Source organism: Cavia porcellus, unplaced genomic scaffold (assembly GCF_034190915.1).
Source record: "Cavia porcellus strain 051 isolate PalLab524CR breed Dunkin Hartley unplaced genomic scaffold, mCavPor4.1 scaffold_28, whole genome shotgun sequence".
Taxonomy (NCBI): domain Eukaryota; kingdom Metazoa; phylum Chordata; class Mammalia; order Rodentia; family Caviidae; genus Cavia; species Cavia porcellus.
In genome coordinates this window covers 50369309-50513487 of record NW_026947511.1, presented here as the reverse complement: position 1 = coordinate 50513487, position 144179 = coordinate 50369309, and the positions used below count along the sequence as shown (strand labels likewise).

Here is a 144179-nt window from a genome sequence, read left to right as displayed (position 1 = left end):
ATCACCCATAAGGTCACTTAGACCAACCCTTGCCAATCTGTAGGTATGAGCCAGCCATCAGCCAGAGAATTTAAAACAGCAAGAGTGAAAGCAGCTGTAGGGCCATATTGGGCGACTGCTGTTTTTAGCTCCTTTAGGACAGCCACCGTAAACGGTGTGTGTGTTCTAACCGCCTGTGGTTTGGCGCCATCTTGGGCTGGCACATTTGTCTCCATCACCGGAAATGCCATTTTGGGGAGGGGCCCGCCCTGATGTGGCGGAAGTGAGGCAAGCACCATTTTAGAAGCTGGCGCCATCTTAGGGGTGGCATCCAGTTGGGAGTGGTGGCAAGCCACCATCTTGGAGCCTTTTTAATATATCATTTGCCTCCTCGTCAGAGGGGCAAGAAGGTTTAGATTTGTCTCCTGAAGGGAGCGATGTTGGTAAAGCGGAAGTGCGTAAGGTGGCTTCACCTTGGGTGATTGTTTTATCAATTTGAGGGTCTTGGGAGTGCTATGTAAGTAGCTCCGAGATTAGGTTCTAGTAGGCAAAAGCCGTAACCGGAACCTTTTCAGGGCCAAAGACCTGATAGTAATCCTTTAATGCATCTCCTACTATTTCCCATCTTTTTGAATCAATAGAGCCCTCTAAAGGGAACCAAGGGCAAACCTTATAAATAAATTGAAAGTGCTTTAATAAATCTTTTTCTTTAGCCTTGATCACTCTAGTCTTTAAAACTTTACTTAATGCTTGACCCATGTCGGAAAAAAAGGGAAAGGATTGCCGTCCACTTACCGTGACTCGAGCGGTGTGGCAGGCTCCTGCGTAGCATTGGTCACAAAACTCTTTAGTTCCCTTCTTACGGGCACATCTCAGGACGGCTCCCTCATTGAGCCCTTCGTACCAGGAGCCCCACGAGGGGCGCCACTTGACCCGGCCCGCAGGTCAATCTGCAGAGCAGTTTCCTGGGGAAGGAACGGGGATTAACATAGACAGGGCTGGAGACAGAGAGATGGAAGCAAGTCAAGAGAATCTGATCAAGCTTCCGTTTATTGAGAAAATGGTTGTGGCTTTTATAGGGCAGGGGGCGGGCTGGTGGGACAGGAAGAGCCTATGGAGTGATCTCTGATGGGTCATCATCACGTCTGTGTACATGACGTGAGCAGGAGAGGATTATGGTTAATGTAGGCGCACTATGTGCCCATATAAGGGAGAGGTGGGGAGACAGCAGTGGGGAGGTCTCACGGCTCCCTACAGTACTCCTACCATTTCTTACACTAGGGAGACTATATAGTATTTATACACCTTACTTTGATTTATTTTGCTTATGAGTATGTTCTCAAGTTGTGTCCATTTATTTATAAATATCTCAATGTGATCGTTCTTTATAGCTGAGTAGTACTCCATTGCATAAAAATATCACAACTTTTATTTATCCATGCCTCAGTTGATGGACACTGAGGTTGTTTCCAAGATCTGCCTATTACAAATTGTGCTGCTATAAACATGGGTATACATATATCACTGTGGTATAATGTTTTCACTTCTTCTGGAATATGCCTAGAAGTGGAATAGGTGGGTCAAATGGGATTTCCAATCCCAGCTTTTTGAAAAATCTCCAGACTGACCTCTGCAGTGGTTGCACCAGTCTACACTCCCACCAACAGTGCAGGAGAGTTCCTTTTCCCCCATAGCCTCTCCCGCATTTATTGTTGGTTTTCTTGATTCTGCCCATTCTTTCTGGAGTGAGATGGAATCTCAGTGTGGTTTTAATTTGCATTTCTCTAATGACTAATGATGATGAACATTTTTTCATGTATTTATTTGCCATTTGTGTTTCTTCATCTGAGAACTGTGTATTCATCTCAGATGCCCATTTTTGGATTGGATCTTTGAATTTTCGGGGTCTGATTTTTTAAAATTCTTTATATGTTTGAGACAGAAGTCCCTTGTCTGAGGGACAGTTCACTAAGATTTTTTTCCCAGTTTGTGGGTTTTATTTTCACTATGCTGGAGATTTCTTTTGACATACAGAAACTTTTTAATGAGAGGTGATCCCAGTTATTGGTTCTGGGAAGTATTTCTGTGCAGTTTGATTCCTGTTTATGAATTCTCCACCTACCCCCATGTCTCCAAGATTTTTACCTACCTTGTCTTCCAACAGATTTAGTGTTTCTGTTTTAATATTCAGATCTTTGATCCATTTAGATTTTAGTTTAGTAACTGGTGATAAGCATGGGTCTAGTTTTAGTTTTTGGCATATGGAGAGCCAGTTTTTCCAGCACCATTTATTAAAGAGAGTGTCCTTATTGCAGTGAACCTGTTTGGCCCCTTTATGAAGGATAAGGTGGTTATACTCAAATATTTCAAGGAAGGAGACACTATTGTAGCTACTGTTATGTTGGGTTGTCTTGTGGTGAAACACTATGTTGCTTAAATTGTTCTGTTCTGACCTGTGTTGTTATGTCCTCTTTTATCTTAATCTTTTTTAAAAATAAAATTTAAAAAACTCCAACAAAACAAAGATAAGGTGGTTGAGTGTGTTTGTAGCTGTGGTTGTATCTTCTAATCTATTCTATTGATCTTCAGATCTGTTTTGATTCCAGTACCATGTTGATTTTATTACAGTAGCTTTGTAGTATAACTTCAACTGAGGGATTGTGATGCCTCCTGCCTTGCCTTTGCTGCTTAGAATTGCCTTTGCTATTCTAGGTTTCTTCTGGTTCCAGATGAATTTTAGGAGTGATTTCTCTAGTTCAATGAGATATGTTGATGGTATTTTCATTGGGATTGCATTGAATCTGTGTAACAGTTTTGGGAGAACGGCCATTTTCACAATATTTATTCTTCCTATCTGTGAACAAGGGATGTCTTTCTATTTTCTGAGATCCTCTTCAATTTATTTTTTCAGGGTATTATAATTTTCCCTGTGTAGATCTTTTACTTCTTTCGTGAGATTAATTCCTAAGTATTTCATTTTTTTGGATGCTAGTGTGAAGGGTGTGGCTTCTCTTATTTTTCTCTCAGTGATTTGCTTGTTAGTATATAGGAATACTATTGATTTTTGAGTATTGATTTTGTATCCAGCCACCTTGCTGAATATATTTATTATATGTAGGAGTCTTTCAATGGTGTTTTGGGGGTCCTCTATGTGGAGTGTCATGTCATATGCAAATAGTGATAATTTAACTTCCCCTTTTCCTATCTTTACCCCTTTTATTTCTTTCTCTTGTCTATTGCTTTGGCTAGTATTTGCAGCACTATGTTAAATAGGAGTGGGGATAAGGGGTATCATTGTCTTGTGCCTGATTTTAAGGTAAAGGCCTTCAGTTTTTGGCCATTGAATATAATGCTGGCTGTTGGTTTGTCATAAATGTCCTTCATCATATTGAGGTAAAGACCATCTATTCCAATTTTCTGTAAGGTTCTTACCATGCATGAGTGTTGGACCTTATCAAAAGCTTTTTCTGCATCTATAGAAATGATCATGTGATTCTTACTTTTGGCTTTATTGATATGGTGGATTACATTTATTGATTTACGTATGTTGAACCATCCTTGCATGCCTGGGATCAGTCACACTTGGTTGTGGTGTATAATCTTCTTGATGATTTGCTGCATCCTGTTTGCCAATATTTTATTGAGGATTTTTGCATCTGTGTTCATTAGGGAGATTGGCCTGTAGTTCTCTTTTGAATTGGGTCTTTCTCAGGTTTTGGTACAAGAGTAATATTTGCTTCCAGAAATGACTTAGGAAGAATTGTTTCCCTTTCAATTTCATTGAATAGTTTGAGGAGTGTCAGCATTAAGTCTTCTTTGTCTTTCTTGTAGAATTCCGCAGTAAATCCATCTGGGCCTGGCTGTTCTTTGTAGGTAAGGACTTAATTATATTTTCAATTTCCTTAATAGAAATTGGGTTATTCAGCAATTTTACCTCTTCTTGACCCAGCTTTGGTACTTGATATGTTTCTAGGAATCTGTCTATTTCTTCTGTGTTATCTATCTATGAGAGTAGAGGTTTTTGAAATAGGTGTTGATGATCTTCTGTATTTCCACACAATCTGTAGTGATTTCACTTTTTTCATTCCTTATTGCATGAATTTAAGCTTTATCTCCCCTTTTTAAAGTAAGATTGGCTAGGGGCTTATCAATTTTATTTATTCTTTCAAAGAACCAACTCTTTGATGCATTGATTCTTTGAATTGTTTTCTTAGTCTCTATTCCATTATTTTCTGCTCTGATTTTTATAATTTCCTCCCTTCTTTTGGCTTTGGGCTTGACTTACTCTTCTTTTTCCTAGATGTTTGAGGTGTACCATCAGGTTGTTTACTTGCATTTGTTCTGTTTTCCTGATGTGGGAACTCATTGTTCTAAATTTTCCTGAGGATGATTTCATTGCATTTATCAGATTCCATTAAGTTGTATTTGTATTTTTGTTTGCTTGTAGGTATTGTTTAATTTCTTCTGTAATTTCCCTTATGATCCACTGATTGCTCAAGAATCTATTATTTAATTTCCATGTGTTTGTGGGGTTTTTACAGTTTCTTTTATCATTAATTTCTAGTTTCATGGCGCTATGAACTGATAACATGCATGGGAGAATTTCAACTCGTTTGCATTTACTTAAATATGTTCTGTGGGCTAGAATATGGTCTATTTTAGAGACTGTCCCATGTACTGCTCAGAAGAATGTATGTTCAGATGTTGTTGGACAGAACACTCTGTATATGTCCATTTGTTCACAGGTGTGATTCAGTTCTATTATTTCTTTGCTGATTTTCTGTCTGGGAGATCCTCCCTTAGTTTCAGTGGTGTGTTAACTTCTACTGTTATAATTGTCTTAGTGCTTATTTGATATTTCATTTCTGTTAATACTTGCTTTGTGTAGCTGGGTGCTCTGGAATTTGGTGCATATATATTTAAGATTGTTATCTCTTCTTCTTGAAATTTTCCTCTAACTAGTAGGTAGTGACCTTCTTTATCTCTTAGGATCATTCTTGGTTTGAAGTTCACATTTTCTGTGAACAGAATTGCTACCCCCACTTTTTTGGGGGGGGTTCATGTTGCATGAAGTATTGTTTTCCATCCCTGAATTTCAGTCTGTGTGTTTATTTTTGGGTTAAATGGGTTTCTTGTAGACAGCATAGGGTTGGATGTTGTTTCTTGATCCATTCTGCCAGTCTGTTTTGTTTAATTGGTGAACTGAGGCCATTTATATTAATGGTTATAACTGTTACATGTTGGTTTATTGTTGACATATTATCTTTCTGCTGTTGCATCTTTATCTTTCCATTCTTTTTAATTGTCTGCCTTGCTTAGTGACTTTTTCCTATGCGTATCTAGACTGTCTTTCATTATTCTTTGCAGGGTTGGTTTGGTGATCATGAAGTTCTTCAACTGTTCTTTGTCATGGAAGTATCTTATTTCTCCATCCATTTTGAAGGACAGTTTTTCAGGGTACATCAGTCTAGTTTGGAAATAATTTTCCTTTAGGATCTGAAATACTTGAGTCTGTGCTCTTCTTGACTTTATTGTTTGTGTTGAGAAGTCTCCTGTGATTCTGATCAGTTTTTCTTTGTAGGTGATCTCTCTTTTGTCTCTAACAGATTTAATATTCTATTCTTAAGTTGGGTTTCTTGGATGGTGATTATTATATGTCTGGGTGTAGTTTTATTTTGGTTATGGCTATTTGAAGTTCTGTATGCTTCACTAATCCTAATGTCAGTTTCCATTCTCATGTTTGGGAACTTTTCAGCTATTACTTCTGTAAATAGCCTCTTGATATCATTTGTGTTGTTCCCTTCTTTTGCATTTATCCCTGTCAATCTTATGTTGTTTTCCTTTGCATCATCTTGCAGCTGTTTCCTGGTTCCTTGTTATTTTTAAAAGATCTTTCCTTTCCTGTTGCCTAGCTGCAATCTTGTCTTCGCGGTTTGAAATTCTATCTTCACTTTCGTTTAGGGGATTTTGACAACTTTCAATAGAATTTTTGATTTCCTGTATATCTCTTTGACTCCACTTCATGTATTCTGTTTGTTATATTGTTTGTCCAGGGATTCTTTTTGTTTTGTTCCTTTAATTTTTTAATGTGTCTTCTTTAAATGTGTTCAGCATCTCTTTCATTACTTTTATCATTTCTTCTTTACCAGGAAGATTATTTCAAATTTGAATTCCTTTAAAGCTTCCCAGAGTTGCTTCTTTATTGCAGGTGTTTCAGGTGTATGGCATATATTTTCTTCTACGTACATGGCTCCTAGGCTTTCTTGGGATGGTCTGGAGGTTTGAGATTGCCATTTGATGTTTTGTTTTGTCATTTTCCTATATTTCCTTGTTTCAGGTGATGTTCCATAGCTTCCCCTGGGCATGTTGGAAATTGTCTCCTATGCTCTCGGCTCCTGGGTCTGAATGGAGGTTGCTGAGCATGGTTCAGTCAGGTCCCATGCCACGTCCAGTGTTCCAGGATTCTGGGCGGCACCTAATTATTGTGGAGGATGGTCCAAAGCTCTTCTTGGGCAAGCACTAATGCATTGGAACTCACAGCAACTCACAGGAGAACCCACAATGCCTCCTTAAGACCTCAATCCCTCTCAACACCTTCACTCTTCTCCACCTATTTATCCTGGCAACCCTCCTCAGGTGGAGCATCTTCTCTCAATGCATGCTGATGTAATCCAGCTGGCATTAAGTTGACCATCAGTTCTCAAACCATATCAATAGTGCTTGGGTCTACCGAATGCTTTTCCACATTGTTTACACACCTATAGTTTCTCCCCAGGGTGTGATCTTCTATGTGTAGACCATGTGAACTCATCAGCAAATCCTTTTCCACATTTCTCACATACAATTTCCCTGCATTGTAAATTCTTTCATTACTTTGACAGTTACTGCCCTGAATGTTTTCCCACATTGCTTACATACATATGGTTTTTCCCCATTGTGAGTTCTTTTATGTCTTTGACAGCTATGCTTTTCCACATTGCTTACATACACACGGTTGCTTTCCAGTGAAGTGTTTTATATTTTTTTAATGGCATTACTAAGTGCTAATGCTTTTATAAATTTCTCAGTTACATAGTGTTTCTCTTCAGCATATTTTCTATCATGTTTATCTATATGGTATAAAAAATGGAACTAGTCTCATAGTGTTTGTGTACTTTTGAACTTCCCAAACTCTGATTTCTCTTATGGATTTCAACAGTGTCAGGTGTTGTGCAGTCTTTCATGCATTTCTTATCTACAGAGGTTTTCTTCCCAGGGTGAGTCTGTTCTCTAAGATCAGCATTGTACTCTCCACATTGCCTGTATAGATAGGGTCTCTCTTCAGTCTTCCTCACTTCATGCTTCTGAAAGGACTGGAAATCACTGCAGATCTCTACTTCTTCATTACATTTACATTGCTACTCTTCAATTCTCAAACTATTGTCTTAGATTTCTTGAGCAATTTTTGTCCTCTTCTTTGCTGGTTACACCATAGTCTTCATATAGCATTAAGATTCATATAAGTTTCCCACATCACACCTCTGTAGAGCTGCTTTTGTGATGGATTCAGCAAATCCCATTCTGCTGTGGTGAAATTCACAGCTACATCCTCAAAAGTCATTGTCTGTCTGATGACCACTTCCTCTTCTTTCTATAACTGTTATAGCCTATAGTGGCAATTTTATTTTTTAGCTATTAAAATTTCCATTGACTTTTCCATTGTATTATGTATTTCTTTTCTGTTATGTTCTGATTTTAAAAGTATACTTCAGTGGTGCTAGTTATTCATTTTTGCATAGCTGCTACAAAATCCTTATGAGATAATTTCAATATCTTTGTCACCTAGTTGTTGATACTGCTTGATTTTTATTACTTTGTTTTAAAATTTTATTTAAAGAAAGACTAAATAAAACAGAAAATGGGTAGAAATAATACATACTTTCAGAACAAAAATAAACAGTAAGAAATCACTAGTTAATATTTACATACTGTCCTTTTACAAATAGTTGTTCAAGATACAAAAGTGGAACATATAAAGTGGGAATTCAGACAGTGAGACTGCAAACAGTTCTGTTCAACTATCCAACAAAAACTTAGTAATATGGTTGTCAGTCCTATTCACTTAAACATACATGCAATTATCCATATCTTCCTTTATGTTAGGATTAAACAAACTAAAGCAGGCTAAAGTCATTCTGAAAAAAGAATAATAGTACTGCTGGATTTCATATCATGACACTCTGGGTTCAGCACTGAGTACTGTAGTGTCTTTTTAAAAAATTTTTATTTAAAAGAAAGATTAAACAAAACAGGTAGAAATAATGCATACTTTGAAAGAAAAAATAAACAGTAAGAAATCACTAGTTGATGTTTGTCCTCTTACAAATAGTTATTCAAGATAATAAAGTGGAGCATATAAAGTGGGAATTCAAAGAGTTAGGCTGCAACCAGTTCTGTTCAGCTATCCAACAAAAACTTAGAAATATGGTTATCCTATACACTTAAATATACATGCAGTTATCCGTATCTTCAATTATGTTGAGACTGAACAAACCAAAGCAGTCTAATATCACTCTAGTACTCTAGAATACTACTATTGCTAGGTTTCACATTATGACCCTCAAGGATCATTACTGGGTACTTTAGTGTCTCTTTTTCTTCAAAATATCTGTTCATTTCATCCTGTGTCATAAGATCAGTTCTCATAAACTGTTTATAGATTCTACACATGCATGAGTCTTAACATATATTTTTGTTCTTTCTATATTAGAGGGAGAAACAAAACAAAGCAAGGCAAAACAAAACATTCCTATAAACACATGTAACAAAAAAGACATATAAGGAGTTGTACAAGGAGTTCTGCCATAGTTCCTGTGTTGTCTCTTGTTATCTTCAATAGAATTGGCTATATCATCAGACATAACATAGTATAATTGAATATATCAATACATAAGAGTATTAATAAAAACAGAACTTTGTATATAGTATAAAACTTCAAAATCAGGCAGTTATCAAATCAGAATGTGTATTGTAGTCTTGTCATCTTCAGTGTAGTTGCCAGTACTCTCAAACTTGATACTATCCACCATATCAGTTTTGAATAAAATCTCTTGATACCAAACAGCAATCAAACCAGATTTAACTAAGGTCAGTCATGATAAAACAGTATAAGTCATACAGGGCTCTATATTAAGATAATAGGAAATTAAAGATCACTGTGCTATATCCTGATGTTTTTGGGATAGCTCTCTGTGCCCTCAAATCTAATGCAAGTAGACAACTGGGACAGAATAAAATATATCAAAAAAAACCCAATAAAATCTATCTAAGTAGAGTGGTGTGAGTAATGTGGGTTTTAAATCCTGATATACTATTAATATCTTCTGCCACCGTTATTAAGTCTCCCTCCCCTTTCACTTCCTGAGGGTACACTGTACATTTTTTGGTCTCATGAAGATCCTTGGTTTTAACTTAGGAGGGGAAACCTGCTATTTACGTAAGTGGTTCCAAACCTTTTCTCTCCTGGACTTGATCTGTAATTGTATTCCTTTACTTATTAAAGCCTGTCTTTCTAACCTATCCACAAATACTGGTCTAGTTGCCCCTATTACTCTCTGGTTCTCTGTCACATAGAGCATTGTCTTCTCATATTTGATTGTAGTCCATGTACTCTTTTTCATGTTAATTATATTTCCTATAAATAGCATCTTGGTGGACCCTGCCTCCTGATCTACTTCACGTGTGGTTCTTTTTTTTTAATTTAGTGTATCAAGGCCATCTCTATTAGAGATTATAACCAACCTTCTCTGCCTCATTTGTGTTATGCTCTTTTTTTGCCATCAGTTGTCTGCTTATCTTCTTCATTCTGTTTTCTGCACCATTCATTGAGGCTTCTCTGCCACTGTTCCTGGAATCCTAGTACTTTTCTTTCTCTCTGGTATGCCCTGCATTATTCTCTATAGAGTTGGATTGGTGGTTGCAAATTTCCCAAGTTCCTTTTTGTCTTGAAAGTATCTTGTTTCTCCATTAATTTCTAGAGACAATTTATCAGGGTATATCAATCTGGGTTGGAGATTACTTTCTTTCAGGGCTTGGAATATCTTGTTTTAGGCTCTTCTTGACTTGATGGTTTGTGTCAAGAAGTCTGCTGTTATTCTGATGGGCTTTCCTTTATAGGTTATCTGTTTCTTGTCTCTAACAGCTTTTAATATTCTGTTCTTATATTGAATTTCTGGGATCTTGCTTATTATATGCCTGGTTGTAGCTCTGTTTTTGTTGTAGGTGGCTGGAGTTCCGTATGCCTCATGCATCAGAATATCATTTCCTTTTCCTATGTTTGGGAAGTTTTCCTTAATTATTTCTGTGAATAGCCTTTGTAGTTCTTTTGTTTGTACCCCTGTTTCTTCAGTCACATTTATTATTCTCAAGTTGTAGATCCTCTTTTCATCTTCTTGACTTTTTATTGTTACTGCTTATTTCCTTGTTATTTAAAAATTTTTTCCTTTCATAATCCCACATTGCAAAACTGTCCTCCAGTTTGGATAATCTATCCTTAGTTTCTTTCAAGATTTGCCATCTTTCCATAGTTTTTCATTTCCTGATAATCTCTTTGAATCTGCTTCATGTATTCTATATTTTGTTTATATTCTTCATCAAATGGTTCTGTCCTTTGTTTGAGTTCCTCTCTTCTGTCTGTGTCTGCTTGAAGGGTGCTTAGCATCTCTTATTAATCTTCTTATATCTTGCTTTACTTGGCTAAATATTTCACTTTTGAACTTGTCTATAAGGTCCCGAAGATATCTCTTTATGTGCACTGGTGCAAGCTAGCTAGGTGATGCTTCCGACGGCAGTGTGCTAGTGAGTTGAAGACAGTGGCCGTGTACGGTGGCCTCTGCCTTCTGATCAGTCAAGCTGCTGAGGCCTGCACTGGATTACTATGCGGTGCCTCCCGTCTGGGTCAGTCTGACTTCTGAGGCTTCACTGCATTAGTGTGGTTAGTGTATGTGCCGACACCAAAGGGATTTGATTTTTTTTATTTAAGGAGAAAAAGGAAAAAAAAAAAAACAGAAAAAGGGTACAAGTTGGGGCTGAGGATTTAGCTCAGGGGCATAAGCGCCTGCCTTGCAAGCTGGCAGTCATGAGTTCGATCCCTGGTACCGGTAAAAACGAAAAAAGAAAAAAAAAAAAGGGTACAAGTAATATAAAATTTAAAAAATAAACAGTAAGAAATCACTAGTTAATAGATTACATATTCTCATCTTAGAAATAGTTGTGCAAGTTACAAAATTGAAGCACATAAAGTGCACTTTCAAACAGTGAGAGTACAAACAGTTTTGTTCAGTGATCCAAAAAACACTCAGTAATGTGGTTATCTATCTTATACACTTAAACATATATGCAGTTATAACCTTTAGAGCATTTTCTTTTCTTTTTAGAATGACAATTACACATTTTGGGTTTTATTACTCCCACAGTTCTTATTATTTTTTTTGAAGAGAGTAAAACCAAATGTGACATATCAGAACAGAGTCAGTCAAATCAAAAGGATGGACATAATAGATAATGTAAAAACAAAATATAAGGTGATCAACAACCCTCTTGCTATTTTAAGAAGAATTGGCAGTTATAATAAAATTGAACTAAACAGTAAAGAATAAAACCAAAGCATTGGAGACATTATAGGATTTTAAAAGAAAATAATAGTCAATCGGAATGGGCGTCATAATGATTCTTATTGTCTTCACAGTTATGCCTATACTTTCGATCTTAGTACTATCAAGCAAAGCAGAATAGAGGAAAATCAGTCAAAACAAGACGGTGATGGCAAAACAGGATTTCAAATCAAGTTGGTGAGGGCAATACAGGATTTCAAATCAAGTTAATAGGAAATCAAAGTAGGTTACTATAATGTATCCTGCTATTTTTTATTTTTCCCTTAATTAAAAAAATAAAAAGAAAAAAGTAAATAATTAAAAAAAGGATTGAGATAAAAGAGGGCATAACAACAGAACAGCGCAGGTCAAATCATAACCATTTAAGCAAACCAGTGTTTCACCACAAGATATCCTGACATAAAAATAGTTACCATAGTGTCTCTTTCCTTGAAATCTTTGAGTATAACTTCTTATACTGTAGCACCAAACATATCACGACACTATAAAACCATTCAAGAGAATGACATTATTACAGGGTATTTAAAACCAGCTAACAGAAAATGAACAATGGTTTCTATATAAACTCCTTGTCTATAAAAGTTTTTGCTTATATTATCATATATAATAAAATCCAATAAGATGCAACCTTTTAAGACCAATGGAGACTGAAGAATACACGTTTGATGGGACTTCAAAACAAGATGATACTAAATCAGCACTAGCTATTATGATGTCTTGTTTTCTCCAAAATTGCTATTCCTAACTTCCAATCTTCTCTGCCTCCTTTCTGTAGAGCTCTTTTTCTGTCGTTTGTTGTCAGTTTGTCACTCCTCATTTCGTTTTCTGCTCCATTAATTGTGGCCTCTCTGCCACTCTTTCTGGAATCTTGGTATTTTCTTTTTTTAGACTATCCTGCAGTATTCTCTGTAGAGTTGAATTAGTGGTTGCAAATTCCCCTAGTTCGTCTTTATCCTGGAAGCACCTTGTTTTTCCATCAATTTCTAGGGACAGTTGTGCAGGATATATCAATCTTGGCCGGAGGTTATTATCTTTCTTTTCTTTTCTTTTTTTTTTTTATTTTTATTTAAGAGGAAAAAGAGAAAAACACAAAACAAACCAAAGCGGCGTAAGGGTACACACAATACAGAACTACAAAAAAAAAAAAAAAAAAAAAAAAACAACATAACAGTAAGAAATCACCTGCTAGTAGATTACACACTATCATCTTGAAAATAGTTCCTCAAATCACAGTATCAAAGAACACAAGGTGGACATTCAAACAGGGAGACTGCAAACAGCTGTGTTCAGTGATCCAAAAACATTGATATAGTCAGCTATTTAACACCCCCAAACACACTTGCTGTTATATCCGTTAGAGCTCTTTTTCTTTTTTTTTTCCCCTCTCTTTTTTACAACAAAATTTACACATCTTGGATTTTATTACTCCTTAGTGCTTATTACTTTCTTTGGGGGGGGGGGGAAGAATACAGTCAAATATGGCAAGACAAAGCTGTCAGTCAATACCAAGGATAGACATAGCACATGGTGTAGAACAGAGTACAAGTTTATCAACAATGGTTATCAACGTTGTCCCTTGTTTCCTTAAAAAGAATTGTCTATCTCATTAGATATTATAAAGTTGGACAAAACAGTAGAGAACAAGACCAATAAAACTTAGGCATTGTAAACATTACAGGACTTCCAAAGAAGACAATAGTCAAACCAGAATGGGTATCTTAGTGAATCTTATTGTCTTCAAAGTAGTTGCCTATGTCTTCAAACTTGATACTATCATATAGAATGGAACAGAGTCTAATCAGTCAAAACAAGATCGTGGGAGTACTACAGGACTTCAAAACAAGTTAATAGGAAATCAAAAAGAGTTACTATTTATATATCCTAATTTTTTGAATTTTTTCTTTAATTAAGACAAACATAAGAAATGACTAAATAATTTTTTTTAAAACAATAAGGGGAAGATTGAGATAAAACAGGACATAACAATATAACAATAGAGGTCAAAGCATGACTGTTTCAACAACCTAGTACTTCACCACCTTATAACCTGACTTAATAGTAGTTACCATAGTGTCTTTTTCCTTGAACTATTTGGATAAAACTTCATATAATCTAGCTTCAAATATTTTCATATCAAGAAGCCCAGAATAAAGCCTTTCTAATTAATATGTGAAAACTTCATAAGGCTTCAATGCCACCTAATGGGGAATCATGATTACCACATATTTTTATATATTTGAATCATTATTTACATTAGGGAAACTATTCGGTATTCACACATGCGAGATTGATTTATTTCTCTTATGAGTATGGTCTCAAGCTGCGCCCATTTATTGATAAATATCTCAATGTGATCCTTCTTTATAGCTGAATAATACTCCATTGTATAGAAATACCACAACTTTTTTATCCATTCCTCAGTTGATGGACACTTGGGTTGTTTCCAAGATCTGGCGATTACAAATTGTGCTGCTATAAACATAGGTGCACATATATCACTGTGGTATGATGCTTTCAGTTCTTCTGGGAATATGCCTAGAAGTGGAATAGCTGGAATAAATGGGATTTCTAGTCCCAACTTTTTGAGAAATCTCCAGACAGATCTCCACAAAGGCTGTACCAGTCTACACTCCCACCAGCAGTGCAGGAGAGTTCCTTTTTCCCCACAGCCTCTCCAGCATTTGTTGTCGGTTTTCTTGATCCTGGCCATTCTTTCAGGAGTGAGATGGTATCTCAGTGTGGTTTTAATTTGCATTTCTCTAATGACCAATGATGATGAGCAGTTTTTCATGTATTTATTTGCCATTTGCATTTCTTCATCTGAGAATTGCGTATTCATCTCAGATGCCCATTTTTGGATTGGATCTTTGAATTTTGGAGGTCTGAGTTTCTTTAATTCTTTATATGTTTTAGACAAGAGGCCCTTGTCTGAGAGAGAGTTCACTAAAATCTTTTCCCAGTTTGTGGGTTTTCTTTTCACTATGCTGGAGATTTCTTTTGACATGCAGAAACTTTTTAATAAGAAGTGGTCCCAGTTATTGATTCTGGGAAGTATTTCCCGTGCGGTTTGAGTCCTGTTCATGAATTCTTTACCTACTCCTATGTCTCCAAGTTTTCTACCTAATTTGTCTTCCAATAGATTTAGTGTTTCTGTTTTAATATTCAGATCTTTGACCCATTTAGATTTTAATTTAGTACATGGTGATAGACATGGGTCTAGCAAATGGAGAGCCAGTTTTTCCAGCACCATTTATTAAAGAGACTGTTGTTCTTCCAGTGAACCTGCTTGGCTCCTTTATCAAAAATAAGGTGGTTTAGAGGCTGGGGATTTAGCTTAGTGGCATAAGCGCCTGCCTTGCAAGCAGGCAGTCGTGAGTTCGATCCCTGGTACCAGTAAAAACGAAAAAGACAAAAAAAAAATAAGGTGGTTGAGTGTGTTCGTAGTTGTGGTTGTATCTTCTAATCTATTCCACTGATCTTCGGCTCTGTTTTGATTCCAATACCATGTTGATTTTACTACTGTTGCTTTGTAGTATAACTTCAAGTCAGGGATTGTGATGCCTCCTGCTTTGTCTTTGCTGCTTAGAATTGCCTTTGTGATTCTAGGTCTCTTCTGGTTCCAGATGAAATTTAGGAGTGATTTCTCTAGATCTATAAGGTATGTTGATGGTATTTCTATTGGGATTGCATTGAATCTGTATAACAGTTTTGGGAGAATGGCCATATTCACAATGTTTGTTCTTCCTATCCATGAGCAAGGGATGTCTTTCCATTTTCTGAGATCATCTTCAATTTCCTTTTTCAGTGTATTATAATTTTCACTGTATAAGTCTTTCACTTCTTTCGTAAGAGTAATTCCTAAATATTTCATTTTTTTGCTTGCTAATGTGAATAGTCCAGTTTCTCTTATTTCCCTCTCTGTAATTTTGTTGTTCGTGTATAGGAATGCTATTGATTTCTGAGTATTGATTTTGTATCCAGCCACATTACTGAATTTATTTATTGTATCTAAGAGTATTTCAATGGAGTTTAGGGGGTCTTCTATGTAGAGTATCATGTCATCTGCAAACAATGATAATTTAACTTCTTCTTTTCCTATCTTTACCCCTTTTATTTCTCTTTCTTGCCTAATTGCTCTGGCTAGTACTTCCAGTACTATATTAAATAGGAGTGGTGATAAAGGACATCCTTGTCTTGTGCCCGATTCTAAAGTAAAGGCTTTCAATTTTTGGCCATTTAGTATGATGCTGGCTGTTGGTTTGTCATAAATGGCCTTTATTATATTGAGGTAAAGACCATTTATTCCAATTTTCTGTAAAGTTCTTATCATGAATAAGTGTTGGACCTTATCGAAGGCTTTTTCTGCATCTATAGAAATGATCATGTGATTCTTATTTTTGGCTTTATTGATATGGTGGATTACATTTATTGATTTGCGTATGTTGAACCATCCTTGCATTCCTGGGATGAATCCCACTTGGTCGTGGTGTATAATCTTTTTGATGATTTGCTGGATCCTATTTGCCAATATTTTATTGAGGATTTTTGCATCTGTGTTCATTAGGGAGATCGGTCTATAGTTCTCTTTTATAGTTGGGTCTTTCTCAGATTTTGGTACTAGAGTAATATTTGCTTCCAGGAATGACTTAGGAAGGATTACTTCCCTTTCAATTTCATTGAATAGTTTGAGGAGTGTCGGCATTAGGTCTTCTTTATATTTCTTGTAGAATTCTGCAGGGAATCCATCTGGGCCTGGGCTCTTCTTGGTGGGCAAGGACACAATTACATTTTCAATTTCATTAGCAGGGATTGGGTTATTCAACAGTTTTATATCCTCTTGATCTAGCTTTGGTACTTCATATGCTTCTAAGAATCTGTCTATTTCTTCTGTGTTATCAAACTTTTGAGAGTAGAGGTTTTAGAAATAGGTGTTGATGATCCTCTGTATTTCTATTGGGTCTGTAGTGATTTCTCCTTTTTCATTTCTTATTGCATGAATTTGAGCTTTTTCTTTCCTTTTTTTAATAAGGTTGGCTAGGGGCTTATCGATTTTATTTATTCTTTCAAAGAACCAACTCTTTGATTCGTTGATTCTTTGGATTGTTTTCTTAGTCTCTATTGCATTGATTTCTGCTCTGATTTTTGTAATTTCCTCTCTTCTTTTGGCTTTGGGCTTGACTTGCTCGTCTTTTTCTAGCTGTTTGAGGTGTAGCATCAAGTTATTTATTTGTATTCGTTCTGTTTTCCTGATGTGGGAACTCAGTGCAATAAATTTTCCTCTCAGAACGGCTTTCATTGCATCCCACAGATTCCGGTAAGTTGTATCTGCATTTTCATTTTCTTTTAGGTATTGTTTAATTTCTTCTTTAATTTTTTCTGTGACCCACTGATTACTCCAGAGTGTGTTATTTAGTTTCCATGTGTTTGTGGAATTTTTGCAGTATCCTTTGTCATTAATTTCTAATTTCAGAGCGCTATGATCCGATAATATGCAAGGGATGATTTCAACTCTTTTGCATTTGCTTAAATATGTTCTGTGAGCTAATATATGGTCTATTTTAGAAAATGATCCATGTACTGCTGAGAAGAATGTGTATTCTGCTGTTGTTGGGTGGAACATTCTGTATATGTCTATCAAACCCATTTGTTCACAGGTGTGATTCAGTTCTGTTATTTCTTTGCTCATTTTCTGTCTGGTTGATCTGTCCCTTGGTGTCAGTGGTGTATTAAGGTCTCCTGTTACAATTGTGTTACTGATAATTTGAGTTTTCATTTCTGTTAATAATTGTTTTATATAACTGGGTGCTCTGGAGTTGGTGCGTATATATTTAAGATAGTTATCTCTTCCTCTTGGAGTTTTCCCCTTACGAGTATGTAGTGACCTTCTTTGTCCTTTATGGTCATTGTTGGTTTAAAGTTCACGTTGTCTGCAAACAGAATGGCTACTCCTGCCTTTTTTTGGATTCCTGCTGCATGAAGAATTGTTCTCCATCCTTTGACTTTCAGTCTGTGAGTATCTTTCTGGGTTAGATGGGTTTCCTGTAAACAGCATATGGTTGGATTTTGTTTCTTGATCCATTCTGCTAGTCTGTTTCTTTTGATTGGTGCATTGAGACCAGTTACATTAATGGTTATTACTGTTAAATGCTGATTAATTGTAGGAATGTTATCTCTCTGCTGTTGCATCTTTATCTTTCTGTTCTGTTTAATTATTTGCTTTGCTTAGTGGTTTTTTCCTTTGTGTATCTAAACTGTCTTTCAATATTTTTTGCAGGGTTGGCTTGGTGTTCATGAAGTTCTTCAGCTGTTCTTTGTCATGGAAATATCGTATTGCACCATCTATTTTGAATGATAGTTTTGCAGGATATATCAGTCTTGGTTGGAAATCATTTTGCTTTAGGATCTGGAATACTTCACTCCATGCTCTTCTTGACTTTATTGTTTGTGCTGAGAAGTCTGCTGTGATTCTGATAGGTTTTCCTTTATAAGTGTTCTGTCTTTTCTCTCTGACAGCTTTTAATAATCTATTCTTGTGTTGGATTTCTGGGATGGTGATTATTATATGTCTGGGTGTAGTTTTATTTTGGTTATGACTGTTTGGAGTTCTATATGCTTCACTGATCCTGATGTCAGTTTCTGATCTCATGCTTGGGAAATTTTCAGCTATTACTTCTCTAAATATCCTCCTGACATCCTTCATGTTGTCTCCCTCTCTTTCATTAATCCCTATCATTCTTATGTTATTCTTCTTTGCATCGTCTTGCAGTTGTTGAATTGTTGTTTCCTGATTCCTTGTTATTTTTAAAAGATCTTTCCTTTCCTGTTCACTAGCTGCAATCCTGTCTTCAAGGTCTGAAATTCTATCTTTACTTTCATTAAGTCGGTTTTTACAACTTTCAGTGGAGTTTTTTATTTCCTGTATATCTCTGTGCATCTGCATTATGTATTCTGTTTGTTTCTTATATTGCTCGTCTAGGGATTCTATCTTTTTGTTTAGTTCCTCCAATTTTTTATCTGTGTTTTCTTTAGATATATTTAGGATCTCTTTCATTTCTTTTATCATTTCTTCTTTTATCTGGGACATTATTTTGAGTTTGAATTTCTTTAAAGCTTCCTGGAGTTGCTTGTCAATTTCAGTGGCTATTGTGTCCGATATATGAGGTGGATGGGATATATTTTCTTCTATATACATTGCTCCTAGGGTTTCTTGAGATGGGCTGGAGGTTTGAGGTTGTGATTTGGTCTTTCGTTTTGTCATTTTCCTATATTTTTGTGTTTCAAGTGTTATTTGAAAGCTTCCTCAGGATCTGTTGAAAATCCCCTTCCATGTTTGGAGCTACTGAGACTCTGGCGCCGCGCTACTCCAAGCCATTGGGCCTACAGAACCACTGGCCCTCCTCTGCCTGCTCAGAACTCCGCAGTTCCAGACAAGCTGGGCCTCAGGGACACTGTGTGCCCACCTGCCCCTTGGAAGCTCCACAGTTCTTCAATCGCAGCCGGGTTAGGGTACTCACCACAGGTCGCAGTGCTTCAGGAACCTGTGGACCCTCCCTGGTTGCAGAGATATCCACAGTCCTCCAGACACATGGAGAGGCCGATGCAGGCACCCCAAATATGCCCAGCTCCTCCTCTGCAGACCAATGGCCAGGCGCGGCAGCTAAACAGGCTGGGCTAGGCTGATAGTGTGGGCCCACCCACCCGTCGGTAGCTCAGCAATTCTCCAAGTGTAACCGGAATGGGGAGGCTGATGTGGAAGCCTCAAACCCACCTCTCCCCTTCACTGCACCTGGAAGCCTGGGGGAACTCTAGCAGTCTGGGCGCAGATATCCAGAGTCCTCCAGACCCGCAGAGAGGCCGGTGAGGGCACCCCAGATCTGCCCAGGTCCTCCTCTGCAGACCTATGGCCAGGCACGGCAGCTAAACAGGCTGGGCTAGGCTGGTAGTGTGGGCCAGCCCACGTATCAGGAGCTCAGCAGGTCTCCAAGTGAAGCCGGAATGGGGAGGCTGATGTGGAAGCCTCAAACCCACCTCTCCCCTTCACTGCACCTGGAAGCCTGGGGGAACTCCAGCAGTCTGGGCGCAGATATCCAGAGTTCTCCAGACACGCAGAGCGGTTATTATCTTTCAAAGCTTGAATTATTTCACCCCACGCTCTTCGTGATTTGATGGTTTGTGCCGAGAAGTCTGCTGTAATTCTGATGGGTATTCCCTTGTAAGTGATCTGTTTCTTGTCTCTGATGGCTTTTGATATTCTGTTCTTATATTGGATTTCTGGAATTTTGATTATTATATGCCTGGGTGTAGCTCTGTTTGGGTTGTAGGTGGCTGGGGTTCTGTATGCGTCATACATCTGAGTATCTTTATCTTTTGCTAAATTAGGGAAATTCTCTTGGATTATTTCTGTGAATAGCTTTTGTAGTCCATTTGCTTGTGTCCCTACTTCTTCTTTTATGTTGTTAATTCTTAAATTATAGATCCTCTTATCATCTTCTAGTTTTTGTATTGTTGCTGTTTGGTTTTTTTTGTTATTTTTAAGAAGTTTTTCATTTCATGCTCCCATATTACAAATCTGCCCTCCAGTTCAGATAATGTGTCCTTAGTTTTTTTCAAGCTGTTATGCCAGTTTTTGATAGAGTTTTTAGTTTCCTGGTAATTTCTTTGAACCTGCTTCATGTATTCAATGTTTTCTCTATTTTCTCCATCAAACAATTCTCCCCTTTTTTTCTGTTCTTCCATTCCACCATCTGTTTTTTCTTTGGTGGTGTTTAGCATTTCTCTAACTATTCTGCTTATGTCTTGCTTCAGGTCATTAATAACTTCATTCCTAAACTCGTCTATGAGCCTCTGGAGATAGTGCTTTATATCTATTGGTGCTGTGTCTACTATTGCGTGTTTCTCAGGATTGGGGGCCAAGGACCCTTTCTTGTTGCTCCCTCTTCCCATATTCTTTGTTCCTTATATTTAAGCATGTATAGGAGGCCCAGCTTCCTTCCCTGTCGGCCACAGTCTGTTTGAATTGTGCTGGCTAGGTGTTCCCACCCACTGCAGTGTACTAGGGAGACACAGACCTGGGCGCCCCTCCAGGTCAACCTACCCCAAGGCTTCACCTCTAGGGTGCACCTTCAGGCGCTGGGACCTGAGTTGGGCTAGCCTATTGGGTCTCAGCCAGCAGCATCTCACAGGCCAGGCACTCCCCACCAATCCCGCTTGAGAGGGGGATATGTGACTGAAGTCACTGCAGCTTCTCTTTCCGGGAAGTCTACCCGGTCTGAGTATGTCCTCTGCTGAAGCCTCTTTCTCTGTGTAAGGGTCCGATTTGCTCGCTCGCTCACTCACCACAGGTCGATGCAGGACACCTGGCCAGTCCTGCTCCCAACTTCTTTCAATGCTTCCCACTCTCTGAGCTTTCGTGCCTCTCTCCGTGCTGTGCCGAGCGGGATGCAACAGTGGCTGCAGGCAATTCAAATTGCAGTTTCCAGTGGTGCGGGTCCAGCTTCCCTGCTGATACCTTATCTGTGCCTGCTGTCTCACCAGGATTGCATTTCCAGATGGTTTCTCTTAATTTAGTTCATTCCTGGGTCAGCAAAGAATATCCCCCCTTGCCTGGAACTTCCTGTCCGGTACCATTCCTAGATTTCAAGTGCGGTTTCTCCAAGAGCATCTGAGGCTGCTGCTATCTATCCACCATGTTCTTCCGGAAATCCAGGGATTTGATTTTGGATAACCTATTGGGTGTCATCCAGTTCACACGACCCAGGCCGAGCTCACCCCACCAATCCCGTTTGGGAAGAGAACAACTGACTGAAGTAACTGCTGCCCCTTGTACTTGCCAGTCCTGTTTGGTCCCAGAATGTCGTCTGCCGGAGGTCCCCTTTCTGTGCAATGGCTCCACTCCCGTCACTCACCACAGGTTGATATAGACTCCCTGCCAGCTCAGCTTTCTGTCCACTGTGTGACTGCACTTCCCATGAGTTGAAGCGGTGAGACCTCAGATGGCTTGGCAAGTCGCTCACTGCTGTGGGAGCACTGAACTTTTGGCTGTTCCAATAATAGCACTGGGACTGTATGTTGATTAATTTTTCTCATCTTAGTTTCTTCTTGGGATGAGAGAATTCATCTCCCTCTGTTTGGGGCTCCCCACCGTGTATTATGTTGCATTCTAAGTTGACTATCTCAGGGAGTATCTGTAGCCAAATGTTACCAATCTGCCATCTTTGCTCCACCCCTGATTTTTATTAGTTAAGTGAGACTTTTGTGGTTCTTGACAATTACAAGTGATTTTTTGATTACATCAAAGATTACATAAGAGAAAAAGTGCTATATTTCCACATATGTGTGTGATTTACTTTATTTAAGAGCATGGTCTCAAGATGTATCCATTTACTTAGGCATTTCTCAGGCTTATTCTTCCTTGTGGCAGAGGCAGAGTAGTACTCCATTGTATAATGAAACCACATCTTTTTATCCATTGCAATTGGTGGGCATTTTGGCTGTTTCCAAGATTTGGCTGTTGTAAATGCTGCTGCTATAAACGTGGGTTTGCATATATCACTGTGGTATGATACTTTCAATATTTTGGGAAGATACCCAGAAGAGGAATAGCTGGGTCAAATGGGACCTCCAATTGTAGTTCTTTGAGGAATTTCTACACTAATTTCCACAGTGGTTTCACCAGTCCACACTCAACGAACACTGGAGAAGTGGTTTTTTCCTGATTTGTTACTGGTTGATTTCTTGATAATAGTCATTCTTTCTGAGGTGAGGTGGAATCTTAGTGTTGTATTAATTTGCATCTCTTGAATGACCAATGATGTTGAACATTTTTTCATATATTTCTTTGCCATGTGTAGTTCTTCATCTGAGAAGTGTGTATTCATTCAAGATGCTCATTTTTTGATTGTCTGTAAATTTGAGAGGTCTGATTTTTTTGAGTTATTTCTATGTTCTGGATCATAATCTTTTGAGGCACAGCTGGCAAGCATTTTTTCCCACATTGTGTGTGGTCACTTACCTTGGTTGGTGTGGTTTGCTGTGCAAAAGCTTTTTTTGTTTTTTGGTACCAGGGGTTGGACTCATGACCTTGCACTTGCTAGGAAGGCATTTAGGCCACTGAGCTAAGTCCCTGGTGCAAGAGCTTTTTAACAAGATGAGATCTCTGTTGTTTATTCTTTGTGCTAGTGTCTGTGGGATTGGGATTTTGTTCAAGAAGTCTTTGTGTATACCAATGTCTTTATGAGTTTTATCTATTCTGTCTTCCAGCAGATTTAATTTTTCCATTTTATTTTATGTTATTTTTTTTTGTACTGGGGATGGAATTCAAGAGCTCACATTTATTAGGCCTGTGCTTGAGCTGCTGAGCTAAATCCCTGGCCTGTATGTTTCTGTTTTAATATTTATGTCTTTGATGCATTTTGAGTTTAGTTTAGTACATGTATCCTTTAGAGCTCTTTTTTTCCCTCTCTTTTTTACAACAAAATTTACACATTTTGGGTTTTATTACTCCTTAGTTCTTATTACTTTTTTTTGGGGGGGAGAGAATAAAAAATATGGCAAAACAAAGCTGTCAGTCAAAACCAAGAATAGACATAGCACATGATGTAAAACAGAGTACAAGGTTATCAACAATGGTTATCAACGATGTCTCTTGTTTTCTTAAAAAGAATTGTCTATCTCATTAGATATTATAAAGTTGAACAAAACAGTAGAGAACAAGACCAATAAAACTTAGGCATTGTAAACATTACAGGACTTCCAAAGGAGACAATAGTCAAACCAGAATGGGCATTTTAGTGAATCTTACTGCCTTCAAAGTAGTTGCCTATGTCTTCAAACTTGATACTATCATATAGAATGGAACAGAGTCTAATAAGTCAAAACAAGATCGTGGGAGTACTACAGGACTTCAAAACAAGTTAATAGGAAATCAAAAAGAGTTACTATTTATATATCCTGCTAATTTTTTAAATTTTTCCCCTTAATTAAAACAAACATAAGAAATAACTAAATAATTTTTTTAAAGAATAAGGGAGAAATTGAGATAAAACAGGACATAACAATATAACAATACAGGTCAAAGCATGACTGTTTCAGCAACCTAGTGCTTCACCACCAAATAACCTGACTTAATAGTAGTTACCATAGTGTCTGTCTTTTTCCTTGAAATATTTGAATAAAATTTCATATACTATAGCTTCAAATATTTCCATATCAAGAAGCCCAGAATAAAGCCTTTCCAATTAATAAGTGAAAACTTTATAAGGCTTCAAGGCCACCTAATGGGGAATCATGATTACCACATATTTTTATATATTTGAATCATTACTTACATTAGGCAAACTATTCGGTATTCACACATGCGAGATTGATTTATTTCACTTATGAGTATGTTCTTAAGCTGCGCCCATTTATTGATAAATGTATCAATGTGATCCTTCTTTATAGCTGAATAATACTCCATTGTATAGAAATACCACAACTTTTTTTATCCATTCCTCAGTTGATGGACACTTGGGTTGTTTCCAAGATCTGGTGATTACAAATTGTGCTGCTATAAACATAGGTGCACATATATCACTGTGGTATGATGCTTTCATTTCTTCTGGGAATATGCCTAGAAGTGGAATAGCTGGAATAAATGGGATTTCCAATCCCAACTTTTTGAGAAATCTCCAGACACACCTCCACAAAGGCTGTACCAGTCTACACTCCCACCAACAGTGCAGGAGAGTTCCTTTTTCCCCACAGCCTCTCCAGCATTTGTTGTTGTTGGTTTTCTTGATCCTGGCCATTCTTTCAGGAGTGAGATGGTATCTCCGTGTGGTTTTAATTTGCATTTCTCTAATGACCAATGATGATGAGCATTTTTTCATGTATTTATTTGCCATTTGCATTTCTTCATCTGAGAATTGCGTATTCATCTCAGATGCCCATTTTTGGATTGGATCTTTGAATTTTGGAGGTCTGAGTTTCTTTAATTCTTTATATGTTTTAGACAAGAGGCCCTTGTCTGAGAGAGAGTTCACTAAAATCTTTTCCCAGTTTGTGGGTTTTCTTTTCACTATGCTGGAGATTTCTTTTGACATGCAGAAACTTTTTAATAAGAAGTGGTCCCAGTTATTGATTCTGGGAAGTATTTCCCGTGCGGTTTGAGTCCTGTTCATGAATTCTTTACCTACTCCTATGTCTCCAAGTTTTCTACCTAATTTGTCTTCCAATAGATTTAGTGTTTCTGTTTTAATATTCAGATCTTTGACCCATTTAGATTTTAATTTAGTACATGGTGATAGACATGGGTCTAGCTTTAGTTTTCGGCAAATGGAGAGCCAGTTTTTCCAGCACCATTTATTAAAGAGACTGTTGTTCTTCCAGTGAACCTGCTTGGCTCCTTTATCAAAAATAAGGTGGTTTAGAGGCTGGGGATTTAGCTCAGTGGCATAAGCGCCTGCCTTGCAAGCAGGCAGTCGTGAGTTCGATCCCTGGTACCAGTAAAAACGAAAAAGGCAAAAAAAAAAAAAAATAAGGTGGTTGAGTGTGTTCGTAGTTGTGGTTGTATCTTCTAATCTATTCCACTGATCTTCGGCTCTGTTTTGATTCCAATACCATGTTGATTTTACTACTGTTGCTTTGTAGTATAACTTCAAGTCAGGGATTGTGATGCCTCCTGCTTTGTCTTTGCTGCTTAGAATTGCCTTTGTGATTCTAGGTCTCTTCTGGTTCCAGATGAAATTTAGGAGTGATTTCTCTAGATCTATAAGGTATGTTGATGGTATTTCTATTGGGATTGCATTGAATCTGTACAACAGTTTTGGGAGAATGGCCATCTTCACAATGTTTGTTCTTCCTATCCATGAGCAAGGGATGTCTTTCCATTTTCTGAGATCATCTTCAATTTCCTTTTTCAGTGTATTATAATTTTTACTGTATAAGTCTTTCTTTCGTAAGAGTAATTCCTAAATATTTCATTTTTTTGCTTGCTAATGTGAATAGTCCAGTTTCTCTTATTTCCCTCTCTGTGATTTTGTTGTTTGTGTATAGGAATGCTATTGATTTCTGAGTATTGATTTTGTATCCAGCCACATTACTGAATTTATTTATTGTATCTAAGAGTCTTTCAATGGAGTTTAGGGGGTCTTCTATGTAGAGTATCGTGTCATCTGCAAACAATGGTAATTTAACTTCTTCTTTTCCTATCTTTACCCCTTTTATTTCTCTCTCCTGCCTAATTGCTCTGGCTAGTACTTCCAGTACTATATTAAATAGGAGTGGTGATAAAGGACATCCTTGTCTTGTGCCTGATTCTAAAGTAAAGGCTTTCAATTTTTGGCCATTTAGTATGATGCTGGCTATTGGTTTGTCATAAATGGCCTTTATCATATTGAGGTAAAAACGATCAATTCCAATTTTCTGTGATATTCTTAGCATGAATGAGTGTTGGACCTTATCAAAAGCTTTTTCTGCATCTATAGAAATGATCACGTGATTCTTACTTTTGGCTTTATTGATATGGTGGATTACATTTATTGATTTGCGTATGTTGAACCATCCTTGCATTCCTGGGATGAATCCCACTTGGTCATGGTGTATAATCTTCTTAATGATTAACTGCATCCTGCTTGCCAATATTTTATTGAGGATTTTTGCATCTGTGTTCATTAGGGAGATCGGTCTATAGTTCTCTTTTTTAGTTGGGTCTTTCTCAGGTTTTGGTACTAGAGTAATATTTGCTTCCAGGAATGACTTAAGAAGGATTGCTTCCCTTTCAATTTCATTGAATAGTTTGAGGAGTGTCGGCATTAGGTCTTCTTTGTATTTCTTGTAGAATTCTGCAGTGAATCCATCTGGGCCTGGGCTCTTCTTGGTGGGTAAGGACTTAATTACATTAATAGAGATTGGGTTATTCAACAGTTTTACATCCTCTTGATCTAGCTTTGGTACTTCATATGTTTCTAAGAATCTGTCTATTTCTTCTGTGTTATCAAACTTTTGAGAGTAGAGGTTTTCGAAATAGGTGATGATCTTCTGTATTTCTATCTGTAGTGATTTCACCTTTTTCATTTCTTATTGCATGAATTTGAGCTTTTTCTTTCCTTTTTTAAATAAGGTTGGCTATGGGCTTATTGATTTTATTTATTCTTTTAAAGAACCAACTCTTTGATTCATTATTTCTTTGGATTGTCTTCTTAGTCTCTATTGCATTGATTTCTGCTCTGATTTTTATAATTTCCTCCCTTCTTCTGGCTTTGGGCTTGACTTGCTCTTCTTTTTCTAGCTGTTTGAGTTATAGCATCCAGTTAATTATTTGTATTCATTCTGTTTTCCTGATGTGGGAACTCAGTGCAATAAATTTTCCTGCGAGGATTGCTTTCATTGCATCCCACAAATTCCGGTAAGTTGTATCTGCATTTTCATTTTCTTTTAGGTATTGTTTAATTTCTTCTGTGACCCACTGATTACTCAAGAGTGTGTTATTCAGTTTCCGTGTGTTTGTGGGATTTTTGCAGTATCTTTTATCATTAATTTCTAATTTCAGAGCGCTATGATCCGATAACATGCAAGTGATGATTTCAACACTTTTGCATTTGTTTAAATATGTTCTGTGAGCTAATATATGGTCTATTTTAGAGAATGATCCATGTACTGCTGAGAAGAATGTGTATTCTGCTGTTGTTGGGTGGAACATTCTGTATATGTCTATCAAACCCATTTGTTCACAGGTGTGATTCAGTTCTGTTATTTCTTTGCTCATTTTCTGTCTGTTTGATCTGTCTCTTGGTGTCAATGGTGTATTAAGGTCTCCTGTTACAATTGTGTTACTGATAATTTGAGTTTTCATTTCTGTTAATAATTGTTTTATATAACTGGGTGCTCTGGAGTTTGGTGCGTATATATTTAAGATAGTTATCTCTTCCTCTTGGAGTTTTCCCCTTATGAGTATGTAGTGACCTTCTTTGTCCTTTATGGTCATTGTTGGTTTAAAGTTCACGTTGTCTGCAAACAGAATGGCTACTCCTGCCTTTTTTTGGATTCCTGCTGCATGAAGTATTGTTTTCCATCCTTTGACTTTCAGTCTGTGAGTATCCTTCTGGGTTAGATGGGTTTCCTGTAAACAGCATATGGTTGGATTTTGTTTCTTGATCCATTCTGCTAGTCTGTTTCTTTTGATTGGTGCATTGAGACCAGTTACATTAATGGTTATTACTGTTAAATGCTGGTTTATTGTTGGAATGTTATCTCTCTGCTGTTGCATCTTTATCTTTCTGTTCTGTTTAATTATTTGCTTTGCTTAGTGGTTTTTTCCTTTGTGTATCTAAACTGTCTTTCAATATTTTTTGCAGGGTTGGTTTGGTGTTCATGAAGTTCTTCAGCTGTTCTTTGGCATGGAAATATCGTATTTCACCATCAATTTTGAATGATAGTTTTGCAGGATATATCAGTCTAGGTTGGAAATCATTTTGCTTTAGGATCTGGAATGCTTCACTCCATGCTCTTCTTGACTTTATTGTTTGTGCTGAGAAGTCTGCTGTGATTCTGATACGTTTTCCTTTATAAGTGATCTGTCTTTTCTCTCTGACAGCTTTTAATAATCTATTCTTGTGTTGGGTTTCTGAGATGGTGATTATTATATGTCTGGGTGTAGTTTTATTTTGGTTATGACTATTTGGAGTTCTGTATGTTTCACTGATCCTGATGTCGGTTTCTGATCTCATGCTTGGGAAATTTTCAGCTATTACTTCTCTAAATATCCTCTTGACATCCTTTATGTTGTCTCCTTCTTTTTCATTAATCCCTATCATTCTTATGTTATTCTTCTTTGCATCGTTTTGCAGTTGTTGAATTGTTGTTTCCTGATTCCTTGTTATTTTTAAAAGATCTTTCCTTTCCTGTTCACTAGCTGCAATCCTGTCTTCAAGGTCTGAGATTCTATCTTCACTTTCATTGAGGCGGTTTTTACAACTTTTAGTGGAGTTTTTTCTTTCCTGTGTATCTCTGTGCATCTGCGTCATGTATTCTCTTTGTTTCTTATATTGCTTGTCTAGGAATTCTATCTTTTTGTTTAGTTCCTCCAATTTTTTATCTGTGTTTTCTTTAGATATATTCAGAATCTCTTTCATTTCTTTTATCATTTCTTCTTTTACCTGGGAGATTATTTTGAGTTTGAATTTCTTTAAAGCTTCCTGGAGTTGCTTGTTAATTTCAGTAGCTATTGTGTCCGATATTTGAGGTGAATGGCATATATTTTCTTCTATATACATTGCTGCTAGGGTTTCTTGAGATGGGCCGGAGGTTTGAGGTTGTAATTTGGTCTTTCGTTTTGTCATTTTCCTATATTTCTGTGTTTCAAGTGTTACTTGAAAGCTTCCTCAGGATCTGTTGGAAATCCCCTTCTATGTTTGCAGCTACTGAGACTCTGGCACCACGCTACCCCAAGCCACTGGGCCTGCAGAGCCAATGGCCCTCCTCTGCCTGCTCAGAACTCCGCAGTTCCAGACAAGCTGGGCCTCAGGGACACTGTGTGCCCACCTGCCCCTTGGAAGCTCCACAGCTCTCCAATCGCAGCCGGGATGTGGAGGCAGATGTAGACGCCTGAAGCCCCCCTCTCCTCTTCACTGCACCTGGAAGCTTGGAGGGACCCAAACAGTCTGGGCTCTGGGCAGAGTGTGCTGAGCACTCATCACAGGCTGTAGGGCCTAGGGAACCCGCGATGCTCCACTGCCCACTGAGACATCCACAGTCCTCCAGATACACAGGGAGGCCAATGCAGATGCCCCAGATCCGCCCAGCCCCTCCTCTGCACACCGATGGGTAGGTGCGGGAGGCCCAAACAGGCTGGGCTCTGGGGATAGTGTGGGCCTGCCCACCCGTTGAAAGCTCAGCAGTTCTCCAAGTGCAGCCGGGATGGGGAGGCAGATGTAGAGGCCTCAAACCCACTTCTCCACTTCACTGCACCCGGAAGCCTGTAGGGTCCGAAACAGTCTGAGATTTGGGCAGAGTGTGCTGAGCACTCACCACAGGCGGCGGTTCCTCAGGAACCTGCGATCCCTCCCTGCTTGCTGAGATATCCACAGTCCTCCAGACACACGGGGAGGCCGATGCAGGTGCCCCAGATCTGCCTAGCCCCGCCTCTCTTATCATGCTGTTTTTATCACTGTACCTTTGTAGCATAATTTCAAGACAGGTAATGTGATATCCTTACCTTGTCTTTGTTGTCTCGAAATGTCTTTGCTATTCTAGGTGTCTTCCAATTCCAAATGAATTTTATCATTGTTTTCTCTAATTCTGTGAGATATAGTCTCAGAATTTTGAGCAAAATTCCATTAAATCTGCACTACATTTTCACTATATTGATTCTTCCTACCCAAGAGCTAGAGATGTCTTTCCATTTTCTGATGCCCTACTCTCTTCAATGTCCTCTGATAACCTTCCTTTTTCAGAGTACTAGAGTTTTCCATATAGAGGTCTTTTACTTCTTTCATTAAATTGTTTCGAAGGTATTTTATTATTTTGGATGGTGTTGTGAAAGGTGTTTTCCCTAGTTTCATTTTCAGTGAATTTGTTATTCATGTACATGAAGACTATTGATATTTGAGTGTCTGTTTTATATGCAGATATACTGCTGAATTTGTTTATTAAATCTGACAGCTTTTTAGTGGAGTTTTTGGAGTTTTCTATGTAGAGTATCATGACATCTGTAGGTAATGGTAATTTTTCTTGCTTTCCTATCCTTATTTCTTTTATTTCTTTCTCTTGTGAAATTTTTCTGGCTAAATTTCCAGGACTATGCCAAATAAGAGGACTGTGGATATCCTTGTTTTGTTCTGATTTTAAAGTGAAAGCTTTCAGTTTTTGTCCTTTTGTGTGATTTTGGCTGTTGGCTTGTGATAGATGACTTTTACCAGATTGACATAAAGACTGTCTAGTTTGCTGTAGGTTTTTTTTTTTATCATGAATGAATGCCGGAATTTATTAAAAGCTTCTTGAGATTCTATTGAGATGATCATATGATTTTTGTATGCTTTTTCTTTGACTAATCAAACTTATGTTATTCTTTTTATCGGATAGTAGCTGGTTTGTTGATTTATCATGATCCCTTGTATTTTAAAGAAATCTTTCTTTTCATGATTGCTGAATATTGTAAGCTCAAAAAAAAAGGCAAATGAAGTGTTATGCTTATTACTTACTGTGCCTTTATACCTTGTGCTTTTCTAGTAAAACTTACCTAATGGCTAGTTAGGTTGCAATTTTGTGGTATACCCCCTATGTAACCCACCTCCCCGCTTCCCTATTTCTTGTAGTTGCTTGTTCTGCCTCCTTGACTTCTGTAAACCTAAACCTAATTACCTTTTACGATGACAAATTGATCCTAAAACCCTACCCCCTCCCCTTGCAGTTTATTGCTTTATAAACCCTGCAGCCCCTGGCTGCGTGCACACTTCCCTGGCTGGCTTTTGGGACTGTGTGGCTGCTGAGCTCAGCTAATAAAAGTGCTTCTTTTTAAATTTTTGGAGTCTGTCATTTTTCTGATTACTACACTAAAGACAAGCCTTTCTTATGTATCTGAGATTCTGTCTTCACATTAGTTCATTGTGCTGAAGATACTTTCAGTGGAATTTTTAATCCTCTGGATATCTGTTTGAATCTATTTCAGGGTGCCATTTGTTTCCTATTTTGGCCATTCACAAGTTTTGTCATTTTCCTAAACTCTATTTTTAAAAATCCACATCTGCTCTAGTGTCACTAAGCATGTTTTTCATTGTGGTCATCATCTTGTAGTTATCTGAGAAATTATTTCTGATTTTATTTTATTGTTTTAGAGTTTTATTCATTTGGTTAGTGTTACCTCTTCAGAAAGACCAGGTGGGTGGCTTCTGGATATTCCCTCCTTAATGGGCCCTGGTTTGCCTTTGTTAAACTGGATCTTTGGGGTTTCCTCTTGTTTAATTCTTCTCATTTTCCATTTTTTAAAATTTAATTTCTGAATTGGTGCTTAGACATTGATTATGATGAGTAGCTTTATTGCTATTATTTAGAACCCTTAGGAAATAACTACTTCTTGATAAACCCCCCCCCCCAGAGAAATCACACAGTCATCATGGTGAGGGTTCAATGCTGAATCATAATGGCACATAGCTCCTCTGTCTCAGAGACACTTGTGGTTTTTTTCCCGGCTATCTTTGCCAAAATCCACACTCATGAAAGCTTACCCAATCACCTTTTGTTGGGCTGCCCACGTCAGCACATACACCCTTCCCCAACTAGAAATCCATATAAGCTTCAGCCACTCTCTTTGTCGTCAGAGAGTTGACACATCTGGTGGTGACTCTCCATGCCTGCATTAAACTTTGTATCTTGCTATCTTTATTCTCTTGATGTCTTGGGTCATTTAGGTTGAGTGTTTAATCTATGACTTGATCACTTTCAGAGGTGCCTTTCAAGTGTAGCTAGTTGTGTTTTGGGTCTGTTGCCAGATTCTACCTCTTTAATTCGTTGAGAATGAGAAACTGCTGCCTTTTTTGCTCAGACCCTGGTACTTTGCCACTGGGCCACACTAATTTTTATGATCTTAAGGCAGGCTCAGTTTTGGTAGACCTATAGCTAGTTAGAACCACAATATCACTTTGCATAAAGTGATACAATAAGCAATAAAAATAGCATCAAACACACACTATAAAATGACAAATTGAGGTGACAATAGATTGCCAGCTGTAACCATATGAACTAGACTTGTAGTTATAAAACAAAATATAAAACATCCCAGAAAATTGTATACAGTAAGTATACCCTCAGTATGATAATTTTATCCCCTGGGGAAAAATTTAAAAGGAGTTAGGTTAAAATTAGAATGTTAGAAATAAAATTAGTATGTTAAAAATAGAAGGGAGAGTTTAGAAGCAAGGGTGGAGGACAAAGGAACATTATGCAAACTTTGGGAAACTGACGAAAATGATACGGGGCGAAAAGAGAATGAAGAAATAAATGGTAGAACAGAACAGCAACAACTACCCAAACTATAAACCATGTTCACACTCAGAAAAACAAGATCAAACAGTGGGGAGAGAGAGAGAGAAGCATAGACACAGAGAGACAGACAGACAGATGGGGGCATTTCAAGGTTTGCCTCTACTTTCACTGGTAGATAAATGTGTGGAAAGAGTCCAGATCCAGGTTGAGTTAAGCTAGAAGGCCAGATGTGGATTTCTGGTCAGGTTTCAGCTTCAGTGATCGTGCGCCTTTCTTCTAAAGTTCAGACTTGTTTCTGGGCATGAGGCTGGGACTAGGGCCTTTCAGCCTGCAGCTGTGAGCTCACCTGTGGGGCTGAATTCAGCTGGGAGCTGCTAGACTGATTGAGCGGTTGTTCTGACTTCTGAGTTCAGTTGGTTTCTGTTGATTCCCAATCACCATTCCCAATCAGCTATAGGTCTATCCCTCGGTACTCACCACCAACTAGTGCAGTCCTCCACATTTACAGCTCCTTTCCACTGTTGCATCTGTTTGTGGGAGCCTCTGGTATTGCCAGCAGGTACTGTGTGTCCACAGGCTTGACCCGCTCCTCCCATACAGTGAGTCCCAACTTAGGTGCCACCTGCTGCCTCCTTCTACACTCTCCCCAGGGGTCTCTCTTTTTTTGTTTTGGTTGGCATTTTGAGACAGGGTCTCACTATGCAGTTCAGGCTGGCCTTGGGCTCACTTTGTAGCCCAGGCTGGCCTCAAACTCGAAATGATTCTCTCGTGTCAGTGTCTCAAATGCTGGGATTACAGGAGTGTGCCACCACACCCAGCTCTGGGTTTCAGTTTACTTTACATCCTTTCTGAGTGCAGAGGATCCACTTTCCTCTTTCTTCTCTTTCTTGCCTTGCTGTATTTTAGTGTCTGAATGGCACCTCTCAGTGAGGCTCTTCCTCTGTGCTTGCCATCCTGCCCTGTTCCCAGAAGTCAGCATTCTAGTTTGGTAAATTGTGTTTATAAATTTTGGTGCTATTTTTTTCCAGTATGACCTGTTACTTGCTCATTGTCTTTCCAGTGTTTTTCTGGTCTGTACCTTTCATCTTCACTCACGACTGCATCTGTTTTATTCAAACAGTGCCTTCAGCCTTTACTTGCCTTGTCCTTATCTCCATTTTAAAATGTCCTTATTTGCACACTTACCCTTTTCTCCTCTTCCTTCTTGTCTTTATCTCCTGTCTTGTTTTGTCCTTGTCTTCATTCTTGCCCTTGTCCCCCTGTCCATACCTTTTTTCTTCTCCTTGTCTCATGTCTTACTTTTGTGCCCACTTCTTCTTGTCATCCTTTTGCTGTTTATCTTCTCTTTTTATCCTTCATCTTGGTCTTTCCCTGAAGTTTTCTGCCTTCTTGTGTTTGCCCTCATTCTTTTTTCTCATGTCTTTTATTATCCATGTCCTCATCCTTTCTTGTCTTCCCTTTCATTTATAATGTTGTCTTCCTTCTGGTCTTCATCTCCCTTCTTGTCAGTGTCCACCTTTTTTTCCTTTTTTTGCCTTTATTTTTCCATTATCTCCTGTCTTTATTTTACACTCATCCACTTCCTTTTCCTTATTCATGTCCTCAGTATTGTTTCATTTAAACAAATAATAAGAGTCAGGGTTCTCTGTCTCTGAGTTGGGAATTGATCAGAAGTGTACTGAGATCTCATGTTGCATCATCACGGCATGTTCCCTTACCTGTATCCTAGATAACCATCACTGTAGATTTATTCAGTTGGTTCTGCCCCTTGTGAATGTTGTAATTTGATTTTTTTTCTTTCTTTTGCCTGAAGTCCAGATAGGCTTTCTGTGTTTGGGTGCTATATTATTTGTACTGGGCACCCCATCCTCATATCTCCCTCTTGTGTATTTTATTAATGAAGTAACAGAGTTAATATTTGGAGAGCTGGAGCACACAGCAAATTGTAGGAATAAATATTAAGAAACTCATCAAGTAATTTGTGAAACTAGACAGGTCATGTTGAGAGTGGAAAGAGATGGAGTCAGTTTGCTCTGATGCACACCTCAGCAGTGTTTCTAGCCTGAAACATGGGCCTTGTAGAACAGGGTTGATTTTTGTTTTGAGAAGGTTTGTAAGACTGAATTCAGTCTAGAGCAGAGACCCTTAATCTATTTCAGTTTTAACTTTTTCATATATGCTATGATATTGACTGTTTCATTAACTCAGGTTTTTATCCAGACATCAGTTAAGGTACATCAGTTTGTTTTCCAAATTGCTCAAATAATGTATGACACATACATTTGGGGTTCACAATTTGTAGCAGAAAGGCAAATTTACTTTAAAATGTAATTAGTACAGCAGTCTTAAATTAAAAAATGTTTCATGGTTAAAGGATGTGACATTAATAAAAAGTTAAAAATACAAATGTTCAAGGAAAAATTATCTTCAGTACCATTTCCCCAAAACTGTATTTTCATTTTTAAAGTTAAAAAGTTTAATCAATTAATATTTATATGTGTCCAGGTGATAGTGATGTTTTGATGTATGTATATATCGTGGAATTATTAAATCATGCTAATTAATATCACTGCATATTTTCATTGTTTTTTGTGTTGAAAAAATTTGAAATTTACTCTCAATAATTCTGAAATATACATTATTGTTGACTATATTTACCATGCTGTGTAATAGAGCTAAAAATTTATTCCTTTACATTTAGCTACCAAATTCTGTAGATGAATCCATGGGTGAGATAGCATACCCATGATTAAAACATTTCACCCATGAGAATTTTAGGGGACATTCTAGTCCTAAGGCATAAACTTCCATTTCTGGTCCTCAAAAATTCATGTCATTTCATTATGCAAAATGCATTTAGTTCATCTTTAAGTCATTACCAATGTCTTAACAGAATTAGCGTTGCTGAAAAGTCCAAGTTTAACATCTCTAAAACTCAGTGCAGAACTCACTGTGAGCCCTGTAAAAATTAAAGTTAACATCTGTAACATACAGTGGCATAGAATAAACATTCCTATCCCAAAAGGGAGACAAAGAACAATAAAAAGGAACTGGACTAAAGGAAGACTGAAATTAAAAGGACAAATATTGCATCCTGTAACCTTTTCTAGTACCTAGGGTAAGTTGTGGTGGGATAAGAGCACTGGAGAGCTTAGATGGCACTTTCATTATAGCCCTGCTGCTCGTATCCTTTCTCTTAGTATTTTTTTTTATTTAAAGAAACAAATAGAAAAAAAGAGTAGAAGCAATACCGAATTTTAGAAAAATAAACAGTAAGAAATCACCAGTTGATAAGTTACATACTATCGTCTTAGAAATATTTGAGTTACAAAATTAAAGCATACAAAGTGATATTCAAATAATGACACTGCAAACAGTTCTGCTCAGTGATCCAACAAGAACTTAGTAAGATGGTTATCAGACCTCCACACTTGTTTTTTATCTTAAAGAGGGTAAGATTAAATGTAACAATACAGAACAAAACAGTTTATAAGGAAACAGTTTTAAATAAATATAGATTTCAAAGCAACTCCACTGGAGATCTTCACTGTCTATCTTATTTTCTCTAGTTTTCTTCCATATAGTTGTCCATATCTTCACACACCTTGAATATATACTGAATATTATAGAACTAATCAGATCTTTACAGGATGATGAAGGCTTTTTAGGTCTTCAAGACCTGATTATGGGGAAGTCAATAATGTCTACCATAATGTTTCTCAGTCTCTTCACAGTATCTGTCTTTATCTTTACGTATGCTGAAATTGAACATGAGACTAGACTAATACCATTCTGAACAGTGAATTATAGTATTGCTCAATTTTATATCATAATGCTACAGAATTAGCATTGGGTTTCTTAGTGTCTCTTCTTCAGAGTATCTGTTCTTTACATCATGTATTATGTAATCTGTTCCCGTAAATAGTTTAGAAATTATTCCTGTGTGTGAATCTCTACATGTGTATCTATTCTTTCTGTATTATAGGGAAAAACAGATCAAAAGAAGACAAGAAAATTATTTCCTAGAAAAACATGAAATTAAAAAGACATATAGGGCCACAATATTAGGTGATCTACAGTAGTTACTATGCTTTCTCTTATTTTCAATAAAATTGTCCATATCATCAGGCATAATATAATTGAACGTAACATTACATAGCTATTTTAATAAAAACACAACTTTGAAGACATTGTAGGACTTGAAAGCTGTTAATAATCAAAATCAGAATGGATATCTTTTACATCTTGTCATATTCAGAGTAGTTGTCTCTATCCTTAGACTTGATACTATGAAGCATACCAAATTTGAATGAAATCAGACGAGGCTAAACAGTGGTCTAACAAAGCAGCTTCAAATAAGATCAGTCATAGTAAGATGATATAAGTAATACAGGGTTTCAGTGTAAGTTACTAGGAAATAAAGGATAGTTACTATGGTATAACCTGCTATTTTTGGGTTAGCTGTCTGTGCCCTCAAATCTAATATTAGTAGACAGACTGGAACAAAATATAATCAAACTAAACAGATAAGACTACTGTGGCTTTTAAATCTTGATACTTTATTAACAATGTCCTCTGCCTTCCTTTTTTAGACAATTCTCCCCTTTTCCCTTTCTCAGGTTGCTTTGTATATTTTGGGTCCTACTAGCTCTTTTAGTTTTTCGATTAGGGGGCCAACCTGTTATCTATCTGAGTGTTGCTAAACCTTTTTACCCCTGAGCTTGATCTTGAGCTGTACTTCTTTACTTACTAAAGTCACAAGGTTTTCCTTCCTTCAACCTGTCTAGTTCTACACTGCCCAGAAGTGTCATAGGTTTCCAATATATCTGTGGCTGCTGGACGAGTTGTCCCTATTTCTCAGTGCTGTTTTCTCATCTTTGACTCTTAGTTTATTGTCCCTCTTTCAGGTTGAGTGTATCTCCTATTCAGAGCATCTCGATGGATCCTGCCTCCTAATCTACTCTGCCTGTGTTTCTTTTTTGTTAGTGTATCAGGGCTATCTATATTAAGAGATTATTACCATCTCTGCCTCATTTCTGCTAATTATTCTCTGCTATTATTTGTCCACTTTACTCCTTCATTCCACTGTCTTCCCTGTTCACTGAGGCCTCTCTGTCACTGTTGCTGGAATCTTGGTATTTTTTCCTTTCTGTCCTTCAGTATTTTTTGTAGGGTTGGGTTGGTGGCCGTGAACTCCCACAGTTCCTCCTTGTCTTGAAAATATCTTGTTTTTCCATTAGTTTTGAGAGTGTTTTTCTGGATATATCAGTCTTGGTTGGAGGTTATTTTCTTTCAGTGCTTAGACTCTTTCTCCCCAGGCTCTTCTCGATTTGAGATTTTGTGTTAATAAGTCTGTCATTATTTTGATAATTTTTCCATTGTAGGTAATCTGCTTCTTTTCTCTGGCTGCTTTTAATACTCTGTTCTTGTGGTGGATTTCTGGAATCTTGATTATTATATGTCTGGGTGTAGATCTGTTTTGTTTGTAGATGACTGGAGTTCTGTGTGCCTCTTTTATTTGGATATCATTTCTTTTTCCTATCCTTGGGAAGTTTTCCTTAACTATATCTGTGAATAGTCTTTCTAGTTCATTTGTAGTTACTCCTGCTTCTTTGCTCGCATTTTTTATTCGTAAGTTATAAATCCTCTTGTTGTCTTCTAGCCTTTGAATTGTTTCTTCCTGATTCCTTATTTTTAAGAGATCTTTTCTTTCATGATCACACACCATAAATCTCTCTTCAAGTTTCAAAACACTAACTTTAGTTTCTGTCGAGGCATTTTGCCAGCTTTCAATGGAGTTTTTAGTTTCCTGGTAATCTCTTTGGATCTGTTTCATGTATTCTAGATTTTGTTTGTATTCTTCATGAAAGGCTTCTTTTCCTTTTGTGAGTTCCTCCGTTCTCCCATCTGTGTTCTCTTGGGAGGGGATTATCATTTCTTTAATTAATCATTTTATATCTTGCCTCACTTGGATCAGAAGTACAGTTTTAAATTCGTCTTTGAGGTCACAAAGGTATTTCTTTATGTCTGTTGATGCTGTATCTAATATTGCATGATTACTGCACTGGTTCTCTTCTGTATTTATCTCTCCTGGGCTTATTTTTCCAGGGTCAGCAGCTGGAAGGTTTTTTTTTTTTTTTCCATTTCTGTCTCTTGTCATGTTTCTGGTTTCTTTCAGACAGGTGTGTCTGGGGTTCTCTGACCCTTCCCATATTGCTTAGGGTCTTTCTGAAGCATGCTGACTGGGGTTTTGCTGCCCTCCCCAATTTGCTGTTATCTGAGGTATCTTAAACTCCCTCCTATGGGCTTGGGATAATGCGAGGACACTCATCCCAGACCACCCAGTCCAGAGTTCAAGGTGCAGGCAGCCAGACCCAATTCCCTGAAACTGGTCAGTAACAGCAGGAAACCGGAAAGTTCTGGTTCCGTATTTTTGATTATTGTCTGAAGAGGTGTTTTCAGAAGCAGATTGTCTGGGTTCTGGCCACGAGGGCCTGGTGGAGACAAAGACATACTCACTCACCTGGGGACCTTGAGAGTGCCCTGGTGGCAGGGGCATGCTCAGCACCGGTGCCATGGACTCTGGTCCTTCTGCGAGTGGCAAGTGCTAAGGCGGTGATGCGCCCAGCAGGTCTGGTCCCACTCTGGCGATGCCACAACAAATCCTCCTCCTTGTGCCCTCTGGGATGTGGCCTGGATCCAGGGAGGTGGCGGAGGCGGCGCCAGCAGGGGCAGCAACAGTGGGGGCAGGGGCAGCTGGTGGGTGCTGAGTCACCCCACTCCCCCAGCTTTTGGTGGGCCTTTGGTGACAGAGTCAGAGGTGGGGGCTGGAGCGCAGTGGTATGGGGATGGCTAGTCTTGTTGGCAGCCTGGAGGTGGTCAGGGCTGCACAGTGGTGCTGCTGGCCGGGAGTGTATGTTTGATTGGCTTTTCTCATCTTAGTTTCTTCTTGGGATGAGAGAATTCCTCTCTGTCTGTTTAGGGCTCCCCATGCTGTATTATGTTGAATTCTAAGTTGACTATCTCAGGGAGCCTCTGTAGCCGGATGTTATCTATCCGCCATCTTTGCTCTGCCCTCCTTCTCTTAGTATTTCTTAGGCATTCTACAGTCCTGGCACCTCCATCTCTTGGGGTCTGTACTGCACTTTTAGCTTTGCTTTCACAACTTCATCTCCTACCCTCTCAGGTAAAGAATACCTGGCCTCCTAAGATTTCTTCTGAAAGTTAAGTGGAAGCTTCCCTGACCCCACAACTTGAACTCTGCCTGCCTGTTAAAATCAGCACCCCTCAGGTGGCCAAGGCCTTCAATGGCTTTGGCAGTGGCCAGGCCCCCTTGGACCGTATCTACAGAAGTGCCTGTTTGGTTGAACACTGTAAAACTCTGCTTGAGTGCAGGGCCCAAGGGCTATCTTCTCAAAGTAAAGCTCTATAGTTTTGCACTCTAGAATCTGAAAAGGATGGGGTCTTGTCAATTCCTGAGATGTCCTTAAGCCAGCTTTTTTATAGTCCTGATGCACAATAGTTGGCTTTTTAAAAGACTGATCATTCAGCTGCAGTGCACTTTATGGGCTTCAACTTTGCAGGCCTTTCTTTCTGATGAAACTGCAGTTTTTACATTGAGTTTTTGCTCATTTTCACTGCAGACCAGGCTAAAAGTAGTCAGCACGTGGGGCCACTTTGAAATTTATTAAATGAGATTACTTAGCCCAATGCTCTTAATCTTTCATTCTTTGTGAATCTGAGGACATGGGCAAATGAAGGTAAATTTTCTGCCAGAGCATAATACACATGGTTTTTAGCCCAGCTGTCATGAAGAGCTGTTTTGAACCAAAAGTTTCCTGAGGCTGGCTTCTATTGTTTGCATGTTAGCATTTTGGTCTTCTGCATGCTGATAAGAATTACCTGTCAAACTCAGCATTCCAGGACTTCTTCACCATATTTTTCCAAATTCCTTTCACAAATTACTTCCAAAGGCTTCTAGTTCTGTGAGTGTAAGGTTAGATTATTTGAGATCTTAATTTTTGATAGAAGCATTTACTGCTATAAAATTGTTTTAGAACTGTTACATTTCATAGATTTTAGTATGTTTTCTATTTTTGTTTATCTTGAATTTAAATTCTTTTAGCTTTTCATTGACCTGTTCATTAAGTGGCAATTTCCTTGTATTTGTGACTTTGCCAAGATTAATTTCCTTGTGTTTGTGACTTTGCCAAGATTCCTCGTGTTATTGATTTCTAGTTTCATAGTACTGTAGGAAAAGACACTTGATGTAATCTAATCTCAAATAGGATTCATTACTACAGCAAAAAGAGCTCATTGCCACAGACTGGAGACCATGCAGAATGGCTCAAGTGGCTCTGTAGCCAACATGGCAAGTAGGGAGACAGCAAAAGCAACCTTGCTCCTCACTGGGAGTGTGAGTGCTGGCCTGGACCGGAAAGTCTTGTGCAGAGGCAGCAGTGAGGAGTCCCTGTTTCTGAAGTGGCACTCACAGAGTCAGTGGTGGTGAGTGAACTAGCATGCTGCCTGGTGCTCCACTGTATGGCAGAGCAGCAGCAGGTGGATGGGATCACTTTATTATAAAGGGTTCAGGGCTCAGACTTCAGCAGCAGAACAGCCCCATGGTCACTTCATTGCCACTGTCCCAGAGTGGGATCAGGAAAGTGCCATCCTGTGCCGTTAGATGGTTGGCAGTTAGATAGGAGACTGGGGGAAACCTGCTGAGAAGTAGGGACATTCCAACAGCTTCCAAAAGCCAGTCTTAGTCTTAGCTACAGAGGACTGGAAGCAGCTGCCCACTAACTCCTTCTGGTTCTTATTCTAGGGAGATAACATAGTCTGAATCATTTCTCATATGAGCATGATCACAAGTTACATCCATTCACCTACAGAGCCTGGACATTATCCTTCATAGCCCAGTAGCTTTCCATTGTATAAAATGCTGTATCTTACCTATTTTATGGTGAGTGGGCAAATTACCCTGTTTTTTTTTTTTTTTGTTTTTGGTGTCCTGTCACATGGAACGTTGTTTTCTCCCCTTTGATTTTCAGTCTGTGAATTTCCTTTTGAGTTAAAGGTGTTTCTTATGTACAGTATAGTGATGGATCTTGTTTCTTCATGCACTCTCCCGTGTGTATCTTTTTATTAGTGAATTGAGGCCATCTACATTAATAGTTACAACCAGCATGCACTGGTTTATCTGTGCCATGCTGTCTTCCTGCTGTTGGCCTTCCACTTTTGCCCTTCATTCAGTCACCTGTTTTGCTTGGTGATACTCCTCTGCTGCTGTTCCTGGAAACATGATCATTTTTATTTCTCTAAAATATTCAGTACTCTTTGTAGGGCTGGTTTGGTGGTCATGAATTCTATCAGTTGTCCTTTATCAGGGAGGTATCTTATTTTTCTGTCAATTTTGAAACATAGCTTTTCAGGGTACATCAATCTGGGTTGGAAGTTGTTTTCTTTCAGGATTTGAAACACTTCACTCCACATTCTTCTTGACTTGATGGTTTGTGTCAAGAAGTCTGTCATGATTCTGATGGGTTTTCCTTTATATATGACCTGAATTTGTTCTCTAACAGCCTTTAATATTCTGTCCTTGTGCTGAATTTCTGGGATCTTAATTATTACATGTCTGGGTTTAGATTTATTTTGGTTGTGGCTACTTGAAAATCTGTATGCCTCATTACCTGTATGCCAGATCCTTTCCCCATGTTTGGGAAGTTTTCTGGTAGTCTATAAATAGTCTTTTAATGTTATTTGTGTTGACTCCTGCTTTTTCACTGACACCTATCATTCTGAAATTATTTTTCTTTGTGCTGTCTTACAGCTGTTGAATTTCTATTTCCTGGTTCCTTGTTATTTTTAAGAGATCTTTGCTTTTGTGATCACTGGTTGCAATACTGTCTTTAAGGTCTGAGAGTCTGTCTTCAGTATCTTTCAATGAAATTTTTAATTTCCTGAATATCTCTTTGAATCTGTTTCATTGTAATTCCTTTGTGTATCATTCAATGTCCAATCATTTTCCTGTGTTCCTCTTTTTATCTATGTCTTCTTTAAATTCTTTCATTGTTTGTCATCTCTTTTATCTGAGATGTTATTTCTGATCTGATTACTTTTATAGTCTCATAAAGTTGTTTCTTTACTTCAGTTGCTACCCTCTCAGATATTTCAGGAGTGTGACTTCTGTTTTCTCCCACAACTATCTCCCAGACTTGTTCTGTGTGGGCTGGAGGTCTGAGATTGCCTTTTGCTCTTCCACCTTGACATTCTCCTTGTTTCCTCCTGCCAAGCCAGTTGTGGGGTCCCAGGCACTTTCCATGTTGACTGCCCCTTTGTGGTGTAGGGGAATGGGCCCAGTTCCTGGGCTTTTACCTACCCAGGTTCCCGGGGAAGTGGTGGGACATGGGGCAGGCTTCTCCAGACCTGTGTGGCCACATTGAGGCTTTCCTGATGGTCATGGGTGTGCAGTGGTGGGGCTGCTGCTTCTCCTGACCTGCATGGCTACACTAGAATTCTCCTGATGATGGCAGGTGCACAGGGAATACTGAACACTTTTTAAACTGGCTTATTTTTCAGTTTCCTCTCAAAATTTTTGGTTAGAGCTTACTGCTTTTAATTTGCTTGAGTGGGAGTGAAATTTTACCTCAGGTTGAAAGGTATAGAGAAGATACAAAATTTTTATGGACCCATCTTTTGTAAATCCTTCTGTCAGTTGGACACACAATTTTAGGATCAGTGGAGCCGGTTTGCTGAAGTCTGTACACTGATTTTTAATAGTTGTTTCATAGGGTCTCTGTGACGGGTTTTCCCATGGCACTGGTCCAAAATGGCGAAAGAGCCAACAACAGTGCCTCCTCCTCCTCCTCCTCCCTCCCCCTCCCCCTCCCCCTGCTCCTTCCTTCTATTCCTCCTCCTTCCCCCTTCCCTTCCCCTCCCCCTCCTCCTCCTCCTCTTCCCTTCTTATTCCTGTTCCTCTTCCTCAGCTTCTTTTCCTTATCCTCTTTATTCTCCCTCCTCTCTATGAGGTGGAGGGAATGAAGAGCTGTGTGGGTATGTGTCCCTTTTTCCACTCCAGATCTCTCTCATATCTCCTCCTGTGTAGGGTCCTTTGATGCTGACCCTTTTATCTTTACCAAACAGCTGAAATTTGTCTTTTAATCCTATAGTTTGATCTATAAAATTGTCCATGATATTTTAACATTCAATATCTTTCTGGCACAAAAGGCAAAACATTGTCAGGCTGCACAGGCAGCACCTGATGAAAAGCACGAATTAGACCGTGATCATACTATTGGAGTAACTGTTGTTCCCAATGGGGATCTCCAGTGGGATTATCAACATAATGCAGAAGGTCCTAAACATATAGCTTGAATGTTGATATTTATCTTTATAGGCCTCCACAAAATTTCCTGAACTCAGCTTAATTACTGTAAGATTCATGAATTAACTCAAAGACAGAGTGAAAATCCTACAGCATTTATGTGTTGTCCAACAGAGACCTTTATTAAATTTAAAAATTTCAAAGCTGACTTGCCTGAGGGAATCATTTTCTTAATTAGTACTTTATCTCTCAGGCAACCCCAGATATTCAGACAAAATTCCAATGATCTTCTGTTGGCCCTCAAACCCCCTATATTGAACTGTTAGATGTGGTGTTCCATATCTTTAACAACAGAAAGACACAACAAAAACAGGAGGACCTTACAAAAGCTAAACTCCAAGCTAAGCTCCAGGTCCAGTATTTGGCTGTGGCACTTAGGGCTCAGTGAAAGTCACAAGCCAACAACAAGCCCAGGACCTGAGACCCCTGGGACCATGTTTCAAGTGCAACAAGAAGGACATTGGGCATGAGGATGCCCAGATCTGAGGCCACCACTGGAGCCCTGCCCCATCTGCAAGCTGGAAGATCACTGGAAGATTGACTGTCTTTTCTGACAGACAGTAGGTAAATCATCAACTTCCCAGCCTTTACAGGATTCTGAGCCATTGTTGCTTCTGGTTTCATTGCTAACTTGCTTGGTTTGCTGCCGCTGATTGACAGGGCTTGGAGCCTGTAATCCCCCCCCCCCCCCCCCCGCACCCACAACATGACTGTCTCAGAGCTTGGAGTCTCACTGGATATTTCAGATAAAACCCTTTCTTTCCTTACCGACACTGGGGCTACGTGTTTACTTGAATATTTGGGCTGATTGTCTGTGGTCCACAGTTGCCATAGTGGGAGTTGATAGTCAGCCATTGTAACCTCTTTAGATGGAATCTGTTCATTGCAGGTTTCAGACTCTCTTTTCCCACATAACTTTCTTGTTATCCCAACGTGCCCCCCTCCTCTGCTACGTAGGGCTCTTCTCCTAAAACTCAATTTTTCTTACACCTTCTCCCCATCTATAGCCCTCATTCTCCAAACTCAATCTTCACACACCAATGCTCCAAAACCCCTCTTCCTCTTTCCCTTGTTGATGCCACTGTTTGGGACACTTCCAGTCCCACACATGCAATTTACGTCTCACTGATACTTATTTGCCTAAGGATCCCTCTAGTTTTATGTGTGTTCTCCAATGCTTTGTTGCTCCCAAACACCAGCAGGGTCTTAAGCCCATAATTTGCCACTTATTAATGAAAAAATTTCTCAAGATCATATACTGTCCTTACGATACTCCAGTTCTTCCTGTTGTTAAACCCAGTGGGACCTACTGTTTAATTCAAGGCCTCAGAGCTGTAAATCATGGTGTCATGCTTACACCCAGTAGTCCCAATTCCTACATTATACTCTCCCACATTTCCCCTTCTATTACTCATTTTACTGTCTTGGACCTCAAAGATGCCTTCTTCACTATTCTGTTACATTCAGATTGTCAAGACCTTTTTGCATTTATATGGCTAGACACAGACATCCTCTGATCTCAGCAGCTCACCTGGACAGTGCTACTTCAGGGGTCTACAGACAGTCTTTATTTCTTTTGCCAGGCATGAGCTACTGACTTCACAGTTATTAACCTCAAACCCAGTACTGTCCTTCAGTATGTGGATGACCTCCTCTTATGTTCTCCTCATACTATGGCTATATGATATACAGTTGTTCTCAACTTTTCTCTCTGGCGGTAGATACTGAGTTTCTGCCACTAAAGCCCAAATAGCCTTTCCAATGGTCAAGTGTCTGGGTCTCACTCTTACACTTACCAGTCACTTGATAACCACTGATGATAAGATGATCCTAGGTTTTATCCTTTCTGGGTCTAGCTAATTTCTTCCATCTCTGGATCTATAACATCACCACTCCAGCTCAGCCTTTATACCTAGCCTCTAAGGATTTGTCAGCAGAGCCCCTAGATCAACAATGCCTGTACCTGCTCCTTTTCATAGATTAAAGGAGGCCCTCTTAAGAGCCACAGCTCTCACTTTCCTAAACCCAACCTTACCTTTCATTCTGTACATACCTCCCAAGACCATAGTACTGTGGGGGTTCTAGGACACCAAAAAGAACCCTCTTTTTAGGCATAGGCATACCCTCAGAACAGTTTGATAACACTGCACTGGCCCTTGCCTCTAAGTGCTTGCTTCGGTGGGGATTCTGACACAAGAGGCAAAAAGTTCACATTGGATCAGACCATTATGGTTTTCTGACCACATTGATTGACAGACTTAATGTCACATAAAACTCCCTGCCTTGCTGTCCCCCCATCTATGGCAGGTCCATTTAACCTTCATAAAGATCCTGACATTATCATTTCCACTAGTAATTCCCTTACCAGCCACTCTCTTTCCTGCCTCAGAGGGTGCCCCAGTCCATGACTCTGTTGATGTTTTACAGATGACTCCTACCCCTTTCCCTCATGTTCATAGTGATGCCATTTCCATGGCTGATGGCACCTGGTTCATAGATGGGAGTTCTACAAATACAGGAAATCAAAAGATGGCAGGGTATGCTCACAAACCATAGAGGCTAACTCATTACTGCCTGGACCTCATCACAAAAGGCAGATCTCATAGCACTCATGTGGGCCCTTAAACTGGCAAAACAAAAATATAAACATACACCCTGATTCAAAGTATGCGCTCAGTATCTTACACTCTCATGCTGCAATCTGGTGGGAGAGGAGGCCTCATTAGTGTGCAGGGCACTGTCATTAATGGGCCTCTAATCCTTGAGCTCTTAGAGACAGCACAGCTCCCCACACAGATAGCAGTCATTCATTGCAAAGGTCCACTGATCCTGTGGCTCAAGCTAGTGCTTTTATAAACACACAGGCCAGACTGGCCACACAGTGACTCTATCCTGCCCACCTGCTCCCATTAGTCCTAGATACCTTGCCACTACCACAATATTCTTCCTGCACAGTCAAATTATACACAAAATTCTCAGGGGTAGGTTTTCCAAGGATCTAAACTGGTGTTACCACATCAGCAAGCTTCTCACATTGTGAGCTTACGTAACTTGCCAAGTAGGATCAAAGGTCTGATACACTCTGTTGGTTTCAGTGGTCACACATCCCTCTTTAGAAAACACTATTTAGCAAGTCACACACGACTGTTAGCTGTATGCTAAGACTTCTCCTCAAGGGCGTCTTGTGCCCCTCTCCTTTTCTACTCATCAGTTTCAGGGACACACTCCAGGTCAGGAATGGCAAATAGACTTTACCCACATGCCTTGTGACAAAACCTATCTTTTTACTTTTGTCTATACCTTTTCAGGGTGGATAGAAGCCTTTCCTATGGCCAGGGAGATAGCTGAGATAGTTGCAAGGGCCGTATTACAGGACATCATACCCAAATTTGGGCTGCCACAGAGCAGTCTGACAATAGCCTGGCCTGCATCTTTCAGATCACCCAGCAGGTGTCCACAAGTCTACACCTCTCGTGGCATTTACACATCCATGTCATCCATGGTTTTTAAGAAAGGTAGAAAAAGAAAATGGGGTCGTTAAATGCAACTCACAAAACTTATTCTAGAACTACACCAACCTTGGCCTCAGCTTCTTCCTTTGGTGCTAACAAGCTCAGGGACCTTCCCTACCCCTACCTATCTGAGCCCCTTTGAGTTCTTGTATAGTGGACGATTCTTCATAATTTACCTGCCTCCCAAGAACTTCCCCCTTTGGCAGATTATATCCAGTCATTACTTTCCTTTGACATCTGCTGTACCAACATGCAGATCATTGTCTCCTACAATCCTCTGAAGGAGCCAAACCAGAACTGCCAGTATCTCCAGGAGACTTAATTTACCTGAGATCTTCTAATTCCACAGGGTTACAATCTAAGTGGTGTGGACCTTACCTGCTATATCTTGCAACTCCGACTGGCCAAGGTTACTGGATTGCCATCTTGGTTCCATGTCTCCCAGACTAGGTGGTGTCCACCTGTTTTGGACTCCTCTGGTCACACCTCTCCTGAGTGGTCTTCTCAGTTCTGACTCCTATTCATCTTCACCTAACCAAGGATTCATGATTGTCACTCTCTGGTTAATCTATAGTTTGTTACCCTGTCTGATTCCTTGTCCCTTGTATTCTATTAGTTCATCTTTTTGTAGTAGGATTCTGGGTGGTCTTTCCGGGTGATTTTTACATCATACACAAGATCTTCATAATCCTCTACCTAATAGTTATTTGGGCTTAACTGTTCTTAACTGCTATGGATGTGCATGCCTTTCTGGCCTTGATCTTCATTCTCCTAACACTGACACAATCACAACCACTCCTATCTTAAATCTATAACTTCTACCTAACAAAACATGGAGGAGCAGCGGGCTACACCCACACCATCATAGCTCAGGCCAACTGGACCTCAGGTAATCTCATATTCCACATTCTTTGGTGGTCATTAGCCTGTGTTAAAGATCTACACAGCAATGCTGTACTTGCAACCAGTAATCCTAGATTTTATCTCTGTCCAGAAAACTGACATGAGTCATCCTATTACGATGCCAGTTACTACCACTGCCCTTACTGGGGATGTGAATCCATAGGCTCAACTGAACATGGATCCTGGACTAATGATAAACATATATTTATTAACATCACCTGGACAGACAAGTATACCTGGACTCAGATGTTGTCACCATCAGGACCCGCAAACCTCCCCAGTAGTACAAGAAAACCAAACATGGGGATTTAAACTACACCAAGTATCTACCTCTTACGAAAACTACATGTTCTTAACTGTGCACAAAAAAATTGCTTCCTGGCATGCAGTCTATACCACTAAAGCTGTTTCCTTTTTCCTTATCCTCTTACCATGCTCCAGTTCCCCTACCCATACAACAACTCCTCAGCAGCACATATAGATTCTTTTTTTTTTTTTTTTTTTTTGGTACTGGGGATCGAACTCATGACCTCATGTTTGCCTTGCAGGCACTTAAGCCACTGAGCTAAACTCCCGGCCAACACATACAGATTCTTACAGTCCGTTCTTTAGGGGTCTAACATGGCTGACCTTTCTGACTGCTGGCTTTGCATGCCCCTACAACACGATTCATATATGGCATATCCACCTGGGAGATACCAGTCCTTCAAATATATGCACAAGCACAAATTGTTGGGCCTCTAACTTTAGCACCAGGACAATTATGGCCAGGAAATCTCTCCTGTATCCTTTACTCAGGCCAAACTGGTACACTACCTATGGTGGAGTTTCTTGAACCATGCAGCCATGTACAAGAGATAACAGACATCACTGGCCCTCTGTGCCCTCCTTTTGGACACTGCTTTGTGGGTTTGGAGTGTTTGCCTGTCTCCCTTCCACATAGCAGGGATCCTGCACATTAGCAATGCTGGCCCCACAAGTGACACCAAACAAAATCTGAAGTCATGCAAAGATTACAGATTAACTCTCACACGCTGTTTCATAGGTCATCCAGGGCTGTAGCTCCAGTCCTCACAAGGACTGGTATCTTCTCAGCTATCAGTGCAGGAGCTGGAGGAATTGGAATGTGTGCTTACTTCTATATTCAGTTGTCTTATGATTTAAAAACCTCTATTTATGAAGTAGTAAAAACTCTGAACTCACTTCAAGATCAGGTTATCTGTCTAACAGCAGTTGTCCTCCAGAACTGTTGAGCTATCTATGCACTAACTGCTGAGAAAAGTGGTACCTGTGCTGTGTTGGGGGAAGAATGTTGTTTCTTTGTAAACCAGGCAGGTATAGTCAAGGGCCAGATTCATAAGCTCCAAGAGTTGGCTGCAAACCTAGAAAAAAGACTTACGGGGTATAATACAACCCCATGGTCCTCCTGGTGGCCCTCCCTAGATTCATGGGCACCTATTGTGGTACCTATGATAGGTCCACTAGTCACAATTGTTTTTTTCCTGCTTGTAGCACCTGTGTCTTTAAACTCCTCTCCAGGTTCGGTTTATCTATTCCAGGATACAAGCTTTCACTGCTAAAGGACTTCTAGTCATGACAGAACCCCCCCATCAGCCTCTACATGGGAGCTACTAATCATTTAGCATCAAATCATACCCGCTATCATGATACCTCCGTTCAGCAGGAAGTAGCAAGAGAGATATATGTCATCCCCTAACCACCAAAAGATAGGAATGATGGGTTTGTCCCATGGTTTTGGTCTAAAACAGTGAAGGAGCTGACGACAGTGCCTTGACTGACCTCCTCCTTCTCTCCCCTCATCCCAAGATAAACTTCCTGGCTCTGGTGCCATGTGTGCCAAAATCATGCCAAATCCGATGTTAATATGACTTCCTCATTAGACGACAGACTCCTCCCCTAACCAGACCTAATAAAAATTTGCACGCTCCTTAGTTGTGGCAGAGTGTGTTTGCGTCTCTTTGGCCGCCCTCCTTGCCCACAAAAATGCCTCTTTTTTCCTTTCTTTGTCTCTTCCTCTGTCTCTTACACCAAACCACCAAATCACTCTGCTTCTTAGAAGAAATTGGAACTTACATTTCATAGCTTTCCAAAGCCTACTGGTTAACTGTCAGAAGAAACAAAGGAATTTACAGAAAAAATGCCATGAGGATCATGAAAATCTAGCACTTATAACTGATTTTCTATGACAGTGTACTGTGTCCAAGAGATAAGTCAACCAAAGCTGGTAAAAATTTAAGTGCATATGTTCCAGAAACATAAAACTAATCTATAATATAAAAATATCCATGTTCAGTATCTATATTTTCTCTCTTTTCTGGTTTTGACAGTTGAATTTTCTTAAACATGTGAAGCTCATTGAAGACCTGAGGATTGAAAGACTTCTAAAATTAACATAAGCTTCTGTGTCTGTGGAACGTCAGTGAGCCTGTAGTAGGGAAATGGTAGTTTGGATTGTCCTAAAAGCTGTGGGACGATTCTTGTCAGGTTGTGGTTGGGGAGCTTGAAACATTTACAGACTATATTATGTTTTTTGATGAAGCTACAGTTTGAGTTCTTTTTTAAATTAAATTTCTTCAAAGAATCATAGTGTAGCAGTGTGAAAAAAATTTCCTTGGAAGGCATCTAGTTACTTAAAAGACATTCATACGTTGAACTGTAGAATTCCAGATTTGAAAGGAAATATAGTTTATTTCAAATGCTCAGTTGTCTCTCAACAGTAGATTGTGTAGCATTCTCAAATGAGTGATCCACGCTAACTATAGAAGTCAATGATTTGAAGTTTGGATTTTTGAGGAAAGGAAGAACGTACAAAGTTGGCACCATAGAGAACATGGTTGCTAAAAAGATGAGCATTCAAAAGAAAACAAATGCTTTGCTTCAGGACAATAGGATGGATGACTCAAAGGCATTTTAGGAATCAGAAATCCTACCTTTTGCAGGATTAAAGGTACAAAACTGTGAAGCCTTCATTTGAGGAAAGAGCCCCTGGTCTCCCTCCGTGAGAATGGGGTTTTCCCCCAGGATTCTTTGCATAGTCTTAGCCATCCAGGCATACAGAAGCCTTTGCAGCCATGATGCAAGAGGGCCTGGTTACTGCTTCAACTGGCAGCAACATTCATGTGGTGCTGGTTTTGCATACATGTACAATGTAAGAGTTACAGGCTTGGGGAGATGTCCAGCTAGATTTTAGAGGAAGGCATTGGAGGGGAGTGTGCCCCTGAGAAGACAGTGCATGAAACTGTCAGTAAAGTTGAAAGTGAAGTGGATCACCAGGAAGTTGGATATGTAAGGAACACCATTGACTGAGGAAAGCATAGGCAATGAATGGATTCACCCCAAGAGAGGGGCCATGAAGACTGCAACCAGCAAGGTTGTAATGGGGTGATGCTGCCTAAGCCCTTAGAAATTTATGTCTCACCATTACCTGCTCCAAGTACTGGACATAGAACTACTGGATTTAATATTTTCCTTGATGAATTTTGTTCTTTTGTCAATTTCTTGCTATTCTATTTTTCCTTTTTGGAATGAGTATATCTACTTTGTGCCATTGTATGTTGGATATGTTTTTATTTTCTTTTTGCTTATTAATTTATTTATTTTAAAGATAACAAAACAAATCAATAAATCCAATCAAAACAAAGCAGTGAAATTGTTACAGAACTTCAAAGCAGGATAGTAGGAAAACAACAATGGCTACCATAGCATATCTTGTTATCTTCACAATAGTTGTCCCTTCCATCAGATACAGAAAAATCAAACCAAAACAAAATAGAATAAAATCAGTCAGAACATTGAAGGGCCAGGGATTTAGCTCAGCAGCACAGATGGCTTGGCAACTGCAAGGTTGTGAGTTCAATCCCTAGTACCAAAAACAAAAAACAAACCAATACAAAACAAAACACAGAACATTGAATCAAACAAAGCAATTGGAACAAAACAAAACAGAATGATACTAGATTTCAAACACAAGATAGAAGGAAATCACCATATTCGATATATTGTCTACTGTTATCCTCCCAATAGATGCTTAGATCACTGGCATCTAAGAACAATATCACCAAACAATATAAGCATTCAGTTGAGTTTTGTACCTCAGTTGCTATCAACTCAGCTTGTCCTTCGAACTAGCCCGTTTCTCCTGGAGTGGGATGGTGATGAGGAGTGGGTGATTTTCAGTCTGCTTGCTGGTAGGCTCCCAGGAGGTGCTGTCTGACTTTTCCTGGGCCCTGCATGGCTTGCATGGCTTACCAGAAAGGCTGGTTAGTTGGCTTCTTGGTGGGCAACTCTCAGTCTCTTCACTTTTTATATGTCTTCCCTGGCTAAGAATTTGTCTTAAGCCTCAGAGGAATTTTTGGACTTGGAATTTATAGCAATGCTGAAAGTGAAAACTTTGCTGGCTCTTAGAGCTGGACTGAGTGCATTTTGCACAGTGAGATAAACATGAGTCTTTTTGGGACCAGTTGCAATTTTTGGTTTAGATCTAAAGAGGATGTACAGAGCGTTGCGTGTTGGCAAGTGACTGGATCACAGGGTGCTGTACTCACTACCTGACTCTCATTAAGTGCAATAGCTGAGTGTGTGTTAGGCACGGGGCCTGGTAGTGTGGGTCACTGGGCCATGCCTGGGAAGGTTTCACTCCCTGTCTGACTCCTCACTTGGCTCTTCCTGGCTGCCATAGTGGAGTACCTTTTCTTCCATCGTGCCTCTCTGCCATCCTGTTGCTGCCTTGAAACCAGCCAAACATAGACTAAAACTGTGAGCTAAAACATACCTGTTCTCCTTTAGGTTGTGAGTGCTGGGGATTTTGTTCCAGTGATGAAAAATTGACTGAACCACTTCTTGTCCCACAAGCTAGCTCCTAGCTTTTGAGTGATTTTTAAATTTACTTTTTCCCCCCTTTCCGTGTGCAGTCAGTCATGAAGAAGTAGTGATTCTTGTTTTGAAAAAATATCTCATTTCTTTTTATTGCCTGTCACTCCCCATACCTCTTAGCTGGATTTGTGGTGTTTCTTTTCTGCAATGTACTTTGCACAACCACAAGATTAACATTGTTTGTAATGCGAATTTACTGTCCTTCTCAAGTACGCCAGAAAGCTTTTAGCTTTCTAATTAGTACAATATAACTTTAGGGCTGTTTTTTAAGTTCTTTCATATTGTCCTTTTCAGAATTAAAGCTTAGATGCCTCCCTATAGGACTTGCGCAGCAAAACTGCCTCTGCCGTGAAGCAGGCATTGCCAACCTGTCACCTCTGTGCCTTCTACTCCTGTTTCTCTGAACGAGTCAACATCCTACCTATCTTCTGACATGTTGCATACCACCATTCCCTTCCCTGTGAAGCTATCCTTTTGTTTCTCATCCCAGGATGTTTCTGAACTCTTACTCTATTGTCTGTCTAAACTACTTCACTGGCAGTTTTTACAGTTGATACTTTAAAATGACCATGCCTGTGTATGTCACTACACATTGGTTCAGATTACCCGATTTCAAGGATTCTGACTTGAATTTTCTGTATATACCTTATTGGTAGTATCTTGTAATCACTAAGCCCATCCTGAAGCATTATTGATGTATTGGTTGGTTAAGCTAGAGATAGAATACTTGTAAAAAGACATAATAATTTAATACAAGTGCTTTATTTCATGAAATACCCATTTTTTCTTGACTGAATAATATAAATTTATACAGGGGCTAATAAAGCAGATATTTAAAAGGTGAAGTTTATGGCTGAGAGGCCTAAAGAGCTGAAACTGCAAATTTGCTCATTTAGATTGATTTTGTAATTAAGCAGTGGCAGGGACATGGCCCGCTCGGGAGGACAGGGCCCTACTGATCAGCTGTTTATGGGCTTTTGTTTCCTCTAGGCTTCCACCTTTTGTTGTACTTCCTCCTTTTACTTGCCTTTGCCTTTTGCTGGAGCTTTCTTCCCCTTGTCGGCTGGTTCTTTCTTTTCTTTGTCTTTCCCTTCGTCTTCTTTCTTGGGTTTGGCATCTTTTTCTTTTTTACCTTGAGGTGTTTTTGCATCTGTCTCTTCTTTGTCCTCCTTTCCTTGATCCGCAGGTCCTCCTTTATCTGCCTTTTCTTGGGCCTTCTTTTCTTTTGGTGTTCCGGCCTCACCTTTCTTTTGTGGGGCTATTTCTTTTGGTATCGCTTCTTTACTTTTCTTTCCTTGGACTTTCTCTTCTTTTGGTTCTTCTGCAGTTTGCTTTTCTTGAGCCTCTGTTTCTCCCTCAGTTTCCTTTTCTTGGGCCTTGGGTTCTTTTGCTACTGCTGGCTCACTCTTTACTTGAGATTCCTGGGCTTTTGGTACTTCCTGTTCACTTTTTTTTATCGGAGATCCCTGTTTTTTGGGAACCTGTTCACTTTTTTTAATCTGAGATCCCTGTTTCTTGGGTACTGTTAGATCACTTTTAGTTCCTTGGGCTTTAGGTTTTTCTGGTACTTGTGTTTCACCTTTTATTTGGGGTTGCTTGCCTAGTGGTACTCTTTCCTGACTTTTCTTTACCTGGATTTCCTGTGTTTTTGCTTCTGGTTTTGCTATTTCAGCATCACTCTTTCTGGTCTTGTCTTTCTCTGATTCAGTGAGTTTTGCTTGTCTTTTTGACTCTTTACTGTGTATTGCTACAGATTCATCAGACGGTTTAAATACTTCCTTCTTCAGCGCTTCTCTGCTTTCTGTCGTTTTTCCATGTTTTGGAAGTTGAGCTTTTTTGGTAAGCTCTTCACCCACGTAACCTGGATATATGACTGAACACAACGAAAGTGCATAAGTCAGATAGCAAGTATTTTTACTTTATCCCTATTTTTCCTGTTGGTTTTCTTTTTTTTTTTTTTTTGTCTTAAAATTGGGAAACTAAATTTAAGATTATCCTCAAAAATAGAAATATAAAAGCAATTTAAGATTATCCTCAAAAATCACATAATATTATAGAATTATTGATGATTCTAGACTTGAATAGATTTGAAGACTAGAGAGAGAAAAGGTAAAATGTAATATAAATGAATTGGCATTTGTTTAGTAGTAGATTACAACTACTAAATAATGCTTAGGGACTAATTCAGGATGTATCCTTAAAAAATTTAAAGGAAAAATTATAGGGCTTAAGTACTAATTATCTCTTAAGAGAGAAAAAGGGAACTCAGATATTTATATTTCAACTTGCAAAAGGATAATAGTATGAGCTGATAATTATGAAGTACCCTATAGCAAGCCCTCACTTTTATGAGCATTTTACATATGAAATCGCTTAGTCTTTACAACCATATAGGGTAGGTATTGTTATTATTCCAGTTTTACGGATGAAGAAACTGAGACATGAAAGCTTGAATGAATGTAAATAGATCATATAATTAGTGGATGGTAGAACTGAGAATAAAGGCTTTAGAGCTCAGTGTTAACCATCACCTGCTGTGTGTAATACCTACTAGCTTACTTTGCCATATTTTCAGGTCCCTTTTAAAATGTGCACATAAATCAGTTCTGCCATCTATCAAGTTTTTATGTGCTCTTTATGTGAGCTTTTATTAGGTTTTTTTTGTTAGCTTTTTTTTCCTCTTTCAAATTTGGTTTTCTGAATTATGTAAGAAATATCTAAGCTCCCAAGGAGAATTGTATGGATTATTTTCTGGGCAGCAGACCGATATCTTGCTTTGAAAAAACTCTGTGTTTTATATAGTAGAAAGAATACTGAATTTAAGAGCTGAAAAAACCTCCCTGGTTTTACTACCCTTATTAGCCTGGTTTATTTGGGTAAATGAATTTGGAGAGTCTCACTTTCTTTGTATTTAGTCTGGAATGGTCACTTTCTAGAACTTTTCAGGGAGTCTAGACAAAGAAACAGCCTTTGAAGACAGACATTAAAATCCTGGCTTCATCCCTAATCAGTGGGTGATTTCACTTTGTTGTCTGTACAATTAGTACAGTAGTAGTAGCTATCTTGCAAGGATGTTATGATTAAATAATATTATTTAAGTAAAACACTTAGTGAAGTGTGTGGATCTTAGTAAATACCTATGTCAATAAACATTGGCTAAGATTATTACCAAGTAAGATAATGTGTGCCAAAACTTCCTGCTCCAATAAAGACAAGGCATTTTTAGTTCCCAACAAATAATTTAGAGGAGTAATTAGTTATAGTATAGGCAGATTTATTGCTTAAAAATTAATTTTTGGACTTTTTAAATATTGAAAAATTTTTGATACATTTATAAGGTTAGATGTTTGAAAAATCAACATTCACATAACTTTAGAGTTTTATCATGTAAAACAAGACACACCTGTGTTAGGTAAGAAATTATAAATCAAAAATGATTTTATAGTTTAATGCTTTTATAGTTTAGTGTTTTCTGTTTCTTTAAGCTTTTAACATCAAAATAGATGTAACTTTAGGTAACTTGGAGTAATGTTCTCTGAACTCTTTTATGAATTTCTTCCTGTGATGTTATTAAGGGAAGTAAGATGCTACTGAAGATAAATTAATTTCCAATTTTTCTAGGGAAAGTTAGTGACAGTATATTCCAAATACTGATGAATTAAGTAAGATAGTCTAGAATATTTCAATCTCTGATACCGCTTTCAGTTGTTTTGTTTTGGTTAGGGTTGTGGTGTGTGTAGGAGGTTGGATAGAAGAGTATGTTTTTCTGAATGCTTCTAGCTTTAAGAATTCCATTGAATGTACTTCTCACACAAACTGAATTTTGTTAATATATACTTGTAGTCTTACCCTGTCTCAGGTTGTAATTATTTACTGCTGTGTATAATGCTGCATGACCCACTTTTTAAAACCTAATCTGCCTTCTAACTTGTATAGATTTTGTTAATCAGAATTAAATATCTGAGGTTTAATAAATTTTTTTTTTGAGACAGGGTCTCACTGTGTAGTTCAGGCTAATCTTGAACTCACAGTGTAGTACAGGCTGGCTTCACACTCTCATTGATTCTCCTGCCTCAGCCTCCTGAGTGCTGGGATCACAGGCTTGTGCCATCTGAAACAAGTTTTATTGTACTTCATAAAATTTAAAAATTTACTATATTTCTCATTGCACTGAGAAAGATGTTATTACCTCTGGTATCTATTTACCCTTGATTATTTTAATATCTGTTGTCTTTCTATCTTGAAAAGTAACAAAAATTAGATTTCCTAGGATTTATTTTTCAGGAACCTAGCTGTCGCCTAAAATGAAGTTCAGTTTTATTTCAACTTAGCTTCGCAGAAGCCAGCTATAATCATTACTCCACCACATTCTAAGCTAGTGTTTTCTTCTAGGTTTTAAGATAGTACATACATCTTCTCTTTCCCTTGGACTTCATGATCATCCTAGACTTATAATGAAAACCTTTATGATACAAAATGCATTTATTGCAAGCAGCAGCCCATACAACAAAATTTTAATGTATTAAAAACTTTAATCAAGACTTTGGGGATCATTGTAATTTATTCAGGCCGATTAAGGTTAGTGATTACAATTTTAAATTGGATTGGTTTTTGCTGATGATGAAAGATATAAGGAAATAGCTATCAAATTAATAATTCTAAATTAATAATTAATATTGAAAATTCAACATGATCTTTATTAGGAAACTATTCTTAGGTTCTCAATTCAGTGGTGAGCAAGGAGTACACAGTTCTAGACTCCAAAACAAATGTGTTAAGCATGAAAATAATGAACCATTACAGTTTTTAAACCACTGGTTACATTTTAAGGGTCATATATTTAGCTGAATGTGGAGGTGAGAAGGGACTTGAGAGAATGACAGATTATTTTATGGTCTAGTTTGTGTTAAATATTTTTTGAATTTTAAATTGAATCTTACACATATGGTATCAATAAGAAATTTATATTTTATAAGAAAATATTTCCAAAGAATGACCTGAAGCAAGGTTTGGGGTGAACATCATTCTCCCAGCACCCTGTGAGACTGAGGTAGGTGGCTGGCAATTTTAAGTCTAGTGGCTCAGCAAAATCTTGTTTCAAAATAAAATATAAAGATAGAGCTGGAGATGTAGCTCACTGTGAAGAATCTGGGTTCCACGCTTAGTCCTGGAGGAAATAAAAATTGAATTGACTTTTTGGGCAATTTAAAAAATATATTTACTAAACACTAATTCATCTCCTGGGGGGATGGCTTGGCTTGTGATGCTTCACAGAACCATGTCATCATGCAGGAGTCTTCAGAGTGCAGTTGATGTGTAAAGCTGACCACAGACAATGCCTTTTCTTTTCACAGGGAAAACAGGAAAGAATATCGTGTGGGGAGAGCATTTGGGGGATAGAGGCACAGAGTGATTGTGGTGAACGTGCACTGTGATTTGTACTGTGAGTTACAAGGAAGTGTTAGCCCCTTTCAGCCTCATCTTCCTGCCCTCTCCTCGCTTCAACCCAGCCTCTTTCTAGAAAGAAGAATGAAATTTTAACGCGACTAAATGCTAAATATTTATTTTGGGAAATTGGCTCTGTTTTGCCAGTGTTTGGGATGTTTGGGATTCTTGAAATATGTCTCATGAGATGTGTCTTACTTTCTGCTTCGTCTTATTTATGTATTTTTGTGATACTCAGGACTGAACTCAGACCTTACACTTGTGCTCTGACACTGAGTTTTCAGCAGGTGCCCAATCCTGACTCCCGCTCAAGGGTAAATTTATTTAGACAGTGAGAGAAAGTCGATGAGATTTTGGTATTAACTATTTTTTCCTATTAATGTGATTAAGAAGTCCTTTACCTATAACTAGAGAAGAATTCTAAATTTTCAGTGAAGAACCAAAGGAGTTCAGAAGCCAGTCTTTCACTGTATCTTGATGGGAGTCAGTGAGGAGATTCCTGTTCAGAACCTGTGAGATATTATGGCTTCCTTTTATATGAACTTTATCTCCATAGGGCAGTATTTTCTGAGATAGATGTTTAACATCTTAGAGGACTTGGGGTAATAGGAACATTTAAAATGACCTTAGAAACACAAGGCTCTATTTTGGAGTAGAAATAGCCATACCAGAAAATAATGATGAGGTAAAAATGTTAAAGGTGAGAATAGCTGAGGAGCTCACCTATAGGCCATAGTGCTAAAAACAAAACACAAAAGAAAGATCTCTGGAGATTTTCTAACCCAAAGAGAATCCATATTCCAGTGATCCTCTTTTTCTTTGTCTTTGTTGAGCCAGGGTCTCGCTATGCAGTTCAGGCTGGGCTTGAGTTCACTTTGTACCCCAGGCTGGCCTCGAACTTGCAGTGATCCTCCTGCCTCAGCCTCCCAAGTGCTGGGATTACAGCAGTACACCACCATGCCTGGCTTCCAGTGATACTCTTTCGAGGTGAAGTCAGAAACTCCTGGGGATGTAGAATCACTTTTAGGAGTGCTGCTAGCCCAAGTTCATCATCCCATTTTATAGAGAGCGTTATTTTGTCCTAGTTAGTTAATATAATGATTTTAATAATGTAAAAATAATGATTTTACCAAAATTCAAACTATTGTATTTCCTACCTTTTTTTGTTCTGACACAAGTCACCACTCTTGCCATTTCTTAGTTAGAGGAATATATTTTGTGGGTACCATCTTATTTTGGGATGTATTCTTTGACAATCCTGGAGGGTTTTATTTTTCAGTAAAAGTTACTTTTTCAGTAAAAGAGTTTAGCTCTGCTGTGATTGCTTGGTTGGGAACCTGCTGTGGGAATGCATGGGAGTGGTCTTTGGTAATAGAATCAGATATAAGGCTGTGTACTAAAGGAAAACAGGTAAGGGGAAATCAAAACTAAATATGAGGAAACCACATAAAAATAATGGCCATCTTGAGGTAGAACTTGTAACTCAAGAAAATTTGGTAACAAAAACTCAAAAGTCCTAATCACAAGAATAGGTAAGGGGAAGAAATGTTCCAAACTTACCAAATTTTCCAGAAGGGTCCACTGAAAATGACAAAGGCAAACACATCAGTACGGCATTGAGCTTTCCCTGTGTGCTGATACCCAAACCTCTTCGTTGGATGGAATCTGTGTTATTAAATTTATATTAACTATTGGTAATCTTCACTTCCCTTCCCTTTCTGTCTGTGCATTGTAATGTAGGAAGACCTTGTGATAAACTACTTCAGATTGCTTTTATCTTTGATTAATCACTAGGAATTCTGTTAGAGTTTCACAATTAAAATTTATAGATGGGCGTGGTGGCACATACCTATAATAGCACTCTGGGAGGCTGAGACAGGAGGATCCTAAGTTCAGGCAGAGCCTGGGCAATTTAAGGAGACCTTGTTTCAACAGAAAAGGGGCTAGGGATTTAGCTCAGCAGCACAAGCGCCTGCTTGGCAAGTGCGAAGTTGCTGACTTTGTTTCCTGATACCAAAAAAAGAAAAAAAAACCCTACCCCCCCCCCCCCGCAAAAATCTCCCAAAACCAAGCAAGCAAGCAAGCAAACAAACAAAGGGACCGAGTATGTGGCTCAGTGTGAAGGGCCTGGGTTCAACTCAGAGGTGGGAAAATTTTAATTTATAGGACGTAGGATATTTAGTAGCCTTAGAAGATGTATGCTAAAGGACATATTCACTTGATATGACTTATTTCAAGTACAGTTCTGAAATTTGGATTTTCTCTTATGTTAATGTTGATTAATACAGCTACCATAAAACAATAGGAAAACAGGAGCTCGTGAGAAACACAGTAATAGGATTGTTTTCCAGGGTTGAAAATGTGGGCATGGGCTGTGTAAACCCCAGAGCAGTGGTTGGCACAGTGCAGGGCAGCCGAGGGAACAAAGTTCAACTGGATTTTGCATTTTTCAGTAGTTAAAACATAAGAATACTAAGATTTGTAGCATGTGAATATTACAGAAAGCTCACATTTTGGGGCAGGGGATTTACCTCAATGGTGCCTGGCAGGTGTGAGGTCCTGAGTTAGATTCCTGACACCCCCCCCTCCCATAACCAGAATAGCAATCAAAACCCAAAACCTCACATTTTACTATTTGTAGAGGATTGGGACGTATCCATCCTTTTCTTTTACATGTGGTCTATGATTGCTTTTGTTCTACAACAGCATAGAGGAATAGTCAAAACAGAATTTTCATGACTTTTAAAATTTAAACTATTTATTATCCTGCCCTGTATAGAAAAAGTTTGCTTACTGTAGCTCTGGAGGAAACTAAAGGCCTAGAAATAGATTAGGAAGTCACTAGTAGGTAACGAGGTATTCCTGAAGTTAAAACAGGAAGATAGGTTAATTGTACCAGTGTGGATCAGGAATACAGTTCTTTCTTCCCCATTCCTGTTTCCCCAGTTCTTTCTTCCCCATTCCTGTTTCCCCAGTTCTTTCTTCCCCATTCCTGTTTCCCCAGTTCTTTCTTCCAGAGAACCATCAAGATGCCTAGCAGGGCATAATGACAGTGGTGGGACTGTAGATCCTCAGTGTGTTCCCTGAGTAATTACCTCGAAGATAACAACATATTATTGTTACTCTCCTACTGGCCTGTTTTGAAACTGTTTTATTGTTATTGTTATTTTTTTTCTCAAAGAAAATCTGATAGGAGAAAAGGAAGGGAAAAGGAAAAAGATATAAATTTGTTTGTATATACATGACATGGCTAAGATAATTATACTACTAATTCTGTTTGCTCCTGGAAAAGAACAGTTAATACTCATTGGATCAATTTTACATTTATGTGCAGAATGTCTTTAAAAATTGGAGTTAATATGCTCCAACTCTGCTGCTATCTGCTACCAGCTAAGTTTATGTAAATGTTACTGATTTGCTTAAGATTTGTTAATGACTCTTCATTTTGTTCGACCCAAAGTTAAAAGTTCCTACAGTGACTTTCAAGGAAAGCTCTAAAAGGTCTGTCTCTATAAAGCTCTCTGATAGCTTTTATTGCTATCACTTTTCATTCCTCTCCAGCTAAACTTGGGCAAATATCAGACATACCGCAAGTTAATCCAAGCACCAGAATAAAGTGAATACTGCAATTAAGTCACGGGAATTTTTTTGTTTCCCAAGACATAAAAGTTATGTTTATGCTGCCATTTGCAGTATCTTTGTATCTTAAAAATATACACTTTAATAAAAAATACTTTTTGTTACACAAATTTCTAATAATCATTTGAGCTTTAGGTGAGTTATAATATTTTTGCTAGTGAAGAGTCTGATCTCAGTGTTGATAATAAAGGTGTTGAAGGTTGGGTGGGTGAGGCAGTATCTTCAAATAAGACAACAATGAAGTTTGTCCCAATGATTGACTCTCGTTTTGAGAAAAATGTCTCTGGAGCATGATGTTTTGATAGAATTTATGTGCAGAATATCTTTCAAAATTTGAGTTAATACTTTCCAACTCTGCTGCTACCTGGTACCTGCTACTGCTACAGCTAAGTTTATGTAATATTCTAGATCCTTTTCTGTTGTTCAGAAATACTCATAGCATCTTCATCAGTAGATTTCATCCTAAAAGATTACTTTCTGCAACCACAAGAACTAATTCCTTATCCATTAAATTTTTTTTAATCATGTGATTGCACAAGTTCACTTCTTTGGGCTTCTCTTCAATTTCCACTTGTACCATTTCTGCCATGTCTGGAGTTACTTCTCCAATGAAATCTCGAATCCCTTTTAAATCGTCCATGAAGGTTAGAGTCAAGTTCTTCCTAACTCCTGATGTCATTGATATTTTGATTTCTTTCCATGAGTCACAGTTGTTCTTCATGGTATCTGGAAAATCTTTCCCAGAAGGTTTTCAGTGTACTTTGCCCAGATCTATAGCATAATCATTATCACAGCTGTATCCTAATAGTATACATTCTTAAATTTTTCCAAAAATTCACTTTTTAACCAATACACCAAGACATAAAAATTGTACAAATGGATGGGTACCATGTCATGTTTCAATATATGGATACATTGTATGACATTAAAATCAGGCTAAGCATTTTTATCTTGTCAGACATAGTGCACTTCTCATGGATTCACACAGAATGCATGAGAGGTAAGAAAACAGCATTAATCTCTCTGTACCTCTTTCAAAACATTTGGGTGAACAGCTGCATTGTCAACGAGAAGTAAAGTTTTGAGGGGAATCTTTTTCTTTTGATCACGAGGTCTCACAGGAGGCTTAAAATACTTAGTAAACCAGGTTGCAAAGTGATGTGCTGTCATCAGTGTCTTGTTGTTCTATTTAGAAAACACAGGCAGAGTAGCTCTAGTTTAACGTGTCCCCCACAGGGCTGTAATTCATAGGTATTGCTGTTGGGTGGTTTGGACCACCAGTGGTACTTGTATGACTGTCACTGGTGGCAAAACTGGTCTAATCACTCTTGTTTTTTTTTTTTTTTTTTACTAATAAGATTAATAAAAAGCTGCCAAATAGTACAGTTATGCATATACCACTGGTTATTCAAACTGTTGGGAACATGTTAATTCTTAAGGGACCTAGGATTTTTAGGGTTGTAAAGGAGCATTAGCTTCAATTTAAAGCCACCAGCTGCATAGCCCCTAACCAGAAAGTCATCCTGTCTTTTGAAGCTAAGCATATACTTCTTTTATGTAACTGTGAACATCTTAAATAGAATCTTCTTCCAATATAAAGTTTTTTTTGTTGTTGTTTTTGGCTGGGAGTCTACAATGAAATTGTTGTTTGGTGTTATGGCTTGTATCTTGCTGTCTCCCTGAAGCCTCATGTACTCATAGGGTGGGGATTTTTGTAGGTGGTTGGATGTAGAGTATGTGACACTGTGATTATTGGTATGTGAAGTCTGGATTAGTCCCCTAGTTGGATTACATTGTTCTGGGTGTCGCTGACTGGATTTACTGAAGAGGGAAGCCCCACCCTGGGTGTAGGTAACACCAATCAACTGGTTTGCAGCCTGCATGGAATTCAAAGGAATGCTCGCTGCGCCTGCTGCTTCGTCTGTCACCCCACACAGTTTCTCTTCTGCCACGCTGTCTCCCTGCCTTGGAGACAGCTGACTGTGGATTGAAACCTCTGTAAACTGTTAACTGAAATAAGCTTTTCCTTGTTTCACTTGTGGATGTTGGATATTTTGTCCCAGCAATCAGAAAAATAACTAAGAAAGTGTGCTAGTCACCTTCATTGGTAATTTTAGCTAGATATTCTGGATCACTTACTCTGGTTTCTACATCAGCACTTGCTGCTTTGCCTTGGATTTTTATGTTTCTTTTTCTTTTTTCTTTTTTTTTTTTTTTTGTCTTTTTCCTTTTTATCGGTACCGGGGATCGAACTCAGGACTGCCTGCTTGCAAGGCAGGCGCTTATGCTGCTAAGCTAAATCTCCAGCCCCCTGTTTCATTTCTTTCCTTAAACCTTGAAGCAATCTTGCTTGCTTTAAGCTTTTTTTTCTGTGTCTTTTTCACTCTTGTCAGCCTTCCCAGGACAGAGGTAGAACACTGGTTGGGATTAGGCTTTAATTTCAGGGAAGGTTGTAGCCGGCTTGAGCAGATCATTAAAGCTTTTTCCATAGAGTCTCTTTTGCCTCTTTAGCCCTCTGTTATTTGAGTGTCCACTGCTCAAATTAAAAGTAGTACAATACTTTTTTTTTTTACTTTATTTGTTAATATTAAGAAGAAAAGGTAAAACAAATTTTCACAACAAAATAACGGAAAAGTAACAATTGTTGATAAATTACACATCATTATCTTTAGTCACTCAGGTACAAAATATGGGCATAAAATTTCTTCAATCAATATTAGCACAACCTTTCCTATTCAGTGAACTAAGTGACACTAATGGTATAACTAACTTGCATTTTTTTCTTTTCCCTTCTATCCTTTCTCTTTTCCCCTTAGTTTCTTCTTTTTATTGAACAGTTTCCTCCCATTTCACAGTGACTATCGTATATTTTGAAACTTATGGTTGCACATATGTCACTGTGGTGTGATGTTTTTCAATTCTTCTGGGAAGATACACAGAAGCGGAATACCTGGATTGAATGGGACCTCTAATCCTAATTTTTTGAGGAATCTCCACACTGATTTCCACAATGTTTGTAGTAGTCTACTCTCTAACCAACAGTTGTAAAGGGTTTCTTTTTCCCTACAGACCCAGCAGCATTTTTTATTGGTTGATATTTTTTTTAATTAAATAATTTTTTAATGAATAAGGAAGAGGCTGAGATAAAAGGGGGCATAACAACATAACAATACAGGTTAAAGCAAGACACTTTCAGCAACCTAGTGCTTCACTACCAAATAACCCAACTTAATAGTAGTTACCATAGTGTCTTTTTCTTTGAAATATTTGAATATAACTTCATATGCTATAGCATCAAACATATCAACACTGTGTAACACCATTCAAGTGGATGAAAGCATTGTAGAATAATATAGAGCCAGCTAACAGAAAAAATGATCAATGGTTTCAATATTATCTCTGCCTATAACAATTTTTGTTTATACTACCACATACGATAAAATCCAGCAAGTTACAACATGATAAAATCAATGGAGACAGAAAAGCCATAGTTTGGTGCGGCTTTAAAACAAGATAGTATTAAATTGGCACTAGCTGTTATTATGTCTTATTTTCCTCAAAGTAGCTGTTCATTGCATCACCGGCCATAATATCAAACAGCCCAGAATAAAGCCATTCTAATTAATGAGTGAAAATTTTATAAGGCTTCAAGGCCATATAATGGGGAATCATGGTTATCACGTACTTTTATATATTTGATTCATTTCCTACACTAGGGAAACTATTCGGAGTTCACAGATGCGAGTTTGATTTAGTTCACTTATGAGTATGGTTTCAAGCTGCGCCAATTTATTGATAAATACCTCAATGTGATCCTTCTTTATAGCTGAGTAGTACTCCATTGTATAGAAGTACCACAGCTTTTTTATCCATTCCTCAGTTGATGGACATTTGGGTTGTTTCCAAGATCTGGCAATTACAAATTGTGCTGCTATAAACATAGGTGCGCATATATCACTTTGGTATGATGCTTTCAGTTTTTCTGGGAAGATGCCTAGTAGTGGAATAGCTGGAACAAATGGGACTTCCAATCCCAGCTTTTTGAGAAATCTCCAGACTGACCTCCACAAAGGTTGTACCAGTCTACACTCCCACCAACAGTGTAGGAGCGTTCCTTTTTCCCCACAGCCTCTCCAGCACTTGTTGTTGTTGGTTTTCTTGATCCTGGCCATCCTTTCAGGAGTGAGATGGAATCTCAGTGTGGTTTTAATTTGCATTTCCCTAATAACCAATGATGATGAACATTTTTTCATGTATTTATTTGCCATTTGTATTTCTTCCTCTGAGAAGTGTGTATTCATCTCAGATGCCCATTTTTGGATTGGATCTTTGAATTTTGGGGGTCTGATTTTTTTTAATTCTTTATATATTTTAGACAAAAGTCCTTTGTCTGAGGGGGAGTTCACTAAGATCTTTTCCCAGTTTGTGGGTTTTCTTTTCACTATGCTGGAGATTTTTTTTGACTTACAGAAACTTTTTAATAAGAGGTGGTCCCAGTTATTGATTCTGGGAAGTATTTCCCGTGAAATTTGAGTCCTGTTCATGAATTCTCTACCTACCTCTATGTCTTCAAGGTTTGTACCTAATTTGTCTTCCAATAGATTTAGTGTTTCTGTTTTAATATTCAGATCTTTAATCCATTTAGATTTTAATTTAGTACATGGTGATAGGCTTGGGTTGAGTTTTAGTTTTCGGCAAATGTAGAGCCAGTTTTTTCAACACCATTTATTAAAAAGACTGTCGTTTTTCCAGTGAACCTGCTTGGCTCCTTTATTGAAGATAAGGTGGTTGAGTGTGTTTGTAGTTGTGGTTGTATCTTCTAATGTATTCCATTGATCCTCTGCTCTGTTTTGATTCCAGTACCATGTTGATTTTAAAAAGTAGTACAATACTTTTAATTTTCTTCAAAACTTTTCCCTGAGTCCATACCTTTGGCTAAGTGGCCTAGCTTTCAGCCTGTCTTGGCTTACACGTCTTCCTCACTAAGCTCAATCATTTTGCACCTGTGATGTAAAATGAGCGATGTGTGACTCTACTTTTCACTTACATATGAGGAGGCAATGTTAGAGTTATTAAGAGGCCTGACTTCAATATGGTTGACTGTGAGGGATTAGGGAGACTTGAGGAGAGGGACATGGGGAGTGAGGTGGTCAGTGGAACAGTCAGAACACATAACTCTTGATTTCTGGCCATCTAAGGTGGGTGCAGTTCATGGTGTCTTAAAATAATTGCAGTAGTAAAGATCATGGGTCAAAGGCCACCGTAAGTGATATAATGATAATAAAAAGGTTTAAAATATTATGAGAATTAGCAAAATATGGCCCAGAGCCACAATATGGTACGGATGGAACTGCTTGGGGAAAGGTTACCATAGCTCTTTAATTTGTTAAAAAAAAAAAAGTATTTTTGAAACATACAGCAAAGAGCAACAAGATGAGGTATACTTGTACTTGCTTTCTTGCTTTGCCAGTAGTCTGGAAATCTTTTTACCTCAGAGTGGCTTATATTCTCCTCTGAAGTATTCCCCCTTTGCTATCTCATAGCTAATTCCCTCACCTTTTGTGTGTCATTTAAGTTTTATCAGTTACTGAGAATGGAGTGTTGAATTTCTTAACTATGCATGTGCATTTTTTTCTCTTTCTGTTTCTCATATATATGTACATATTTGAAGCATGGCTGTGCACATACGTTTAGACGTGTGTGTGTGTGTGTGTGTGCGCTACTTAGTACTGAACCCAGGGCCTTTGGTCTGAGCAACACCCATAACACTTTTTTTTTTTTATCTTCTCCTTTGAGACTGGGCTCAAATGTGCTCTCTTTCTGCCTTGGCCTCCTAGAATACTAGGGTTACAGGTGTGTGCCAATGTACCCAAAAAATTATGCTTTTCATGTAATTTGTTAATTTTTATAACTGGTATATTTAGACATTGTTTTTACTCAAGTGGAATCATAAATAAATGTGTATAATTTGCCTGTGTTATGAAAGGCAGGTCTCAATTAAATTATTTCAAGGAGGGAGAGTTAGAAAAGGGTTCTTCTGGGAGTGGTGGTTCGGGATTAGGAGAGGATGATGAGCTTTTATCTTTTATCTTCAGTTTTATTTTAGTTAAAGCTGTCTCTGTTTTCTTTACAGTCGGTCTCTCCTTGTACTCTCACTTGCTACATCTAATTTTATTATTTCTACCTTTTACCTTTGGGAATTTTGTTTTGTGACTCTGTAGTTTCAGACTGAAATGTAAAATTTTTATGTACTATTTTCATGATATCTCTTGTGACTCCAATATATTTTACCAGCATGGTTTTCCTCTTTTATGGATTTCTTACTTTTATGGGACTTCGAGTCATCAAACCAAAACTAAAACTAATCTATCTACCCACCCGCCCAATCTGTCCATACTCACCACTGTCACCATTACCAGCAACAAGCAAAAGGACTCTTCATAATATAAAGGAATATGAGAAAATGTGAAGTAAAAGAGATGGAAGATAATTTGATTCTCAGGGTCTAGAGTGAAGTGTTAGAAGTGTCAGTGCAAAAGAAGGAACCCACATCCTACACAAAACTAGAGGGAACTGAGGGAGAGAGCATGGACTTACAGGCTGCTACTGGAGCAACTGTTAAAAGAAAAGAAAAACAAATTAGTTTTTTTAAAATTATATACTTGTTTGCTATTCAACATTCCCTTAGAATCCCATAGAAAAGACTTTTGGAAAACATTAAATCTTTGGAGAATATTCTATTCTTCATTAAATCAATTTTCTCCCCTTTAATAACGTAAATAACCAGGCCATATTGGAAAGCCTGAGTTTATATGTAAGATCACTTTGTTAATTTTATCTAATAAAAATTTTGAAATATTCCAAACCTGGTCAAAGTGCTATACAATTTCAGGAGATTGATTAAAATTAGATTACCCTCTTTGTAATCTTTTTTGTTTTTTAATATTCTTTTTTTGCATAGTGCCTCATGTCAGCTCTCTCTCTTTTTTTTACAGTATAGAAAATTTATTTGTAATTACAGGTCTTTAAACTTTTGCCATGATAAATTTTAAATGTTTTTCTTTCTGGTAATATCTGGGATTTTAGTTAGAATTCTAAATCTAGCTTGGGAAAAACATGTTAGAAAAAACGTACAGATATTTTAAGATAATAATAGAATTACGAAAGAGAATAAATTTGTGCATGAAACTTGTTACTTTGGACATTTTACTTACTTTGAACTTAATTGTAACCCCTTCCAAATTTACATGATGAAATCCCAGTCCCCAACAGAATAGTATTTGGAGGGAAGGTCTTTGGGAGCTAATTAGGTCAGAGGTCACTTTACAAGTGAGATTAGTGTCTTTATAAGAAGATACACGGTTTTCTCTGCCATTTGAGGATACAAGAAAGAGGACCCTGTCTACAAAGTAGGAAGAGAGCCCTTAACAAGACCTGAATCAGCTCCTTGATCTTGGAATTCCCAGCTGCCAGGCTAAGAAATATTTAAATGTTCATCAGTTTATTTTATCCTGTTATTAAATATTTTAAGTTAAGGCACAGCTTCTGCTAAAATATCAGCAAACTAGTCTGATCGTGGGACATGGGGCTAAGTATTCTTGCTTGCACAACCAAGAGGTGTTAGAATACAGCAAAGCAGGATGGTTTAATGACAAGAAATCTTTAACCTTAAACTTTTCTGTAGTCCTAAATGTGTCGTGGTGAATTATGTTTGAAGTGGGCAAAATGGAGTTGAATTTACCCCTTTTCCTTTTCCTTTCAAGTTTTAAAAGACAACTTAGGACTTTATTTTAAAGAGGAAAAAACCAATAAAAATGATATATAATTTCATAAGAAAATAGGAAAAGTTAACAATGGTCTGTATAATGGTCTGTATCTTCAGAGTAATTGCGGAGATTGCGAGACATAGGTATGCAAAATTTCCTTTCAATTTTTATGAGAATTTAAAACTCACAAAAGGAGTTAGTAATGCTGATTTTAATTTGAAATTTGCTTCATTTTTCTTCATATTTTCATCTCTCATACTATCTCTGTTTTATTATTCCCTTACGTCCTTCTAGGTTTCTGCTGCTTAATTTATTTGTTCCTTGTCTCATTTAAAAAATACATGAGCTCTTTTACTTCTGGCTTGTTATGGTTTATATCTAGATATCCCCAAGTACTCACAAGCTTGCTGTCTGGGAGATACTGAGTCAGGGGAGTGTTACAGCCAGCTTGCAGTTAGGACTTGGGGTCTGGTTGGGGGAGGAAGGAAGCAGGTAGCTACAGGCTGCCTTAGCAGGTTGCGTCTCTCTCCAGGATACTTTCCTTGCTCTCTGTGCTTTCTGGCCACTTGTGGCGAGTAGCTTTCCTTCAGGGCAGGCCCTTCTCTCATGGAAAGACTGAGACTTCTGAAAATGTGAACCATAAAAAGCTCTCCTCGTTTAAATTGTGAATGGGTGGTGGGTGATTCAGTGATGAGGAAAGTGACTAAGACAAGGATTTCTGTTTTTGGTGATATGCTCATATTGTGCCTGTCTTTATTCTTTGCATCACTACAGTTTTTAACTTAAAATCAGTAATTCTAGAAAACGCAGAAAAATATGAATGCAAAAAGATGGGGAGATATGTCTCTTAGATTTTGCGTTAGTATAAGTGAGTATAGCCAGTTGCAGTGGAGGGCCTGAGCCATCTGCACAGTCAGAGGACAGCAGAGCTGTCAATCACACAGGCATTGCTGGATTTTGAAAAGAACCATGTCACCACTGCAACACAAAGTTCAAATTTCCAAACATGCGGTCACTGCTCATATTCTTTATAGTGAAAAAGAAAAAGAAATTTTCAGGCCAGCCATTCTTTTTTGTAATAAGTAAGCTACAATCAAATATGATAGATTAACCTCTCTATTATTTTCATACTATAACCTAAGGCTAGAGAATAAAAGATCAGTGTACTCCAACTTCACAAAAACTAGGTACTAGAGTGGGGGATGGCAGGATTAGGAATTTTAAATATTTAAATACTAGTTTTCAGTGTCAGACTGTAACTTCATATAATTATGGATAAGCACTATTTATGAGTTATGGATAGTTGCTGTAAAGACATAACAATTAGTTAAAATTTATTCCTTGCTCATAGTTCATTTAAGAACAGGTTTAAATATCATTTGATAAAAATGGCTGGACTAGCATGTGGGTGGAGGGAAAATGGAAAACTGCTGAAAGATTGATGAATTTATCAGAAAATCTCCTCTAAACCAGAGTCATCAGTTTGTTAATGCTGAAACTCCTAAAAATAGTAGAATGGACAAAAGTTTTATCATCTGATAAACATTCCCAGCTCTTTTACAGCACGAAGGTCTTGGAATAGCTTTTGCCAACTTAGAAGAATTTCTTAGGATGGCCAGATTAAGGACTAAACTAGGAGGTATTTCAGAATCCAATATCAGAACATTCAGAAGTAGATCCTTTCTGGGATTACTTTGAGATTACTTTGAAAGAGTATAGAGTCTCGTCTGATGGAGTTGGTGAAGTTATCACCTCTAATAACGTAACAAGAACAATTTAAGTCTCTTTTAAGAGAGACAGATGAGGAGGGGAAAAGTATGCACACACACGGTTTTTAGAAAATTGGGGGAAAAGCAAAATTCTGTTTTCATTGGTAAACTATTTCTTTTGAAAAATCTTCACTAGAAAGTGTGTTAAAGCAGACTCTTGAAATATGGTAAGAAAGAATTTGATGGTGCAAATTGAGATGTTACGATTTTCCTGTTTTCTGTCTTTTGACCGAGAGAGCTGTTTCTCTACCATCCCTTTCTCCTTCTCTTCATATTTCCCCCGTGCCTTGATTTGTTGTTGATAAAATGTTTAAATGGTCACCAGCACTTGTCTCCTCTGTTTTTCCTCTACTTGTAGGAATTTTATGTTTGACAGCAATTTATGATTCAGTTAATCATTTATTCCTGTAAAGTAGAGGGAAAAGAATAACAACGGATTTAAAAGGATGTAATTGAAAGTAATACCATGGAGGGATAATGCAAATTAAATTTTTGGAGTGATTAAGTAATTTACCCAAAGCCATATACCTGTTATTTTAGGTGGGACTTGAACCTAGGTCTGAGTGATTCCTTTCCTAACAATTATAATGCATCTTTTAACCAATTAACATTATACAAATTGTTTTATCCCACATTTAGAATTTTTTATTTAGAACATATGTCTAGAAATTGAGGACACTGTATTTTTTTTATGTATTTAGTAACAGACTGCATATTTGTTTTCTAAAAGAATTATGTTAATTTAAGTGGGATTGATAGTACATCAAAGTATAATTTTTTTGCCCAAACATTTCTAGCATGAATTATATATAACTGACCACAAAATTTCCTCTTCATTAAGTGAAAATAAATTGGTTCTAATTTTCTATCTTTATTGTTGATTATATATACACATTTATTGTTAATTGTTGTGCATATTGTTTTTAAATTCATAAGTACTCAAGGGGATCCTAGATACTAAGGAGGCAAGTGGAGTTGGAAAATGTGCAAGAAAATATTTTACTTCAGGGAAAATTTTATAAAGGATTAAGAAATAGATGAATGATAACTTACCAATAGGTATTAGAGTTACTGGCAGAACAACATGAAACAAAAATGTATTAGCAGAATTTTTGGATCAAGAATATAGTTTCAGTCCTTGCTTTTTCCAAGGGGTCAATAAAGAGGGCTTGGAAGACACAAACCTCCCCCTCCCAAAACATTTATAATGAAATAAGAAGCATTAGCATTTCTTAAAGGAGCAGTCCCCATATAACTGGCTATAGAATATATTTTTCTCTTTTATCTAGCAGGAAGGTTTGCTGCAAAGAACTCAAACAGTTTTGAATGTGAATGCTAACTGCAGTTAATTGTTCTTTTTCTCACACTTAATCTCTCTGCTTTCCTTTTATTCCTCTTTGGTATCCTTCTTTTTAATAGTATGGAAAATGTTATTTGTTGTCAAAAGCTATTAGACAATTTTTAAGAAAACAAAATGCATTTTTCCTGCGTATTTTACTAATCAACTGTTTATTCTTTCCAGAAAGTAATAACTCAGCAGATGGCTAAGGAGAGAATATTTATAAATAAAATTACTATATGGAATTTAGGTAGGAGTTAGGAAATCTTTCTCTCATTTTGAGATCCCAATTTGTACCAGGTTTATGAAAAGAAAAGGAACTTACTGATAGGTACTGCTACAGGTGCTAAAATTAAAATACAAATTATTAATATTGGTTGACATCAATAAAGAAATTGACAATGATACTTGAATTCTTAACTGATTTTCTTTCAGACAGGAAATTTCTAGAATTAATAAGAGCAAGTGCCAAGCCTTCTGTAAGGTTACTTTAGTCTTTCACTTTCTTCTCCCAGCATTATAGTCATTTTGGAAGGGTGAAAAAAGGGTGAGTTGTTTTCCTCTTACTGTTGACTTTTCTTGGAAAGTGAAATATACAGAGGTAGAAAAACCTCATTGCCCTTAACTTTTGCTTTTGTTTTTCCCACTTGTTGCTTAACTTTTCATGACTTTTCTACTTTTCTCGGTCATTTTTATCATATATTTAATTAAAAATATTCTTTGAAAATCAGTTGAGCCAATTCAAGAGATTTTTTTATTGAGGCTCAAGTATTTGTCATTTCATTTTCTAGGTATTTAGTAAGCAGGGGGAAGAATTAATGAGCTGTATACAAAGACCTGTAAGCACCAGCCCTTCTGGCACAGTACCCTGAGCTTTCCTGCCCCCTCTGCTATTTGTGACTGGATTAGTCTTTCCAATTATGTAAAGTTTTGTTTGCTCCTAGCAAGGTATCTTAACTTACAAGGAAAATACTTAGCATGTTTATTTTCCTGTCATCTTTGTGGTCTATGCTGTCTGTGAAATTGAAATTATAAATATTCCAGCAGATTCTGCTAACTGGAAGTGGGTGTGAGAAATATGAACATCAGTTTTTCTGTTGAAATGGGAGCGGCCATGTTGAAGAGGCCCCCAGTGAGCGCCCAGCTTAAATATCAGACACAAAGGGGACTTCTGAGAGTTGCAGGTGTCATTAAAGTCAGCACGCATTTCATTAATACTCGCCAGTGAATGACAGTAGAAAAGACTTTTTAAGTAGTTCTAGAATGTATTTTTCACATGTAAGAGCTCCATTTCCAGAACAGGAGGAATGAATTACTTCCTCCTCTGGTTTCCCTAACCATGCTGGGGTGTGAAACATGTCTGTAATGTGTAAATTCATATGTAAACGTGGGGAGGAGAGACTCTTTTCTGTCCTGATCTCAGGCTTATTCCCCCTGCCTGGCACATGGTAGGCCCTGAATAAAAAATTTTTTTGAATGAGGGAGATTTCAATTAACTTAATTTTGCTGATTTGATTTTTGCCATCTCCTACTTTTTACCTTTCCTACCAAAATCAAATATAAATTCTAATAAAAATAACAGATAATATTTTTCCATTGGTGAGAATTTGTGAAAAAATGTTCAAAATAGGATGAATAAATTCTAGAGTTCTGGAGTACAGAAGGATACAGTGTACAATAACTCATTGTATATTTTATGGAGAACTAGAAAAAGAGGCACTTTTATACTCTGAACCCAAAGAAATGATAATTGTTTAAAGAGATGGGAATGCTAATTACTTTGATTTGATTGCTACACATCGTATATACATATCAAATTATCACATTGAGCCCATGTATGATTATAATTATTATGTTTCAATTAAAAATAACGATATTTAAAAAAATGTTCAAATGTATCATCCCTTGATTTCAGGTCACCTTTAGCTAGCTCATTATTTGATTTGTCATCTGTAGGGCTTTTTACTTTCTAAATATTTATCAGTAACTCAAGAGAAAGTTGTCCAGTATGAAAAAGTAAATTGAAAACCTTGCATGTCCAGGTCTTACAGGCTTAGAACAGGGTATAATTTGTACAAGAACTAACTCCTGAATTTATAAATAAATACATGACTTACTTGGCTCTTGTTTTACTGTGAAAAAAAGATAAAAAAGAAATCAAATAAATAAATGAATGAGATTTCTGAATGAAGAACAAACTTATTTCTCAAAATCTGGGAAGTTTTAGAAGTAGGGCTTTGAGAGATCATTGAGCGCTGTTAAGAGTCAGTTAACTACCATAGCAGAATAAGTTTCTTTAGATTATTCTGTTCAAGTTTCTCTTAATTTTGATGCCTTTATGGAAAGAGAGGATGAGTGACATGAGGAGGAGGAAATATTTTCTCTTCTTGATTTTTCTCTGCTGGTTCAAAGTTTTAAAGTTCATTGATAAGATTTTTTTTTTTTTTTTTGGTGGTGCTAGGGTTTGAACCCAGGGCCTTGTACATGCAAGGGAAGAGCTCTACCACTGAGCCCTATCCCTAGCCCCACTGGAAAGACTTTATGTCACTTCATTACACTGTTTTCTTTCGCCTCTCTCCCTTTACTTCTTTGGAATATTGTGTTGATTCATTATGATCATTTGCATTATGACTTGATTGTAAATTACTGGTTTTTTAAAGGTTAACTTAAGAAAAATTTCTCTTTCTTCCATAAGTATAAATGCTTATGGCTGGGTAACCATATTTCTCCTCATTTTGTGGATGAAGGCACTGCTTAATGGTAGAGGTAATGGAGACAGTAGAGAAATGTGGGGTTTATTTGTAGACTTTTCAGGTTTTGCTTCAATAAAAAAGGAAAACAAATTAGTATGGTTGTCCCATGAAAGAAAAATAGTCTTGTTCACTGATGTCTTTACAGGAGGAGGGGACACACTAAATGAGAAAGAGAATTAATGTGGGCAGTCCTGGTGCTTGTAATTGTAGGCTCATGGGAAAATTACTTAACCACATGATTTCGTTTTTCATAAAATAGGATTAACGCTTACCTGATGTAATGTCCATGCATTTGTAAAGCCGAGTACAGTGTTTGGAACATTGTGAAGTATTTGAAAAATAGTAATCAAATACCTCGCACCACATCAAATACTAAGCAATTTTAACTATAGCCTCTGATTTTAATTATGGCAACCCATGGCGTTTTATAACTGAAAATAAGCAAGGTACTGGAAAGACAAAGAAATTGGAAGCTAGACAGTGAGGAATGCTGAAAAATTAGTAAACCAAGAGGAATACAAGGGCTGATCAAAATATACAGCACACAGATCAACGTTCTTACAGTAAAAGATGCATTGACATTAGTCTCCTTCAAAATATTCCCTCGTGCTCTGAACACACGTGTCCTGTCAGTCTTGGAACTTTCTGAAGCAGGTCTAGAAGTGCTCGTGGTGTCTTTATGAGGGATGATGAGGGTGACAGTGGCTGCCGCAGCCCTGGGCCACCATGGGAGGTGAGGTCCTTGAGGTTTGCTGTGTCCTAGTCCGTCTGGTCAGCCCAGCGGGGGCTCGGAGAGTTCTGGCTCTGCCCAAAGTCAAGGCTGGGTTTGAGTCAGACACTGCGGAATCTGTGAGAGCTAACTAAAGACCCCCAGGACAGGGGACTTTCAGAGCTGCTTTAGGCAGTGTCAAGAAGATAAGTCTGTCCGACTTATCTTTTTTTTTTTTAACTCAGCTGCGCTGAGAATGAGCCCCATGTGGTTGGTGCGCACCGAAGCATGCACTGCCTGCATCACTATGACAGCTGACTGATGACGTCCCGCAACACGTGGCTCAGCTCCACAGTCCCAGAGACCGGGTTTGCTGCTTAGCAGGCTAAGTGTGAAGCGCGGGGAGGGTCTACGTGTGTGAGCACGTGGCACTTTCTGCCCAAGGTCCAGGGACTTTCCCCTAGGCAACCAGGCTGATGTGTCTTAAGGAAATAATTTAAAAAATGTAAACGTTTGCTGTCTTTCGTGATCATACCTCAGAGGGATCTTAGGTTGTGGCACATTCCCACTGCAAACGGGCTGTGTAGACACCTTAAGAAATCGGGGGTAACGATAAAACAGAAACATAGGACTTACTTGTAGGCTTTTCAGGTTTTGCTTCAATAAAAAAGAAAAACAAATTAGTATAGTTGTCCCATGAAAGAGGAAAGTCTTTTTCACTGATGTCCTTTCCAGGAGGAGGGGACACACTAAATGAGAAGGGGAATTAAACAGAGAGCCCTTGGCCTGGGAAATGTTACAGCTAGTGATGGAATCCTGCTTCCCTCGCTCACCTACCTCTGTGGGATACATCAGGAGACACACTTTGTCCCACTGTATTTTAGCTGATTTATTTTCTTGGTCTCTGTCATGTTTCTGTCTCAATCTTGCCCACATTTTTGGCCTCTGCAGTCCTTCCTGTTGCTTCTGGCTGGATCCGCCCAGGTTGACATTTCCTTTTTCTGAGATCAGCTGCAATGTTTGCTTTGACAACCCCTTAGTACTTGGTTTGTGTTTTTGTGAGAGCAGGCAATGAGTAAAGGTGGGCTGAGTCAGTGAAGAAGTTCTCCTACTCTGCCTGGCTCTTTCCTGTTCTCAGGCACGTGTCAGGAGGTTCTGTGCCTTGCAAGGGAAGCAGATCTTAAGGCACAGCAAGCTAGGGAGTGTGGGAAGATGAAGGAAGATGCTGAGAGATCTGGGAGGCTGCACAAAAGAGATGGTCGGGAAGGGGTGGTCAGATGGTGTTTTGTGCTGGCTGCTGCCAGAATTTAGCTGTAAGATTTTGAAAACTCAGTGAGACTAGGAGTAACATTTTCAAAGTTATTAGAAATTCTCTAAATCTGAGTTCAGTTGTGTCAGTGTTAAAAAGTTTTATTGGTGTGCATGTGTGTGTTCTTGGTCTAGGTGACTGAGCATTGATTTTACCCTGCTGGGTTATGACACTGGACTCAAGCTGTGCTGTTCTGAGGCTCAGGTGAGGAGCATCAGCTTAGGGCGTGGAACCCTCCTTTCTCCTGGAATCCAGTACCAGAAAGATACTCGAGGGCGGTGGCTTTTGCAGAGTAAGTGGGGTTCCTTCAGAAGCCTCATGGACAGTCAGGGCAGCCCTCCTGTTCCCTGATCTTACATGCCCCTGATTGTATGATTCACTGAGTCTAAGCTGACTGTGCATAGTATGTTTATTAGTTATTCTCCCCCAAAAGAGCCACACACATTATTGTATTCAGGGCCAATAAAACCCAATACAATTATAATTTTAAAGTTAAACTTTCACCTAACTCTGTATTAGATTTATAGTAGTCAAATTCCTAAAATATCTAAGCTAAGCTAGGAAAGTTTTCCTGTTATAGACATGATAGTAAGGTCAGAGAGAAGGCTCTTTTGAAGAACTAGTGGGCAAAGATCTAAAGACCTGTAGTTTCTCTCTTAGAAATTCTTGGAAATACTTAGAGGGTCAGGACTTGTGATAAATATATTGATTTCTTCTGTGCATTAAAAAAATATGATACACTGGCTGGTCTTGAACTTGAGATCTTTTTAGCTCAACCTTTCAAATAGCTGGGATTACAGGTGTGCACCTCATCCCCAGCTAGTTTCTTACATTTCAAAGGCTATATGGTAAAGTCATGGTTATTCATCATGTTTGTTAAAAGTCTTCTGTGGGATAGAAGAATATAGAATGTAATTTTTTGTTCTTTTTTGTCTTATTTGCATAATTATAATCAGCTTTTTTATTGTCTTTTTTGAGACAGAGTATTACTATGAAGTTCAGGCTGGCCTTGAACTCACTCTGTAGTCTGGACTGGCCTCAAATTCAGGGTGATTCTCCTGCCTCAGCCTCCCGAGTGATAGGATTACAGGTGTGCACTTCTGTACCCTGGCTATAATCAGCTTTTGTTAATTACGTGGTATATTTTAAGGCTTCTTCCTTTTCAGTGTGTCATCTTACTTTATATTTCTTTTTATAGAAATTAATTTTTCTTACATTTCTTGTAGGGAGACAGAAAAATTAAAAGCTTTCTAATTCTTTCCCTATTACACCTAGTTTTTAATCTGATTTTAACCTATTACTCTGTATTATATTATGCTAAATGACATACAGTAGATTTTTTCCTGCCATTCATCTTTTTCTTTTTTTCTCTTGACATCAGCCGAGTCATTGCTATTTTTGGTAGTGCCCACAGTGGGATTTGTAGCTGCTTCTCGAGGTTTTGAAATACACTTTTTATTTGCTTTGTCATTTTTTCTTGCTATCTTTGGGTTGGTAAAGTTTTCTTCATTTAAACATTTGTTTTCCCTATGAGTTGAAAGAGTGCATGCTTCATTTCTATTAACAGTTGACTTTTTTGGATTAAATAGCCACATTTATGTTTTCATTTTACTTAATTTTAATATTAGTATATGTGTCCCGTACATACGCATCACATGGAGAATTCTCATCATAGAGAATTTGTACCTGTACATATCTTAATTGTGCTTATCCCTCCATTTCCCTCTCCTCTCTTCAACCCTTCTTCTCCTTCCCATTTACAAAAGCTTTGTTTCTATTTTTTCCTCCGATTCTCTTTTAAAAAATTATTTCCCTCTTCCTACTCTCTCATTTGTTCCCCCTTTCCATTTCCTGCTTCCCAGGATCTGTTGTCATTTTGATAAAATGTAAAATTAAATGCTACTTCTGTTTTGTCAAATTGCCGTTTGTAAGTTTGTAAGTTGTGTTTTTTTCTCTTTTTGTCAGTGCTGGGGATCGAACTCATGACTGCCTACTTGCAAGGCAGATGCTTATGCTGCTGAGCTAAATCCCTAGCTCTTGTAAGTTGTATTTTCTGGTGCTGTAGGCATAATCATTCTGAAACACACAACTGATATCTCCTCCTCCTCTTCCTTATGCTCATCCTTATTCTTTTCTTTGTGGTCAACATGTTAGACTTGTTATTTTTTGTTAACTTGTTTTCTTAGATGTTTCTTGTTTTTAACATCTTTTTCAGTTTTTTTCACTAATTGAACTTCTATTAGTGTGCTGATTATATTGTTCTATTGTGTTCTGACCTCTGTTAGTACTAATGGAAAGTCTGGTGTTAACATGATTCCTTGCATGTGGTCTGCTGTCGCAGTGGCCTTTGTGATTTTCTTGTCATGTCTGTTTGGAGTTTACTGTGATACATTTTGGCATGTGTGTGCTTCTATGTTTTTATATGTGTGCTCTCTTTTTAAAAGCGCATTTCAGCTTAGAAGATCATATTGATCTAAGGGATTATGTTTCTTGTGGACTAATTACTAATTATTCTTTCATAAAATGTTACATGAACATTTGTTTTCTGAATTTTCAAATTTCTTTTACAATTGGTCTCATTCTGTTCAGTTTTTCTAAATTTTTGCTTATTTGTCTTGCATACTTTCAGTTTCTTTTTGTGTACTATTCTGAGAGACTTAATTTTATCTTCTAGTTAACTTTCTATTTAACTATAATTAATATATATTACTTAATAAGATATAGTAATATATAACCAAAGATTAATATATCAACCATAATTTAAATTTAAAGATATTTTTCATTTTAAGAGCTTATTTTTTCTATCTGCCTATTCTTTCTTCATATTTTCTCTAATACAGATAATTTCTCCTTTTTCATTGCACAAGAGTTATTCCATTCAGGGAAACCATTACCTGTCAGAACTCCAAATTGACATTGTTTCATGCCATATCAGCTACTTTATATTTCTAAATTTTCAGTATCTCTTTTTTGTTTTTTTTGTTTGTTTTTTGAGACATGGTCTTGCTCTGTAGTCCAGACTGGCCTTGAACTCATTATGCAGACCAAGCTGGTCTTGTACTCCTGGCAATCCCCCTGCCTCAGCCTTTCAGGTGCTGGAATTATAGGATTGTGCCACCATGTGCCCAATAATTTTTAGTATTTCTTTTACCCCCCCTACAATTAGACTTTTGTTTCTTCCTATCCTATCAGTGTTACTGATGATCTGTTTCGCAAAATCATTGTTAATTCTTTGTCCAACATTTTGTTTCCTAGCAGTTTTTGTCATACTTGTTACTTTTTTACATCTCAAAATATTTTTTCTCTTGAATTCTATGAGATACTCTCCTTCCCTGTTCTGCTCTTTTCTCCTTGCAGGTTCCTGTATGTAGTTCTCCTGTATCTTTTTTCTTGTTTTCTTTTTTGAAATGTCTAAAACTGATCTTTTCTCCCTCCCTTATTTTTTTTTCTTTTTCTTTCTTTCTTTTTTTTAATGTGGCACTGGGGATTGAACTCAGGACCTTACATATGCTAAGTATGTGTATAATGCCAGCCTTTCATCATTTTTTAAAATTTTGAGACAGTCTCCCTCAGTTACTTGGTGTGGCCTCAGACTCATGATCTTATTAGCATCTGAAGCAGCTGAGGTTAGAGGTAGGTGCTACCATGCTGGCTAAGACTGATATTCTGGATTTCCGAGAATCCACGGTCTAGCTCTCCATCTTCATAAATACTTACGTGATCTAATTTATAAAGCTGCTGATTAAAGTCAAACTTATTGTTCATCCTGTCTTTCCCTTTCTTCAGACTCAGAATCTCTTTCATATATAGTGTGCACTTATCTCAAAATTCTCAATCCACAAGGGCTGCAGCCTCCATGGTCTGGCTTCTCTAGTCTGACCTCGCCTCCTCCCTGGTTCTGCCTCCCTCTTAGCCTCACTGGCCATTCACACCCGGTGGCAGGCCCATTTTGCTTGTCTAACTGTACTTTTTCCCTTTACTATGCCATTATTTTTCTTCATGGTGTTTATTTACCTGACATTTGCTACTATTTGTTTTTAATCTTAAAATAAAAAGTCCTTGATGGCAGGGCCTTTGTCTTTTCTGTTGGTATAGTCCCAGGGCTTACAATAATGCCTATCATGGAATACAAGGCCAATACATTTAAACTATAATCTACCCTAAGTGTGTGTATCTGTCATCTCAATAACTCTGAATAGTTTGTTATTTTAGTCCTGTTCAGAACGCCCTAGCTATATTTTTGTTGGAGTTAGAATTTTTCAGTTTACACTTCCGGGAGAACATGGTGGACAGATAGCAGCAGCTACGGAGGCTCTCTGAAAGACCCAGCTTAGAATTCAGGAAGGGTGCGGAGTAAGGACCCGTAAGTAAGAGGAGATATGCCCCGCTGACCCAAGAATGAACTGGGCTGAGAGAAACCAACTGGGAATGCAATCCTGGTGCTATAACAGGAACAGAAAAGCCTCAGTGTGGAAGTTGGAGCCCGTGCCATTGGAAGCCGTGATTTGGGTTTCCTGCTGCTGCTGCTGCTGCTGCGTCTACATCGACTTAGTAGGGAGAGAGACATGCGAAAGCTCTGAGAACAGAAATCGATGAACAGAGTTGAAAGCAGGACGGGCGGGGAGCTGTGCATTGACCTGCGGTGAGTGAGAGAAACTGGGACTCTTCCACGGTCTAGGAGACTCCAACAGAGGACATTCTGGGACCAGGCAGACTTGCGAGAACAGGGTGCTGCAGTGACTTCAGTCACGTATCCCCCTCTCAAGTGGGATTGGTGAGCAGTGCCTAGCCTATGTGACACCGCTGGCTGAGACCCAGTAGGCTAGCACAACCCAGGTCCCAGCTCCTGAAGGTAGATTGACCTGGAGGGGCGGGCTGCGCATAGGCTGCCTGGTCTTCAACTTCCTGGTGCGCTGCAGTGGGCGGGAACACCTAGCCGGCCCAAATCAATCAGACTGTGGCTGACAGGGAAGGAAGCTGGGCCTCCTATATACGCTTGCATATATAAGGAACAAAGAATATGGGAAGAGGCAGCAACAAGAAAGGCTCCTCGGTCCCCAATCCTGAGAAAGAGGCAATAGCAGACACAGCACCAATAGATATAAAGCGCTATCTCCAGAGCCTCATAGACAAGTTCAGGAATGAAGTTATTAATGACCTGAAGCTAGACATAAGCAGAATAGTTAGAGAAATGCTAAGCACCACCCAAGAAAAAACAGATGGTGGAATGGAAGAACAGAAAAAGAGGGGAGAATTGTTTAATGGAGAAAATAGAGGAAGCATAGAATACATGAAGCAGGTTCAAAGAGATTACCAGGAAACTAAAAACTCTATCGAAAACTGGCATAACAGCTTGAAAGAAACTATGGACAGATTATCTGAACTGGAGGGCAGATTTGTAATATGGGAGCATGAAATGAAAAACTTCTTAAAATAACAAAGAAACAAACAGCAATAATACAAAAACTAGAAGATAATAAGATGGTCTATAACTTAAGAATTAAAAACATAAAAGAAGAAGTAGGGACACAAACAAATGAACTACAAAAGCTACTCACAGAAATAATCCAGGAGAATTTTCCTAATTTAGCAAAAGGTAAAGATACTCAGATGTATGAGGCATACAGGACCCCAGCCACCTACAACCCAAACAGAGCAACACCCAGGCATATCATAATTAAAATTCCAGAAATCCAATATAAGAACAGAATATTAAAAGCCATCAGAGACAAGAAACAGATCACTTACAATGGATCACCCATCAGAATTACAGCAGACTTCTCGGCATAAACCATCAAATCACGAAGAGCGTGGGGGGAAATAATTCAAGCTTTGAAAGATAATAATCTCCAGCCAAGATTGATTTATCCTGCACAACTATCCCTGGAAATTGATGGAAAAACAAAGTGCTTCCAGGATGAAGAGGAACTAGGGGAATATGCAACCACCAATTCAACTTTACAGAGAATACTGCAGGATATTCTAAAAAAGAAAAGTACGAAGAATCCAGAAATAGTGGCAGAGAGGCCACAATGAATGGAACAGAAAACAAAATGAAGAAGACAAACTGACAACTAATGACAGAAAAAGAGCTCAACAGAAATGAGGCAGAGAAGATTGGATGATAAGAAGATTGGATGATAGGGACAGCTATTTTGGAGAAAATGACATCTTAAGAGTACCAGGTTTGAAAGTTTAGGCAACAGCTGTGAAGATAGTGGGATTCATTATGATGCCCATTCTGGTTAACTATTATCTACTTTTGAAGACCTATAATGTCTCCAATGTTTTGGTTTTGTTCTTTACTGTTTTGTTCAATTTTATTATAACTGATGATATAGGCAATTCTATTAGAGATAGCGGGAGGCATTATGGGAACCATTGTTGATCACCTTGTATTATGCTTTTACATTATCTATTATGTCCACCCTTTTGATTTGACTGACTCTGTTCTGTTATGTCACATTTGGTTCTACTCTTTTCCAAAAAAGTAATAAGAACTGTGGGAGCAACAAAACCCAAAATGTGTAATTGTCATTTTACAAAAGAGAGGAAAAGAAAGTGCTCTAAATGATATAACTGCATGTATATTTAAGTGTATAAGATAGATAATGATATTACTGAGTTTTGTTGGATCATTGAACAGAACTGTTTGCAGTCTCACTGTTGGAATGTCCACTTTATAAGCTTTAATTTTGTAACTTGAACAATTATTTCTAAGATGACAGTATGTAATCCATTAACTAGTGATTTCCTACTGTTTATTTTTTTCTGTAAATCTGTATAACTTGTACCCTTTCTCTGCTTTTTTTTTTCTTTTTCTCCTTAAATAAAATTTAAAAAAAAAAGAATTTTCCAGTTTATTGAGGTTAGTCAAGTGCCACTCATGTGATGCTGGATTTCTTCATGGAGTTCACAGATTTGTGTAGTTTCTTTTGTGAGTATTTTATCACACACACACCTCGAGTTGTAGACTGCTTGTGGGGAGCCTCATAGCTGTTAGAGCCCTGGCTTCTCAGCATGCTGTCACTGACCCAGAGCTCGGCTAGTCGGGTGTGTCTCTGCACACTGCACAGGTAAGGTGTGCCTAGCAGGGATCTGCACCCTGGGCAGAGTTAGGTCCAGGCCTGCGTGGGTGGCTCTGTTTCATTCCTGGGGCAGCAAAGTGAAGGTATGTTGATTCCTGTCCATAGAAGGTCATCTCTTTCCTGCTCTTAGGTTTGCTCGGACAGCCCAGTTCCAACTGGCTACCACATTGGCTGCTGATTAGAGAAGACCCTGAAGCACCAGTTCTGTTTCTGAAGCCAAGGCCTGTGTTCTTTCCTTGACTTAACTTTTTCCTCATCGTTATTTCCCTGTTCAGCTTGTGGCTTTTGGAAATTACTGTAACATCCCTCTCTTCACTTTTGAATTTAAGTTTGTCTGTGTACTTTTACTTAAATAATACCAACCGAGACTAAACTAGTGAAGTAGAAGGTGGTGCAGCTCCTAGTGACTTTGGTGAACCTTTCCTGCCTCTCTTCTCCTTGGATTACTCAGACGTTATTATATCTTTCCTGGCAGAAAGGCTACCATTCAATTTAGATGCCTTGTCAGCTTTAAAACCAGTAATTCCTTCTGCTGCCCTCAGTTGAACCATTGTTCCTGTTCTGATTATAAAATTTGTGCCCAAATATGAACATCTGGAGTTCCAGTTTCATCCTTGTGTCTGAACTACTGACTATTTTCCTCTGTGCAGTGAGAATATTAGCTGATCAGCTCCAGTGCTCAGAACTCAGAAAAGATGTGTGGGTGGACTTGAGAAGGACACTGGCTTACTCTGCATTAACTGCTCAGTTCTCCTTATCCTCAGGCACTGATTCCTAATTACTAATTCCAAATAATAAAATCCTAATTCCAAATTACTAAAATGCTGTTATTGTGTAAATTAAACTCAGAGTGTACTCATACAGAAGTGGAGGGGGATGTATAATCAGGTTTGCAATCTGCAGGAATGATTCATCTTGTTTTACCATATTCTCCAGTTTTTTTGTTGACAGATGCCAACTAAATCCTTCTTTTAACCAGTAATTTCTTAAATTGTCTGGATGCAGGAGGGTAATATGGAAGCAAGAGAGGAATGAGAAAAATCACTTTAACAAGTGAAATGAAGGGGATAAAAGAGAAAGCCATAGTAGAGAAACAGATGTAATACTTACTTTTGGGTACTGTAGATAAATCTAAAAAAAAATAGATACCAGTGATTGTTGTGAAAGGAGCAAGATTTCTTTTGGGGAGGCACATTTGTGTATGAGGCACACAGCTCTAGATTTGGGTTATGATCATATGCTTTTGGGCAAGTGTCTGCCTGTTTCTTATGCCTAACAAAAGTTACTATAAGGATGAAAAGGGATAATATCATTAGAACACCTGTGTAGTTCTTATGGGGGAGTGGTAAAGTAAATGTTTAAAATTAAGTAAATGTAAGCTGCCTTCACAAGATGAAGCTGGAAGAGTGAATGCAAAGGACATTGGAAGCCACATGTGTCACATTACTGAACACAAATAAAAAATAAGCAGAGAAAGGATAAGTTTTAGGCTTTGTAGAGAACAGCAACAACCAAAAACAGTAGAATATGAACAAAACTTACCGCTGCTGGGTGTTGAAGTTGAACCGGCTGAAAAACAGAAATATCTTAGTGACTGTGGTCTCTCCTATTATTTATTTTTTCCTTTTATTTAGGGCAAACTTTGCCTTTGGTATTTATTTACTTTTAATGTGAATCAATAGCTCAAACTGTCCATAAAGTCACCAGTAACTTCATGAAACTTTGCAAACAGGTAGGTAGTAAATAAATGGTTAAAGTAATACGTACCCCAAGCCCAGAAATCCCATCTATGCCAGGGAAAAGAGAGATTCTGGGTCCCACAGTGCTGGAAACAAGAACTTACCGATGGTAAGTGGAGTTGCTTGAGCTGGTAAGAAGAACAGAGGAAAGCGTTACCTCTCTTTTCTTTCTCTCTTGTTCAGTTGGCAAATCATATTGTTTTACATTGCTGAGAAAACTCTCTTCTCTGTTATTTTTAGTGTAAATCAACAGTTTGATAGTTATTAAAAGCTGAGAGGATTATGGGTAATATGCAAGCAAGACATCAAGGAAAGGGAACTGTAAGCTCCCGAAGCCCTTATGGCCAGGGTTATTTTCCACTGATGTTTTGCAGTTCACATGCAGAAAGACAGAGCCAGTAGAGCAGGGAGGCTAAAGGAAAAGCAGTTGTATAAGCTTTTGATTGTCTCTTTTGTCTCCTATCATTTTTTCTTTTTCTGTAGACAGTCTTTTGTTGATAACTATGTAAAGGTTTTATCTGCTTTTCATGTTTTTATAAACCAGTAGTGTTAGAAATTTCTATTAGGTACATCATTAATCACATGGACAGTTTTTGATAATGAGATAGCAAGAGGCCAGGGTATACCTGAAGCCCTTTGCATCCCAGTATGGCCAGATAAAGACTGGTGGGCCCCATCTGAGGCCAGTCGGTTCCTGTGGGACAGAATGAACTGAACTCACAGACTTACTGAATGTACCAGGCGGCGGTCCCACTGGAAAACAAGCAGAAAGGTTTCTTATTAACCTCCTTGTCACCCGTTTTACTCTTTTTTTTTTTCAGTCGAAAAATTTCCTAGTCACAAAATTGCTTTAAAAGCTTTTCCAATCACAGGCATTTGAATTTTCCAGAAAACTAGTAATTAGCTATTGATAATAGAAAAGTAAAAGATTAAGAAAACAGGAGTTTCAAGTGCCTGTAGTAGTTACTGGGCTTTGATAACTGCATAGCAGAGAAACATAAACCTTACTGATTGCTTTTATAGATGACCCAGCTTGAAAACCAAAACATTATTTATACCATTCTTGTCTAATTAATTTCTCCTTCTACCTGGAAAGTTACTTCATAATCTTTTGAACCATGGAGAAACATTTTTTTCTGATCTTTAACTTTTATGTGAGTCAGAGTATGTTCTAGGAACTTGTTAATAACCTAGTGGAGTTTGAGTAATGGAAATGTAAGGGGTCAAGGAAACTGGAGATTTAAGATTGGACCCATCTCGGATTCTGCTGGAGACAGTTGAGTTCCATGATGAAGGGAGACAGTCAAACTTACTGCTGGCTCCGGTAGCTGAAAAAGAGAGAGAGGAATCAGTGTGAACAGGGCAGAAATGCAGGAGTAGTTTTCCTGTTCCCTTCTAAGAGGGGATACCAGAAATGTCAGTGGAGAGGTATCTTCCTCAAGGAAGAGAGTAGAGAGCTGTGTTGGTTCAGAAGAGCCTGCCATCGTGTGTGTGTGTGTGTGTATGTGTGTGCGCATGTGTAATGGGATTTCAGCTGTTTATTCTCCCAGCAAAGGAGATGATTTGTTGCTTCATTTTTTGCCATGACTGACAACTGCTTGAAATCCTGCTGAGGATTGGTATTTTCTTTAAATCACGCTGGTCATCTTTCCCCTATTTCTATCAACTGTGCAAGCTTTCATTTATTAATACAAATGTCCTTACTCACTTGTCCACAAGCTGCCATAAACTTTGGATATTTCCACTGGGTCTAGTTTTGGTTGGTCATTTGGATTTATATTTTTCTCTATTCATTGCGTCTAGTTATACCAGCAAGAGCTGGAGGACCATCTATCTTCTACAAGATAGAAACGAGCAGAGAGGGAAAGGTCCCACATCCTGTAGAAAGCCAAAAGCATCCATCATATGAGAACAGGCAAGAACTTACTGGTCATTTCTGAAGCTTGAGCTGGTGGAAAAACAAGCAGAAAAAAAGGTCAGTGCTTGTATAACCTTGAGAACTCTATTATCGCGTGCTAGTCCTGGGAAGGTTCAGGGGCCTCTAAAACCTGCCTGTCATCACGGGGTAGTGCCTAGAGTCCTTCTCTGTACCCTCGGGCCCTCTTCTGCTGATTTGGAGCAGCAATATGATTGTTAAGCAATACAGTGAGACTTTGTTCATCCTCCTCCTTTCATTCAGGAATGGTAAATAATTGAAGTACTTCAGAGGTTCATAGTGTCTGAAACTTGTGCTTCTGAGTACTTACATCATTCTCATCCTTAAACTTTTTCCTACATGACATTTTAATTGATTTGAAAAGTTTTTCTGCTACTCCTTTTGGTAGGGTTGGTAAGCCACTAATTTTTGTTAAGGTCTTAAGTTTAATTGGTGCGTTTTCATTTTCACTTATCCACCAACAATTTTCTGGAAGGAATAAAAATAGTACTATGTGTCACCATATTCTAAATATTTATAGATATGTGGTACAGAATCCAAATGGGGTGAAAAGAAGGGGCAATCAGTCCATTTACTCATGTAGACTCCTGGTACATGGTGCCTCTTAGGGGACTTTGGGCCACATAGGAATCTTGCTTTAGCTTCAGTGAGGTCTTTGCATTTCCCTGGCTTAGATTTTTGCCTCTCCCCAATAAGAATTACGAGAACTTCTAAGGGTGTATGTTTTGAGGATGATGAAAAAGGTACTGGCAAAGGCAGCCTTGATTCAGGGGAATAGTTAATTAGTGGTGACTTTTATTCATTTATAAAAGCATACTTAGAATTTAGGGCAGGAAACATCCCACTTTAGTGGTGACAATGGTGATGATTTTGTGGCAGCTGCCAGTCGTCTTTCTACTTTGCTTTTCCATGGTACCTTAGAGGGCTGTATACTCCACAGCACCTACCAGAAACCGACTGCGTCTCTCTTTCTCTTATTCATGACTTTATCTTCAGTGCTCGGGTCACTATTTGACATGTGGGGGCAGGAGCTCAGCTAGTTGAAGGAATGTTTATTTGAATATGACTGCTTTGCCTTCTGACAGTCTCTTCCTGGATTGCTTCAGATTTTGTACTGCTATCGCCTAATTTATAGACACAGGAACTTCTCATGTCCTGGGGTGGGTTTTGACATGCTAAATTTTAGCTCTGGCTTTTCTTTAATGAGCCACACACAAACTTTCCTTTTGCTGTCTTGCATGTGTGGCTTGTGATTGCTTGATGTAATTACTGAAAGAGCTTTTTCTCTGAAGTGTTGTCTCTGTTTTTGTCTCTGTCTCTCTGTTTTTAAGTGAAGAGTATCTGGGACTAAAGGATAAGACAAGGAAATAGGGCTTGGGGAACGATAAGGGCTTGGAGGAGCAGGAGAGGGAGCCTAGGACAGACTGGGATTTCAGTAGTTTTTGCTGGCACCCTTGCCTCAAAAAACTAACAAGATCTCAATCTTTTAGATTTTTTTCCTTTTGAATTTATTTTTTTAAATTTGCTTTTCTTTTATCATTTCCCTACATTGTCTCTATTATCTCTGTGTAAGCCCTTTATAAACTATGAAGCACTTCAGAATTAGAAGGGTTGCCCCCTTGTTCTTTCTTTGGTACTTCTAAAATTATTGTTATAGAATTATTGTGGCTATTACTGAATTTTTTTCTAAGGCAAAGCAAAGCAAAATATCCTTCAAAAACCAAAATCAAAATGTTGGAGGATTCTCAGGTAGAAACTGTCTAAAAGTTAAAAAAAATTTTTTTCCCTAATGGTGATGATGGGGCCTTGGATTTAGCTCAGTGCTGTAAGTGTCTGCCTGGCAAGCATGAGGTTGTGAGTTTGATCCCTGGTAGGAAAACCTCCTCCAAAACCAAAACAGAACAAAAAACTCCCAAAAGCCAAACAACAACAAGAAGAAACAATAAACACCCCCCCCCCCAAAAAAAAAAACAAACTAATGGTGAAGACTAAAAACAAGGCCTTGTGAATGCTAAGCAAATGTCTGGCCACTACATCATATTCCTAGCTTGAGACACTGTATTAGTGACAGGTATACTTAGGAAGGGAGTAAACGTTCTAAACAGAAGATCAGAGGATACCAGAAAGAGAAAGGAAAAAAAACAACAACAACAACAAAGAACTTACCTTTGTGTCCCGTGTATTGTACTAAAAGTAGAACATGTAGTTATTTGATGTAAAACAATGTCAATTAAATTTGAATATTTAGAGTTTATTTTTTGCTGCACGGCTGCTCTATCTAGCCTTTTTGTAAGAACCAAATCTCCCCATAGGAGACTCATAACCTCAGTGTAGTTAGAAGGAAAAACAACTACTTCACTCTTGCTGTTTGTCACGTGTTGGAGGTGTCATTCCTAACGGCACTGCTCTCCCCATTTTTCTCCATCCTTTCCCCCTGATGTTGCTTTTCTTCCATTCTCTCAGCTTTATGCTTTGCTGTCCTGCTTACTTCTTACATCCTCCCCAGATTCTGTCTTTGCTTTGGAAGCTTTTAAACGATTGTCAAAACATATCATTGTAATTATTTTTTAGAGAAAAATCATACCTATTATGAGTTTTAAGGTAATGAGATTTCCGTTTTAGAAGTATGATTGGTTGTTTAGGGAGATAGTGTAAAAGGAGTGAAAAGTTGTGAAACATGATTTTCAGTCTCTAACTCAGGAAAGTTAACAGTTGAAATTTAAGTCCTTCAGACATATAGGGAGCTATTCGAGATGAGCTACTATATAGAAATATAGGTAACTTACCAATAGGCCCTGGAGTTTGCACTAAAAAGAAATCCAAATTGGTGTATTAGGTTGGTTATTGTATTGAAGAACATTTTTAAAAATTAGTTTTATTCTGTGAGTAGGTCTTTGAGAGATAAAGTTGGGGAAGAGGAAGTGAAATCATCAGAAAGACCATTAAAGAAAGTCTGAGATCATTAGAGAGAATTTTGGGGGCTAATTCTCAAGGTAGGGGCCATTAGAGCAAGGTAGACTCTAGGGTCTATATACTAAAATCTTTGTCTCTCATCAGCCAGTGTGCTACAGTAGTAGGCATGCAGGTTAGTGCTAAGAACCCAGCTCTTCATTACAGCTTCTAACTAGGGACTAAGAGTGGCAGCTGTTGATTTGATTAGTTTAATAGTCTGTGAGCAAAAGATTAATGAAACCTTAGTTTTTAATGAAAATTTGACATCCAGTAGATTTCCTGCCTCTGATCTCATGGCTATTTGCTAAAGACCAGAAGCCTATTTATATTACTCAGCAACATTGCTTAGGTGAGAATGATTGTTGATTGATAAAGTGCTTCCAAGCTGGGAGATCTGGAAGTACCCATAGAGCCACAACTTTGCTTTCTGGCCATATAGTGACCCACGTAACAGGGTGTGTTCCTTCTGGGATCCTTACAGGTTATTCATATGGAGCTCTAGTAGGGGGTCTTGTCTTTGAGGCACCTGTGGGGCTTCCATGCAGGGCAGCTCACCTGATGGCCGGCCACAGAGAACAGTTCTATGTGGCTGTGCACATGCCTGCAGAGACCCCTGTGAGGACTGATCTCATAGAAGAGACTGGAGTGGTGCTGCCCGGCTGGCAGTCTGTGCTTCCTCCTGCCTTTGGTCCTACTTAGTGGACCGGTGCTGCAGGAGGGCCATGGCAATTGTGGGTCTGCATGATCAGGTGCATCTAAGAGGACCCTCCACCCAGGGTCTTTGCAGGGTCTTTGCCTCAGTCCTCCACTCATGGAGCTCATGGTGGAAACTCCCAGATCTGACCCATAACCTAAAAAAGCCTTAATGGCAAAACCCCCTTTTTTTCTGTATAGAACATCTAGAAAATGTTTTTCCAGATCTGCATATATTGGATTAAGAACAGTAGACAAGGTAGAAATTTAACTATTTTTCAAAATAATATTTTCTTGGCTTTATCTGTAACTGCTATCTATAAATATGTGCCCTGCATCTGGAAGTAGAGCTCTTAGGTAGCTGCCCTCTCAGCGAATGTCAGGAACCTTTGACTGCAAGGTTTGTTTTGTTTTTTCATTTTTCTTATATTTTCTATATTTTCTCCCCCCTTTGCCATTCTAAATTTGTGACTTTTTGTACACCTTTTCTTACTTATTTTTATCAGGTTTATATTTGTTTACTCTTCCTTTATTCTTCTCCTGTTTGCCAATCCTTGTAACTATCATCCTTCCAACACCCCCCCACCCCCATGTGTCTCTTTCTCACCCCTGACTGTGGAACTGGGGACTAAACCTTGGGCCTTTGCACTGAGCTACATTCCTAGTCCTTTAAAACATTTTTTTAAAGAAAATTTTGAAACAGGGTCTGACTAAGTTGTTCAATTGTGCAGGCTGCACTCAAACTTGTGATCCTCATGCTTCAGCCTCCCAGAATACAGGAGTTATAGACGTGGATCACCACATCTGACTTGTTTTTTCACTTTTTGATTTTCTTCCATGTTTTTGCTCTTTAACCAACATCTTCATTGTCTGTGTTTTACTTTTTATGTTGCTTTTTTCTTCTCCCCCTTAGGCTTTTTTTCTTTCTTGAATTCCAGCACTATTTATTCACTGTTAATAACTCACTGTAATGCTCAAAGGTGATAGTGGACAAAACTAACAGAAACTTCAACCCTAACTTCATTATTAATTATTCTAACTATGGGAATAACAACTGTCTTACCTCACTGTTGGGATGCTGTATAGATCCGACAAAATAATGTAGTTATGAACAATTGCAATTTGAAATCCAACCATTATTTATAATGTTTTTATGGAAAAAATATAGTAGGGCAAGTGATTAAAAGTTGGTGAAAATAAAACTTACCTGTTCTGGAAAGGATTTTTCAGAAAAATTACAAATGAAAACACAAAGTTTGCATTATTTTTCAAAGTAAAGATCATCTAATAATGAAAAAAATATTTGCACATAAATCAAGAAGTTTAGGTGCAGTATTCTAAGTCTTTATTAAATATTGTCTCCAAAAAACTAAAAGAAGATAGCTCAGGAAGGACCATGCCTCTAGGGGACGATTTTTCATTTTGCGTTGCAACTTCATAATTACTATTTTTTATGGTAGCACCTGGGTGATTAACACCCTATGGGAGTTCTGGGGACGATAATGAGACAGCAGAAATACTTGATCTTTCCATCTGTGGGTGTAAATCATTGAAATGAAATAGAGGACATTCTACAAAGGACCAAAAACCATTGCAATTGAGACCTGGATGACTTACCAATGGTTTTCTGGGAGAGCTCTGGAAAAGAAAATAAAATTAATCAGTAAATGTTTTCAGGCTCTGCAGACCACAGTTTTCATTCATGTTTTCCCCAGTAAGAGTGTCACCCCTAAACTCAAGGTCAGCTGCAGCTGAGTGTTGACTTTCTAACTGGGAATGCCATGGCAAACATAGCACACAGAAAGCTCTTCCATCTCACAGATTCACTGAGGTAGCAAAGTGGGTCGGTAGTAGTAGAAATACTGAGTGCTAAGTAGTACCAAGTAGTTCAGCAGAGGTACTAAGCAGAAGTCAACTCTTTGGTCCATTTAAATGTCTGGAGGATTGGAAAAATCCTTCTCCATATAAGCTTTGTAATTTAATTTTCTCCCATTATTTCACTTTTCATGTCACTGCTTTTTTTCTTTTAAGTCCTTTGTGTGATGTCAGCAAGTCACTGCAAGCCACCTTTAAGAGTTTAGCCTGGACTTCAGTGTTACATTTATTAGTGAAATTTACATTCACAAAATCAGGAATGACCTACTGAAATGCCAGGCAGAGGAAAAACACAAGGTCAGGAAAATGTGAACTCCAGCCTTTGAAATCTCTGTGTGGACACCTAAGGTACTTTAAGAAATTACAGCATTTCAAGTAGAGAATTAAACAGTAAACTTACTGATAGGTCCAGTAGCTCCAGCTCCAGGAGGAAGAGAAAGAGGGAGAGAGGGAGAGAAGGAGAGAGCATTATCATGTATGGCAGCGGCTCAGAAGGAAAGACTTTCCCTCAACGCTCACTCTAGAGGGGTTATCATAAATGGAACGGGGGTGATCACGGCTTGGCTCACACGCAGCCCCGCACAAGCTTCCTGTAAGAATGGAGGCCCTCTCATCTTCAGCGATGGCTGACGCCCCTTTAGAAGACTGACAGGAAGACTCACTCTGTATTAATTTGTAATGTGTATATTTTTCTTCTTACATTTTTCATCATTTTCTTCGAACCTATGGTTTGAAAGTATGCCTTCCCTTGCTGCTGGGCCATTATGAGTGCCTTTAAGTAGATGCTTTGATCTTGTTCTGTGCCTTTTTATGCCAGACCGTGGGACTTGTGGGCACTCTACATCATGCATGGCCTCTTTGGAAGCTGTATAATAAGAATGTGGGAGGAATTGCAAAACCTGGTGTCCAGAAAGTAGGGCAGGCAGATCAGTCCCCGAGACTTTGTGGGTCAGATATCAAAAGGACCAGAGCAGAGAAACAAACTTGATACTTACGGATAGGTGCTGAGAATTGCACTGAAATATGAAAAGAGAGGAAAATCAATCTGATTCGACATTAACAGAATTCCCATGCCACCATGCTAAAGGACTCTGAAGTAATGCTACCACAGGGAGTATATTTAGCAGGGAGCTGTGTGCTCCTCTCATAGGATCAGGTAACATCCGTCTTTACTGAGAAATTTAAGTAATTAAAATATAAATACTAAAACTGAAGAAATTTAAATATGAATTATTAAATGTTTCATTTTCTTAAACTCAGTGACAATTGAGAGCATTTTGCATTATGTTAGTATCAGGTATTTTCGGATTTGAGTGCAACCAAAAATATGAGTGGGAAATCCTGCAATTACAGAGACAGAAACAAATCCAGGGAAATGCCAGATCCTACAGGAGGCCAAGGAGTATAACATTAGAAAAGAATAAAAGGAACTCACTTATAGGTCCAATAGCTCCACCTAAAGTATTGGAAAAACAACAGTTAATTAGAAGAGTTCTTTATGTAGAAAGTATAGTTTGCCCTGGAATTCTTTCTGGAAAGTGTTTAAGGATGTAGACACCAGGAGCAAAGTGTTCACTTCAATGGAGGAAGAAATGAAGTTTGTAAATACTTTATATCTTGGGGGACCCTAATTGCTGCTGGCTGGGACATGATGGGTGGAGCTGCAAGGATCCCAAGTTGGGATGGGCTGAATGACAGTTTGGGATGCACAGAAAGCCTCGGAGACTCTTGGTAGGCCTTGGGTGGAATGGCCATCATCCATCTGCTTCGTCTGAGTGTTGCTGGGGTTTTAAGCAGGGGAATTTTCCTACCTTTCTCTTAACCATTTTTGTCCTTAGTACTTTCCCTTTGCTATGGAGCCTCAAGACAGTGGAAATATTATGTGATAGTATTTTCTCATAGAGGAACCCCAGTTTATTAAGACAAAAGCAGAGGTGAAGAAGGGGACAGGACTGACAACATGTGCAGGAGGAGATAAGACATGTATGAATATGAGTATCTTACATACTCTAAAACTGTAGTAAACCAAAACACATGCAAATTAAAGTGCAGAAAAAGAAACTTACTGATAGATCCTGGAGTGCTAGCTAAAATGTAAAAACAAAAATTAAGTCTGGAGAGAACATGACTCTGATATTCATTTCAGTGTTCCATATCAAATATTTATCACATTTTAAATTTACACAGAAGGTCAACAAAAAGGTAATTGAATTTTCTTTTTGTTCTTTTGGTAACTGCTAAGGTTATATTAATATTGCACTTAATTTTCTTATTCTGAATTTTCATATATTGTCAAATATTTATATAGTTTTTTAAATTAAGCTTATTAAAAATTGAGTTTTTAGTACAACTTAGATATACATAATGATCTCATTCATCATAGGAAATTTGTACCTGTATATAATATATCTTGTTTGTTTTTTTCTGATTCTCCACCCCTCACTTCAGTCCCTCTTCCCCTTATTTATAAAGCTTTGCTTCAATTTTTCCTTCTTTTATCACTTTTTTCTTTTTCTTTCCTTCATAAATTTGGTTTTGATGAATCACTCCATCTAGTCTCCGAATTTGTCCCGTGTGTTTTAATGAGTTAATTTCATTTTCAATAGTTTCTCCTTTTCTGTGTAAAAATTTACTTAGGGGATCTTGAAACTAGCCTCAAGGAAAAAGGAAAGGGAGAAAATGGTAACATAGCAAAAATTTCTCCTCTTCTTCATTTCTATCTTCTTTTCATCACCTTTCTAGCCTCCCAATTAAAGGCACTGTATAGAAGATCAAATGAATAATTAAGTTGTAAATATGGGAAACTTACAGAGAGGTTGAGCTGCTTTTAAATACGGTACATCATCTATAATAAAGATTGAGAAATATAATCTTAGAATTTAGACTACAGAATGCATGGAATTGTGAGGTACAAACAGTTAAACACCCAAGTCCCACCTATTCTCTATCTCTGACACTGGGCAATTCATTAAAGCTTTTGAACATTAATTTTCTCATCTTTAGCATGAAAATTATGTCTGCTTTTATATTGTGAGGCTGCAGTGAAAAATCAAGAGTAATAGCAAATGCAAATGCTGAAAAGTTGTATCAGAAATGCTGTGGGGAGGGCTATTCAGTGAGTACAAAGGAAGTGAAAGGTGTCCATTTATTGGTCTTCAGGGTAGAGAAACAGATAAACCTGAGTCTTAGGTATCCTACCAAAATCCTAAGCAGTGTGGATTGGGGTCAAGGATACTGTCTGTCTGAATTTTCTGCTTAATGAACATTAGCATTAGTCTTTTTAAAGAGCACCAGATTTTATATACTAGACAGAAATCCTGATTATCTTTGTGGCTATCACAAACTAGTTACCTTCTAGTTATCTTTTGGGCCCAGTCAGTCACAGGATTGGGAATCTGCCGATTATATGGACGGAGGGGATGGTGGCCACTTGAACAGCAACATCCTATCTAGTAGCACTCAAAATTAAAACTTTAAAACAGCCCCGTGCTGGCCAAACAGAGCACATCTACAGATAAACTGAGTCAGCAGGGGCTGCCTGGGGAGTTCCTGTGACCAGGGTAGGACCTACTGAGCGGCCTGGGGTGGAGCAGCCAGGTGGGGAGCAGTTGGCTTGGTTGCATTTAATTTAAACTTGGAGTTAATAAGTTCTTTGGGTTGTAAAGCACTTGGAGATTGTGACTTTTATAGAAAAAAATTACACAGTGTAATGAATTTAATTCTAGTTGTGGGCAAAAAGCTGTTTTACTACTAGGAAATACAGCTACATTATGCAATCACAAATATAATATTCAGTATGAGAAACTACCACAGCATGTTGCTCAGGAAAATGAATGTACAGTCTAATCTTCAATTTCCTCATTTTCCAGATCCTTAATATTCTCTCAATCTTACTTTCATTTAGAACATGTGTTTATTTTGCTTTAGCAGTCAATTGAGATCAGTTCGAGATTTATTTAAACTTTAGCACCTCAGCCTTTCTGCCTTCTTTCAGTACTGATCATGTCTCTGTTCTCCCATTTACTTGAGTAATATTCAAATGATTATTGAAATTAGTTATGTAACTGATTTAAAACTAATTGTGAGGGCCAAGGATTTAGCTCAGCGGCTCAGGTGCTTGACTGGTAAGCGTGAGGTCGTGAGTTCAGTCCCTGGAACCAAAAAATCAAAACCAAAGCTAAATCCAAAGCCAAAGTCAAATGAAAACAAAACAAAACACCAATGAGAGACTGAGTTTACTTGCCTGTACTCAAACGACTACCAAGTAAAGGACTGAGAAATAACTCTAGGGAGCCTTCATGATTGACTGCTAGGCAACAGTGCTCCATGCATTTAAAATATTTTAACTAACAAGCAAACTTATTTTTAAAGTGGTTTGGCTTTGTTTTGATTTTTGAGAAGGGTTTTACTCTGTAGTCCAGGCCAACACCGAACTCACTGTACAGCTCAGTCTGGTCTCAAACTCAGGATCTTCCTGATGCAGCCTCCTGATTGGTGGGATTCTCAGCATGTGCTACCACATCTGCTCACTGTTTCTGAGTAGGCCTCTTACAGCACTCTCAATTCATGGAGAAAACATGCACATGTAGGTTAGAAGTTAGCAGTAATGTCTTCCTAGGTCCTTCTGCTCAGGCAGTCTGTTCCTCCTGCCTGAGATACTCTGTCCTGAGATTCCCAATAGCGGCCAGCTCTTCACCACACATAGATCGGTCTAAATAGCTCCTCAAGTACATTTTCCTAACTGGTCTTATCTATCTACTTATCCACACTTGCACATCTCCTTCTGTCACATGGTCCTAATTTATTTTCCCCACTGAAATCGCTGCAGTCTGAAACTATTCTATTTATTTTTCTACGGATTTAGTTTCTGTCTTACCTCACTAAAATTTATGCTGTGAAACAGGGACCATGTCTATCTTGTTGACACAGCATACAAAACAATGCCTGGGATATGGGAGGCCTCCCTATGTGCCAGAAAAGAGAACAAATGATTTAATTTGAAAATATTGTTTTGTTTTCCTTCCTTCCAACTTTTTCTTATTTTTTTTCCTACCTTCTCTTTCTATTCGGTTAAAAAACACACCTCTTTTCCTGGTAAACAAGAATATTATAATCAGGTCAGTTTATAAATATTTCAGATGAAAAACCCCAAAATCATGAGTTGGAGAGTATAAAATCAGTCAGAGATGGACAAGGAATTAATACTTGTCATTTGACTACCAGTGCAGTTTGCTTTCTTTTCCCTGTCTTCATTATTTTTAAACAAAGCCACAGAATTTCTGGTTTTACTCACTTTTTAAAATTTTATTTTACTTTTTAAAATTTATTTTAAAGAGAATAAAACCAAGCAAAATAAAACCAATCAAAACAAAACAGTGCAAGTGACACAAGAATTTTTTATTTTGGAGATGGAGAAAATGGCGGCTTGCTAGGGGATCGGGTGGAGAGTCTCTCTGGAGAAATCATATTAGAAGCTAGAATATGACAACATGGAGAGGGCCAGACAAATGGATAACGATTCTTATTAACTAAGACAGTGCAGCTGGAGGATTTAATGTCGTGCTGAGACTGTGAAGGCTGATAACGGGAGGCTGCAAATCCTGCACCTTTAAATCAACAAACTGACCCATGGACACAACAGGAAAAGCTGTGTTGGCTTTTGGTGACTGCTGGAAACTGAGACCTGGGACCCCAAGAAGCAGCTAGGACTGCCCCGCTGCACCAGAGGAGATAGTGAAAGGCTCTGGAGCTCCAAAGCCAAACGCTGAGCAGATTTCTGACCATTCCGCGCTGTGCCGGGAGTGCACGCTGTGCAGATTTCTTACCATTCCGTGCTGTGCTGGGAACGTGGGAAAGGTGGGCGGCGTGGTGTGCGGTGGACCCGGGAGGAGGACCTGCGCTGGACCCTGGTGAGTACTGGGGACCCCGCGACTGCTGGGGTTGGCCAGAGAACACCTTGGAACTGGGCAGTGCCCGCTACCACGGGGACATCAATAACACAGAGTCTGGTGGCAGACATCTTAGAGTTGGGCAGAACCTACAACTCAGTGGCATCACTGAGTCCCCCAGTAGGGAGGGTTGGTGGAAGACATCTTGAAATTGGGCAGAGCCTGAGTACGTGCTGGCTTCAGCGTCATACAGAGAACTAGTGGGAGACATCTTGGATTTGGGCAGATCTGCTGTTCTGGTGCTCCTGTCACAGAGAGGTCTGGAAGAGAACAGCTGGGATTTGGGCAGAACCCTGTGCCATAGTGACATTAGTCAGCTGCTTCTGGTACAAAGAGAACTGGCAGGAGCTACTGGGGCTAAACCAAGCCTCTGCTTGGGGCCCAATAAGCAGATACAAAATAGTCACAACTCAGTGACATCCAGAAAGTACAGCCTAATTTACGGATTGACTAGCACAGAGCTGGAGACTACCCTGTACCGCCCCTGCATCCCAGCCTAGCCCAGATAACAGCAAATTGGGGAGGACAGCAAAAACTCAAGTCAGCACGCTTCTGAAAGGCCCTAAGCAATTCGGAGAGGGCCAGAGAACTCCAGGACAGTCAGAAAGATAACCAGAAACATGACAAGAGATAAAAATAAAAAAAAAATCTCCAGTTGCCCAACATGAGAAAATAAGCCCAGGAGAAGTAAACATTGAAGAGAACAAGCACAGTAACCTCCATTGCTCAACACAGCATCTGCCAAAATTAAAAAGTACCTTCATGATCTCATAGATAAATTTAAAGCTGTACTCCTGATCCAAGTGAGGCAAGATATAAAGAGATTAATTAAAGAAATGACAAGCCCCGCACAGATGAAGAACACAGATGGAAGAACTGAGGAAATCAGAAAAGAAAGAGAAACTTCTGAAGAGGAATTTAAACATAACTTAGAATACATGAAACAGATCCAAAGAGAATACCAGGAAACTAAAAAGTCCATTGAACACTGGCAAAATGCCTTGACAGAAACTAAAGACAGCCTTCTGAAACTTGAAGAGAGATTTATAGCATATGATCGTGAAAGAAAAAGCCTCTTAAAAATAACAAGGAACCAGAAAGAAGCAATTCAAAAACTAGAAGAAGACAAAAAGATACATAACTTAAGAATAAAGAATGTGAGTGAGGAAGCAGGAGCAACCAAAAATTAAATACAAAGAATATTCACAGATATATTAAAGCAAAATTTCCCATGTATAGCAAAAAGAAATGATATCCAGATAAAAGAGGCATACAGAACACCAGCTACCTACAACCAAAACGGATCTACGCCTAGACATATAATAATCAAGATTCCAGAATTCCACCAAAAGAACAGAATATTAAAAGCAGCCAGAGAAAAGATGCAGATTACCTACAATGGGAAAACTATCAAAATAACAGCAGACTTATCAACACAAACTCTTAAGTCAAGAAGGGAGTGGGGAGAAATATTCCAAGTCCTGAAAGAAAATAATATACAACCGAAGCTCATATACTCGTCAAAACTCTCTCTCTCAAAATTAATGGAAAAATAAGATATTTTCAAGACAAGGAGGAACTGTGGGAGTTCGTGGCCACCAATCCAACCCTACAGAGAATGCTGAAGGACATTACAGAGAAAGAGAGGAAGAGATACCAGGATTCCAGCAACAGTGGCAGATAGGCCTCAGTGAACGAGGCAGACAGTGGAATGAGGGAATAAGGTGGACAAATTATAGCAGAAAAGTGGAGCAGCAGACATGAGGCAGAGACGGTAAGCTATAGTCTTTAGTATAGACAGCTCTGAAACTCTATAAAAAAAGGCAGAGGTCATTGCTAATGGTGTATAAGGATTTAAAAGACACAGTAGTCTTATTGCCATATTTAGTTTGAATTTAATTTGTTCTGGTCTGTCCACTCACGTCAGATTTGAGGGCACAGACATCTTGACCCAAAAATAGCAGGTTATACCATGGTAACTATCCTTACTTCCCTATTATCTTAAAATGAAATCCTGTATTACTTACATTGTCTTACTATGATTGATCTTAATTGAATCTGAATCATAAGACTGTGGGTTGGCCTTGGCTGATTTGATTTGAAATTGGTATGCTTGTTAGTATCAACCCTAAAAGTAGAGGCAACTACTCTGAGGATGACAAGATATAAAGGATATCCATACTGTTATTAATTAGTAACAGCTCTCAAATCATACAATGCTGTCAAAGTTAAGTTTTTATAAAAATAGGTGATACTATTTTTAACTATAATAAGCCAGTGTTGTGGACAAATCTATTGAAAATAACAAGAGAAAACAGTAACTACGGAAGATCATCTATATTGTGGTCTTATATGTCTTATCCATTGCATGTTTTTCTAGGAAATTGTTTTGCTGTCTTGCTATGACTTGGTTTTCCCTATAATAGAGAGAGGATAGATATATATGTAGAAATTCACACATGGGTTTTTTTTAAAAAATTATTTACGGGAACAGATTATATAATGCAAGATGTAATGAACAGATACTCTGAAGAAGAGACGCTAAGAAACCCGAGGCTAATTTTGTAGCATTATGATATAAATTCTATCAATACTATTGTTCGCTGATTAGAATGATATTGGACTGGTTTCTTGAGTTCAATTTCAGCATATGTAGAGATGGGGACAGCTATCACAAAGAGAATGAGAGATGCGATGGTAGTTACTATTGTCTTCCCTAATTTGGAACTTGAGGACCTAAAAAGCCTCCAATGATTTGATTAGTTCTATAATATGCAATAAGTATATAAAGTGGGTGAAGATGGGGACAACTATTTGTAAGAAACTAGAGACAGTTAGATAGACAATGAAGGTCTCCAGTAGACTTGCTTTGAAATCTGTATTTCTTTAAATTGTTTTTTTAAATGTTTTGTTCTGTTTTGATATGTTTAACCTTACCCTCTTTGAGATGTAAAACAAATGTGTAGGACTGATAACCATATTACTGAGCTTTTGTTTGATCATAGAGCAGAACGGTTTGTAGGGTCACTTTTTGAATGTCATTCTAAATACTTTAATTCTATAACCTGAACAGCTATTTCTAAGATGACAATGTGTAACTTATCAACCAGCAATTTCTTACCGTTTGTTTTTCTGTAAGTTTGTATTATTTCTACCCTTTTTTTTATCTCCATGTATTTTTTTGTTTCCTTTTCTTTCAATTAAAAAAAAAGAATTTCTTATTTTTTAAAATCTCTCTGGTTTTCAGTTTATTTGTGGTAAATATGTATATATATATATTCATAAAATTAGCTGTTTTGTTCACTTTGAAGTATACAATTCAGTAAATTTACAATGTTGCTAATTCCTACTGAATAAATGGGAAATTGTTCTAATTTTCAGATAAATCTGAAACCAAGTTATATTGTTTGAGCCATTACAGTTGTGATTCACGAGCAATTTTCTTTTTGGAGAACTTTTATGGCAAGCCTGTCCCCTGAAAAATTGGCAGAACAAATTGAAGACCTAAGTTTATTATATAGCACATTTCAACCTGAAAGTATTTTAATTTATTTTATAGGAAATTATATTTTCTCTGACTTACTGAGATGAAGACAAAATGAAATTAAATAAAAAACTATTTTAACTATAAAAGTAAAATATCAAACTTGATCATTTTCTAAGGAGAGTTTTTAAAAGCTATGTTATAAAATTGTTTTATTCTTAAGGTAAGGTTGTGCTATAATATCGAACTAGCATAATCAGTTTCCAGATTTATGTTAATGCATGAGTTTCAAATGGCATTTTAAAAATTGAAGTATTTTTCACATATTGTTGATTTCATAAATTCCTTGAAACTTTTTATTTCAAAAGGATATTTTGAGTTGGAAGATTAAATACATTTAACAATGTCCTGTGGGCAGTTAGATAACAGTGAGTTTGGGGTGAAAACAAAAATAAGGCTTTGAATTTCAGTTTTACAAACCAGGTGGTGGTGCACTCCTGTAATCCTAACACTCAGGAGGCTGAGACAGGAGGATCCTTGCAAATTCAAGACCAATGTGGGCTACAAAGTGAGCCCAAGGCCAGCCTGAACTGCGAAGTGAGACCCTGTGTCAAAAAGACCCCCCCAAAAAGAATTTCAGTTTAGCTCTTTTATATATACATATATCCTTGGCTAAGTTCCTCAACTTATTATTATCCTTACTAATTTCCTCAAGTTTCATTTTCTCATTTCTAATACCTAAATGTATGGACTCAATAAACATAACTTTCTTTATTTACCTTACCTTTGTTCCCGACTTCCTACTCTCTTCACAACCTACCTTCTTTCTTTTCCTAATTTAAAAAATTATTACTTTGTCAAAACTATCATTACCAGCAAAAACCATTTTAATCCTTTATACTTTTATTAATCACTCGGTTTTCAGTAACTTCCGATACCATGCTCAAAGAAAAAACATAAAAGAACTTACCAACACTTGATCGAGACATTACTAAAAGAAAATAAAAACAAGAGTGAGTTCAACAAGACTCCAGGAGAACTTAGAGTCCAGAGGTATTGCACTGCGGCAGGGTGTGAGAAGACGGAAGACGTGAATCACATCCTGTGCTCTGTTACCAGCTGCAAGGCCACATGCTGTGCTCCTGGATAACTATTAATGGTGTGCATTCAGGTATAAACTTAGGACTTTTGTATATTTTTCAATTTATATTCTTGTGGTAGAGCAGGATTGTAAGATCTATGCCACATGTCTTAATTTCTTTGGGTAAGAGAGTAAAAATGTTTTAGAGGACTGCTAAATTCTCAGTCCTTGAACAATTTTCTCTACATATATCTTGTTTAATTTTTTCTACTCTCATTCTTTTATTCCATCACCTTTGCTCATCTTCCTCTCTGTTTCTTGTTTTTCTCCTTTGAAAAGTTCCTTGTCACATCAAGCTGTTACTATATGACTGTTTTAATAAGGAGTTTCCACTTCCCACAAGTCATTTAACATTTATGAAAAGATAAACAGTTCAGGAAAAGAAGTCTTGCTATCAAGATAGCTATCTTAGTCTCTCTAATGAGTCGGAAAAACCGGACACAGTATTTTTGAAGTACTAACATGGAGACATAATCTTGAAAACCAGGAAGACAGGTTTCCAAGACCGATATACCAACCCTTAATTTTGCTGGTAAATGAGAAGTTTTACCACCCACTTGAAAGTCTTACTGGAGGCTTGTTTTTAACACCTGACCATCAGCATAAATGGAGCGCTCCTGTCCCCTGTATGGTTAAGAAACTGGAAGTAGTCTTCCTGTGTAATCTAAGGCTCACAAAAAGAAAATAGAATGTTAAGTGGCACCATTAATCCTTGCTATGTTAAGGAATGCTAGAAAAGTGATTCATTTACAGCAGACCATCTTTGGAAGTGGAGTTTTAAACAGTGGCTTAATGAAGATTGAATGGAAGGACAGAGCCTGTCTATGGAGGAAAAACAGTGAAACCAAAGCTAATGTAAAGTTGATCCATGAAATCTGTGGGATAATGGAGTAATTGTATGACATAGAAACTTACCGAGACTTGAATGAGATGGTCCTAAAATAAAACAAAATAAAGAAGAATGAGTTTTGCATGTCTCAGAACTTAGATTCTGTAAGCATTGCACATAAAATATGGGCAGTCTTGAAATGTGGTATTAAAAGGGCTATATTTCTCTGAAAGTAATATGCACAAGAATAATAAAGAATGTCTGAATGATATAATTAACAAATGAGCTGATACATGTATCTGATGTACTGAGATGAAGACAGCAATTTCAATTATAAAAGTAGTAAAATATCAAACTTAATCATTTTCTAAGGATAGTTTTGAAAGTTACATGTTATAAAACAGCCTTATTCTTAGGTTAATATTTGGCACAATACTGAAGTAGCATAATCAATTTCTAGATTTATGTTAATTCATGAGTTTTTAAACTCATGGCATTTTAAAAATTGAAGTATTTTTCATGTATTGATGATTTCATAAATTCCTTGAAACTTTTATTTCAAAAGGATATTTTGAATTGCAAGATTAAATACACTTAATAATGTCCAGGAGTAGCTAGTCAAATATCTGAAGCTAACATTGTGAATCCAACCAGTAAAATAAATATGTTCTTTTCAGGTTCACTTACTAGCCTCCAAAAGTCTCAACTCATTAAAAGATTCTGTATCACATCAACAACATATTTGTATCATAATGCAACAAAACTTGAAATAAATATAGCAAGAGATGAAATATAAAACTAAAGCAATTATGTACTTAAGAAAAATAATAAATAGAAAAATGTTGTGGAATGCAGCTTCAGCATTTATAAATTCAGTAAATACTTAAATAACGAAATACGAGATTGAGCATGGGCGAACAGAGGAGGAGCCATGTTGGAGCTACTCAGAGAAAATCAACTAAAAACACAGGTAATTGGAAGGATGTGAGGGTCATCCATCCTGATGCCAAAATCAGTCTGAAATAAGAGGCTTGCTGATCAAACAAAACATAGACGTGGGCCTTGATAAAATGGTGATCTAGGCCGCAGGGCTGCTGGGGGATTGCCTTGCCCACAGGCAGTGCGGGACCACCATACTGTAAAGTAAAATATTAGACTGAAATAGTGCAGCTAACTTGACTACACAGATGGATTCTGGGTAGAAGGCCCTCTGCCTTTTTTGCCTTTCTCCAAACAGGGGATGCAGCAGTCTGGCAGCAAATTCCTCCAGCACACACAGAAGCAAGTGAACTGCTCCCTCCCTAGTAAGCCACCTGGTTCCTGTTGATTTTTTTTTTTTTTTGTCTTTTTCTTTTTTATTGGTACCGGGATCAAACTCAGGACTGCCTGCTTGCAAGGCAGGCGCTTAGGCTGCTGAGCTAAATCCCCAGCCCCCGATTTTTTTTTTTTTTTTTTTTTTTGTGCCAGAGCTGGAACCTCTCAGGACAGCAAGGTCAGGGACTGCAGCAGTGGTGGCAGTCAAGGCAGTGAGTGGAACAGTGGCTCGAGAGGGATGTAGGCTTTAAGTAGCCCTGTACAGTGACAAGGCAACCTTGCACTCAGCACCGAAATGAGAGGGAAGTGTGCATGCACCCTGCGGGAGGGGAGATCAAACTGGGACCAGGCAACCTGGAGTGACAGCAACAGGAGCAGAGAATCAGTGTGCAGCATCCACCCCACCCACTCCACCACAAGTGGCACAGGAGCATAGAGGCGTGCTGGTGGAAATGGGATAGAGGAGGCTGTACAAAGACCAGGAGGAGCCAACTGTACAGAGCCGCCTTGGGCTGTCTCTATCTGTAAGTATCCCAGCAACTGGAGGAGAAATGCAGACAAACAGGGTAAAGGTAAATAAAGAGTGGCCGGGCCACCAAGAGACTTAAGTTACTGGCTGAGGTCTCTGGCCCCAGGCATCCACATGAAGATGCCAAGGTCAGCCCCTCATTAGCACTAATCTTACTTTGGACTTAGTGGGGTTACCCAGAAATTTTGGGCTCTGAATTGGACACTACCACAGAACTGTGCACACCAAAGGTAGGTTGTTATTGTTATTTTTTGAGGCAGGGTCTCACTGTTTAATTCTTGTTGGCCTTGAACTCATTATGTATCTTAGAGTGGCACCCCATGGGAGGGGAGATCAAACTCACAATAATCCTCCTGCCTCAACTTCCCAAGTGCTAACATTTCAGGTGAGTGCTACTATGCCTTATTTCTATTTTTTTCTTTGTTTCATTTTCTTTTTTCTGTGCGCTTTTTTGGGAGTTGCTTCTTTATTTTTATTCTATTTTATTCATCATCTTTTCTCACCCAACTCTCTTGATTTTATAATATTCTCATGTTAGTAAACATCATTTCTAGTCTTTCTGGTCCACTTCAGTTTTTTATTTTTTTGGTACTGGGGATCGAACTCAATGACTTCATGCTTGCCAGGCAGGGGCTTATGCCGCTGAGCTAAATCCCTAGCAAAAATGCTTAATTTTTTTTTTTCTGGTCTATGTCAGTAATCTTTTGCTTTCTTTTTCATTCTCCATTTCCCTCTTCTCTAGTTTCCCAAAGCTTGTGTGATTGTTTGTATTTCAACCTTGATTCTACTATATTTCTCTATTTCTGTTTTGTTCCCTATTTCCCTTAAATTTCTCCACCGCAGGGTAAAATCAATATACTAAGGGGAAACTTTGTATACAAGTTGCTGAATTAAGTTGGATTTTGTTATATAATTGTAGATCTTGCCCTTATGGTTAAAGGTGCCAAATTAATAGTTACCATAGCTTGTTAGTTGCTAGGTTGTACTTGATGATTGATTGTTAATTGTAATACTTTAACCAGGATGTCATATCTGTTGTAATCAGTTATTTTCCCTCGTATGACACTACTGTTATTAGGGTAATAACCACCATAGTCCAGTACCAAAGCACTGGGTGCTGAGCCAAATATAGAACAACATCTCATCCTTAATAAATTGGGAAGGTAGGATCTTGGGACAGATACAAAAACCAAGAACTCCCTATATCTAGAAGACATCCCTGAAGAGCAGATATTTCCTAGGAAGGTCTTGATACTAGTGATAAAGCTATATTCTTATATACTATAAGAATTTTATAAGCACCAACACAGAAAACAAAATAAAATTAAAAAAAAATAGAAAATGACAAGACATAGAAGTGGAATTCAACCCTAGACTTTCAACTCACTCAGGCCAAGTCCAAGGGACAGTAAGGTAAAGGAAATCGGATGTCACCCACCTAAATTTTCTGAAATGATAGCAGCAAAAGTAAAAAGAAACAAAGAAACAAAAACAAAAGATAGATGAATGAGTCCATAGAGAAAAAAATGATGAAAATGAAGGACTCACTCAGTGAACCTAGAGTAGACAGATAAAAAGGCAAAGCAGCTTAGGAAAGTGATGGAAAACCATGAGTGCCTAACATGGGAAAGAAACGGAATCTGCGAAACAAATCCAAACAGCTATCCCGGAGATAGACGTTTCACCGAGTGTGTATGCAACCATTTGAGTGAAGGTGAGGAGAGAGTATCAGATCTAGAAGAGAGGGTTGCAGTGAGTGACCACAAAGAGGAAGATATCTTAAGAAAAGTTAGGGGCCATGAAAAATCAATTCAGCAGCTGTATGACAGTACAAAGAAGAGAATAGCATAGGATTGATTGGAGTCACTGAGAAAGCCTGAAAGTGTAATGCCATAAAAAAAAAACCTGTTCACAGAAGTAATGGCAGAAAACTTCCCAAACATGGAAAAATAATTCCACAGACAAGTGAGGCATACAGAGCTTCAGTGAGCCATAACCAAAATTAATCTACATGAAAACATATGACAGTTGGAATCCAAGAAATTCAGCACATGAACACAATATTAAATATTAAAAGCTGTTAGAAGAAAGAAATCATTGATAAAAGAAAGCGCATTAGAATCAGGAAGACTTCTCAATAAAAATCCTTAAAGAGAGCTTGGAGTATTTCAACCAATTCATAGACTGAAAGTCAAAGAATGGAAAACAGTACTCTATGCAACAGAAATACCACAAAACAAGGGATAGCTCTTGTATTTGAAGACAATATGAACGTTAAACCAAGATTGATCAAAAGAAATAATGAAGGTAACTAAATACTTGTGAATGAAAATTGCAAGAAGAGAAAATCATATATATATATTCACCAAATACAAGTGCATCCAAGTACTCAAAACATGTATTAATGGACATGAAAAATCAAATAATGACCTACATAATTGTAATAGGGGACCTTAATTCTCCACTGTCTCGAACAAATCAGCTAGAAAACAAAGATATCCGGACTATATCAAACCTGTGAACAAATGGACCTACTATGTGTCTATAGACGGTTCCATGCCACAATTTCAGCATACACATTCTTCTCAATTGTGAATAAGACCTTTTCCAAAATAGACCATATGCTGGACCATAGAACATGCTTAAGTAAATGCAAAAGATTTGAAATTACCCCATGCATATTATCTGACTATAGTACAATGAAATTGGAAGTCAGTGGCAAAAGGAACCACAAACCCCAGAAAAACATGGAAGTTAGATAGCACTACTGAATAACCATTAGTCACAGAAAAAATTAAACTGTATCTACAATTAAACGGTAATGCTGATACTGGAACTTATGGGCTGCAGTGGAAGCAGTCCTATGAGGGAAATTTATAGCAGTGAGTTCTCATATCAGGAAAACAGGATAAACTCTACCTAATGTTGAGCCTCAAGTTTTTAGAAAAGAGCAAATCAAGTCCAAAATTTGTATGAGGGAGAAAATTATAAAGATCAGAGTAAAAGTGAATGCAGTTGAGACTAAGAAAATAATACAAAGCAGCACCGACTTGAAGCATTGGTTCTTTGATTTAATAAAATTGAAATACCCTTACTCAATTGAAATACCCTTATCAAGAAGGAAAGAAAGCCTCAGATTCATGCAGTTAGGAATGGGAAGGGTGAAATCACAGCAGATCCTGTGGAAATCCAGATTATCAGTACATACTTAGAGAACCTTTAATAAGATGGAAAACACAAAGAAAGTGGATAGATTTCTAGACACATAAGGATTGCCAAAGTTGAATCAAGAAGCTACACAATTTCTAAATAACCCAGTACCAGTCATTAAGATGAAAATGTAATTTAAAACTTAGCAACAAAGAAAAGCCTAGGTACTCATAGATTCACTGATGAATTCTACAAGAAATTTAGGGAAGGTCTGATGCCATTACTCTTCAAACTCTTTGATGAAATTGAAAGGGAAGTAATACTTCCAAGTCATTCCTGGAAGCAAGTATTACCCTGTCCAAAACCAGAGAAGGATACAACCAAAAAGGAGAACTACAGGCTGATCTCTCAAATGAATATAGATGTAAATAACTTCAATAAAATATTGGCAAACAGAATGCAGTAAATCATCAAGAAGACTGTACTATATATATATATATATATATATATATATATATATATATATAATTTTTTTTTGTCTTTTTCGTTTTTATCGGTACCAGGGATTGAACTCACGACTGCCTGCTTGCAAGGCAGGCGCTTATGCCGCTGAGCTAAATCCCCAGCCCCGAAGACTGTACACTATAACCATGTGAAATTTATCCCAGGAATGAAAGAGTGGTTCAACATAAGCAAATCAATAAATGTAAAATACCAAATGAACAAAGTCAAAGACACATATCACATGATTACTTCATAGATGCCAAAAAAGCATTTGACAAATTCCAATGCCCATTAATGTTAAGAAACACTTTAGAAAATTGGAATAGATGGCCTTTATGTCAATCAAGTAAGAGCTGTCTCTATGATAAACCAACAGCCAACTAAATGGTCAAAATCTGAAACTTTAAATTTTTTTTTTAATTTTAAAGAGATTAAGACAAAAGGGGACATAACAAAGCAGATCAGAATAATGTATGCAACATAGTATTTCACTACAAGGCAACCTGCAAATTAACAGTAGCCACCATAATGTCTCTTTCTTTGAAATAGTTGAGCATAATTTCATATACAATAGTATTAAAAATAAAAAATAGTATAAAACTGTTCAAGAGAATGAAAGTATTACAGGGCATTCAGAACTGAATAAATGAAAACGAACAATGGCTACTCTATTGTCTCACTTTCCATAGAAAATTTGTTTATACTATCACACATATTAAAATCCAGTAAGATACAACATGATAGAACCAATGGAAACAGAAGAACAAAAGCATGGTGGGACTTCAGAGCAAGATGATATTAACTCAGCACTGGATATTATAATGCCTTGTTTTCTTCAAAATAGTTGTTCATACCATCATAGATAATAAAATCAAACAACCCAGGATAAAACCATTCCAATTAATAAATGAAAACATTATAAGGCCTCAAAACAATGTCATGAGGAATCATGATTACCGTACTCTTATGTACTCTTACCATTTCTTAAACTAGGGAGACTATACAGTATTCATACATGTGAGTTTGATTTCACTTATAAGTATAGTCTCAAGTTGCGTCCATTTATTTATAAATATCTCAATGTGATCATTCTTTATAGATGAGTAGTACTCCATTGTATAAAAATATCACAACTTTTTAATCCATTCCTCAGTTGATGGACACTTAGATTGTTTCCAAGATCTGGCTGTTACAAATTGTGCTGCTATAAACATGAGTGCACATATATCACTGTGGTATGATGTTTTCAGTTCTTCTGGGAATATGTATAGAAGTGGAATAGCTGGGTTCAATGGGACTTCCCACTCCAGCTTTTTGAGGAATCCCCAGACTGACCTCCACAGTGGTTATACCAGTCTACACGCTCACCAAAGTGCAGGAGAGTTCCTTTTCCCCCACAGCCCTCTCCAGCATTTGCTGTTGGTAGTTTTCTTGATCCTGGCCATTTTTCTCTGGCATGAGATGGAATCTCAGTGTGGTTTTAATTTGCGTTTCTCTAATGAGTAATGATGATGAACATTTTTTCATGTATTTATTTGCCATTTGTATTTCTTATCTGAGAACTGTGTATTCATCTCAGATGCCCATTTTTGGATTGGGTCTTTGAATTTCGGGGGTCTGATATTTTAAATTCTTTATATGTTTTAGAAGAAGTCCTTTGTCTGAGGGACAGTTCACTAAGATTTTTTCCCAGTTTGTGAGTTTTCTTTTCACTATGCTGGATATTTCTTTTGACATGCAGAAACTTTTTAATGAGACGTGATCCCAGTTATTGATTCTGAGAAGAATTTCCTGTGCCATTTGAATTCCTGCTCATGAATTCTCTACCTACCCCTATGTCTTCAAGCTTTTTACCTAATTTGTCTTCCAACAGATTTGTTTTTATTGGTTCTATTTGGATATCTGTGTATAGTAAAGTTACATTTTTTGAGGAAAACTTAAGTCATAATGATACATCCAGAATGATGCTAGTTCAGTAAAATTATGATAATCAAATATATTTTATTTAGTGATGGAGATTATATAAGTATGCAAAAACACTTTAAAGATTTATAATACATTTAAAAGTGCTTAGGAGGAGGGGAATATAGTGAATCTAGAAATTTGGGACAAAAGGGTTTTCAACATTATCTGTAGCTGAAGAAATACGACCAAACAGTATCAGTTTGCTACATCAAGGGTGTGGATATACATGTTTTAATTTTTATACTTATTTTTAAAACTTCTTTAAAAATAAATACAGAAACAAGGCTTCCAAACTAAATAACACTAAAATTGAAAATAAGCCATAAAAGACTTACCTATGGAGCTGACTGATGGTGCTGAAACACATACACAGAAAAACATGAGTTGCATCACTGGAATTTGGGTCCCTAACCTTTGCATATCAGCATCATTGCTTGTCACTGTTTCTCAGGAACTCAGAGAGACTTTACTGACCAGGTGATGACTACCTAGAGACCATTCCCACCAGGTGTATCTTATCCTCTTTTCCTTTCCTCCCCTTTCTTCCCCTTCCCTCACCTCCTTTCTCCTCCCCTCCTCTCTTTGCCTCTCTTCTCTTTCCCTTCCCTTCTGTTTAGTTCCCTTCCCTTCTTTCCTTTTCACAGTCTTTCTGTGTATTCTAGGCTGGTCTTGAACTCATTATGCAGGTCAGGCTGGCCTCAAATTCATGGCAGTCCTGCCTCAGCCTTCCAAAGCTGGGATTACAGATGTGCGCCACCATGCCTGGCATATTTCTCATCCTTTAAGTCTTTAAAAAGGTTTAATTTTTAGCAGACAAATGCTCTTCCTATAAAGTTCTGTCCTTACATCTTTTTCTGTTTCTCTGTTCTCACCCCTTCCTTCCTCATTCTCACCTCTTATTCCCTTTTTTTCTCTCATTATTTCTTTTAATTTAATTTCTCTCATTAATTCTTTTAACTTGTTATTGACAGACTATTTTAAATATGCATTGGAAGACTCAAGTGTTCATATATTCTGATAGGATTTCTCTTTCCTCAAAACAATTATAGTCTAGAAAAGTGTTACTAATGGCAATCAAATATTTATTGAAAAATGAGAATATTTACTGTACTCTTTGCAGTGTTCTGAAAATGTACACAGACACACGCAAGAAAGGAACAAAGAAAAATAAGTTTTCAATTTTAGTTTTGGTATTATTACAGATGATTAACCAGTGAATACCCTCAGATATCAAACAGGCAAGAAAATGCAGGCAAAATCTCCCCAAGGGTTAATTTATGAGTTAAGTGAAATAAAAAAGCTGGTAAAGATTAAATGGGGAAACTATGTGTAATAAATAATGTACAGAAACATTAAAACATAGGAATGTATTAATCATAAAATAGAAAATAAGAAAAAGAAGATAAAATAATTTACTCAGCTGATGGAGAATTCAAGTTCATTGGAAAGATAGCAAATTTTAGGAAATATTTTCGTAATTTTCTTTTTTAGTCTTTTTGAGACAGGGTCTCACTATGCAGTTCCTTGAGCTCGCTTTGTAGCACAGGCTGGTCTCAAACTCTCAACAGTCCTCTTGCCTCAGCCTCCTGAGTGCTGAGTTTTATAGGTGTGCACCACTACACCCGATAATACTTTTGTAATTTAAATTACTTTTGTAATTAAGTATATATCCTGTGATCTAAAGTGTGTTTCTCAGTGATGTTCTAGGAACAGAATTTCTGAAAGATCTGGAGATCCACAAAACAAATTACACAAAAATGAGTCATGCTATCACAGTTGTTTTCACGAAAACATGAAAGTAAATAGTAATTTTGACACTGTGGTTGTTCTAAATTATGTTGTCTGGCAGTATCATTTGATATTTTATTAAAATGTAGTTAAAGATTTACCTAGAAACAGGTGAGATAGGCAACATTTTCCTCTTTAGCTCCACTTCTGAAAAATGAGTGTTGTTCTATACTTTGCTGCCATTGTGGCGGGAATTAAACCCAAAACACACAAAAACCTCCTTGTTTCATACTGTTACTTTTTTCTCATAGTTTTATTTAAAAAAAGAAAATATTAAGATGCTGGAAACCTTTTATGTATTTCTTTTTTGTTTTTAATTTTATTTAAGAGGAAAAAGAGAAAAACACAAAACAAAACAAAGTGGTGTAAGGGTACACGTAATACAGAACTACAAAAAAAAAAAACAGTAAGAAATCACCTGTTAATAGATTACATATTATCATCTTAGAAATAGTTGCTCAAGTCACAGTATCAAAGAATACAAAGTGGACATTCAAACAGAGAGACTGCAAACAGCTGTGTTCAATGATCCAAAAACAGTAATATAGTCAGCTATTTAACACCCCTAAACATACTTGCTGTTATATCCGTTAGAGCTCTTTTTTTTTTCCTCTCTCTTTTTTACAACAAAATTTACACATTTTGGATTTTATTATTCCTTAGTTCTTATTACTTTATTGGGGGGGAGAGAATAAAGTCAAATATGGCAAAACAAAGCTGTCAGTCAAAACCAAGGATAGACATAGCACATGATGTAAAACAGAGTACAAGGTTATCAACAATGGTTATGAAATTTGCTACTAGTACTTTAAAGTGATGTATTTACATTTGCTATAAAATTAAGAATAAACTCAGTTAAATTTAAAAAATTTTGAATTATAATAATTTTAATGTTGATATTTTAAAATTTAAGCATTGTTACATTTCATGTGCCTAAGCTAATCTTATGACCTTAGTGAATATTTTTCTGTGTGAATACTTCTGTGGCCCCAGTTTGACCAGCAAATTTGTATTTCTTTGTCTAGAAATGGTACAGGGGAGACTAAAAGAGCATGCGAACTCACTGATCTCCCCAGAAGTGCCTGGGGAGTTAGAGAAGTAAACAGCCATTAGCTTTGTAAATTTAAAATTTTGCCTTATTCAGACAGCAGCAGGTGTTTACTAATTCAAATTTTGCCCTAAGAATGCAAATATTCATAACCCAGAAATAGTAACTGAGATATTACTATGTTTTATAAAAATGAAATTTAGTATTAGGCAATTCCAAGTTCATAATCCAAATTTAGCTACTTGCACGCCCTGTAAGCTTGGGCAAATCTTTAAGATTTTGCAAGCATGTGTGTCTGTTTTATAAGTTAGGAATGACAGTGCATAGTAAATTAGTTATTTAAAAAGAGTTGACGAGGAACCTTCCTGACTGTGGTGAGGAGAGAAGACTCTAAGAGGGAGAAGAGAAACAAGGAAACCGGCTTTGGAAACAGTTGGAGTAGTCCAGGCAAGAAGAGATGCTGGTGTTCAGGTTGAGATTGTTACGGTGTAAGAAATGATCTGATTTGGAAATATTAGTAGTGGGATTTATTGGTGGACTGGATGAAGAGAGTGAGAGGAAAGAATTAAAGATGACTCCAGGATGGATAGGCTGAGCACCTGAGAGAATACAAATGCCAGTACTAGTGTGCAGGGGGGATCAGGATTTGGCTTTTGGACTTGAAAGCGACATACCTTACACATATGTATGTACAAAAGCACTGTGTTATGATTATATAGGTTCAACACTGAAGTCCTCAACAGTGTCCTCGATATGGGGCTGCATAAGCCTGGAAGATGAAGCGCCTTTCCCTTTTGTTCCCCATTGGAGGGGAGGGAGGTGTCAGACAAACCAGGCAGGGATCTGTGGGCTGTTCCTCTCTGTGGGACTCATAGGGTTGTTCATATGTACAAAATAAAATGAAAATTACCCACAGGAGTGACTAGCACAGAATAGGTGCTGGATACATGTTGATTCTCTTCTTATCGTGTGTAGTTTTATTTTCTTGCCCGTGAACCCTTAATCTCCTCACACTGAGGTAGCTTCTTGCACTGGCCAAGTGTATAGCATTGGGGAGGTTTGGTTCCTGAGAAGCAGAAGATGTAAATAATAAGCTAGAGGATGGCCACATTTGTTGCCCTTGGAATTTTATTACCCAGATAACAGCATAATGTGGTGAATTTTCAAATTGAGGGATTTACTCCTCAATATCATAGGAAAGGCACAGTTAATGGTTAGTATTAGCCTTTTGAAGACATATATTCTAAGATTTTATAATTCAGTTACGTGCTGAATTTTCTGCAATGAACTCCTGGATTCCTACAGATGTTCCTTCATCTTCTGATGGTTGTGTAAATCTATGCTTTTGGGAGGGAGAACAGTGGGATGCTTCCGTTTCACTTGCTGATGCCACTCTTTGAGTACTTGTGTTAACTGATTAGGGGAGGAAATGGACGGGACTTGGTAAAAAGGAAACCCACTAAGCATTTATCAAAATATCCTTTACACTACTTCAAGCTTTTGTCTTGTTAGTTGTTAATTTGAATCTTAAATATTCCCAGTATGTTGAAGTCTTGGTTCCCAGTGAGCAGTGATCAGAGCAGATCTTTGGTGGGGTGATCAGACTATGAGGGCTTTCACCTCATGCATGAATTCATTTGTTTATTAATTTATAGCTTAATAGGTTTCAGGAAGGGGACATTGTGATACAAGTGAGCGCTCTCTCTTTCTGGCTGCCACAAGTGACTATGTTTCCATCGCCATGAGCTTTCACTGTGCTGTACTGCCTCTCCACAGGGCTAAAAGCAAGCAGACCTAGCAGCCATGAACTGACACCCCTGAAAACAGGTGCAAAGATAAACATTTCTTCGTTTAAAAATAGTATTTCTCAGATATTTTGTCACAGTGATAGAAAGCTGTCTTAACACTAGACTTTTAGTACATCATGTTACTACAGGAAGTATTCATTTTTATGCTTTAATTTTGCGATAATCTTTATATTTACCTTGATCATCATATGAAATGCTTAGAGAATCAAATAAAAATAAGTCTTAATTTCTCTTAAGTAGACTTATGTATTAATTTCTTAACAATCCAGTGTCTGATTTATTTACCACTTTCTGTTGAATATGAGTGCCGGAGCCCTAAAAAATGAAAAAATAATGAGGTTTGACCTTGAAAATTATGTCTACATTGCTGCCTTATTAAGTGAAAATCTATTTACCTCTTGTTCTTTTAGATCTCTTATATGATGAATCTTGTGAGAAAGAAACAAAACATTGATTTTTATAAATAACTCACAAAGAAAGAAGTTTATCATTAGTATACTTAGTGCTACTAAGATTTGCTACTTGTTCAGGTATTTCCATTTTTAGGGGTTCTGTTTCAGAAAAGAAAGGGTGTCCTCACTCTTTGCTCCTCATTTGTGTCATTCCTTACAAGTGAATTGTAGAGGTAAGACGGGGAGAATGTACCTTCCATGTAAGTGTGGATGTTGGACCCTTTATTCTTTCCTTCATTTTGGGGGAACTGTGGCACTTTTGCTTGTACTCTGTGTGTGTGTGTGTGTGTGTGTGTGTGTGTGTGTGTGTGTGTAGTTGTTCCCACAGTTTACAACCTCATCAACCCTGTAGTTCCAGTTTGGTTGGTGGACCTACTGTAGGCAACTTTAGTGAGGTCAGCCAGCATCAGCATGAGAGGCCAGTCTGTGGTCCTTAGGGAGTTTTGGAAATAGGTGAGTAAGTAAGCAGGGGTGTATCCATAGGCAGCCCTGGAGAGCAGATTTTGAAAGACAGTAATCTATGTTGAAGTGTGAGAGTTAAAGATACACACAGGATATTGAAATTAGTGGTATATACGACGGTGCAAAAAAAATCAGATAAAGCCTTGGAGGGTCCTCATAATTCAAATTTCTGAAGTTTTACTTGAATTAAGCTTTATCGTTATTCCATGTTCATGTCAGAACCTATGTATGCATGGGAAGGGCAGTTCATAGCTATTAGTAATAGTAGGTACTGAAGTTCCATACAAAGTGGGCTGTTTGTTACCATAAAGCAAAGTGGGTGATATGTGATAAGAATGCAAGTACTGGCTCAGAGTCCCAGATCTGTGTTCTCTTTCCTTAGCTAAACTTTGGGTGACCATTTTTTTTTTTGTCTTTTTAAGAAAGGGTCCCACTATGCAGTTCAGGCTGGCTTTGAACTCTCTTTATAGTCCAGGCTGGCCTCAAACTGGCCTCAGTCCTGGGATTACAGGCGCATACTACCATGCCTAGAAACATCAACCTTTTTGAGCATCAATGCCATCTTTTTTTTTTTTTTTTTTTTGAGATAACGTTTTGCTATGTAGTTCAGGTTGACTTTGAACTCCTGGTAGGGCTCATTTACAGGATGTCTCTTTTAAAGTCATGCTAGAATCTGTTTCTAGGTAGGTTTTTCAGGGAAACAATAGGTTGCTGAGGCTGACTTTAAGCGCGTGGTGATCCTCCTGCCTCAACCTCTGTAGAGTGCTGGGATTAAAGGCATGTGTCACTATACCTGGCAATTTGGTCTTCTAAAATAGTAAATGTAAGTTGCATGTCTTCTTACATTATACTATATAGCTTCCAAAATCTCCCTAAGTGACTTTTCACATATATTATTCCATTTAATCTTTATAACAACCTCTAAATTATATATAGTATTTTTTTTTTTTTGTACCGGGGATCGAACTCACCACCTTGCACTTTGCCAGGCAAGTGCTTGTGTTGTTGAGCTATATCCCTGGCCCATGTATGCTGTATTTTATCCTCACTTAAAACGTCTAAGAAGTTGTTTCAGGGAGGTTCTTCAGCCTTTTCAAGATTTTAGCGAGTAAACAGGAGCTGGAAATCCTTTAATGATCTTAATTAGGAGATTTCTAGTTGCCTTTTCTGAGAGAAATGCATGATCCTTTGCATATGCACATGCATAGGGAGGTTGATAAACAGTTGATTTAATAACAAATTATTCTAAAAGGAGGGCTGGGGATTTAGCTCAGCAGGATAAGCACCTGCCTGGCAAGCATGATCCCTGGTACCAACAAAACAAAACAAAACCCCCTAACTTATTCTAAAAGGGAAGTGAGCCTCCTTTTTTATAAATACCTCATTCTCCTATTAATTTTCTGGTAGTTTCCTATCTACTTACCTGCGCCATCTTCATAGTCCAGAAGCCTAGCACCTAGAGAAGGAAATAAAGAGAGCGCCATGGTTTTCTGTCCATGTTACTAGTGGGTATTAGGGTTTAAATATGAACCATCTCCCACAGACTCATGTACAATGCAGAGAACTTAACCCCAGTGCAGCAGTGTCAAGGTGGGCTTAGAGATGTGATTGGATTATGGGGTTCTGACTTTATAGGGGATGAACCCACCGATGAGATGATAATCCAGTGGTGTTATTGGGAGATGATGGGGACAGGCGGTGAGGCCTAGCGGAAAGAGGGGGTCATGAGGCTGGGGCCTTGGGGACCTATCTGGTCCCTGGTTCCTTCCTCTTTGGTTCTCTCCCTTTCTTTCTGCATCTGGGCTCCCAGAAGGTGAGCAGCCTTCCTAGCTGCACTCCTGCCATGAAGCTTCTGCCTTGCTGCAGACCTAAGAGCTATGGAAACAGCTGACCAGGACTTCAGTTTCTGAAACTGTGAATTAAAGTAAGCCTTTTCTTCCCTAGGTCTTTGTTTCTCAGATATTTTGTCACACTGACAAAAATGAACCCAGTGGGGCTTTCTGTAAGATTCTGAGAGTTAACGTTACTGTGAACTCCTGTGTTAAATAAGAATATGAATTAACTTCTGTTTTGCAGGAACTACAGATTGTGCATAAGTATCAGAAGTAGGTAATGATAGATAAGTGGTTATGTGGTCATCAGTGTTCAAATATTACCCAGGCTAAATGCTGATCAGAAGGAGCTTCAAAGTTGCTTTCACTCCAGCACCTGGTTCCTGTTTTCTCCCTTATTAATCCTGACCTATCTTTATAGCAACTTAAGCATCTTTCCAGATCTTAATATGGAAAATCTGCTTCGGCTACTCATATATTGAACTTGGCTCTGTACCTCTCAGTCACAATCACCCTATTTGCATTCGTGCTTGTCACCACTGGTCACATTAGATTCTTCTATACTGTCCCTTCGTCGAGATCTTCTTTGCTACTGGACTTAGGTACCAACTGCTGAAATGCCCAAACAGCCTGCTGTTTCCAAGGCCTGGTGTCTCTGTTGCTGCTCTCCAAAAGAAGCCTCAGAATCACATAGGCCTTCCCACGCTAATTTACTGTGCCCAACATTATCTGGTTTGCAAGGCTCTAAGGAACCTCTGGTGTATTTTTCTTAGTAATTGAGGAGTTCAGTTTTTGGAATGATACATTTTCTACCTGATGCTGGAAACACAACAGTACATACTTTTTGCTTCTGCCCTATAAAAAATTCATACATTCTTGCTTTATTTCTTTTTCTCATAGAGATAAGTACTTACTTTGTTCTGAACTGTATCTGGAAGCATCTATTTCTGTGGAAGAATTAGGCAGAAATGTTTCTGTTAATTACTTGTGGGAACTGTTCTGCCCTGACCCCTCTCTCCTCGCCCTAAATTATGCTTCTTTCTCCAAGGTGGCCCTGTGTTGTAACATGTCACTGATTCCCACCTCTCTTCAGTGTCCCCAGGAAACCCTGTTATACCAGCCACTTCACACTAATTACTCTCTGAAGGCTCACAGGCCTTCAGTACAGGAAACAGGGTGGGAATATAGATGATTAGAAGAAAGTGGGAGAGATACTGAGGAAAATCTGTGGGCTGCTGTGACTTAGGAAGGAGCCTGCTTTGGTAAAGCCCTTCTGTTCTACGCTGTTAAGCACTACATACTCGGGATATGTCTTATCACCTCTCGGTTTTATGTTGCTGGAAGTCTCCAGTCCTTTCCATGTAATACTAGATGCCGATGTTGACCAGTATCCTGTCTTCTCCATTCAAGTTTACTCAGTTTCCTTTGGAATTCTGTTACTATTGTTTTAAAGTATTTTGTTACTCTTGCTAAATTATGCTTGTGATTTCTTTGATGACAGTATTGAGCCATGAACTTTGGGGATGTAGCCATGCAAGGAGACTTGCTCAGTCAAAGATTTTTTGGCTCATGTATTTTTAAAAGATAATAAAATCCAACAAAACCAAGCAGAATAAATCCAATCAAAACAAAGCAGTGGAATTAGTACAGAACTCTGAAGCAGATACTAGGAAAACAACAATGGCTACCATAGTGTATCTCATTATCTTCACATTAGTTGTCCATTCCATCAGGCATAGTAAAATCAAACCAAAACCAAACAGAATAAAACCAGTCAAAACAGAATACTGAATAAAGCAAAATACTTCTTCATTGGAACAAAACAATGAGAACAATACTGAACCCCAAAAACAAGACAGAAGGAAATTCCCCACACCTGCTACACTGCACTCTGCTGTCCTCCCAGCGGAGCCCAGACCACTGGCCCCAGGCCCACAAAGTCAACCAAACAACACAAGTATCCAGCTGCCCTCATACCCCAGTTGCTATCCACTTGACTCAGTATTTGAAACCCAGTTCCAGAGTGTCGGCCAAGTCTCTAGCTACCTGATAGTCAGAAGCAAACTCAAGACTGTCTTCGCATCCTTCCTTCTGTGGCTCTGACAGGCAGCCTTCACCCTGACTCAGTACTTACCATTCTGTTTGCGTCGTGTCCATCTTGTTAACAAAATGGCAATAATGGCAAGTCCCAGGAGAGTCAGGATGACAGCCAGAGTTATTCCTAAAACAAAAACTCACCTATAGGTGGCGTATGTGGGCTGTGTCGTCAGATGAAAGTGAATGTTGATGTACCAGTAAATAAACCGTTAACATCACTAGTGTTAAATTACACAAATACACAGTAAACTGAAACGTCTGTAGACATATATCAAAAATAATATTCAACAATATAAATGACAATATGATTTAAAAGGCATCAAAAAGAAAAATCACATATAATATAGGAGTATCTAGGTTGTCTGAATGAAGTATCTAGCTAAATACAATCTGCATGAATCTCTCACAACTGTAATGCATAAATATGTGATATAAAATGACACAGCTGCAGAAGTCTCCTTACAGTAAGTCCCAAGACAGACAAAATTAAATTCTTATATTTAGGAATGCATACCTAATTGAATAATAATAGAAATGCAAGAGCATAGTAAACATAAAGTGGTATAATAGTAAATCTAATGAAGAAACAATTTTGCCTGGAAGAAACAATTTTAGAATTCTTAGAGTGCTGAGACTATTTTGTACCTTCACTACAATAAAAATTTTATGAGTACTTGTACTATAAAATTTAAATGCATAAATGTATTTTATATGCATTCTACAGTGAGTTATGTTTCACAACAGAAATTTGCACATAGGGTAAAACTTTCTTCTGTATTTAGAAATTCATTATTTGTGTTATTCAACTATGTTAACTCTAATTTACCCTCCATGTAACTATTTAGTGGAGAGAGTTGCCATATAATTGAAAAAATTATTCAGTATTCTTCTATTTAAAAATAATTTTGAAAATTGGTGTGATTATCAAGTATTATAGTAGATAAGTAAGATTTAAGGTAGAGAGACAGTTTTAGCCCCCAGAGATTCTTTTCACAATGCTTACTGTTTAAAATGGATACAATTTGATGGTATGTCATTTTGCTTATGGAGTCCATTTTAATTTACATTTATTAGAATTTTATTGATAAACATGATAAAAGGATTCACATTGTCTATTTAATTGTGATTTATTCAGATTCAATTCAGTGTGAGCCAAATAGCTGTTACTCTTACAGATATATAGTTTTTATCATATCACATTGATGACTTGGACAAGCCTTTTTCACCTACCAATGGATTATAGAATATCATATTTGTTTCTTTATGAATTACTATTCTCTCTGTAATGAGAGGTACCAATGTATAGCTAAATTATCATTTTTATGTGGTATGCTTTTGGTGAATTAACTTATAAAGTATCTCTAAATGTTATGTAAATTATGTCAGAGTTGAGTAGACTAGAAAATAACGTTTTCTGTAGAATATATTTCTAGTTGGGGCTGAAGGCATAGATCAGTGCTACAGTACTTGCCTGTCATGTTTGAAGTCCTGGGTTTGATTCTCCAGGACTAAAAAAATAAAATAACTTCCAATTGATTTATTTTAACACTAATTTTGCTTTATTCTGGAGTAAAACAATGTGAATCTGTGAAAATATTTTGTTAGTTGTTAATGGTCTATATGTTATAACAAATATATTGCTATTTTCTTGAAAATGTTCTGAAAGTTTAAATTCTCATTGTAATCCAACACAGAAAAGAAAATTTTCATCTTTAAGTCATATTGCTCATATAAATTTATTAAAGAGAATTATTTGTTTGTATAAGTTTAATAAGTTGCTGATGATTCTCCACTTTTCTGTCTGAATCACAAGTCTGAGTCTCGCCTGTGCAGCTTAGTGAGACCCTGTCTTAAAATAAAAAAAAATAAAAAGGGCTGGAGATACAGCTCAGGGTGAAGGGCCGGAGTGCAGCTTCTGGGCATGGCAGGCTAGGCACACGTGTGCTGAGTTTTATAGATGTCTGTCTTGTGAAGAATTCACCTGTCAAATCAAACTTCAAAATTTTATTCCTAATGCACCTCTAAAAACATCAATAAATAGTAACTCTGGCTTTAATTATAATAGAAATTTTTGACTAATATGAGATAACCCTCAGGGGAAGAAGAGAGAGCTGGGTGACGGACACAGATTAAGCCTCCAAAGAGTACTATCCCTTTTGAACAGTGTCAGAAATGCTTTTGCTATAGGGGAACTGGAAGATGACCTTACCTGATTTATGAGGAGGATAGGAATACATTATTATCTCTCAGAGTTAGGGCAGATCACAGAGGGAAGATGGTATAAAATGGGTAATAATAGAATAAGAAATTTCTCAGGTGCGTACTGTGGAAGATAGTTATTTTGCCTGATTACGTTAAGCTCTACAAACTGAAGAATAAACTGTTATTATTACTCTGGAGTTAAATACACAATGGGTTCTTTCCTTCTAGGTTCCAGAGTAATCCATGAGAATGAAATAATGGATGTAGTATATGGGGAAGAAGAAGGCGCAAAAAGCAAAGCTGCATTTGTGTCCCTAAGCGAAGGCTCCTGAGCCAGCAGGGTCAGGAGGAAAAGGTGGGCCTTACCCATGACTGCCATTTTCCAGATATTGTCTTCAGTGGGTTCCACGTCATCTGGATCCTTTGTCAAAGAGTAAAGGCCAAAGTAAAACAACTCAGAAACATAGTGTTTCCGAGCTGTGTGAACTTGGGTGTCAGGGAGGTCCTTGTAGACAAAGATGCAGAGTGTCTCTGAAGAATTGTGTCCCTCACGTTGATCAGACCTAAGCGGACTAAGGGAGCACAGTCCATGGAAGTTCTGGAACCTGTGTCATAATAAAGCCTTGGAACTTCAGAGGGGCAAGAGGAAAGGAAGAGGAGGACCAAGATGCTGGAAGATTTAAGAATAATCTGGTGGACATAGGCTACAGAAAGGGAACTCAATATCGGGCTTTAGAATAACTTGTAATTTTCTGGACATCTTGAGACCAAAGATTTTGTCTCTTTTTGTGGTTGAGAGCATTCCACAATAGGCATTTTATACATGTTTGATGCTTAAAATGAGAAGAATTCCTGTGTTCAAAAATTAAGTCCTTGAAACAAATGAAAGTGAACCGGTGAAGCTAAAGTGTCGGGACTAGATGACGTGAGGTTGGTGTCAGTACTGCTGGTGGATGATATATCACAAGCAGATGTGGAGAACGAGGGGAGGAGAAGATGAACACCTCTTACTGAGTGTCTGTTAACTGCACACCTTGGTGGTAGGGAGTCTGTAAACACGAACACAGTTAATCCCCTGTAACCCTTGTAATGCAATCCTTCATGTGGAGAGAGACATCTGAAGTGACTCAGCCAACAAGTGGAAGAGTTTCTAACTCCAAACCCTGTACCAATGCTATAAGGAGGAAAGAAAATGGTGATTTTACAATTGTATTTGAGGAAATCACAGCATAAGACACAAAGTTACCCAAGGTTATAATGACTTTTTTGCCCCTGGGACTGTTTGTTTTCTCATTTTGAAGTTCCCTAAAATCTTAAAGATATACTAAGCCTGTAATTAGGGCTTAGATTTATTTTTCTCCCTCAGAGACTATCCCCAAACTTCACAGACTTCCATCCCCACAGAAACAACACTGTTAATTGGTTTCCATATCTATAAACTTCATGCATGCATGAATGATTTGCATGTTAACGGAGCCCACTAAAGGTGGACAATAGGAATACACATCCTCCACCCTTTGTCTCAAAGGTACCCCCAAGAAACCACAACTGTCTCCGTCCTCAGGCTGTGATGAGCCTGAGTGTCCATGCTGATTCTGCATGAGTGCCATACTTCTTTTATTCTGCTTAACCTGTCTGTGTGCTTCTCACCCATGTATCGTCAAATGCTGCTTCTGTGATGAGGGTCTGTGAGCCCCCTGCATTGGGCTGGGTGGTGAGTTGAGGTCCCCAAATCCTTTTTGGGGGACCTCCTCAGATCCTGGCTGGTGACAATTCATATTTAGCTTTTTTTGAAGGTTTAGTTGATGGAAGGAGTCATTTACAATTTTACATATGTGAATTTAAATTGATAGGATTTCATCCGTATTTTAACTGTGTTCAAACGACTCTAAGACACACATTCTTCAGTTAAATGTAACTTTACACAATCATTAAAACTACTGGGAATCCAAGAGTAAATTGTAACAATCAGTTATATCATTTTGACTCCATCAATAGCATACCACGGTTGAATTGTTAGTATTGGGTTGTATAACACCTCACAAAACAGTTTGGGCACTGGACTGGGTCTAAGGAAGTCTCTAAATCTGAAACAAGGAGCTTGACTCACACTTTTGTAGAATAAGTCTTCAGGTTCTCTGACTCCTGCTGTGGAAAAGGAAATTTTTGGATGAGGCTGTGGGAGGCAGGGAAGGGTGTGTAGTGTTAGGCAGATTTACGATGCTTTCAGGTGAAGCACGGTCCTCAGAGAGATGAGGTACACTGCAGTTGGAACTGGGGCCCTTCATATGTTTTGGGCAGTGGAAATCAATGATCTGGTCTTTAGTCTTGTCTAATGGGTGGGGAGAATGGTTTGCCTGTACCAAGAAAGGTCCATTCATACAGGAAATCTTAATTTACAGACAAACAAGTGGTTTATTCATAGGTGAAAGAGGACCATTTGCAAATAGGAAAAGGAATGGCTGAACCTATTTGAAGATGAAAGAGAATTGTCCAGGCTTATTATATTCTGGGAGAAAAACCCCCAAAATACCATACTTGTGTCCTAAAGCTGCAATTTTCATTTTTAAAAATATGATTTTCCTCCTATCTTTTTCTGCCTAGTTTTTTTTTGTTTTGGTTTTCAGTTTTGAGACAGGATCACCTTATGTACTTCAGCCTGGCTTTGAACTCACTATGTAGCCAGGCTGGATTCGAACTCGTGGCAATACTCCTGCCTCAGCCTTCCAGGGGCTTGGATTGCAGGTGTGTGCTACCACACCTGGAGCATCTGCCTAGATTTTATTTCTTCTGTTCTCCCTCAGTATCTCAGCTTAGTTTGTGAATTACAACTTTCAATTTTGGATTAAATGTAATCTGGGTAGAACACTATAATGGAGGAAACAAGATAATTTTATCATATTGTGGCAGGGGAAAAATAACTCCCAGCTTCCCAGATATCAGATGTGCCAAGTTTGTGTCCCCCAAATATGGAAGATGGATTTCAAGTGACAAAGGAGCAGAAAGGTTTTTAAAGACAGAGCTTCTGGGAGACAGGAATTGGCCTGGAAAGGGTTGCTGCGTGCTGTTTCTCCAAGAATGTTTTGTGCAGCAAAGTCACAGTAGGAGCACAATGTGGGTCACAGGCAAATGTACCTCCTGATGTATGAGATGTCACACATGCCAGGTTTGTGGCCTCATGGCTTTGAGGAATGAAGTCACGAGCCACAGGCAGAGGTTAGAGGTTAGGGAGTTTAAGTAGAAGTAAATAGAAGGGCTTTCCAGAAGGGGCCTCAAGTGGGTGGGTCCTCCATCCTGAGTCACTCAGAGGTCAGGTGGGGTGCGGGAATTCCTTAACTGTGTAGTGGCCCCTACCACGGGTATCTCTCTTATATTAAAGAACGGCCATTTGAATTTCAGACTCTCTAACTAGACTTTGCATATGTAGTTTTTAATAGGAAACTGGGATTTTAGAAAAAATAAAACTGGTGGTTTTGCATTATGGTTTCCTCCGAACTCAGGAACTTAGTGGGGGTTGGTTACTTCTCAACTGTCCTTTTCTATGGAATCTGCCTGATCCATCTCAGAAGGCCACATCCACTCATAATTTTGCTGAGGGCTCTGTCAATATTGTCAGTATTCAGATGAATGGGGAACGGGGAACAGCGTCCATTTCTGAACTTTTCATTTGCCTGGGCCACTTGCAGGAGACAGTTCTGAGCTGCGTGTAGTAGTGGGCGTCTCTCTGTCTGAACTGCGTGAAGAGCACAGGTATTTCCAGAATTAGGATTGGAGTTGATGAACAGATGGTCTGTTTGCCTCCTCCACCCTGTCCACAGGCAGCAGCTGTTTGACACTGAGAGGTCTGAGCGCTCCCAGTAGGGGTGATCAAGAACTTGGGTTGGGGTGAACGTTGCTGTGCACCTCTGTGCCCCTGCAGCCAGCACATGGAGAATGGCTATGTCAAGGAATACCCTTATTTTTCCGTGGGCTTTGAAAGAGTTTTGTAGGGTATATTAGTCTGGGTTGAAAATTGTTTTATGTCTTGAAATGCTTTGCTGTAATGTCGTCTAGCCTTTGAGGTTTGTGTTGACAAGTTTTCTGTAATCCTAATGAGTTTACTTTTACAGGTGATTTTTTTTTTTTTTTTGTCTTTTTCCTTTTTATCGGTACCGGGGATCGAGCTCATGACTGCCTGCTTCCAAGGCAGGCGCTTATGCCGCTGAGCTAAACCTCCAGCCCCTACAGATGATTTTTAAAAAGTTTTGTCTGACAGCTTTTAAGAATCTGGGGCCGGGGATTTGGCTCAGTGGCATAAGCACCTGCCTTGCAAGTGCACGGTTGTGAGTTTGATCCTCATTACCAAAAAACAAACAAACAAACCAAAGAGAATCTGTCCTTGTGTTGTACTTCTGGGGTTTTGACTATGTATTATGGGGATTTTATTCTTTTCTTGTAATTATTTAGAGTTCAATGTACTGCCTCGCTGTACTTTGAGTTCTTTCCCTATTCATGGAAAGTTTTCTGTAATTATTTCTGTAAACAGATTTTTATTCCATGTGTGCTGTCACTGAGTTTCTCCCTAACCCCACATAGCCTTTGGTCAGTCTTGTACACATGGCCTGGTGGCTGTTTGATCAACGTTCTTATTCTTTTATCGTTTTTAAGGTATTGCTGGGCATGTTTTGTGTTTCCATTCTGTCCTCAAGGTCTGGCAGTTTCTCTTCACATTGTTCACCTCTGCTGTTCATGTATTCGACAGGATTGTTTATATCCAGGGTTCTCTTTGGCACCATTTCATGGAGTTGTTTCTTCGGTAAATTTGTCATTAATATTTTGGACGGTTTTGGTCAGCTTTTGTAAATTTTTATTTGATTCTTCTTCATCCACATTCGTCAGTTTGCTTGTTAGTTCTGCTATCTGATTACAGCATTCTCAAGCTCACCAAGTTGCTTGCCTTCTCCTGTAGTCATTTTGTGCAGCTCAGCCGTTGCTTGGTGGATTTCCTCTTCATCATTGCCACTTGGATCTGCTGTGGGAGAGCTGGAAGTCTTTGGCAGCATTTTTTTGCTCTGGTTTTTCATATTGCTGTGGGTATTTTCTTTTTGTGCTGAGGCTGGAGGTCAAATAGAATTAGGAGACTTCGTTATTGGTATGGCTCTCTTCACATAGGTTTTGTTCTCCAGGGATGTGATCTTGGCTTTGTTGAGAGGCATTGTCTGTCATTCACCCTGTTCAGTTGGACCCAGTCGCTGTGTTGTAGGAAGAGAATTTCAACTGATTATAAGAATTTCCATAGATTCATTCATACCTCAACTGTGAACATTACAACTTGTTTTGACAATTTTGCCCTTTTATCAGTGTGCTCTAGAGGTTATACTATACTACTGTTAGTAGCTGGTCTGTGATGTGAAGGGAAAGGGAAGTAAAGAGGAAGTAGAGAAGAGGTTGAGTAAGCAAGAGGAGAAGGGTTCAGGAGAGATGTTAGCAGGTTGGACCTGTTGAGAGTATGCTGCAGTTGGGGTAAAGTGTTACTGTTGAGAGTGAGTAAGAGAATAATTACGGAGGCAGGACAAGGGATACAGGGGAGGGAGATGTATCTAGAGACTGAAGGGGACTATAAAGTTGTTGGAACCTATTAATATATTTGTAGTTTTGTTTACATCCTCTAGGCACAGTTCTATTAAGGGCTACTGTGGCATGGCCACGAATGGTTATCATTCAAGTTACAGCAGTGGTCTGTCCTTCCTCTCTTCATACCTAAGCAGGCATCTGCTGTATATGGGTCACATGGAGGGTGACAAGGTGATAAGCGAGGGACGGCAGGCAGGAAAATGAGGAAGAGCCAAGAAAAAAGAAGGAGGAGGAAAGAAGGCTAAAAAAGAAAAGAAGCAGGGTACGGAGGGAAGAGGAATAAAGAAAAAAACTTAAACCAAAAAGTAAACTAAAAATAACATTGAGAAAGAAGTAAGAATCAAATAAATGAAGAGAGGAAAAAACCAAAAACAAGCCACAAAGAGAACCCAGAACAGACAAACAAGCAAGGAAATAGAAAACCTCTGGTGGCCTCTGTACCATGAATGCAGAGCCCCTTTCCCTTGCCTTTGTAGGTCCAGCCAGAAGCTGCCTAACTGCTCACCTGGTGGAGGTCGCCTCTTTAGACCCACCTACGGCCGCAGGCTGTGCTGTGGCTGTGGCCAGCTGCACGCCTTTGGGCCTGTCCCAAGACCTGACCACTTCAGTGGGTTCGGAAGGAGGGGATGTGCTGTAATTCACCCAGCACCTGGTTCTCTTTGGCCAGTGCCCACCTTTCCTGTTAGCTGCTGGGCAAATCGCAGGACAGTCTCCCTCCAGGGCCTTTTGTGGCCTTTGTCACCAGACACCCCGGTTCCTGGTGGCTCCCTCGTTCTTCTGTGCTCAGACCTTTACACATCCCTGACTGCTGAGCCCTGCTTTCCTTCCTGGAGGACTTGGCACTCTGCCTCCTTTGCCCACCCTGAGTGGTGGGCAGCGGGTCAGGGCTCTTCCTGTTGCAGATCTCTCTAGTGTTTGGGGTGAAGATCTTCCCAGGGTTCTGAGAAAGCGTCCATTCTACACCCACTGTGCTCCGTCTCTCCCTCATCCCAGTGTCCCCATGGATCTGACTTGCAGACCTTCGTCAACAGGGTTACCACTGCCCACAGTTTGCAGCAGGCAGTCTCTCTCTGCCTGGCAGGGCTCTCCTCATCAGCAGGGGGTGGTGGGCAGAGAGTGGGGCGCCGCAGGGACACAGTGTTCTCTGGAATGCTAGAATCATGGGAGGGAGAGCAGGAGGGAAGTAGGACCAGTTTTGTGTTGCTGTCTCTCCCTTTCTTGGTCCACGGCTTCCCAGGAGTCCCAGTTACCCGTCAGTTCTCTCTGAATTTTCTCTCCCCGCTGGAAGGGACAGAAAGCGGGTTCCTGTGCTGTCTGTCCTCAGGCTGTCAGAGCTGCTCCCACGAGGCCATCTGCCTGGGGTCAGTGGTGTTGGGGAGAGATGTAGACTGTGGTAGCCCTGCTTATTTTCATTATTTATTTTTCCAACAGCCCAGGTATTTGGTTTGATCTAGAGGATCTGTCATTCAGATTAGTTTTTCCTACCTGGGTGTGATCCCCCCCTCCCCGCCCTGCTGCACACCCCGTCTCAGAATACCTCTGTTATCTGTATCTCTCCTTTGAGTTTCTCCAGTCATTCTTGTTGGAATCTGTTGATACGTATTTGCATCACTTTTATTTTCTCGACTTACATTTTTCTTGCTTCTTTGCATGCTGAGCCATTTTTTCCCCCTAAGACAAAGGTCTTGCTATGTAGTTTGGGCTGGCTTTGAACTCATTTATGTAGCCCAAACAGGCCCTGAATTTACAGTGATCTTCCTGCTTCAGCCTCCTGAGAGCTGGGATTATAGGCATGCTCCACCAGATCCAGCTGCTGGGCCTTTTCTGGTGACATGGTACCTTGTTGACCTTTGTTCTGGGATGAAGTTCTGATGTTTGATAAGGTATTTGTGAAACAATGTGTTTGTGAACAACTAAAACCCTTTGGGTCTTGCTTTTAATATTTGTTCATCAGGACTAGCTTAGCCCTGAGTAATGCTGATTATTTCCTGCTGTCAAGACAGATCCTTCTGAGTATCTGATGTCCCGGTGTCTAGGTACCTGACGTGCCATGAATTTGCAGTTTCCAGCCTTGCTGGTAGAAGCAGCACAGCTGTCTATTTCTTCTAATTACTTCATTTCAGTGTAGAGAGCACAGGGGGGAAAATGAGAATGTCCTTCTCTTGGTTGCAAACATCCATACTTAGAGTCCCTCAAACAGAAAGTAATAATTTCCCTTAATAAGATTTTAGCTAAAACAATGAAATTTCTCTTTCTTCCAATAAATACAACAAATGCTCTCTTTTCATTCTGATTTCCTTCTGTTCAGCATTGTATTAATGCTATTGCATTTGTGGAGATAGATTGAGATTGATACTCTTTTTAAAATGATCTTTGTGTTGAATATATAGTTTAGCTTGTTATTGAATTATGGTGTGTTTTCTCTTTTAACGGTTAACTGTAGTATACTTTTTGCTGTTGAGAAATGTATTAGTTACTTTCTTTGTTACTGGGGTGAATACCCAGCCACCCACGATTTAAAGAACGAGAGGTCTATTTTGGCTCACAGCCTATAGAGGTTTGAGGCCATCGTTAGCTGGCTCCAGAGCAAGGCAGCAAAGCAGAGGTGAATCAGCTCATAGGGTGGCAGTGGGAAGCGGAGGGAGAGAGATCAAGGAAGGAGGAGGGAACTAGACTCTCCCGGGTCATATGCCCAGTGATCTACCTCCTCCAACCAGGCTTCACCTCCAAAGTCATTTCTAGCTATAAATGCATCAGTAGACTAATCCCTGATCCACACCACCCATCAAAAGCCCCAACTATGAGCACGTTAGGCTTTGGAGGGATATCTAGATATAAACCATAACAAGAAACATGAGATCTATTTAATTTTTTTTTTGAAAATTGCTTTAGCGAAACTACTTAAAGTATAGTTAAAAGACCAATATCCATATATAGTTTTTTCCCACTAGTTTTTAATGAAATGAGTATAGAAACATAGTTAAAAACTTGTAGAGTACCAGGTGTGGTGGCAAACACCTATAATCCAAGTACTTGGGAGGCTGAGGCAGGAGGATCATAGTAAATTGGAAGTACTTAGAGAATTTAAGGCCAGCCTGCACCATAAAGTAAGACCTTGTTTCAAAAAAAAATACAGAACAAGTTCATAAGAGTAATTTCATTCATGTTGAATTAATAATATAATAAGTGCCACTTGTAACTATATATCCCCCCCCCCTTTTTTGGTACTAAGCATCAAACTCATGACCCTGTGCTTGCCAGGCAGGTACTTGTGCCACTGAGCTAAACTCCTGGTCCTATATTTTTCATTTTTATCCATGCCATTTTCCTAAATCAGTGATATACTGGATACAAAAGAAAGAAAGAAAAGAAATATTTAAAGAAAAATTTAAAAATATAAGAAATATTTAAAATATAGAAATATTTAACAAGAAATATTTAAAAATATAATTTTGCAAAACCTGGAAACATGATTCTTCTTTACAGATAATTTGCAAAACAGGGCTTTTTGTCATCAAAAGCTTTGATCATGGAGATTCGTGGGGTCTCAGCTGAAGGGCTCCTTAATCAGTGGTGTCTGAGGCCACAGATCAGGGCTCCCATCTTATAGAAAACAAGCTATTGTCTTTCTCATGTATCATCGCTCTCCAAGTCACCTAACATTTTGAAGTTGGAGAGAGCTCCATGCTTCCATGTTTAAAATAAGGATAGAGTGACCCAGAGAATTTGGACTGGTTGAAGGAAAAGATGTGGGAACCATCTGTCATGTTGTAGAAAGAAATATCACTATCCTCGATATCCAAGAATAGCATAATCTTACAGGGACGCTTTTCTACTGAGACATGCTTTTCTAGGAAAATGTTTTTGGAACAACAGGCAAGAGCCTTGTATTTATCTCCCTTCTTGACCAAGACTCTGAAGGTCTTTCTTGATGGCTCTTCGAATGACTCAGGCCCATCACTGGGCACCTCATAAATGCCTACAGTCCATTCCTCCACCTTCTCGACGTCCACCTCCCAGTAATGTCTTTTCCACAGGAAGCCTTCCTGACCAAGTGTGATGAGGTTGCAGTCTCCTTGCTTATCGCTAAGAGGTAGTTCCTGTGTCTCATCTGTGCAGTTCTCTTTGCTCTCTGGGTCAGAATTGTTTGACTGAATCATTTGGTGCTTTGTAATCACAGGAGCTAAAAGAAGAAGAAGAAGCACACAGTAACATATAACGTATTTGTAAAAATATGTACAAAATTCCAGAAAGCTATTGTACTACAATGTTGAGCAGACTATGAGGAGCTGGCAGTGAAGCAGCGCTTCTCCTGTGAGTGTGCTGGTGCTATGTGAGCTCTCATCACAGATCCTAGGCTCCTTGCCCCATTTTATCTTACTTATGTTACAGTCATTCTCTGAGCACAGTACCAGGGAAAGCCAGGCCTTTCAGTGATTACTTGAGAAACTTGTTCTTTCCATGTTCTCTATAAATTAAAACATGTTTCTCAATAACGGGTTGCACATAGACTAACTTCCTTGAAAAGAGCAGCTGAGCACTTGCTATTAGGAGCATTTTTAAATTAATGTGGCTCTCCTCAACTGAGGGACCTGTTATTATCTCTTTACAAAACCAAGTGGATCCCCAAGTGGAAAAGCTGGGAGGGTATGTGAAGGTGAGGACACCATCAGACATGCGAGACTTGGCAGCAATTCCAAGATCAGGCCAGCACTTAGCAGTGTTCAACTCTTTCTTCACCAGGATAATGGTGCCTCTGTCTTTTCACCTGGAAGTTGGAATTAGGGAGAGAAAATAGGGCAAGAGGAGGGGAGGTTGGATAGGAAACAAAATGATGAACAAAAACAACTCACCAGGCTTGAAATGTTCCTTTCTCCAATCTGAAAAAGAGCAATATACATTGAGAGCAGGACACAAACACAGCTAGGATATGAAAAGGGAAAATATACATCCTTCTCTGCTGAACTGCCTTCCTCTTCCAACTTTCCTGACTTCCTTGTAAGGCTATCAAATTTTCCTTGGTACTATATTTCCCTCAAAATAAGACCTGGTATTATATTAATTTTTGCTCCGAAGGCTGCAGTAGAGCTTATTTTTAGGGTATGTCTTATTTTTCTGTGTCCAGAAATCTACATTTGTTCATGCACAAAAAAAATTACATTTGTTCAGATACAGTCCTGTCGTCATCTGGAACATCATCCTAATGCTCCAAACCCTGACTCCAGCTGGAATTTCTCTCAACTCCATTTCCTGCAGAACTGTTGGCCCAGTCTTTCATGTCCAGCAGCAGAGATCTTCTGAAATGAGCACGTCCTGTCCCTGTGCCCTGCTGTACTGCACTGGCAACACAGCTGTCAGGGATTTTAGCCCACCAGCTCTTCCCCCAAGTCACAGCCTCTTGCATGCTGGGGCTCACAAAGCAACCACTGAATCAGGTGTGAACTGAAGATTCGTAAAGAGCAACAAAAATGGTAATGGGTAAGAATGATGATCCACAAAAAAGGGGTGAGAAATTGCAGGCATCAAAATTCAAAAACATTTCATTTCACACAAGTGCATTGAGTGTGTGCACTGCGATACAGGATGCACTGAATTATTAGGATTCCCATCAGGCGCACCCACTTCTGTTTGTCAAGTGCTCATGCTATTCACGCTTTGTGTCTGTGTGCACTGACTGATCAGTCAGCAGGAAGACTTGAGTTTCTCTGCTTACAAGGTGTTGACCTCTCATCTAGAAGTGCTTGGGTATTTAAAAATAATTATAATTTATATTGTCATTTTAAGTATTAATCTCAATACTTGCTTTTAACTATATATTAAAATTATTTTATAATCCAATGGGCATAGTAAATGTGTCTGTCTGGTTGATGGTCTTGACTGGGACTTAGTTTTGGGATACGGCTTATATTCCTGAACATCCTGAAAAAGCACGCCAGGGCTTGTTTTCCAATTAGGTCTAGTTTTGGCACAGAAACAGCAGGACAAGTGGGCTGCTTTCTGTGTTGTCTCAGGTTAGGATCTCTGCCCTAATTCAGTCTGATGCTTGTGTACTGAGATTCTCCTACTTGAGCCAGGTCTGGAGGTCACCTGGAACAGCCAGCCAGGGCCGAAGGTGCCTGATACTGTGATCTGTGCAGCTCTCTTGTGGATGGCGCCTGGGAAATGCGCCCCCCTTTTAATCTCACTTTAGTCTTCTTTCCAAAGAAAACCTTCTCAGACTAAAGTTTCAGTATATGGCTGAGGGCTTTACATAGTCTATTATTTCACCACTGAAATAAAATCTTTTATATTTTTCTTCAGAGTCAGAGAACTGCATTATTTTCCCTGAATTTACTTCCAAGATAGGTACGGGACAGGTGATTTTATTTAACATTCTCATAGAGTCTTAGGACTCATACTTAATTTTTTGAAAAGTACTGTACTTTGTTGACCTCCTTCCATTAAGGAGTTTGCTGCTGTTTGTAGAACCTGTAAACATCTGAGTCCAGAAGAACATGTGATGTCATGTGTTCTTTATGCATCTGCTTATCACACTCATAAACCAGAGACACTTGGTAAAATTCAAGGCTGCAGTTCACTTACCAGGATATAGCGGGGCTTTCTTCCAATCTGAAACAGGAAAAAATCCAGGCAAAACAAGATTAGACACTACTCTGTGGCCTCGCATTTCACTCCTTCCCTTCTTCTCCCACTGGTCATTAAACTTTTCATAGTCTTTTCCTCAGGGAATGCTGGGCGCTGGGGCATCTAGTGGTAGGGGCACTGTAGAATTCCTTACCTTGGTTGTATAATTTCCTCCGCCGTTCTGAAAGAAACAGTGTAAGTGAGAGCTCCAGAACGGGTGCCAGAAAGACAAATGATAGAAGGAATGGGAAGAAGCGGGACTCACCCAGTTCTGCCTCGAGTTCCCCTGAAAGAGGATGTAGAACGTATCAGACTGGGTTTTAGCAGAGTTCAGGAGTAGCTACATGAATTGGGCTTGGGCTTGTGAGTCCAGTCTAAACTGAGTTAAGTTTTCTTAGATATGTCACAAGCTTATTCCCGAAGGAGAGGAGGTAGAGGAGGGAAAGACATTTGCATTAGAAGCCACAGCATCACAGAGAGAGAGTGGGGTGTTATTAGAGGGGCCGCACTGCAGGGCCTGGTGCCCACTGCCCACTGCCCACTGCCCACTGACCTCATTTCTCATGTGGTTTTCTCCTCTGCACAAGACCTCCAGCTCTGCAGGATGGACGGTGCCCTGGGCCTCCCTTGAGGACCACTGGGATTGTGGATTCCTCTACCCCAGCTACCCCGCAAACCTCCTTACCCTATTGCTCCAATTTACCTTTAGCTTGAAGTACTAATTCCTTTTCTCTACTCATATGCTTTGCTTCGTTGTCTTCTTTTTCTTTTTCCTTTATTTGTTTCTCCTTGTTTTGATGCTCTCTCCAGCCAGCGTAGCTGATCCCAATGAGCAGGAGCCCCAGAATGGGGAGTGTCCCAGCCAGCGCCAACTTCCATGCAGACACCCTGGGGAAAAAGGGCTCTGGCAAGGGCACAGATAGACGCAGTCAGAGGCTGGCACACAGGGGTCCATGCCCCTCGCCAAGGTTCCCTTCAGCCTTGTTCCCTCTCCCTGCTCTGCCAGGGCCCCCTGGGGTTGGGCCTTGCACACCTGGGAGGAAGATGGTAGATGTTTTCTCCTGACCAGAGAGGGGATTTTGGATGGAGCAGGTCAGGTTCCCCAGGGAGCTATCTGTGACCACAAGGGAGGCATCCACATGGAAGAGCCCGTCCTCCTGCTGGGTATGAGACTCAGGGAGGGATGGCAGCTTCCTGCCTGTAGTGTCTGTCCACTGCAGCGTGGGCCTTGGGAACCAGCCACTCGAGGAGCACAGCACTTGGATCCCACCTTCCTTGGGTCCTGTCATGTGAACCTGGGGTGCGGAGCCCAAACCTGGGGAGAGAGGGCAGGCGCCTGAGGCCTGTGGGCCTCGGGGTTCAGGTCCTCTGAAGCTGGTGGCTGAACTGCCTTCCCAAGCCTCTTGAGAAGCCTGGGACTCAGAGGTCAGAACTTACTGCCTTTGCAGTACACTTGGACTGAGAGAGCTTTGGGATCTTTTCAGGAAGAAAAACAGCAGGAATCATAAAACTAAGAAATAGTTTTAATTCAATTATTAGTTATCTTTCTTCCCTGTTTTTTTTTTTTTTTTTTTTTTTTTTTTGTACCAGCAGTCAAACCCAGGACCTTGTGCTTGTGAGGCAGGCACTGTGCTGCTGAACTATATCCCTGGCCCTTTCTTCCCTGATTGAATAAAAATTAATATTTAGAGATATCAGTGTCTTTTACTGTTGAATACAGATGTTAAAACGTTCAAATGTTGTAACTTCTTTGTTATTTAAAAGTCAATGTTAGACCTGAGATTTAGCTCACTGGCACAAGTGCTTGCCTGGCAAGCGTGAGGTTGTGGGTTCCATCCCTGGTACAAAAAAAAAAAAAAAAAAAAAAAAAAAAAATCAGTGTGTGTTAGGCATGGTGGCTCTTGCCTGTAATCCCAGCACTTGGGAGGCTGAGACAGGAGGATCCCTGTGCATTTGAGGCTAGCCTGAGTGACAAAGTGAGTTCAAGGCCAGCCTCAATTGCATAGTGAAACCGTGTCTCAAAAAGCCAAAAACTGGAAGAAGAAAAAAAGCCTGTGTTGTGTGTTGTGTTACCATCATTGCATGGTTTAGAAAACTGAGGTTGTCCAAGTGTATCCCCGCTTCCAAGCCAGGGCCTCACTTCACCCTTCACTTCCCATCACGACCTGCACTCCGAGCCAGCTTCGCTTACCCACGACATTCAGCTGTACGAGGGCCTCTTGGGAGACGTCACCGTCTTCAAAGCGACAGTGGTACAGGCCATCATCAGAGGCCCGGACGCGCCTTAGCAGCAGTGCCACGCTCCCCGAGCCCACGGCGTCCCTCAGCAGCTCGGCCCTGCCCCGGTACTCCAGCATCTGCTCCCCGACCTGCTCCTGGCCCTGCCGGAACACCAGCACAGCGCGGGAGGGCTGGCCGTGGTACCACCGGATGCTCATGTGGGCCATGCTCTGCTCCGGGGCCAGGCGGCAGGGCAGGCTGGCATCTGCGCCCAGCGGTGCCACCACGGGCTCGGCTTGCCCCTCCACAGAAAGCCCAGATGCTGCAGGGAATGGAGGAGATGGGGGCGAGAGGTGGAGGTTGGCATAGGGAGAGGGGATGAAAAGCCCATCACTGTTTCTGTAAGTTTCTTTGTGGCATTTGCTAATAGGGTGCTATATGTCTTAAATTTAAATGTATGTGCAATAGATAGAGTAGTGGCCACATGTATGATGTGGAGTGTCAAAGCAATCAGGTGTGGCAGACTGTTTGTACTAAAATAGCTGAATATTCACTTTCACAGAAATTGACGTATAATGCTCTCATTCATGTCAGTGACTTTTCCCCACTCTATTGTGAATACATAAAATGTCAAATCCTCTTTTCTAAACTGAATATTTCTCATAATTCATGCACCAGCCTCTGAGCATCAGGTAACTAAGAACACACATCCTTTCGGTTACGATGGCACCTCAACCTGGAAATATATATATTGCCACCCCCCCCAACATATGTAGCACATATCTGGGCCCACGATTGTGGCAACTCTGTGGTAGAGGGGTTCAGAAAGGCACAGATTCTTTGCTGGCCTGGAGGACTGAGTGTAGAAGGCAAGGCATATGCACTTAGAGAAGGTGGCCCAGTCAGTGTGGATGGGGTACTCCTGGTTGAGGCAGTGACAGAGGTCAGTGTGCTAGCTGAGGTTGTGCTCCCTAGTCTTTCATTTTTCCTCTTACAGGTTGAGATACTATGATCCTTGAAAGGATGTGTGTTCTTAGCTACCTGATGCTATATGGATTATGACAGAAATTCAACTCAGAAAAAAGTATTTGATATTATATGTTCCCACAATATAGTGGAAAAAAACTTATTGACATAATGAGACATTATATATTAATTTCTGCAAAAGAGAATATTCAGCCACTTTAGTACAAATAGTCTGACAAACCTGATTATTTTAACACCATCCACCACCACGTCCAAGCTTTTCCCAAATGGCTGGGTGTTTACATAGCTTCCATGTTATTATGACAACAAACAGTAAAGATCACACACACATGTGCATGTGTGTTAGTGCACACATGCTCTCTGAGTTTCTCTAAAGCAGTTGGAAGGCTTTGGTCATGATGTCTGGATATTAAAAACTGTAACACTCACTACCTGCCATCAGATTAAAGAGAGGATGATAATGTCATTCTTATGATCTCATATCTGGGTTCTCTCCAAACCTGGAATCTGAGAACTTCACCCAGAGGGTTTCTTACTTTATGAAGGAACTGTTCATGTCCTGGAAAGATTAAGTGATTGGTTCAAAATTACAACTGTTAGGTGTGGAAGTCCTGAGTCTAAATCCTTTGCGCCCAGACTTTCTTGGCAGTGTGTGAATATTTTTAGCTAATGAGACATGAAAAATAAATGAACACAACTGCCTATGGTCGGTAAGGATTTTGATAAGTATCGCAGCTCTAGGTTTCCCAAGTCCGCCTAAGGGAGCAAGGAGTTTTATTTTACAGGGGGTTTCTGGGCCAACGGGTGACAGAATATTTTCACTTATGTGCCAGGGGCCAGGTGACACAAGCCAATAAATACAGTGCATGTGGCAGAACACTGACCTGTGGACAGCTGGAGGAGGAGAAGAGGGAAGAGAAAGCCAGCGGGAAGGCCACCGGGAAAATCCACCATCTTCAGTGCAGAAGGGAAGGTGTATTCCAACACGAGATACTCTGCAGAAGGCAGAGAGAAAGCAAAATTAGTGAATGAAGGTTCCTAGAGAAAATCCTTTTCCCAAAGACTTAGCTTTACACAGCTTTCCAACTTTGTCCCTCATCGGATCTTAGGACACTCTATCCGTTCCCTTCCCAGTGGATTCTCCTCTCTCCTGTGAAAAATAACCCCTTCTTCAGCAGTTGGGGAAAGTTACGCCATTCTGTTGAGCTGTGTGGACTCTTCTGCTTTTTTGCGGATCCAGCTTTTCTCCCAGCTGCTCTCAAAACTGGAAACCTGGAGTTCTGTGCTGGGAAGTGAGGGCAGGCAGATCTAGTCTACCTCTCTCAGCCAATGTATCTTCAGACTTCTTGCATGTACTTACTTGTTTACCATGAATAACACATGTGTCTTGTCTCCCAGGAAGGAAGGGACCTGTTTCTTACTGTATGTCTTAGAATTAAAGCAGCTCTTTCTTCAGGGTCCACATCTGCTGCAGATTACGTCTCTGTGTCATCACACGTTTCTCTCTCACCATCTCATTGTGGATTCCCAGAAGCTCTTGTCTCCTTAAGACACCTGCAAAGCCTGTCACCATTGAGCGTCTTCACCTGGTTGTTCTAGTGGTCAGCGTATAAAGGTGTAGCTGGAGCTGCAGTTTTCCAAGTCATCTCTGGGGATGGAAATATTCTCAGGAGAAAGGTCACCCTGTGATGCCAGGAGGCCCTAGCTTTAGAAAGCCTCTCCTTGTGTGTGTCTAAGGAGGAAAATGACAGCCCAGTTCCTGCTCTTCAGCTCCGTGGAAAGTGCCAGTCGTGGAGTTCGCCCTGGGGGAACTTTGGACTGGGCTGAGCTGCAGACCGATAGGAGTTCTAACAGGTGCCAGGGCTGGACTTCCTTCTGCCAGCTGCAAAGCACTGAGCCTCATTTTTCAGGGAGAAGGAATCATCTTCATGTGTGATACTCAAATTTGTGTGTCATCCCGACGTTCAGCTCAGAAAATCAGGTGGTTTAGAGAATAAAACCACAGAGGCATGCTGCTTCCTATCACAGCACAGCTGACAGAGCAGGGCATGTGCAAAGCTGAACCGGGGAAAGTCATTGTTCAGAAATAGAGCTATCTGTGTTCTGAGTGCTTTTGGGGGGGTTCCCAATAGTGGAATAGAAATAATATCATTTAACAGTGCTGGGATAGATTGTGCTTAAACGTTTTCTTTCTGGCTTGTTTCCAAGTTTAGTTAATGTTTCTTCATGTTATGATGTGTACAGATAATTAGAAACACAGCAGTTGACAGGTGTGGTAGCATATGCCTTAATTCCAGCACTTAGGAGGCTAAGGCTGGAGGATTGCTGAGAGTTCAAGGCCAGTCTGGGCTACAAAGTGAGTTGAAGCTGATGACCAGCCACCACTGCATAGCAAGACCCTGTCTCAAAAATAAGCCCACAGTAATTGGATAAATATTAATATTAAGATACTAGCAGTCTGGTCAAAGTGTTACCCACATCTTAAATAATTATTCTTTGAATCCAGTGAGATACAACCAAATTCATTTAGAAATAATGGGCTACAATAGAATGCATTGTTTTACAATATACACTTCAAAGAGATTTCAAAAATGCTTATACTAATGTAACTGCCACTTTGATCAAATTACGGAGGTTTCTGTCTCTTACAAAGTTTTCTCATGTTCGTTGTCAGTCAATATAATCCAGAAGAAATGATTTCTGTTACCGATCAGTATAGCTTAATCTCGCCTATTATAAAACTGTAGAAAAGCAAAAAGGAAATCGTACATATGTATGCTTTTGAGTTTGTCGTTTTGGCTAAGCACAATGTTTTTAAAGACTCTGAGTTGCATATGTCAGTCAGTGCTTTCTTTGTATTTATTGCCGCCTGTCATTGTGTTGCATGAATGTACTACCATGTGTGTTCTTGCAGATCCCATCAGGGCTGTGTACCCTCCTCATGCACAGAGTGCTCACCTTATTAGATGCACTCAGTCCAAGCTGGCCGGCTGTGTCCTGGGTCCTTCTGTTTCATTTGAGTTCTGATACCCAACTAATGCTTTAATTCTGACATATTTGGAATTAGATAGGAAAAGCTGAAGGAAAAAGACGAAAGGTTGAAGGAAACATTTGCCTATTTTTTTTGCTTTAAAATTTGTGATACCTGTACATCTATATTCTATTCTAAAATGTAGATAGATTAATACACATTTCCAACAAAGCTGGAAAAATGAATTGGAAAAGTTAATGTACATATCTTATATTTCCCCCAAACAGTAAGGAAGTGTTTTAAAATTGAGTAGTCTATGGGGAATATTTTGAGGGAATTATCCTGACTACACATGTACCCTGTGTGTGTGTGCATGTAGGAGAAAAAAAACATGGAAGGAGAGAAGCAGAAAAGCATCTAGAAAACATTACTGGTTTCAAAAAACAATATAAGAGTGTGAACAGTTGAACCCATTTGCTTAAGGAATGCAGAAGGCCAGACAACAATACCACACAAAACTAGTGATAGGGTATTTATTTTGGAAAGGGGAAACTATGGGCATTTCTGTCTGTAGATTCTTGTTCATCTCTGTTTTCAGGCTTCTCCAAACATGGAAAAAGAGAGAGCAAAGAGGGTAAAATTTTTCCAAATGAAAATATGAAGTATAAAAGGAGGAAAATATATAGAATAAAGATTGGAGAAATAGTACCTTGGAAATGAAAAACTAGTTTAAAACAGAAGTGAAACAAGAGGAGCAAATAATCAGCTTTTCTCTGAAAGAAGTTATCAGTAGATTTTGATCCTTGCTGTACCTCATAAATACATAATTTCTAGATAAACTTATCTGTTTCAGGTCAAAGTGCTCTTTCCTTATTCTGATTTACTTTCTGTTTTGAGAAGGTTGGAGTGAAGAGAAGCTC

General features: G+C 38.7%; 3 protein-coding genes across 3 annotated transcripts; all 3 read right to left on the bottom strand.

Moving 5' to 3' along the window:
* Positions 1-54087: 54087 nt before the first annotated feature.
* On the bottom strand, positions 54088-63084 carry LOC134473784 (testis-expressed basic protein 1-like). Its single transcript, XM_063239302.1, has 3 exons — positions 62838-63084; positions 60285-60305; positions 54088-55152 (listed from the first exon to the last, which is right to left on the bottom strand). The coding sequence occupies exons 1-3, from the start codon at positions 63082-63084 to the stop codon at positions 54299-54301; spliced, it is 1122 nt and encodes a 373-aa protein (XP_063095372.1). The 3' UTR covers positions 54088-54298.
* Positions 63085-76897: 13813 nt separating this feature from the next.
* On the bottom strand, positions 76898-126622 carry LOC134473783 (uncharacterized). The gene is made up of 26 exons (XM_063239301.1): positions 126495-126622; positions 125211-125449; positions 122680-122766; positions 121460-121492; positions 120137-120169; positions 118195-118227; positions 118085-118114; positions 113491-113511; positions 105780-105800; positions 104694-104714; positions 97101-97136; positions 96358-96378; positions 95727-95747; positions 95287-95307; positions 94692-94712; positions 94034-94054; positions 91558-91578; positions 90938-90958; positions 88763-88783; positions 88149-88163; positions 87565-87588; positions 86940-86963; positions 86639-86665; positions 86207-86227; positions 77336-77356; positions 76898-77181 (listed from the first exon to the last, which is right to left on the bottom strand). Exons 1-26 carry the CDS (start codon positions 126620-126622, stop codon positions 76898-76900), a joined length of 1266 nt encoding a protein of 421 aa, XP_063095371.1.
* A 6769-nt stretch (positions 126623-133391) lies between these two features.
* On the bottom strand, positions 133392-142056 carry LOC100724492 (butyrophilin-like protein 1). The gene is made up of 10 exons (XM_013156545.3): positions 141710-142056; positions 141173-141283; positions 139273-139623; positions 138115-138396; positions 137785-137985; positions 137347-137367; positions 137236-137262; positions 137040-137066; positions 135311-135337; positions 133392-134640 (listed from the first exon to the last, which is right to left on the bottom strand). Exons 2-10 carry the CDS (start codon positions 141240-141242, stop codon positions 134114-134116), a joined length of 1533 nt encoding a protein of 510 aa, XP_013011999.2. The 5' UTR covers positions 141243-141283; positions 141710-142056; the 3' UTR covers positions 133392-134113.
* Positions 142057-144179: the final 2123 nt, after the last annotated feature.

What these genes read in the sequence shown, in the direction of transcription:
- LOC134473784 (XM_063239302.1), bottom strand. Translation starts at nt 63,084, where the DNA reads ATGAAGAACAACTGTGACTCATGGAAAGAAATCAAAATATCAATGACA. An exon ending in AGTTCTTGTGGTTGCAGAAA is followed by an intron (nt 60,306 to 62,837) that starts GTAATCTTTTAG and finishes TGTCATTTTCAG; the next exon opens with TGGACCCTTCTGGAAAATTT. An exon ending in GGACCCTTCTGGAAAATTTG is followed by an intron (nt 55,153 to 60,284) that starts GTAAGTTTGGAA and finishes CGTTGTGTTCAG; the next exon opens with TCATATATCCAGGTTACGTG.
- LOC134473783 (XM_063239301.1), bottom strand. Translation starts at nt 126,622, where the DNA reads ATGAATTGTCACCAGCCAGGATCTGAGGAGGTCCCCCAAAAAGGATTT. An exon ending in GAGATCTAAAAGAACAAGAG is followed by an intron (nt 118,115 to 118,194) that starts GTAAATAGATTT and finishes TTCATTTTTTAG; the next exon opens with GGCTCCGGCACTCATATTCA. An exon ending in AATGTCTCGATCAAGTGTTG is followed by an intron (nt 97,137 to 104,693) that starts GTAAGTTCTTTT and finishes TCTTTATTATAG; the next exon opens with ATGATGTACCGTATTTAAAA.
- LOC100724492 (XM_013156545.3), bottom strand. Translation starts at nt 141,242, where the DNA reads ATGGTGGATTTTCCCGGTGGCCTTCCCGCTGGCTTTCTCTTCCCTCTT. An exon ending in CCTCCTCCAGCTGTCCACAG is followed by an intron (nt 139,624 to 141,172) that starts GTCAGTGTTCTG and finishes CATTCCCTGCAG; the next exon opens with CATCTGGGCTTTCTGTGGAG. An exon ending in CGTACAGCTGAATGTCGTGG is followed by an intron (nt 138,397 to 139,272) that starts GTAAGCGAAGCT and finishes CTCTCTCCCCAG; the next exon opens with GTTTGGGCTCCGCACCCCAG.